Below are 121,896 nucleotides of genomic sequence, written 5' to 3'. Positions count from 1 at the left end.
AGTGTTTCCTCCTTGTCCGTTTGTTTGTTTTTGGGCCGGATCACACAAAAACGGATTTCCACGAAACCTGATGGAGGGATATGGTGCAGGTCAGGGGAGATCCTGTAGATTTTCACCATTTTCTCAAACACAAGATTATGGATCTTGATGAAAAAACAACTGGGCCACTTTAAGCTCAGGTGCATTTGGTCCCGGGCCACAAGAAGGCCAGGGATGCTACATCATCACGCCAGAAGTGGCCCACATCCGTATGCCACCTGAGTGACATATATATGTGTAGTGATTGTATGTTTCTAATAAACATTTAAATCTGAAACACTCAATTAAACTACCTGAAACCTTTTCTTAAATATGAGTTAATGTTAAGCTTAGGTTCATTTCCAGCACGCAGGCACGCACCACAACTAACTACACCTGGATTAAAGCTGCCTGGTGAATGTGCCACAGAGGTTACTTGTGTAGACACGTGTGTGTAATTGTGTTAAAACGTCAATACTTTGTGTGTTCACGTGAGGTCTGAGGCTTGTCACCACATCCGAGGTGACAGTGAGTTCACCGCTCACCGGTGTGCTTGTTCCTTCGCCCCCTACGCGCCGCGGCTCCTCCTGCGGAGGCGGGGTTAACGGGAGAACAGGGGTTTGTTGAAGCGGGGCTCTAACGGGAGAAGGAACCCAGAGAAAGGAGCCGACACGTCTGTAACGCGTTGGGACTGAGCCGCGGACTGTCTGGCCCTTGTCTAACTTTGAACATAGCCCACATGTACCCGGGTTAACTCCCAGCCCCCGCAGCCCACCCGTGCGTCCATCGCCCGGCTCGTCGCGGCGGTGCGGTCCCTGGCAGAAACAAAGCGGACCCTCTCCTCGCTCGTCCTCGGTGAGCGTCCCCGCTGAAGAAGTCACTTTTCTGGGGCTAATGTTGCTCTGAACCATCGAGGAAACCACGTTAAAGCGTCGACACAAGGTGGGTGACGGTGTTTTAACCCGCGTTTAACCCGGTCTGCCATGTTTTACCCGAGTTAAGTCGATGTAAAGGGAGGGGGAAGCTGCCGTGCCTCCTCCTCGGGGGCTAAACTTTGGGTGTGGGTTAACGATAACCAGCTAACGGCTAAAAGACAGTTAACTTAGCCTCGGCCCCCGTGACGTCCCGCGGGTCGGTTTCTAACAACACGTCAAGTTAAATGTTGGTTTCTAATCTAACTAGTCCCCCTTCGGTGAGTCGGGTTTGGGCTTTGGTGGAGAAACTAGGCCCCAGTGGTCGCTTTGTAGGACCGGAGAGGCCATGAGTGGATATAACCTGTGATTCACCAGCTCGGGATCTCTAGTTCAACTCGTTTCTTACTAAACTAGGTTAAACTTCACACGTCGGACTTTAAAACTAAACTTTGAATGCAGCTTAAACAAACAACTTGTTGAGACTTTTCTGAGTGGCTTTGATTCAAAGGAACTTGTTGGGTTGATGCTTTTCTTTGTCACGCGTGATAATTGAGTGAAACTCTTCAAATCGCGTTGGGATGATGAGGATTCAAATAAAAAAAACTACTTTCACACCTTGAATCTGTAAAACAGTGAAAGGAGAAAATATTTGGTTGGCTTGTCGATAACGGAAATAATCCCAAGTCCCATCCTGATATTCTGTTAAGGGTCTTAAAGTGTTTTTTATTGTGTTGGTGCTCTTATTTTGTACTTGAAGCCAACCCTTGGTGTGTTGCCTCATTGTCTAAAAGTATGACGAATGATTTCAAAATCATTAATCCGGATTCTTTACTTGTCTGGACCCGCTTGGGCAAAACTTTTGGGTCCATTTGCCAAAGACGACTCTTTCACATCTGAAAGGTGGACTGAGTATAACTTGTGAAGATTCTCACCTCCGGGCAGATTACACACAAGGGAAAGAAAACCTCAGCCGTAAACATCTGAGTGTAGTCAAACATGTAACGGATATCCTGTGACAGACCACAGCTGGACCCCAGTCTGGTCAGACTACATTGTGGACTGTGTAAACTGTGGCTGGAGATACAGACGCACTAAGGCGTCTTTAAGCAGCCCAGATTGGTTAACCAGAGTCGAAAGCCTCTTGTTCAGCCTTGCCCGCAGCTCCGACTCAGGACTGTTGACTCTGCAGTAGTTGGACAAGATTGGTCTCGTCTGCCTCGTTCACTTCCTGTAAAGGAATCGTAGCCTGGGGGGGGTTGTTTTTTCTCTCTCCTCCCTGGTGAGCCTCGGGACTGAGTTTAACTTGTAATCTTTGCTTCCCGAGTTCTTGCTGCAAGACCTTATTTAGTGACATGGGAATAAAATGTTTTGGGGTAATTACTGGCCCGGCTTTCAGACAGCATCGTAATGACATAGCAACAGCCCCGTATCGAGGTGTTAAAACCATGTGTTTCTGATCTTGCACAGCATGTACACATAACATAGATACAGACAATATACACCAGGCCTGGGAATTTACTTTAGAACAGACGTGTCTGTAGGCTACAGCAGCTCCCTGTAGTTCACTGAGTCACTTCCCTTAGTTACATTGTTTTGTTTAAACACAGCTTGACTTGTCCAGGAGCAAGGAGTGTCTGGGGCAGTTTAAAGGGTCATTCTGCGTTGCTCAACACCAGGCCTTTACCCCCAGCTCGCCAGAAATGAGTCACGGATGACGACTCTTCCAGGGATAGTCGAATGTAGCTTGTGGGAGTGGAGTATGTTTGCAGGGTATGTGATCATACTTTTAAAATAATTGTCACCATATTCCTTGTTTGGAGGTCTGAGCCAGTGGTAAAATGTTGAGAAGTCACGGCAGAGACATGGGAAGTTTCAAACTGCCTGAGAGGATGCTTCACAACATAGATTTAAACCTGCAAGTACTTATTATTATTGTTATTGCCTCCACCTAGGAGGTTGTGTTATTGCCGTGTCAGGACATGGCCCAAGAAAGAACTTGAACTTCTTATTTAACATTGTGAGATATGGTGTTTTTTAAAATTAATATTTAGACCAATATCTCAAGGAGTTATTCATTGACTTCTTTTTCAATGGGCCATGCATGTTGTCGGTGTGTTTGGTCTCAACCAGCTCCTGAGGGAAAGATTCGTCTCTTGAGCTGCTAAATGCTGCAGCTACTCTCTGAGTCTTTCTGCTGTCTGGTGCTGAGCAGATGCTGTACGGTGGCTTTTTAGTTTACATCAAACTGACCGTGTAAACTCAAGTTCAAGTCAGAGAAGTGGAAAAAGCACCAAATATTTCAGTGACGTAGTTTTTCCACGACATCTTATGGAGCTAGTGAAGCTGGAATGCATTATCTCATCTCTCTGAGGAGGCCTGGAGGATCAGGATCTCCTCCACATGATAGCCAAACTCCAAACAGGTCTTTCAGTTCATTCAACAACTTCAAATACAGCAGACTGGATTTAACTCTTTCTAGAAACATTCATCTACACCAGCTTCTCAGCTGTGGGACTCCCTGCATGGAGTCATCTTAAGTTTGTTTTATTATAAATTCTATCGTTCATTTGTTAAAGTACTCCGCAGTTTTGTTTTCTAAAGGTGCTTTATTAATGCCAGACGTTCAAACTGTCAACCAGATTGAACACATTCCTTTTCGATGCTTTGTCTCAAAACCCCAAAGACGTCACCTGTTAAAACTCCTCTAGCTTGACAGGCCTTCAGTATGAAGCCACATGGCAGATGTTGGGCTGGATGAATGAAGTGTTCCTGTTTGTACGTTGGGTTTCCATTAGACAAGCTTCGCTTGCTGTAGGAAGTGAGATCTTCCTCCTGATCCTTCAGTTGGGGGAGAAAAGTGATGTCTGGGTGTGGTTTAATCAACAAAATGGCTGCGGAGTCGTGCTGAGTTGTTTGGGGACTTAATGGACTGAGAGCCGACTGTGACTTTCAGCAGCAGGTGGGGGGGCCGGCTGGTCGCCCGGGTGGCAAACAGAGCTGGGTGTGAGGGGGGGGATGGGCACCTCACTTTGGACTAACAGATGACCCACCCAGCATGAACAATGCTGACTTGTGTTGCACACAACCTTTCACTTCATGTTTCTCACAAACATTCTTGACATAGTTGTGCAACATTTAGAATTTTAATGTGACAGACAAAACATAAATCTGACTACATGTCTTTTGCTCATATCGCTGTTAGATCATTAGAAATAAATATTGTACTCCTGAGGTTTGCATTGTGATTTGTTACCGGCTGTAACAGGGTTTCTACACAGGTTTAAGAAGTCTAAAATTCAATAATCATAAGATTTTATAGATCGATACGTCTGTGCTTTGTCAAAACAATGTTTAAAATTTCAATTCTGTAAAGACATCCGACCTCTTAAAACCGAACCTCCATGTTCTTATGACATCTACACATAAACCATAAACTCATATCATCCACAGTCTAAACATTCACAGATGTGCTTTGCTCCACCTTTAGACAACACTTTTTAAAAGCTCTATGAGTTACAGCAACACGTCACAGAGGAAAGTCTGACACTCTGCAGAGCTTATAAACATATTTTACTCTTATTCAGATAATTCAATTCTTTCTCTTGAGTGACATCCACACATTAACTGCATCTGCACCCACAGGCCACCAGTTAATGACACCTAGTTTCTTTGCCACTCCCAGTTGTTTGCAGTTTTGTGGTAGACTAAATCTAACTGACATAAAAACCCAATATACCTTATTTTGCTGATAACACAATGTCTGGTGGCCCCACCAAGAGGAAGTCTCCTGAACCAGACTTTGCTCAGACATCTTAGATGTCGGCAGATAAGGCACTGTAACACCATTAGTGGGCAGAGGAGGAGGTAAACAAGGAAGCAGTGGTGACACACAGATGCAGGGTCTGAGTCAAACCCCTCATGGTCACCTCCTGTTTTTAAGTTTGACTCAAGCTGATTCTGTGACTTGGGAAAAGCCAGAAAGAATAAACGTGACTTTGTACGCAGCAGATCACACAAATGACGTAAGGCTAAAGAGCATATTTCTTTAAAGGAACCCCAGTCTATTTTCATGTATGTATGTATGTATATATATTTATATATCTCTAGTAAGTAGTTATATCGCTGAACTCTTAATCAAAATCCTCCTTTATACACATTCTTGATATGTGTAAATCTACCTGTGATATGGATGCTAATGCCTTGACATCGTATTTTTTATTAAGTTATGTTTGTCATGCGTCTCTCGTTCACCACAGTATTTCCACTGTGGAGTCTGCGGAGGTCTCGTGCACGGTGTCGATTCTTTGTAGGACAGAGCAGAAGAATGCTGTCTGTGCATTTACATGAGACAGCGTGACTGTGGCCCCTGAGGCGAGTTTTCAGGCTGCAGATTGAATCAAAGTGCCACTGACCTGTCTGAGCCCGATGGCAGCACTGAGCGGAGCTGAGTTACACACGGCTTCTCCACAGCAGCTGTTGGATGAGATTCTGTATAAAACACTTGTCAGGGACTGAGCATAACTCCCACTGCCTATGTGGAAAACTTGGCTGTTGTATTAGTTTATATATAGCTTGCAAACAGGAAGTGTTTGCAGACACATACAAACCATCATAAATACAAAATTAACAGCAAACACCTGACAGATGATCACTATTCAGCGAGAGAATGATTAGCTAAAGTTGGCAACATGTACATCCTGGTACAGACAATGCAACGCAATGTTTTCCATGATTACAGGCACATGCAGTGTAAGACATCAAGTAGGTGGCCCAGCCGACGGGACTGATTCCAGCCCAAACTCATTTAATATCATTTGTACGAATCCCTCTAACCGCTAACTCCCATAACTTTGCCGGCCAAGCTCATTCCTGTACGTCATATTCAGATTTCCAAACCATGCCACAAGGACTGATTTGACAAGACTGGAAGTCTGGAGAGGAAACACAGTCTCATCCACCAAGACCTTGCTCTGTGTTCCTATATAATCACACATCCATACTTGAGAAACGCCTGGAAAAACCGGGGTCTCGGTTACTGTACTCTCATTGGAACGAGCTGCTCTGGTTACTGTCAACAGAGGCTGGACTGTAAATGAAAAACTGTGGCGTTAATAGCCACCACCGGGAACACAAAGCATGTGCCGGCTCCGGCTTCTACTGTCTGACCATACAAAGTCATGAATCGATAGTTTACTCCCGTTAATCTAAATATTAAGCTCTCGGGTCTGTCATCGCAAAGACTCAGTCCATAGTTTCTGCTTGACGATATTATAGGGGGGTTAAAAATGTGGATGAGTGGAGCGTGACACTGTTTAAGAAAAGTTTGTTAACACATCTTCTCACCTACACTGAGTGGTTCAGTATCATCTGCCACTTGCGCTGCTTTCAGACATGTACAGGAGTCGTGACATGTTGCTGAAATCTTCTGCAGGGGCTGTATTTAATAACTCAGGTCCGAGTCATTTGCTCCGGAGAGTTCCTTCAGGAATTTTCTATCCAGTTGATTAGAAACACTTGAGTTTGTGTTAAACACAGTTAACTACGCTTTTTAACTGAGTCAAACTTTCTCTGAGTTCCCCACAGACAAGTTAGACCTTCCTGTATCGTGTCACAGTCATAAGGAGCAGTATTACCACAGTGCATTATGATTCAGTGTCCTCACGGCGTGGCTCTCAGCTCTTATCAGCTGTGGTCCCGCCATTTCCGTTGACACAGTGACGTCTTCTCCAACGGCCAGACTCTCACTATGGCTCTGAGTTGCTGTTGAGACAGTGACAATTTCAGGTTGACTCATCATGAGATGTACAGATGACTTCAGTTAATATTAGAGCCAGACAGATATGGATTTATAGGGACTGTTATGTCGGCTGATGTGTATTTGAAAAAAGAAAAGGTCCTAAGATATCATTATTGAACCTTTTATGACAAAGAAATGTAGTTGAGGTTTGATATTTTAGTTTATCCATATTATTATAAATGACTATAAATAAAAAGAAGACATAAAAATAACTGAATATATATAGAAGTTGAATTAAGAAAATAAACTTTATTTTACATAAAATGTAAACAATCTTTTCTGCAATGTTTATACAGTAGAATAAAAATGTTCATACCAGCAAGCAGATACCAGTATGTCTGAAAGTCTCATGTCGACCAACAGATAAATCAGTCGAGCTCTTGTTAAAACACATCATCCCGAGGTTATGATTTTGTCTGCATTTGTTAGTTAGCGTTATTACGTAAAAGCTACGACTGCGTACATATTTCTTCACTTTCTCCAACATTGTGCAATAGGGTGTTTTTCAACATTTTCTTTAATTTCTCAAGAATGCTTCACGGATCTTGATCATGATTCATTTTTGGCAACCTGGAATTTGAGTGCGTGTGATTTGGTGCAGATGCAAACAAAAATCCAGATCTATTAAATTTAAATGTGGTTTCATCAGGGGTATACACTCTCTTAGTGTCTTTCAAGTTCTTTTTAAATTTGTGCCATCAACAAAGGAGGAGATGTAGATATTTAAATACAATGGATTAAATCTTAAGACAGTCACTATGTGAGTAAGCACAACAAGCAAACTTCTTTTCATGCACTAGGATCTCTACCAGAAATGCCAGGGCCTCCGCCTAATGTCATTATGTGGCACTCAGCCACCGGAGATCCCAAACACCCGTCCATCTGTCAGCTTGCTGCAATTTGCAGCTCGGTGCAGGACGAGCCCGGCAGCAGTAAACAATGCTGGACTCCAGGAATGTGGGGGAGGAGCCTCCATTGGGTAGAAAAGTCTTTCCAGTTGGTTTTGGTTTGAATTGTGTTAACCATCTTGCTGGGTATGTTGTGTGTTGAACGGTTTCCGTGTCGCCACAAGTTCTTGTCTGTTTCCGTTTTTTAAGTAGGAAGTATTTTTATAAGGGGGGGGCGTGTCTATTCATCAGCAGACATGATGATTTATAAGTAAATTACATTTGTTGTCCCTGACCAGACTTAAAAAGTCTGGTCCCCCCCCCCCACTATTCTCTGAGTCGTCCAGTCTGGCATATTTAGTGTTAATCAAAGTGTTTTTCTTTGAGGTTTCAGCACAAATATATGGTCACTATCGATAAAACTATCACTGAACCACTTGTGTGAAACTTGCATCTAGGTTGGTCGTTGTGCTCCATTTCACAGGATGTGGGTGTTTGATGCCTGTGCCCTCCGACCCACACTGCACTGCAGCAAACATCTTACACCTTCTCACTGAGCATCTACTGAAAAACCACTGGTTTCACTTCTGCAACAGATAATTAACCCTCAAAATATCCCTCTCTTGTGTTCATATTGTGTTTTCTGACACAGCTGGTGACTTAGCTGCTGTCAACACTGCCTGGTTTCCTCTTTGCATCTTACTGGGGCAAATCTCTGAGAAAGTTGCTCTTGAGTTTCTAAGTTTGAGGTCTGGGCAGACAGTGTGTCACTGGAGCTCAGGGGAATGGCAGCGTTTCAGGAGGAGACTGGAGACAGCCTGACCAAATATGGGAACACACACATTCACGGGAACACACCTACTTTACCTCTCCTCTTCCATGGAGCTGAGGCCCCGGCCCGAGGTTTTCACTGCACGCAACCCGTTTGAAAAGTGTTTCCAAGCTGCCGTCACACGCCAACAATCTGCACTTTTGGTTTGTTATATTTTTGTAGCTCTGTTTTCTTATGTTACGTCTGGGTTGTTAATCCTCAGCAGCTCAGCTCAGTGTGGTGAAGAGGTATCGTCGGACTGCTCAGTGAACCACAGTCATTCCTTCCTGGTTATAAAATTCCATACCATTAAATCAAAGCTGCTCCTGCTGCTCTGTTAAAATCATTACATGTTTGCTGTTAGACTCATTATGAGTAATGCTGGTTCAGACTAAACACCTCAAGTGTAAATTGACTTACGCAACATTTTTATTCTCCAGTCTCTGTTCCCTTCCGTCTCTTATCAATTATTTACTGATAAGCCTTTTTGAGATAATGAGCAACATTCTACATCAGCCTGCAGGAAACAACAGTGAGAAAGCAAGTATGGAGTAAGAATAGTTGTTGGTAGAGGTGTTGATGAACGGCCAGATGGTGCTGGCTTAGTGTGGACCAATCATTCCTCCACATATGGAATAAAACTCCACCACACTGCTGTGGTAACTGGGTCATTTCATCTCCGAGAGAAATCGTTTTTTTTGAGACTTTCCAAACCGTGAGAACTTTTTAAAGAGGGAATGGTTGTGTTAATTGTATACTTTGAAAACACAGCCTCACAAACTGTGGACTAACTTAATGTGACCAACCTAAAGGGCATATTTCTATTCCCAAGAAAAATGAAAACACTGGATCGAAAACCTAGTTTGAAAAGACGGTTTTAAAACAACACTGTAACTTTTACTTAGCAACAGCGCCCTCTGCAGCCTCGTGTGGTTATTATTCTGTTAGGCTCAGTGTCTGAGCGATTTAAGTGGTTTTCATGTTGAGGAAAAACAAAGGCGATCAATCTCTTGACTGCATCATCCCACCTTCACTCTTCAACTTGCTGGAGCTGATTGTGACAGTTGAAGCTGTGACTCGGTTCTTCTCACAGGAGATCGAACCTACTCGTTCAGGGAGTGAAAGAGGAAACTTTCTCCTTATTCACACTCACTCAACCATCAAACTCATTTTAATCAAGCTGCTGTTTTAAAAAAAGTTACATAGTGTTGCTTTAAATTAGGTGTGTTTTGGGTAAAGGGCATAAAAAAACCTTCTCTTACCTCTCGTTACTCGACACTGACCATCTTGACTGTCCCACATCATCTTTGCAGGCTCTCACATTTTTCTAAACACACGTATGTGCCTTTTTAAAAAAACGTGTCGCGCTTTATATCTTTATATTTTTCTCGTTACAGATGGATTTGCGGTTACTGTTAATAGCGTCTTTATCAGCCGTCCTCTGCAGCAGCTGGGCACAGCAAGGTAAGAACACAGACATTAATTTGTTTGGATTATTCTCCTTATCTTAAATATTAGACATCAGCTAATTCATACAGTAGCATCTTTCAGCTCTGCGAGTGCAATACACTGACTGTACTGTTGTTTGTTAAATTGTGCTGATTCAGCATGCTTTGGCTTTTTATTTGTTAGATATTGGACACTTTTTGGGCTAAAATGCAAAACAGTGATAAAAGCTACAACTTGCTTTCTTCTTCTTCTTTTTTCTTCTTCAAATGTTACATTTCTTAATCCGTGGTTTTAAGACTGTGGGACCAGTTGGTTAATGGTGGGAGTCCTTTTTTATTGATTTATTTTTTTACGAGGTGAAGTCATCTGTTGGTGAGCTGCCTCGAGCTTTTCTCAGCATGACTCTTCGCTGGAAAGAGGTTGTGTTTTGTTTTGCGAAAAAAACCTTGGCTGGTTTTGCTTAGTGAACAAATGGAAATTTTCTGTTTCGTCATCTTGTGCCGTCTCTTTCAGAGGGAAGCATATGCATCAAAGCAAACGCCCAGTCATGTGGGGAATGCATTCAGGTGGCCGAGATGTGTGGATGGTGCTCCGATGTGGTGAGTTGAATCCCTGAAGCTGCCTCTCAACTATTTTATCGCATGAATGAAAAATGATCTTTAAGATCTTAAACAATGAATGTTGCACTGTCGGTTTCCTCTGTGGTTTGTTTGGGAGCATTGTCCCATGCACAAAGCTGGTCATAAGTGTACAAAGTTCAATAAATAACACTAATACATTTAATAATATTTAAAAAATGTGTACGACAGAATAGAGTCACAGTTTGATTGATTTTAAACAAATAATCCAAAGATACTATGATTTATATTTGACAGAATATGATTGTTATACCTCTGTGCAGGTGTCAGCCATGGCTGTCGTTATTTTTTGGGGTATTTCGTTTGTCCTGAACATGATCTCAAACTGTTTCCTCCCGAAAATGTCCAGAATATTGTGTGTGTGGACATTCTTCGGACGCCAAATTATTTTAAAGGGGAAAGAAAACGTCTGCAAGAGTGTAAACGAGACCGGGGAACAGTCGCACTAATCTGACTCAATCTGTCTGTCACCTAATGTTATCTACATTATTTACTCCCCCTGTGAACTCTGGGTTCCTCACAACAATGACTCTTCTCTTTCCGTGGTTTTTAAAGTTTTATATAAATCTGATCTGATGTTTTCTGTCAGTTTGCAGGGGTGATTTTAAAAAAATAGTCTTTGTGAATCATGTGGTTTTGAAAGAACTGGGTCAAAGAATCATTTTAGTTTTGACTGAGTTCATTGTCTCAAGTTCTCCTCCACTTTGCCTTGTGGGATATCATGTGCATCTAATCTATATTCTTATTCAGGCCTGGCAGTCATCTGTTTCTCCTTATCCCCCCCGCTTACAAACAACGGCCTAAAGAACGGACTGTTCGAAACAGAATATGTCAAATTGATCCGTTTTGCAGGGGCCTCGTTGAAAAAGATACTCAGTCATGTTAAAGATCCTGTAAACTTGTATCTGCCGTAATGATGCCCTCAGAGGTCAGTGAGTTTCATAGTTTAACTTTCACAAAAGTAGAGCATCACGATCTTTTGTTTTTCTACAAAATCTTAATTGAGTGAGTCTGTAAAATAACAAATTATTGTTTTATGGAAAGTCGTGTTCTTCCTGTTGCATGTTCTCAGATACTGTGCAACTTGTCAACAAGTTTCTTCATGTCTGTCCCACCAAGACAAATTCCATGGAAACGCTCCAGATGTTTCTGAACATGCGTCACACGTGGAAATTACTTATTATTATATAGTTTTGTGTTCTCATTAACAAACCTTGAGAAATATTACATAAGAAATTAGTTGTAGTATAAATTTTACTTGAAATAATCCTCACAATGACCTCTTTTACTCTTCTGCAGAAATTCCTCACAGTGGGTGAATCCAAGTCGGCCCGCTGCGATGACCTGGAGTCGCTGAAGAAGAGAAAGTGCAACGTGACCACAATCGAGAACCCACGCGGAAGCTTCGAAATCAACACGGACAGGCCGGTCACCGACCGCAAGAACGGGGCTGCGAACCTGAAGCCTGAGCAGATCACCCAGATCCAGCCACAGAAACTCACACTGACACTCAGATCTGGTAAATGTTCAACAAGAAGTGTCTCAAACTGTTAAACTTTCCAGTGATTTTCCAGAAAATGTCCAGAACAACTCACTCAGATATTTGCATTCTCATATGTGTCCCCTCCAGAACATTTCAGTGGAAAAGAAGCTTTACCGTAAATTAATTATCATCTTCTGTTCTCAAGGTGAGCCTCAGACTTTTGATTTGAAGTTCAAGCGGGCTGAGGACTACCCCATCGACCTGTACTACCTTATGGACCTTTCATTCTCCATGAAAGACGATTTGGAAAACGTCAAGAACCTCGGCACTGACCTGATGAGGGAAATGCAGGAGATCACAACCGACTTCAGGATTGGTGAGTAAAAACTCGACTCACTAAAGGGACAATAAACATGAGAAAAGTAGCTGAGAGAAATTCTCCTCCCTTTTAGGTTTCGGCTCCTTTGTGGAGAAGACGGTCATGCCTTACATCAGCACCACGCCAGCCAGGCTCATCAACCCCTGCACAGGGAACCAGAACTGCACCAGCCCCTTCAGCTATAAGAACGTCCTGAAGCTGACGAACGACGGAGACGAGTTCAACCGGCTGGTCAGTCAGCAGCAGATCTCAGGAAACCTGGACTCTCCAGAGGGAGGCTTCGACGCCATCATGCAGGTGGCGGTCTGTGAGGTAAGACGGGGCGAGACCTGATGTGTGTTCTAGCTTTTGCATCAAGGGTCAGCAATCAGTATAGTAATGTGAATGAGTAAAACTAATGAGGAGACTCTTGTCTTCATCTTACAGGAGCATATCGGCTGGAGGAACGTGACTCGTCTGCTGGTGTTTTCCACCGACGCTGGTTTCCACTTCGCTGGAGACGGCAAACTGGGCGGCATCGTCCTCCCCAATGATGGGAAGTGTCATCTGGAGAACAACATGTACACCATGAGCCACTACTACGTATGTAGTTTATCATTTATTCAACACGCATAATGTTTCATCCTCGTACTAATGGTCTCAATTTATTATTGATGTTAGGAGTTGACTCTTGCCAGAGACAAAAATATGAATAAAAGAAGAACTGCATGGTCTAATGTGTGTCTGTGGTCTGTGTGTGTGTTTTTCAGGACTACCCCTCCATCGCACATTTGGTCCAAAAACTGAGTGACCACAACATTCAGACCATCTTTGCCGTCACTCAGGATTTCCAGCCTGTTTACAAGGTAAACGTTGTTTTATCTACACTGTACTGAAAAACCTTGTATTTGATTTATGTCATAAGTGATGTGCATCGTTATTATTTGTTCATTGTCTTTTCACCTTTGACACTTACAGGAGTTGAAAAACCTGATTCCTAAATCAGCCGTTGGAACGCTGTCCTCCAACTCCAGCAACGTGATCAAACTCATCATTGATGCTTACAATGTGAGTCACTACCTTTTCAGAGATGACTTGTGGTTTTAATCAGAATTTCTGCTTCCCCATGTTTGTAATTCGTGTACATTCACCTTGGATAAATTCGTCAATCAAAACTGAAGAGTGAGCACTGGATCTCTTTCTCTCTTGTCTTTGGGACAGTCTTTGTCATCTGAGGTCATTCTGGAAAACGGCCGGCTGCCAGAGGGGGTGTCCATGACCTATAAGTCCATCTGTAAGAACGGCGTGGAGGGGACGGGAGAGAATGGCAGGAAATGCTTTAACATATCCATCGGAGATGAGGTAAATACCAGCGTTTTGGCTGCAGTTTGTGTACACGCATGAAAATTAAACAAATGGAAAAAGAGCAAAATTAAAATTCTTAAGGATCTCAGGTCAAGTGGAACCCAGGTAGCACAAGGGAGGTTTAATGGTTTCTCCCACTGGTTGAGGGAAACTTGTAGAGCTCGACCAATATGGATTTTCGGGGTAGGGAAATATGATACCAATAAATCGGCTTATGAAATACAATTTTGGCAATGATTCCGAGGATGATGAGGCTTGGGTTTTTACAGAATTACAGAGATATTGAATATTATTTTAATCAAAAATCCAATCAGGAATTCACATCTTTTCTGCGTTGTTTATTCTGTATCAGCAAACAGACACATTGACATGGATATCATCAGTCAGGCCCTAGAACCTACTGTTTCAATTTGAGAGCAAACCGGGCCAAAACACAGATTTAAAAAAGTTGAAGGAATGAGAAACACTTTACAAGCTAATAAGTTGATTCATGTCTGGAAAACCGAACAGTAAACTTCAAAGCAGCCCCTTCGTCAGCTTTAATGGCCCCATAAACTCTCCTCTGGTTTCCAGGTGTCTTTCAAGATTTCCATTGAATCCCAGAAGTGTCCGTCACATGGCCGTTCTGAGGTCATCAAAATCAAACCGCTGGGCTTCACTGAGGAGGTGGAGGTGGTTCTGAACTTCATCTGCGACTGTCAGTGCGCCGCGGCCGGAGAACCGAAAAGTGAGAAGTGCCACGAGGGTAACGGGACCTTCGAGTGTGGAGCCTGCAAGTAAGTAAGGAGGCAGGAACATGTACGACGGAGTCTCAAGAAACTCAGATTTCAGTTTCCAGCTACAGCTGAACATCTCTTAAAATCTGATGAGTTGAATGAAAATCTTTTTGAGTACATGATTTAGGAAAGGAAATGAGATTCTGTTTTACTGTCACCACCAAAAGAATCGCTCATCGGTACAGACCAGCGGTATTACCTTGAAGTTGTTGTTAACAAGACATTACATATTTTGTTCTTATTTATTTATTCTCTTCTCATATTGTTCGAAGTCGGTGTCGCACGTTATGAACTGAAAACTTCTGTCCTCCGTCTCAGGTGTAATGAGGGACGTATCGGGCGTCTTTGTGAGTGCAGCAAAGACGAAGTGCGGACAGAGGACCTGGACGCCAACTGCCGCAAAGACAACGGCACCGATATCTGCAGCAACAATGGCGACTGTGTCTGCGGCACCTGCGAATGCAAGAAGCGGGAAAATCCAGCGGAGGTTTACAGTGGGAAATACTGCGAGTGTGACAACTTCAACTGTGATCGCTCCAACAACAAGCTCTGTGGAGGTGAGGGTTGTATAAATGATATCACCTGACACCGGTTGTATTGGCGCTCTGTGGTAACCGCTGCCCGTGTTCTACCAGGACATGGACGCTGTGAATGCAGGAAGTGCATCTGCGACGCCAACTACACGGGCAGTGCCTGCGACTGCTCCCTGGAGACCTCCACCTGCCTGGCGAGGAACGGGCAGGTCTGTAACGGCCGCGGCGTTTGTGAATGTGGCAGCTGCAGATGCACCAATCCAAAATTCCAGGGTCCGACCTGCGAGATCTGTCCCACCTGCCCCGGGGTCTGCGCTGAGCACAAGTGAGTCAGACGGCTTCACTCTTGGAAATTTAAGATTCTGAAATGTTAAAGTGTTGTGTTGAGACTGTGTTGAGACTTTAACATTTAATTTTACAAAAAAAAACAGTTGAGATTTGATGTCTTTGGTATCAAGACTTAAGTTGTTCTAAAATCGTGGGTATGCTTCTGCCTCAGGGTTTCGACCTGAGTTTCTCTGCTATCTGCCAGTTCAGAGAGTTAATCCACCCTCTGTTCACGTTTCTCCAGAGACTGCGTGCAGTGCAAAGCTTTTAAGGCCGGTGAGAAGAAGGACACGTGTGAGCAGGAGTGCAGCTACTTCGAGCTGATGAAGGTGAAGGACCGCGACAAGCTGCCACAGCCCACCGACCAGAGTTTCCCTCTGACTCACTGCAAAGAGCGAGATGCCAACGACTGCTGGTTCTACTACACCTACGCCATCAGGAATGACACCAAGGAGGTCTTCGTGGTGGAGAACTTGGGTATGATCAGAATCTTTTGTTAATGTCTCAGGAAATAACATTTATCTAGTCGATCTGTTATCTGAGCTTCTATTTTTAACATTTAATTTTCACCCCGTTTGTTTCCCGTGTTTTTTCAGAGTGCCCATCGGGACCTGACATCATCCCCATCGTGGCCGGTGTGGTAGCGGGCATCGTGCTGATCGGCCTCGCCCTGCTGCTCATCTGGAAACTGCTCATGATCATCCACGACCGCCGAGAGTTCGCCAAGTTTGAGAAGGAGAAGATGAACGCCAAGTGGGACACGGTGAGTCAGTCGCACCCGAAGCAATAAACGGCGGCTCCTCTCCTCCATGTGCAGGCTTCACTCTTTTTCAGTGTTTGAATCTCTTCCTCTTAACTGGTGTTATTTCAGCTGCTGGAAATTATACTCTGGCTCTTCTCGGGTTTTAAAAGGATTGAGTTAGAATTGTTTTTAGACTTTCCAGTTCTTCATTGAGCACCACAGTGTTGGTGTTTATGGCTGGTTAAAAGTAAATCGTCCAGAAAGTTGTGGAAACCGAACAGACAGAATCTCCAGCTCTCTGTCCTTGATCAACCTGAGCTCCTTGCTGTTCTGTTTAGTCTCGTCTCACTGAGGGAGCGGCCTTCCCTCGGCCGACAGTGCTGCCTCTCACTGTCCACACAACACAACTGCACAACCATAAAAGGCAATGAAGCCGAGACAGAGCAGGGCTGCTGGGTGACAACTGGAGGAAGCTACACTGCTGTTGTTGTTTTCGTCACAAGAGCAGAGGTTAAGGTTTAATTTAGGAAGCAGGCATTCACCACAGGTAGTGTTTGTTGGAACTACTTATAGACTTTACTATTTTAAATAGATATTAGCAGCTACTTCCCCAAGTTGCTCTCTTTAATCCACATAAACACAGACATATGGTTTATGATGGGATGGATATTTTTTGTTCACTTTGTTTTATTTTTAATGTTGATTATAAAGTTTTATTTATTTTAAGAAGAATTAGATTGTTTTTATTCCCTGCTCGTACCAGGGACACTGTGGATTTTCTTTCTAAATGAAAATGAAATCTAAAGAATCAGATCACAGGAAATTCAAAACACAATATTTACAACAGAACATGTCATTATTGGCCTGTTGGAGAAATTACACAGGTAAATAAGGACTCTAACGAAATTTCTTTTCAATCTTTCCTGCTGTGCTGAGCATTTCTCCTCAGGCTGTTAATCCTGTCCTATCCACTGCTCATGTCAAATTCATCTGTTTTTCCTTTCACCTTCCCTCTTTCTTTGTTTCTCCACATTAGCAAGGAAACCCCATTTACAAGAGTCCTATTAACCAGTTCCAGAATCCCAGCTATGGGAATAAATCAGCTGCTCTTTAGGTCAAAGTTTGTATCACCTGTTGGATGCATGAACTTCCTCTGTGTGGTTTTGAACCTTGGTTGACTTGACGACAGCATGTTGTGAAATTGGCACATTTAACCAGAGGTGGCGTTGTTTGCCTTTTTTTTTCTTGGCATTTTCTTTACAAGGAAAAAAAAATGTTCTATTGTACATTCAGCACATCTAACATGTTTGAACAAATTGTTGCTTCAAGCCAGTAGTGTGAAAGTTGAACGATGTGGTCACATGCACGTTGTCGTTATACTGTGAAACTGTTGGTGACACAACAACAACCTGAGGCCTGTGCTACGATACAGGTTCAACACACCCAGCATATCTTCTCATTATCTGGCTTCACTGAGCCGGACATTCATGTGTGGGATAATTTTTCTTATAAGACGTCAGGGAGTTTTTATTTCATATTATTATTATTATCAGACTCCTCGTGTTGTTCTGAACTGCGAAGACGGAACAAGAGAGTAAAAGCAATATTTATTATGTATATGTATTTAGGGTTGATAAACTGAAGTCACATGAAAAGTGGAACAGCAAACTGATCCCACTGATCTACAAAAATATCTGCTGCTCTGTATTATTTGTCCCTTAAGTGTAAACTCAAGGACCCTGTAGAACAATGATTCTGGTTTCCAGTGGTCTGATTGGTCAGTGGTTAGGCTGGTGATAGGTTTTTAATCTTTATCTGGAACTATTATTCCATTCCAACAGTTATTTATCATTGGATTTTCTGTAACTAAGCAACCTAGTAGACAATCTGCTGCTATATTAGTGTGGATGTAGCGTTACCATGGCGATTTACCCTGATTGACCAGCACTTTAACGCTGAAAACTCCGGGTTAATCCTGAAGTTACCTCATTAACTCCTGCTTCTTAGTTCAGGCCCCTGAAACACTAAGGTTTGACGAGTGCTGTGGTTTTTTACTCTGATTCCTCAAAACTATTTTAACTCACTCACTTGTGTTTCTCTCTTTCTCAGGGCGAGAATCCGATCTACAAAAGTGCCGTGACAACTGTCGTCAATCCAAAGTACGAGGGCAAATGATGGAGCTTTGCCTTGGCTGTGTCAACACTGTATGGAGAAGAAACATGGGTCCGGGTGAAGGGGGTTATAACGCTCTCACTGTTTGTTTGTTTGTTTTGTTTGTTTGTATGTTGTAGTCACCAAAATGATAGCAATGCATTCTGCCACTATTTCAGTTTGTTTTACTAACTTGGTTTATTTTCTATGCATCGTATGAAATGTGTACAGTCTGTGTAAATGTGGGGTTTTATATTTGATGTTGTGCTTCTGCAGAACTCGAGAGGAAAGTGTTGTGAACAGATTTTCTTCTCTGCCACGGTACTGGCAAGGTAACGAAATGCCCAACTGTGCCTTTTTTATAGAACCGTCAAGCCATCAGTGTTTTGTTGAGGGTCTAATTGGACGTTGATGATGGGCAACAAATGAAGTGTTCCTTTCCAAATTATCGTGCACGCGTGTCGAGTTGGCGGCGATCAGTCGAGCAAAGGTTTTATTGTGTCTCTAATCCTTTTGACCGAGTAGATATCACACTTTTTTTATTAACCGTCTCTTTGGATTGAACTCTTCAAATGTAGCGCCAGTCGGCCGTGTGTGGGAGCAATGAATTGTGTACAGTACGTGTTTGGGTTCTGTGTAAAGCCATATATGTATTCACAGAACCAGGTTGTGGAGGCGTTAGTATTGTTTTGTCTGAGTGACTTATTCCATCTGAACAATCAATTGAATCGTGTCTTTTATCTCCAAAAGATATTTTCTTGCGTTGCCTTTCTAGCTGAAAGGACGTCAGTGTACAGTCGTGTTTCTGTTTGGCTCCAGGTTTTTCTTTACTCAAGTTAAAAGCCAACTCAGGTCCTGAATTCTTCACAGCGATGCCAAATACGCAAACCTGCCTTATTATTTGCTAACTAACTTAGCTTATATTGAATTGCCTTGTTTTTATTTGTAGAACATGAACTGAGTAATGGTACCAGTTTCTCTTTTTTTTTTTTTTTTTTACATGTGAGTAGTTCCACTCGGCCATTTGTCGGTGCCTCGATCAAACAATTTTTTATTGAACAGAAATAGGAATGGATACAAAAAAAAGTCACATAGTGTTAAAGATCACTGATGAGGGGAGGATCCCCCGATCTTTGTTCTGTAAAGAAAAAAAGGTTACACCAGTCACCATTGTTTTTAAGTGCCTTTTTTTAGTTTCTACAACACATTCACATTTGCAACTCTGTATTTCTGAAAATTATTTATTGAATAAACATTCAAAACAATTTGTCCCGACATTGTAAAGTTGTTATTGTGCAGTTACTATTTTGTGTATTGTTGTGTTTAGAGGCCTGTTATTGATGCTACATTACAGTACATGTCATTCAAAGCAACTTCCAATCAGTGAATTCAACATCTTTGAGGGGCCACTCTGGGTTCAGTATCTTGCCCAAGGACATTTCCACATGAGCTGGGATTCGAGCCGCCGACCTTCTACCTCTCAGCCACAGCCGCCCCCTCCTTGATGTGCATGAATCTAATGGAGAAACAAGCTAAACCACAACACGAGACAGAGGAGGAAGTGGTCAGTGATCGATACTCAACACTAATCCTGACAAACTGACGCAGGCGACACTGAGCTTGTTGAAATGAGTCGAGCAGATGAAATGTCACAAGTCTTACGGTTTATCCAACTTTAAAATCCTTGGTGACAATACATAAGTATAAGTTGGACTTTTGTTCGACTGATGAATTGATTTCTATTGATGAAAATTACTTTGTGATGTTTACAGATATTGTTTTCTCATCCAGCCCCAATATTTAACAGCAGAATAAAGATCACAATGCATATTGATTTTGCAGCTTGACATCCAGTCATGGAGAAGTAAACTTCTGACCCTGATGTCCACATCGTGGAATCAGTCTGAGATCACATGATGAGACAGGAAACACTGACACACAATATTTCCAGCCCGGGTCCTCTCTACGGAGGCCGCCATGTTTCTTTACAGTAGCCAAGACTGGACAAACTAAACACCTTTTGAGTTTTTAGGACAACTGAAGGCTGCAACAAGCAACTTCACCACTAGATGTCGCTAAGTTCTACACACTGAACCTTTAATATATGTTTATATTGATATAAGGCGACTGTAGATAATGTATAATATGATTTGGCGTTTAAATTAAATTTAAATATAATAAAAGTAGAACCTCGTTAGAACGTAGAAAACCCTCAGCCAATCACAGGGGGTGATAGAGACGTCACATGCCCTGGGAGGGGGGAGGGGGCTCTCCACAGGTGATTGGTGGCCGCCGCTGGCCAATCACAGGCCGTGTTTCACAGTAAAGTTGTTAACCCCCAACAGTGGCACTTTGGTTTCCAGCGCTCCAGTTTCACATCGGCAGCAAAACACCGACTTTCCCCGAGAGAAACGCGTCTTTGACGGGCAGGATACGAACCGGAGAGCGGCCCCGAGCACCGGGAGCACCGGGAGCACCGACCGCGAGCCGCCTCACGGTGGAGACAAGCGGGGGAAGTGGCCGGGGCTTACGCCGCTGCTCGTCGGGCGCCTCTCGGGCTCGAGCTGCGTCGTGTTGATGGATCTCTGGGTTTTTTTTAAACTTGCAGAAATGTCTCTTGAATCGCGGAGGATCCTCCCGGTGAGTATCTCTCCTCCTTGGGCTCGATGGCCGCCTTGTAGACCAGAAACAGGCCCAGCGTGGAAAGTGTTCCTGGCATCAGATGATTTCATACACGCAATCAAATTCCTGGCTGGTCAGCTGGATGAGATTCCGCCGCTGAAGGCACAAGTTCCCCGGGCACTCGGTGAGCCGTGGGGCCGCGGGGTGGACCCGTGGGGTCCGGGGGAAGGGTTTTCATTCCAGCCACAGGAACCGTCGAGTTGTGTAGTTGTGACATTAACGGCAGAAGGAGTCAGAAACCTGATCCGTCTCCCGGGCAGAGGAAACATCTCGGTTCGATGAGAGAGGGTCGTGTTTTCACATGATCCCACCATCAGGGGGGTTCTTTATTTTATTTATCTTTCCACCATCTTATCTCTTGAAATGTAATAATCTCTGGATGCGAGGACTGTAAAGGGTGTGAGGCTGAACAGTGCCAGGCAGCCGCTGTGGTCTGCCAGGGAACTGCTTGGCCCTGGTCTGCATGGGTCTGGATTCTCCCCCTGCACCCACCTCTACCATACAAGGACCTCAAACAGAGGGGAGGGGGGGTCATCAGTGTTTGCCCCCCCCCCTCTGTCAACATGAAGCTTGGTAGACCTGCACCCAGCCAGGATTAGATCAGCCTCATAGTGACCAGCAGGATCATTATTAGTTAATAATTAGTTATAAAAAGCCTGTTCACTGCACCTGGTTGGTTCTATATCAAGTGAAATGAGGTGTAATTCTGCAGAGAAAGACGTGTGGGTGTTGGGTGACAAGCCCCACCCACACGGGACAGTAGGAGGCCAGCCAGCACAAAGTATGTGTCCTGAAAATACTTTGTGTCGGAAACATGAATGTGGAAAAGCAGAACGAGCGACGTTTCAAGTTTTGTCGTTTATGCACAATCACAGGAACCACAGGCCCTGACTGTACTCGCATTTTACAGTACAACACATAGGCTGGGGATTCAGTGAATATTTCAGGGCACTGTGGACGATGCCACCCAATATTATTGCAGCTGAAGGGAAAATGTACTTCTGAAATATGAATATCATTTTTCAATATTTCTATCTATGTAGTGCCTCCAATTCTTCAACATGGCAACATGTGAATATATCAAACAGCCTTAATGTCAGTTAGCTCACCTGTCGGGTGAAATGTAAAAGAAAGTATGCATCACAACACTGCTGACCCTGTGGTGATCATGTATCACAAGTACAACTAAATAGAAACGTGTACCCTGTGGTTTCATGTGTTGCAGAGCTTTTTATCTCAATGCTGCTTTTCATAACAGATGTCCTTCCTGGGTAAACCCTGCATTTGTTTAGATTTAATTCTCACTATATGACTGTTGGAAAACGTCTGTGCGGGGGTTTATCTCTAGTGGATGTGGAGATATGTCCCTGGATAATAAAATTAACCTACTCATGGTGCTTGCTAAAGGAAGACTGGCTAAACTTCAAATTACAAATAAGCTTACAAATATTTCAAATATTTGTCCCAGAAATCCTGGCAGTCTATTCCAAAGTAGTTGAAACATTTCACGCAACATTTGAACCTCATGGTGGCGCTCTGGGAAAGGTCAGGGGACCACCAAAGTCATGAGGGTTCATCTGCTGAGGAGCATGAATATCTGTACATGTTTCTCAACATTGCAGAGGGAGAAAGGTGAAATGCCTTTCACACCTCTAACAGTGGTTAGTTTGCTATATATACAAATTCAGAAAATCAATTCATCCTTTTGAGATGAATTCAGTATAAATGTGGCTCAACCTGTGAACCCTGCCAGGTGTGGTCGTTGGAGCGCTGGACAATCGTGGTCAGGTGGTGGACCAATGTCTCGTCTTTGTCCCGCCTCTGTTTCATCAACAAATAAAAGGCATTGGTTAGCTTTACATTTTATCTCACCTGCAGGTTTTATTTCTTTCCTGTAACTGAGTTGTCATAATGTGTTTTTGTTGGCGTTGTCAGAGTTTTTTCTAAATGTCCCACATTGCTCTTGGTTCTCAGGTCCTTACGATGGCGTCAGTGGATTTAATGATGATAAGAACACCTCTCTTCACCTGGGTGGACCCTGGATAGACCCAATGTCATCAACAGGTAAGATATTTTATTCTGAAAAACTACTTGTGTGGCTGCCTTTGGGTCTGGTTGTGTGACAGACTAAGTAAACATACATCATACGTCAGCACTCTACAGGGCTTTGGATCTAAATATTCACCAAACGTGTGTTTGTACTCGAGTGAAATCACAGGATGGTGTCCTGTCCTGAAAATCCAGGTCCTTTGCCTGTGAGACCAGACGAGGGCGACATTGTTCACCAGGTGAACATGGTGCCATGAAGCACTTCACCTGGAACAAACGTTTCTTTAATCATTAGCTGTTCCGGGATCAGTGCTGCTTGATAAGGTTCCGTGGATGGGAGTAGTTCTCTCAGGCCAGTTTGCAGGAGCAGTTTGTTCTGGGCTGTTCGAGGCGTTGGCTTGTAAAGATTTTATTCCTCTGGTTTTGTACTAAAGCATAAAACAAAGTACCAGATAAGACATCTTCAGAGTAAAGTATTTGATTTAATACAACTTGCAACCCTGATTAATATAAGAATGCATAAGTATGTGTGTGTATATATAGATATATCTATATATACACACACATACTTATCTATATTCCTATATATCCAAATAAGAGTGAAATATCTGAGGCATTTTTATAAATTCTTCTAGTATTTTATGGCATATACACAGTTTTTTAAGGGTAGCGGGTGTAATTAAACCAGGCAAGACTCCGATATAATATCAATAATCAATTAACCATCATGTATAATATCAATGCATCATTAAATGAAAGTTATAAAAAAGAATAAACTTAGTTGAGCTTTGAGATGATTTGAGAGTTCTTGTAAAAACAATTGTATATGATATTATCTACTAAATATTCAATGACTGCACAGTAATAAATTCACATTAAAGCCTTTTATCACTAGTGCAAACTATACAAAATCTTGTGTTCATTGTATATCATGACTGCAAATGATATACAACATTGTGCAATGTCCTTTGATCACTACAGCTAATTATAACATTTTGACATTAAGAATATATTTTTATTTCTGCAAATTCTATCATATTTTATGACATTAAGAATATCGTATCGCTTCTGCAAATTCTATAGAATTTTATGAAATTAAGAATATATTATCACTTTTGCAAATTATATAACATTTTATGATATCAATAATATATTTTTATAACTTCTGCAAATATAATTTTATGGCATTAAGAATATTTTTTTTTTATCACTTATGCAAATAATATAAAATGTCTTTACTGAATAAACGCGTGTTTATATATTTTTCTTGATTTATAATTTTAATTGATTCCATTTATCAATTTGGTGAATTCCAATAATTGAACGTTATTTTAACCGTTTTCAATTTAACGTTTAATTCACTTTTTAATTAATAAAAGTGTGTCATTAATAATCTTTTACTTATTAATGCACATGTCTGCGGCGCCTAATGTTTATTTCAATCATTTATGAGTTAGTTAACGAACCGAACCCCTTCCCCCCCCCCCCAACAAACCCCGCACCGCGCAAGCGCTCGGGCCGGTGCGGGAATGGTCGGCGCTCGACGTGGGGGTTGGACCGCTCCGAGCCAAACAGCGCAAAAGACTTTTAAATGTCCGCCATGTTGTCCATGGCGCACTGAACCACCGGTAGGGAGCGGAGCGTCGGAGGAAAACAGTCCGAGAGAGAGCGACCGAGATCCGGGCCTTCTCTCCCTCCCCCACCCCTCGGCTCCGCTGGCGACGCCCTAAAAACAAGCGAGCGCCACCCGCCCGTTAGCAGCGCAGCGCCGCCGCCGCACAGAACCATCCATGAGAGCTCCGCTCGGCTCCGCGGCGACTTCCAGGAGACCGGACCCGTTCCCGTTGCGACTCGAACTGTGAAAAAAATGAGTAAACTGTCGTTTCGGGCGCGGGCGCTGGACGCGTCCAAGCCGCTGCCCGTCTTCCGCTGCGAGGACTTACCCGACCTGCACGAATATGCGTCCATTAACCGGGCGGTGCCGCAGATGCCCACGGGGATGGAGAAGGAAGAGGAATCGGTATGATTTACAATAAATGTGAAAAGATACGTTGGGGTTTTTTTTTATTATTATTATTATTTTTTTCTACACCATCACAGGCGTCCCTCTTTTTTTTTTTTTTTTCCCTGCGCAAGCTTTCACAAAATGGCCGCCGGTTTTTTTTGGGAAGAAACGCGACATATTGTAGCCGCGGAGGTCTGGTGTGCGGGACCCGGGGCCGCGTGGGGGACACGCGGGGATGCGGGGTGTGTTTTATCGGGTGAAATCTCCGGGTTCGGCCGGTTTATTTGCGTGTGAGGCGAGTTTCTGAGCACAAAGGAGTCATGTGACTTCTGCTATTCCGACATTTTGTCTCGTCTGTCAGTGTGCGGGGCCCGTGTTGGCGTAGTGGCGGCGGGCCGCGGCCAGGGGGAGCCCGCGCTTCCATATCCTCCGTGGCCCCTGTCAGGCAGATGTCAACACCGCTGCAGATGTTTACTGAACATCTGTCTCTGACACGTTTGTTTGTGTGTGTGTGTGTGTGTGGACACAGTTTCCACCTGGTTGTTGTTATATCCGAGCATGTAGCTGTTAGCACGTTGTTGTGTGTCTGTGTTGTGTCTCAGCTCTTCCTGTTTATATGTATGCAGGCGGTGACACTATAATGCAGCTGTTGTCATTATTATTATTATTATTGCAACATCTGCAGCCGTTGTTTGAACAGTGTTTGTGCAGCTCCGTGACGGTTGTGTTATTTAACACACATTTCTTTTAGTCTCTCGCTTTACTATCAGCTGTTGTAGCCGAACTACACATCTGTTTCTCAGTGTTTACATTGGATTTGCCAGATAAACGCATCTGATTTCAGTTCAGTTGACCGATATAAATATTCCTTCAGAGCAGATTCGTGACCCTTGAGAAGAGAAGTGCACATGGTTGAGATTTAGAGAAGCACCGGCCACTGAGGCAGGTAAATAAACAAAGTCTGCTTCTCTCTGGGTTGTGTAGCACAGCACAGGGGGTGTTGTCGTTATCCTATTGTAATGTATGCACCTCTTTGGAGCTTCACAGTTTTAATGTGGTTGTGTTTGTGCCGTTTGTCAGACAACCGGGTCCCATAAGCAGAGTATAGACTTCTCCGATGGTGCAGCTCTGCAGCCCAGCAGGTTTGACTAATGTTTAAATGTAAAGGGCAAGTACATGAGTGAATATCACTGCTGCTGCTGCTGCTCAGTGTGAAGCTGCTGCAGCCGGTCTGCGTCCCTGCTCTCCTGGAGGTTTCGGTGTCGGGGGTTCAGTGTGTCAGATGGCACAGCGGGCCGGCAGACCAGCGGCATGTGGCGCTCAGGAGGAGATCAGGGCAGCAGGAGGAAAGGAGGGGGGGTGCTGCTGTCACTTCAAAGTCTGCACTCTGCTCAGCTGGAGCGTTTGGTTATGTAACAGTGATATTATCATAAGAGGTAGTCCAAGGCCCGCTGCCTGCCAGCCACTCAGTGTCTGGAGCGATCGGCTGTGAGTTTTTATGTCAGAGTTTTAGATCTATCACCTTTTTAACCAGTCGCTCATCAGGTTTCAGTGTCTGGCATTTCTGTGTTTGATCTCACGCAGAAAAAAACTTACATTTCCTGCACATGTTTTTAAGAAAGCGTCAGTTTAGCATGTTTCTCTTTCCACCACCTCCACCGCACTGTCTCCCCTCTCGCTGTTTTGTGGTCCTCAGGGTGACTGCGGTGTCCCTACACTTCCTGACTCTGCTACTAGAAAGCTTTTAACTGTGAGCTGTTAGTCTTTTTAGATCGGAGCCTTTCTTTACTTGGCCCTGCTCGTTTCAAACATTTAACAGAGCACAACACTACAGGCTAACTCTCTCTGTTGCTGCCTGCACGCTCTTTAAAAGTCATATCTCAGCCTGGTATTTGTGGTTTGGTAATTCTCAGGCAGCGTGGCTGGACTGAAGAGCTGCCATCGCTGAAATTCCCTCAGCACGTGCGGCCTGTTTGTTTTGGGCCAGACACTTTGTGCTGTGTTTACGTTTGGGTGAAAGTGAGGTCAATATCTGCGGCCGTGGTGGGAACCCACAGGCATCGGCTGTGTGTGCCTCTTTGCCAGAACAGTTCTTGTACTCGCACAAGCACTTTCTCAGAAACAAACACACACACAATCCGATTCTGGCATGCCAACACTTTGTCACGGTGTGACCTTGCTATTTGGGAATTTGGGGCATGTCACCTGTCCAAAGTCTTTGCCACCGACATGCTGTGAAAGGGAAAGTTGCTTGTGTCAGCTGTTTCTCTTGCTTTCACTGTTGACAGTTCTGTTTTTGACGTGCACGTGGGCAGCGTGGGAAATCAACAGCAGCCTCGGGGCAGGTTCTTGATTCCAACTCCACAGCCAGTTTGCCAGATTGGAAAAGCTCAGCTGGAACAAGTCCTGAGACTGACCTGTGAATTCAGGAATTCTCTAGTCACTGATCCATGAATGAAAGAGTACTGTCTGTACACTGCCTGTTTGTAATAATTGCTTTCACTGCATTATTATACTGAAGTGGAATCATGGTTAAATCTGACAAACATATCTTGTTGGCTCTGCCTCCGTCTTCTTTTAGTAGCCACCGATTTTTGAGGGAATGGAAAGTTTCTGTTATTTTGCAAATTGCTTCGCTGCCAAAAACGCAGTCTGATGGCCGCCATTAATTTCCCACCCCGCTCAGACTGGATGTTAAAAATCATCCTCTCCCACGCAGTGCATAAACTGCACTTTGTACTGTAGCCGTGCGTCCCTCGACAGCGCTACTAGACCATTCCCCGTGGCTGTCCATCACGTTAAGAGGCATTTACAGTGTCTGGGACAGTAACTGTCACAGGCGAGACCAGAGAAGGTGGAGGCGGCTCTGGCTGCCTCCGCAGACTTGACAGTGATCGATTTGGTCATTTTAGAAAGGCTATTTCTGGACTCCAGTGTGTGAGAGAGAAAGCCAGATCAAGCGGAGAAAGTTTTGAGTGTGAGAGCACCAGCCAACGCTCTGTATTTGTGACTCTTCACCTCAATCTGAGTCCATTTACTCTCAGGCAAATAGCCACGGCTGGGAAGTAAACAAACACGTCGCTTGATTAGCTTTGGCAGCTGACGTGATTCTGCTCACGGCCATTTGATTTATGAGTTTCTTTCTCATTGTGGAGATGCCAGAGGAAGTTGATGCGGAGGTTTAGGTGTTTGCCAGGGGAATGTGGGAACATGAAGGTTATGCAAGCTACGTCCTCGGAACAGATCGTCGGAGCACATGGCGCCATAAATGTAAAGTACGATCACTCGCCTCGGGTATAACAGACTGTAGAATATTGCTCATCCCGAAAGTCCAAATGGTGTTGATGAGCACTGGGCTCCAGGAGGCAGTAAATCAGATTTAGTGCAGCACGCAGAAACTGAAACAACATGATGGGACACAAGGTCACACCAGAAAGTTAACTTTCCAAACATCCTCTTTTTGTTTTAACCATGAAATATGGGTTATTTTTACAAGAAGCCGGCATATTTGATGATGTAATGGGCATTACCTTAATGTTAAACTTGCTATCAATTATTTTTGTCGTCTTTTAGATTGAAAAGTCTAGAATGTAATAATCTGAATTGTCTTAAATATGTTCATTTGCTGTGTATGCGAAATATTTTTTCTATGTAGTTTGCAATGTCTCCGTCTGTTGTAGTTCTTTTTCAATGAAACAAATATTTGCACACTGAGTAAAACTACAAAAGAGACAAAACTGGACCTGATAACTCATCGTCTACCAGCACCCTGATCAGAATGAATCGCAGGTTGTTGGAAAGACGATGGACAGCTACCGTCTCTGTCTGTCGTTTGAAAGATAATGTGACATTTCCAGGGTAATTTTCAACTAGGATACTGCGAGTAATTCTGGGACTCTGATAGTCTCATGTCTGCCATACTTGACGTAGGTCTTAAATTTCATCAAACTATATTTTTAAAGATCAAATGGAATAGCACAGCCTGTACTGAACACAGTAGAACAGCACATTGTGTCCTCAAGGTGTTGGTGGAAGTGTCGAGGACCATTTGTTTTTATTGCCACAAAGACCATGCAGCCAGTTCTCTGCCGGGAGCGTCAATGAGTCTAAAAACGACGAGATCTCCGCACACTTGGACCAATGCAGTGTTTCCACTTTAAGAACCATCTGTTTTAAAAATGGCGAAGCACTGACTTGCTCACCCTTTGGTCCCTTTTTATAAAAAAGACTCATTGATCTGAGCCCTGCAGTGTTTTTGGCCGTCTTCTGTTTCGCTGGAGGTGTTTCTGAGCAGCAGCAGCACAAGTAGCCTGATTTAACCCAGTGAAAACAGTTTAGCCTCCCTGTGTTTCTCCTCTTATAAGCCTTTTCCTTCTGGCTTTCATGTGTTGCCAAAAGCAGACTCGGTTTAGAACAATATCCAGGTGATACGAGCCCATAAAGACCGGCTCACATACTGATGGTAAAAATACCATGTCGGGTCATCTCAGGAGCTACCACACCGCCAAACAGTTCCATTTTAATGATGCTAATTATTACAGTGCTGCTGTTGGGCCTTTTATGCTACAGTACTTCTGAAACAAAATACTGTCACATTTGGATGAAATGTACAGGAATCGTTGATATATAACAGGTTGTTGCCGGACCATTACCCTCTTTCCTAATTCTGCATAGCAAAAAACAGTTGGGGACTAAAAAAACAAGATGGTGCATTGCTGTGCAGCTGTAGCATGTGAATAGTTTTGCAGATGAGCTGGAAAATAGAAATGTTTTATACCAAAGTGTAGAATTGTTTGTTGTATAAGCCCCTCGCTAGAGGCCAGAAACACTGAAGATCTGACATTTCTGTGTCGTTCTTCCTGTGGGATTTCTCAATGTAAACACACTTTATCATGATATAAAATCACCGCTTTTGAAAATACTTGCACAGTGGCCTGGCTGGAGAAGCTCTAGAAATCGTCCAGAACTATTGACATGGACTCACTTGAGCTTCTCTGGAAGTGTTCTGGAAAGTGTTCGAGTTAAGGACATGTCTGAAAGCAGCTGAAGAAGCAGGAACTTTGAGTTTTATCGGAGCAGCATTAGGTTGATGATTAAAATTATCTCTTTAGGAATGTTGACTGCATAGATTGAGTCTGAATGAAGCTGTTTCATACATTGTAAAGCAGTATTTCCTTTACTTAACGCTGGCAGATGTATTCTACAACAGCCGATGTGATGTGGCTGCTTTGCCATTTGGTGCTTTCCATGGAACCATGCAGCCGTAACGGACCATTTGCATTTACAGTAGCACACTTTCCCATTCGGCTGTGCACGCACACTCACTTAATGTGACCCATTCATTAATTCTGTCATCTTCCTAGGACACACACACTCTGCACACCCCCCTCGCCAGCCGCAGGGGAAACAATAAACACGCACCTTCTCTCCAGAGAGAGGTTGTACGAGGTACGCTGCCTTGTTGACAGACTGCCAGTGGCTCTGTGCCCAGCTCTGGGCCAAAAGCCCTTCTACTACTACGACTGACTGACTGTGACTCCTCAGACAAGCAGCCCGCCAGCAAACCAGTTCATCAGCCACCCAGCCTGTCTGCCTTCCTTCCGGCACAGTCGCCTCAGCGGGCTTGGCAGCAGCAGGCTCTCCTCACACTGGCGGCGGGTAGATAAGGACAACTGACTGAGAGTTGGAGACAAAAACGGTTTCAAGTTTCTGTCTGTGTTTTGTCTTGAGAGTGATTGGATGGAGGGCAGGTTTAGATTTGTCCTCCTCTTGGCCCAATCAGGACTTTCTTCCACATATGAAGACTTAAATGCTTGCCTGACGGTGTGAGTGTAGACTTAGCACCAGATGTTTTAATGTTTCCGTGTCTCCTGGCAGTTCTATTTGTTCCTGTACGGAGATTATCATAAGGTCTTGATGCCAAATGTTAGTCATTGTGAAACTGGATAATCGTTAGTTTCCTTCTTAACGGATGCCCTCTCAGCTGGTATCTACATGAGTCAGTGTGTTGTTTACCTCACAGAATGAATGAAAGGGCAATGTCTAGGATTTACAGCCTAGTATTAGATCTGCTGAAAGGGGAAACATTTTTTTTGTGAATACAGCTGTAATTTCAAAAGTGAAGTCATAGTTATTTTAGGCAGTTATTTTAAAGCGTCATTATTAGAGGAAACTCTGATCCTGATTTGTTGGATGATAAGTTTTGCTTGTTATAAACGACCAATCTTGATTGATTCTGTCGTTCAATTGGTTTGCTTGTTTTTGTAAATTATATATATTTGTAATTATGACCAATATGCATAATATTCAGGACGTGAAACATAAACTTGGCACAACTGTTATTTAGGCTCTATATATATTCCATTTCACCTGGCATTTCTGTATTGGAATGTCTTTGTGATCCGCGTGTCTCACCTCTATCTCTGTCTCCGTAGGAACACCATCTCCAGCGGGCCATCTCCGCACAGCAGGTATATGGCGAGAAACGGGACAACATGGTCATCCCAGTCCCCGAGGCGGAGAGCGACATCACCTACTACGACTCCCTCTACCCTGGAGACTACAAGATGCCAAAGCAGCTAATTCACATACAGCGTGAGTGGGCTTCTCTACTGGCAAAATGTGTGATGCAGAATGCAGTGCCGATGAGTTTGTTGTTGCGGTTTAGGAGCCTCAGTTGTTTCATTTGGTGATAATTATGTTTTCCTCAATGTTTGACGTGTTAAATGACACTTGGGGACTGCAGATCAAAATAATGAGCAGAATAGTCCCCATTAGTGTAATCTAAGGAGGGGTTTTCACTTGTAAATCATCACTTAAGACCTGTGTTGTTTCATTAAATTGACTTTTGGACTATAAAGAGGCTTATAAAGAGTTTCCCCAGAACAGTTTTAATCCAAAGAAAAGGTGACCTGATGTGACTTTTAAACCCATAGCGTTAAAAAGGGGGAACTGTCAGTGTTGAGGTTTGCTGGCTGCAGAGCTTCAGCTGCAGAAAGGCTGATAAAATGTTGGTCCTTTTCAAAGAAGGCTCTCGGGCATGATCTCTGGAAAATGTCTGGAAACTTGGGTTTGGACATTTCCTGGAATTTGTCTCTCACGTATGAAGACGGTCAGACGAGTTCTCAGCAGTGTATGAATTCTGCGGTGGAAAGTGCGATGGTTTTGTTTACAGCACTGCGTCTTCTACGTATACGCCACCTCTTTTTCATCCGGAGATATTTGAATCCAGTGCGTGTTAGAAACGTTATCAACTCACCCAATCACCCGCTGTGACTTTTCCAGATATTTTCTGCTAATGACTCACAGGCCGAGGTAGTAGGTGTGTTCTTTCTGACATTCATTTAAATGGCCTCAGGCATGTGTTTTATAAACCTTTTTAATGAGTTGTCAAAGAAAATGAGTTTGCCTGATTGCTCCGCTCAGTCAGCCTGTCTGTGTCACAAGTGGCTGCCACGACTGTTCCTCAAAGGGAGGCAATTTGCCGTTACCCTAAACCGAGACGCCGCTATCAGTCGAACGCTGAAATGACAAATGTTTTGGTCTGTCAAATGGCTGTCGAACAAATTTCAGGGGTTGAGACGCTCTGAAATGTGAAGAAAATCGTGTTGAGGTTATTTTAAGGCCATGAAAGTTTAATATTTTCTTCTAAAACTCCACATGCACAGTTGTCTCCTGCTCCATTTATGTGAGAAACGTACTCGTCTGCAGATCTACTTCACATGGTTCCAGTTTGTGCAGCTAAAAACGAACCTCGTCAATAACCGTGCATCTCATCCGTCAGACTCCGTTGCATTGATTGCTGCTCAAGATGAAAATGATTTGCTCTAATTAAGTCTTGACGGTGGTTATCATTTTAAAGCTGAAGCAGCATATTCTCAGGCCGGCGTATTGTTTGCTCTACGTTTGTCAGTGTGGGGACTGTGCAGGCTCGACAGAAGCCAGTTAAATTTGATTTGAACAGATTTGTGTTCTTGCAGTGAGACAAGCCACAGCTGAATTAACACAAATTTAAACAGCCGCTGTGAGACTCAGAAGTGGATTGATCTGAATTAGTCTGTGGTTTGACAAGACTCACTGTTCAACTGAGGAAAAGCTGAGCTGTATTAAATGATTAACTTTTATATTTCGGTCTCTTAAGTCATAAATATGCTCACATTAGACCGTTAGGAAAAGGGCAGAGGGTCACATTTTATCCCTCAACTAAAATTATAATAATGCACCTCTGACCTATATAAATATTCAGTGTGTCCTTTCTTTTATTTAAGCTTTAATAAACGCATTAATGCAGACTCCATTAAACTGTTGGTAATGTCAATCTGTGAGTTACTGGGTCGGGCGAGATTTAATGTATTTACACTAAATAACAGACAGATAATCTTAAGTGTCTATTACGGCCAGTCAGTCCTGTTCCATGTGTCTGAACGGGCAGATTTGATGTAATGAAGCCTGATAATCAATCTAGGTGTCCAGCAGACGTTGATTTAATGAATATTGTCGTCTTAAAACCTGACCAATATGAATGTTTGGGGGTCGATACCGATATTGATGGGTAAATCATTTCCGATAACGATATATGATTCCTAAGATATCATTAAATACATGTGGACATATCTCTAGCACCACAGTGCTTCACTTGAAATAACATGATGTCACCAGGGCTGAATAATATGTACGAGAATATTCTCAGCAGTGCAGGTTCTGGTGTACGGAGTAAACGGACAAACCAGGGAAACTGAGAATTGAAACGCTGTCAACTATTCACAGCTGCTGTTTGGTTCTCGGCTGTTTTCCTTGGTTCTGGTTGTTTGTCCGTTGGTGGGACCCACTTTTTATTTTTCTCATAGCAGACATTGTATCACCTGCAGGTATCAAGTGGCCATATTGTAAAGAGTTAAAACAATGTTTAAGAAAAGTATTTGAACTTTATATGATCAAAGTAATTTCTGTTTCATTGTGTCTAGTAGCAGTGGTTAGCAGGGCTGTCACTTTCCCAAAAATCCAGTTCGAACAAATTTGTAAATAAGGCCGATGCTTGATGCTGCTCTGCTTGTCTGTGGTGCCTCCTCCGCTCCCTCACTTGGGTGGAAAGCTCACAGGTGAAGCTTGTGGGTTTGCTGTTGTGAGGAGTACAACAGTTGTGTGGCACAAAGGCGACAGCAGCCTTCGTTCGTTGCTTCCACACGTTGACTCTCAGATGCCTGAATGTCCGCTCAGGGCGGCTTTGCTCTCAAGTGTTTGTCTTTTATATTTTGATCTTAAACAGGTCATCACAGTTCACTTCTCCCCGTAATTTGAATTAATGTTTGAATTACAAATAAGAAGTGACAGACCTATGGGTTAGCATTTGTGGTAGTAAACATTTATATTTTATGCTTGAACTTGTTGATTTGGTGCAGTGAATTTAATTTAATAAATTTGGCTCTTTTGATCTTTTGGAGGTGTTGAAAACCTTTCATCTAAATACTTGCTCTTTAAATGATGGATTCTAAGTGATGCTGTGGAGGTAGCAACCTTGCTTCCATGTTGTAGTATATGTGTATTTGTACAATAGATATATTACATTATTGCCCTGATTGACACCAGAAATATATTAAATGTTGGGTATTTTAAACCAGGCACTTAATTCTAGTTTTTTTGTTTATGCTGCTGGCTGGAAAACTGGATATTTTTGATAATTATGCGACCTTCTACCCAACTGATGGAACTCTTATCTCCTTTACTGAAGCTTTCTGCATTACTTTGAATAATTTTAAGTGAGTTTTCTTTGCTGCATCTCAAACAATAACATAATGTCAGGGTTCATATAAAATCTGTTATTTCAGATTAAGTTTCGAGAACTTGGCTGAAAAATGACTTGACTTAAATTCTGTAATGCTGCATTTCCTGTCAGTATCAGAATTTTTTTGGGGGGGGTTGAAATCAGCTTTTAGCAGCAGAAAAGACCTGATGCCTCTCAAGCTTCGTGTCAAATACATTTCACACTGTGAAGGAAGATTGTGAGGAAAATACTGTTTTTGTTCTTGCTGCTGCTCACAATAGTTTCTACTGCTCTGTGTTGGTTCATGATATCTGTTTGTTTCAGGACTTTGTGAAATACAGATGAATGAGGTTGTACCAACCTTCCTTCCTTTGGCCACTTTCTTTTAATGTGGTTGAGTTTTGTTGTGTTACCTCCAGAATTGTTGACTGTTACCAGAATAAGTTTACAGATAAGTTTGCTTTGGAAATGTCTGACTCTGCAGAGCTGAACCATTTCCACATTGCTGATGAGTTATTTTTGGCAGCTGCTTGTGATTTTCCATGCTGAATTGCTTTTAAAATATGAAAAAGATGTGATATAATTTCACCAATCAGCTCAACCATCTATTATACAGGATTGGGTTAGACTGATTATTATGCTGCCCTCAATGGGGGTCATGTTTACCATGAGCCCATATGATCACCGCCCTTTTTGTATCTACAACCTCCGACCTCCACAATTTTCTGAAAGCTCAGTTGTGTCGCGTTTGCTGATGTTTGAAATGGTGAAGTTTCCCTAATTCTGACATTTTTCTTCTATCGATCACAAACCTGCAGTTCTTCATCGTTCCATGGACTCGTATCTAAAGTGTTTCCTCTCTCTCCCTGCAGCTTTCAGCTTGGACACAGAGCAGCCGGACTATGACCTGGACTCGGACGATGAGGCGTTCCTCATCAAGCTGAAGAAGAAGATGGAGATCAGCTTCCTGCAGTTTGAGGAGATGATTGACAGGCTGGAGAAAGGCAGCGGACAGCAGGTTGGCAACTGTTTGAGTCTCCATCTTCACCCAAAAACATATGGCTGGAAAGAAGGCTTCATAAAATACCTGACTGACCAGTGCACGATGAGTCTGCACTGGTCTTTCTGGTATGTCCATTATGGTAGGACAAGTATCAAACCCCCAATTTGTATCTTTTAGGCGGTGAGTCTTCCCGAGGCCAAACTGCTGCTGAAGGAGGACGACGAGCTCATCAAGGAGGTCTTCGACTACTGGAGCCGGAAGAGGAAAAACAGCAAGGCCAACTCGCTCATCCCCAACGTCAAGCAGGAGCGGCGAGACGGCTCCAGCACCAGTGACCCCTACGTGGCCTTCCGGCGGCGCACAGAGAAGATGCAAACTAGGAAGGTCGGTTGACCCAATGCTTTATTTCAGTTAATATGAGGCTGTGATTGGAAGATTTCCCAGATTCGTCCCCTGTGATAGTCTTCATTGAAACATCTGGAAAATCTTACACTGCTAAACTGAAATGTAAAGTGAGGACATCCAGACTTAATTGATTCTTTTGCATATTTGATAATTGTCAGGTAGAATTCAATTTCCATGTAATTGCTGTCACACAAACCTTAGGTATTATTCTGAAGAGAGATTAGAGGCTTGTCGGTTCCATTTCTGATCAACAATCTAAGTCCTTGTTTTTGATTCCAATGAGGCAGCTGTTTACCATAAATGAAAATGTATTTTCTGATTCTTTTTGCTCTAAAAGTAAATATAAATGTCAAAGTGAGATGCAGCCTCCTTTTTAAATTGATCTGTTTGTTTGATAAACAAGCCGAGCTACTTTGTGTAATGGTGTTTGTGGCAGAGGCAAGTTTTAATATGGAAAGAAGCTACGAGACTCGAGGCCCTGATCCCAAATGTTTGCATATATGCACAACACAAAAAATACAACAAGTCCGTCGCTGTATAAACTTTTAATTGATAAAAGAAGTCAGAGAAACGCTGCAGCTCGTGAGATTAAAATAGATTTTACATTCCCCCCTGCCCCTTTTTCTTATTTTTGTGATTTGACACTTTCCTCCCAACAATCTTGTTAAGGATGTATACGCCACCAAGTGGTCATTTGAAGAATTGTTATAATTTTTAATAATCTTGATAATTTGTTTGCCTTTGTCATAGTGGTTATGGATTTAAATCTTTACATTTTTCTAAACATGATAAGTCGGCCTGTAGTAAAGTTGTAACTAATGTTTATAAAACTGGTTCATTTTCTTGACCAATTAGCTTTTGAAGCTTAAATTGTGTCTTAGTCTATAGCCCAAGTAATTTGAACTTTTTCTTCTCTTGAACTTTCAGAATCGTAAGAATGACGAGGCGTCGTATGAGAAGATGCTGAAGTTACGCAGGGATCTTAGTCGAGCCGTCACCATCCTGGAAATGATCAAGAGGAGGGAAAAGAGCAAGAGGGAGCTGCTGCACCTCACTCTGGAGATCTTCGAGAAGAGGTGAGGCTCTTGCATTAATGCTTTAGTACAGAAATAAAGCGGTTCCAGTTCTCAAGAGTTTCATTGAAGTAGAAGGGACCAGACTGACCACTGTGCCAAATCAAGTGGTTTGATCTGTCTTTGACTCTGATTGGCTAACCCTTTGTTCCCTGTCGTCTCCAGAAACGTCATGTCGGACTTCAGTGGTGAGGTGATGGCAGAAGTTCTGGCTGAACGGGCGCTGGTGAGGCCGCAGATCATTCCTCTGGTCCCTCTCACCAACCAGTACCGACACCAGGACCACATGGACCTTAAGGACTACAAGTCCAAGGTGAGGCCCACTGTTACATTCATGAGTCTGGATCATTTATGGAAGCTGGGAAAAGAAGAGGGTACTGAGTGACATTACAGTTTGCCCCTGGGCAGCAGTGTCTAAAGTCTCATGACTCGTCTCTTGTTTCCCCTGTAGCCCGAGAAGATGGAAGCTCCCCGGCAGAAGAGGAAATATGAGAAGAAGCAGAAGGCTCTGCCTCTGTCGTCGGGCGCCCCCCACCACCCTGGTCCTGTCGTCTTCAACGCCAAGGACCTCAACCAGTATGACTTCCCCAGTTCAGACGACGAGCCCTTCTCCCAGGTACACACGCTTCAAAACAAGCATCACAGCCAGTCAGAGAAAGTTTGTGGGAGCTGTTAAACTTTCTGTGTCTTTTCTGCACTTTGTCTTAATAAACCCATGATAGTGTGGGACATGTAGTCAAACCAGAATCTCTTGCTTCAGCTTTAATTAATCGTGTTCTGCTTGTGACCTCTGACTGACCTCTGTGTCCACAGCTGCACTCAGGCTCATCGGAAGCAGAGGAGGAGAACGACCCAGACGGTGCCTACGCCTTTCGCAGGAAGGCAGGCTGCCAGTACCACTCTGTAAGTTACATAATCTTTACATCTCCAGAGTGTCAAATGAGAAGCTCCTCAGAGGTTCATGTGTTGTAGTTAATGAAGTAAATCATCACCAGACCGGTGGGATAATGAAACATTGATCCTTGAGGCAGATGTGAATGTCCACAAAGTTAAAGTGAAACACTGCTCCACCAAACGAGTTCCCTGCTGTTAGTTCAAGGTCACAGGGTAAATTTAATGATCTTTTCATTCTGGTTAAAACGAGAACAATTAACCTTGTTGAGATAATGTAATTTACTGCCCTGTTAAACGTGAACCTAATAGATAATAAACACACTTAAATGCCGAGTGGCTGAAATAAAGTTTTCAGCAGTTATAGAAAAGCATTTCTCAGTTGTTTTTGTAGTAGAGGACAGACTGGCACATTTTTAAGATTTTAGTATTTTTCTGTGTTTTAATAAATGCACCACAGAAACACTTGAAAGCAAAGATGTCTGAGGCATTGATCCATGCGTTCTCTCTCCAGGCTCGTCAGGACCGTGTGGGCAGCTGGCCGTGGTGCGACCACTGGGAGGGCGGTTTGGCAGAAGCTCGCTTTCGCTACAGTCTCACTACACTCACCGTGCCGCGGCGCTGCCTGGGCATGGCTCGCCGACGCCTGGGACGAGGCGGCAGGTCAGTTAACCTCCATCCAGCAGATAGTATTTTATAGTGCTCTTCCAGTGAAACTGTCAAAATATCAGACCACACAATCTACTGGCTAAACATGTTTACTCTTGCATCATACTCTGAGTGTCCTTTTCTCATTGAATTATTGGTAGATTACTTGATATTGAACATTATTGATGGATGTGATACTTCGATATATTGATCTCACTCTGTTAATCTTAATTGAGATGTGTTGGTGTCACAGCAGAATATCTGACCTGCTCCTCCTCTCCTCTCAGGGCGTTGCTGGACAGGGCGCACACGGGCTATGACAACATTTTCCACGGCCTGAATCCAGAAATGCTCGACCAGCCTCTCCCCCCATCTCCCCCTCCTCCCACACCTACGTCACGCTCGTCAGCCACCGACAAGTTCGCCAGTACCTCAGAAACAAATACCTCAGACAGAAGTTCCTCCTCCTTCAACTCCGCTCTTTCCTCGTCCTCCCCCTCTTCCACGGACCTCAGTCAGATACTGTTGAATATAAAGTCGAGCCGATGGAGGCACTTTAGACCACGGACACTACCACTACACGAGCTGGATAACGCCCACCCCCTGTTCAGGAGGTTGAGTCGAGGCTTGAAGCGCCCAGTCTCTGCCTCCACAGCTGGGGGACAGCCCTTTGGCTCTCATCGCCTGGCAAGGGTTGTCCCTGCTCCCTCACCCATTGCTGGTAAGAGGCTTGGCTGCCTTCAGACTGCCTTCAAATTGTGGTTTACCTGTTCTGCACTCATGGCAGCTTGAGGTTGCAGACCCACGATCTCTGCTGTGATATCGAGTGACTTAATTATGAAAATATTTCATCGGAAGCAGCATATGCATATATTCACACACCAGTTCCTCCCCTACAATGACGGTGAATAAAAATTTGTGCTGAGAAACATCTTGTAATTCATGAAATCATTAAGGCTGCTGAAAACTCCTGAATCAATTTTTCTTCAAACTTGGTGGAGGGGTGAGATATGGGCCAAAGCACAACACTTTTGGAGTGAATTAGATTTAGGGGGCAGATCCAGAATATATATTTTTTTAACTTTAAGGGCACAGTTACACACTCGAATGTCACAGATCAAAATTCACTAAAGTAGAACTTCACACGAAGTCGAGCTGTGGATTTGCTTCACCACAGGCAGCAAATGTTTTATTGGGCTCTTGTCCGCACAGATTGGATGTGAACAGGAGGTGAAAGTTTGCCACTGCTACTTTCACTTATGTGTGACAGTATCTGAACATTATGAGAGTGGGTATTTTTGACATTTTACATATTTATGAAGTAGTTTTGTCTTTTTATTTCCGTTTGTTTGGAGTGTTTAATCACAGTTGTCTGCTCCGTCCTCCAGCTGCGTTGAGAGAGTTTGTTTGGCGTCACTTTGCATTCATACTGCATCACCTCCCATCCCACCCAGTCCACAAGGTGTCAATTAAAACTGGGTTTGATAAATTCATGAGATGCGCAGGATTTGTCAGGGTGTGTGGACACAGGTGTGGAGCGTTGAATGCAAACTAAACGCCACATGTCCCCGGTGGTATCACAGCGAGGGCAGTCGGGCGGGGGGGGGGTGTCTTGATGTCGCTACAAGCCGCTTACGAGAGTTGTGCATGTTTTGATGAGCAGGAAAAACAACCGCATTGATTTGTTCTTGGAAGAAGCTAGAGGATAGAATGAGCAGGAGATTTTACGATCTGAGCAGAGTAACTACAGTCAGTGGTTGACTCTACAGAGAGCAGTGGTTAAAGTAGGTTTAAAGCAGTATTTTGATTAAATAAAATAAAATAAGCATGAAGTCTCTGTGGAAGCGGTGCCAGAGGAGGAGTTGTGACTTTGAGATGCAGAGTGATGAATCCTGTTTCCTGTGAAGTGTGGAGCTGAGCGGCTCACGGGGGGAATAAGTAAATCAATATTGCACTGAGGCGTACAGCCACGTAATACTTTGCAATGTGGGAGTAGGACTTTTTAATCAATAGAAAGCCAGTGAAGAAAGACTTGAGATTATATTTACAGGTTCAATTGTTCGGGATGCAGATGAGGCCACGTGGAAGCTTTTCAAAATGCAGACAAGAAGGTGTAGGAGAGAAATCAGGTTGGACCGGATAATTGGAGCTTGTGTTTATTGGAGTATCAGATTTCTTTCATACGCCGCCTCATATCTGTAAAGCAGGGCTGGAATATCAAGTGTATGACAGAAGCCAACTGAAGGAAGCTAACTTGCTTTAATAGTAGGTCATAGCACTTGTGGAAAGTTTGATGAAACACCAGGCGTCTCTGTGAAACCAGACACTGATCCGGTCTCAGATGCTCTGACGCAGCATCGTAAAGGCCTCTGATCCTGATGAAAACACTGCATTGGGTATTGATGTCTTGATCTGATGCCACATTTTTGAAATGTTGCTAGTAGTACTGTAGTAAAAGTTTTCTTGAGCGGTGAAGAAGTGATTTCCAGTAGTGTAGCGTTAGCCCGAGCTAGCTAAAAAACACTAATGTTGCCAATTACAGCACCAGCAATACAACGATGACAATCATCACTTCCATACAGCGCAGTAGTCTACTTTTTTATGCACTGGTATCAGATCAGTACTCCGTATCAGCCCAAAGGTCCAGGTATCATTTCAAGAAGGGAAAATGGTCTCAGAACATCTCTAGTCTCTAGCATTGTTGAATAACCTTTTAATAGAAACTCTTGACTCTGATACTTTCCTGCCTCATTGTGAGCACAGTGTGTGTCACAGTAGGACGTCGAGAACTTGAGTTGTACTTTTACCAGTAAGAATGAGTTCTTCAGTGTTTAATTCTCCAGTTATTCATCATCAGGATCTACAGTATTAACTCCAACACAACAGTGAAAAGACCTTTCTGGGTGTGCTGAGTCATTTACAGTGTTTTACAACGCCGCACTGGGTGGGATGGTAAACTGCATGAATTACCATTTGACACCAAGAACCTCTGAGGTTTGGTTGGAATCGGAACAGTTGACTAAAAAAATATTAGTGCATATTTTTGTACTGTTAGAAACGCTGAGTGTTGTTGAGGTTTTGTGTAGGAAAGACAAATGAAAAGTGAAACTGAGAATTCAAACGGCTTCATGAATCAGTGATGAGATTTTGTTTTGTGGAGTAAAACTTTCTCATGAAATCTCCTGCGTCTTCTTTTCCGTGAGATCAGCATTTTATAGAGCTGGAGCGTTCTGTGTGTATCTTCTTGGAGAGATCCTGTCATTTCCACAGAAAACCCTGTTAAATGATGACGCGAGTCTCCAGATTTGTAACGAAACCTTTGTCCCTCTCAGCTCTCACAGCCGAACAGTACCAGCAGCATCAGGAGCAGCTGGCCCTGATGCAGAAACAGCAGCTGGAGCAGATCCAGCTGCAACAGAAAGCCAACAGCACCAACACTGCCAACAGCACACTGGTCAGTATTTTGTGTTGTCGAGCGGCAGGCGGTCGTGGTCACGTCTTTCTCTGTCGTTTCCTCTCTCACCTCGATCTTCACCTCCTCTCTCCTCGCAGGGCTTAGCGAACACGCTGGACCAGGCCAAGGCTCAGTTCGCTGCCTCGGCCCTCGTCACCGCCGACCAACTGCTCACCCTGAAAACCAAGGAGGAGCTGGGCCCGGGAGGCGGAGTCAACGGCGTCCTCTCCCCCTCAGGTACCACATTTCCCCAAACAACCTCCAGTAGATCATTATCTAGTAAAAGATCGTTATTCTCAACGGTTAACTGCCATTAACAACGACAAGTAAATGTTTATTTTTAAGGACAACTTCAGGGTTGTGAAAACTAAAAGCCCTCCAGATTTAAAGTGCACTCCACCCAAGTGGAGCCAAACGGGGACGATAAACAGACAAAGCAAACAATGACGGTGAAGTAATTACCGTCTAAGACCCACAATGGAGTCACAGCGAAGGAGCAGATAACGGCACAAAGTAGACGGAACAAAACCCGCGGCGCTCCCCCCCGCTCAGGCGACGCCGTGTCAGGCTGCAGACAATCGAGAAAAGTGAGAAAAAACAGAATCTAATTTGAGATCGTTCTTTAGATGTTTCAACGAGGATCCGTCCTTCACAGATAAAAGGGCCGAAAACCAAAAGTCAGATAATCAACAGCCGGTAAATCTTTACTGGTGCGAAGGAATAAATCTCACGAGTGACCTCATTACCTCGCAGCAGAACGATGAAACCAGGTTTTACAGTTGAGGAGTGCAGAGTTGTTGTGACAGGATTTATCTCCTGGTGTGAAGGATGATAAGGAATCATCCTTCACACTGAATCAAGCCGCTGGGCAACTTTTTATTTACTTGAATGGTTTATTATATATTTGAACAGTTTTTACATCTCAGAGCAGATTCTGTTCTGAGTTTCAATATAAATACATTCAGGAGTTTTCTTTTTAAGAATAATTCATAATTAAAACCTAACTCCCTCCCCAACCACCCCCCCACTTTTTCCTCATCCACCCACTCCCCTTTACCCCCCCACCTCCTCCTCCCCCTCTGTCTCCCGGCCTCTCTCGACCCCTCAGGTGTCTACAAGGGCTTGCACCTCTCGAGCACAGTGTCCCCATCCCCCGCCGCCCCAGCTCCTCCCACCACTTCCTCGACACCTGCCCTGCTCCACCCTTGCACCACCACCAGCTCCACCAGTAACAACAACGGCACAGCCCACCCCGCCACCGCCAACACCGCCACCACTCAGGTCCTGCTGGGAAACAACAGCCTCCGTCTGGGTGCTCCCGCCGGGAAGCGTGTCCACGCAGTGCGGACACTGAGCACCACCATGTCCACATCCGCCTTAAAGTTCACCCACGCAACCGCCAACTGTCAGAAACCCAAGGTCACCACGGCCTCGGCCTCGCCGCTGGACATAGTGCCCAGGTGAGAACAACACACCAGCTGTGGGGGAACGTGTCAGTGGAATCAGTCACATTTCCTTTTAGAAAGAAACGGCTCATATATCAGATTGTGACAAGAGCTGCTTTCAAATAATAACACATAACTGCATTTAATAACTCAAGTGAGGCTCCATCAGCCAATGTCACAGGACTAAAGATGATGATACTTTATTTAGTTGTATCAGAAAAAACACCAGAAGAGAAACCTTGAGTTTAAACCATAGACTGTAAATAAAGGGTAAAGTAGAAGGAAATACTTGACTATATAAAAACACTACATTTATGAAACTGCTTTGAATGCAAACCTGTCGCTGCGTCTCACTGTCCCCGTGTCGTCTTTGTCGTCCTCAGGGAGAATCACGAACAAGACAAGCCAGCACTGAACAGTCTATCAGAGAACACAGTGGCCATGGAGGTTACGTAGCCTCTCGCTCGCTGCACGAGAGGAAGAGCGACTCCTTTTTGTTATTGGTTTTGTTTTTTGTTTTTTTTGGTGCTATGCATCATTTGTAAGTCATGAATGCAAGTGTTGGCGCAATGAGCACGGCTGGGTTTCCATGGCAACTGTTTTGGGACTTAATTGCAATGCTCATCTCGTACAAAAAAAATTCTTTCTTTCTCCCTGCCCCCCCAATTTCCTTATTTGTTACTGTTAATAAGAGATCGTCTGTAAATTCTTAATATGGCAATTATATGTACAGTACTGCATATTTGTAATACCCCCCCACACACCCCCTGCCCCCCCACCCCCCACCCTCCCTGTTCTTGTATATAACATTACTTGAATACAGAAATTGTTCATTTGTGATGTTTTGCACTCGAGATATAAAAAGAAAAAAAGACAAATCTAAATTAAAAAAGAGAAAACGACAAACTGGTGCGAGTGTGAAAGTTGTGCCACAGGAAAGTGTGTCCTCACACGCACGGTGCGGAGCCTGCTGTCCGATCTATTTATTGTGCCGTGTTTACAAAAAGGTTTTTTTCTTTTTTCTTTCCTCCAAACCTTTATTTTTTTATACACTGTACCCCCACCCCCTTTCCACCGGTTCCCCGTGCTGTCGTCAGTGTTTAGCTCGATTTAATCAACTCTTGTCTTTTATTTTGTTTTGTTTTTTGTTGGATGTTGTGAACATGGCCACGAGTTCGCCCGCCTCTGTTGGGGGCGTTCCCCACGATGGTCCAATGACTCTCATTGAATCCGTTGGGGCGCGCTCCCACAGATTCGGGCGCGGGGCAGTGACGGGTGTGACGTTGTTTGTTGTCGGCATCAGTTTGTCAGTGGGTTGATCAGTTTCCACAAAGCTCTTCCATACGTATATTATTCCTGAGACAAGTAACAAAACAATGGGGATGAAGATTCTTTCCCAGAAGACTTTGCTGCTTCTGACTCATCTAAGCACTATATGATTTCTTTAGGAATTGATTTCGATGCTGCTTCTGTATGATTTGATCGTCTGGTTGGAACCAGGTGACTTTATTTCCCTTTTTGTTTTCTCACAAAGATAACACCCCCCCCCCCCCTTCACCACCTCCCCTTATTTTTTAGAATATTTTTGTACCTCCCATTTTTTTAATTAAAATTTTCCTCTCACAGAAAACTTCATTCTTTTGTTACTTGATCTAAAAAAACAAAAAAAAACAATAAGGGAGTTTAAAAGATGCAGTAACTGACATTTATATCATTCCAGCTTCTACATAATAAGGAAGACGACATGTATTAATTGAAAAAAAAATGAAAAAAATAAACCTTTTCTCTACTTTTTAAAAACTCCAGAAGGCTGAAGAAGCCATGAACTACAAGTTATCGGGTGCCTTCATTTGGGAAAAAAGAAAAAACCTCAAAACAAAAAGAAAATCTCTCTTCTGTGAAGAGTTTGGTACTGAACAAGGCTACTTGTAGTTTTTCTTTGTCTGTACCACAGATCCCAATGCCCATTCCAGTGGCCCAGCTGATTCATGAGTTTTATTTTTATGGTCTCTTCCACCAAACACACACACACACACACACTCTCTCTCTCTCTCATGGGAAAGACTAAGAATCCTCTTGAATTGTCACAAAATGAAATAAAAATCCAGGGCATTATGTGTTTGGACCTTCACGTCTCATTTTTTGTCGTCTTTGTCCTTGTGTGTGTGTACTTGTATCTGTGTGAGGAACATTGTGAGCCTACAACCTACAAGATGGAGGTACAGACATGTCTGTGGTGGGAAATGACCTCTGCCGCAGCTTTTGTCTGTGTGTTCAGTTTGTCTGTCGTCTGGAGCTTTTACTGCGTCTCCTGTTTCTGTAGGAACACGCAGAATCATTTTGAAAGGCTTCGTAACTTATTGGTGAGAATGACGAGTACGTTCAGTGTGGATGAGTCCAGTAACTTTGACTCTACAGAACCAACATGAGCCAAATTTAATTATCTAATCTAAATATTTTCAAATATTTATAGAAAAATACGCCTCACAGCTGTTTGTAACTGTTTTGACTCATTACAGTTTGATAAACAAATACGTCACGTTTTACCAATAGAATAGAAACGAGCAGTATCTGTATTTCCTGGCGTGAGTCTCGGATAACCTCGTCCGCTGTGGAAACCATGACGACAGATTTACCAGAAAACTTGTGGGACAGACAGGAAAGAACATCTTCAACTTTGGTGTGGAACCAAAAACCAGAGCAACGTGCAGCTGAGTGTGATTTGAATCAGCCCGTCGATAAATCCACCTTGTCTCTCGCTGTGAGCTGCTGCTGCTGCTCAGTACATGAACGTCTGATGCTTTGGGCAAAGTTAATTTCTGCAGAATCCAATCAGAGCTGCAGAGAAGCCTCATTGTCTGCTTGTGCTCTGACTATCTCCCACTCACCTTTTGTACGTTCGTCTGCAGTCGCTGCCTCCAGGTACCAGGGGGCGCCCTGGTGAGCAGCCGACACACTCATTAAAGGCTGATGAGTCAGGGGGCAAACGGGACGACCAAGGTTGTCTGGTTTCTGAGCCCACTCAGTCTGGAGCGTCCCACTTTGTTCTCCCGTGTGAAAGTGGAGTCTCCTTTGTTTCTCCAGTAATGTTTCACTCAGGGTCTGAAAAAGTCTTAAATATGTAAAAACTAAGTCTTCAATACAATAACCTGAGTCTTATTTGTGTTTACATTAATTTCACACTTTAAAATTAGTTTTTTACAGAGAAAAGTTTAGGTGGCAGAGTTTGCTTTTCGATTTTTCTCTGTGTTGTGGTTCTAATGTTCTGGACATTTTTCTGGAGATCTTCTTTCACACATGAAGAACTGAGCCGCAGGTTGTTCGGGTCAGACTCGTTTACATCAACAGGAAACAGTCCAGAGCTCTCAGGTGACTGGTGGAGTCTGTAGAGCAGCAGGAGTCAGGACACGATGTTTACAACGTTTTTATTAACATCACATCTCCAAAGAGCTCTTGAATCTCATCGTCTTTCCAAGTTAACATCTTCACATTCATCTTCTACGTGTTTGACTCCTCTTCCTCATCATGAGATGTGTTTTTCCAGTTTTCCATCTGTCTCATGTCAGACTGACCTGACGGGGACCTTACACCTGCTCCATGTGTCCTGCTGTGAAGTTTCCTGTCTCCACATGAGACCATCTGAAAGCCTGATGGTTCAGTGTGGGACACAGGGAACGTTCTGCCCTTTTCCTTCTGTGCTGGTGTTACTTTTTAAAATCTGGTAGACGAGTTGTAACCGAGTTGTAACCGTGTCACTGCGACCAGAACAAAACTCAATTATGAGGTTTTTGATGGTGTTGGCAGAAATCCCCCAGAAAGCAGCGCTGCCATGAGAGAATCCTGATTTCACAGCCGCCCACGTGCTCCACTTCTGTGGATCTCATATTCATCAGGTTCCCCCGGAGGGAAGCAGAGGGAGATTGTTGGTCACATGATTTCATTACATCTCTGATTGTGTGAGAGAGAAGATGAGAAGAGAGGTTTTTAATTCAAACTGTTCATTTGAGGTGAGAGACATGAAGTGTGTGTGTGTGTGTGTGTGTGTGTGTGTGTGTGTGTGTGTGTGTGTGTGTGTGTGTGTGTGTGTGTGTGTGTGTGTGTGTGTGTGTGTGTGTGTGTGTGTGTGTGTGTGTGTGTGTGTGTCAGAGCTGATAATGCTTTTACTTTTAAGTGATTATCTTATTTCTCTGTTGCACACAAACAAACAGTCTATAAATCAGCTCTGACACAGTAACTATGTAGTAATAATGTTAGTGATGATGATCATACCTCAGTGCAGGAAAGTTCAGGATCCTGATGTTCAAACTTTTCATCCTGAAACCAGCAGCTTGACTCAAATGACCTTGACGGTTCCTGGAAACGAGAGAGAACGTTTCCTCTTCCATTTCCCTGTGGATCAGTTACAAAGACACGTGACGTGAGTGACGTGCTCAGAGACACTTTGACGTCTCACCTGCAGAACCAGCAGAACCAGCAGCTCCCTGAAGCTGAAGCTGAGTCTCTCAGGTTTGTTCTGTTCAAGATGCTCTGGAGACAAACTGCAGGGATTTGTTAATATCTGGTTCCACCTAGTGGCCGAACTGGGTTTCTCATATGCAGCGCGTGAAGAAGTTTACATTTAAAGTAGTTTTATTTTTGAAATTAAACTAAAATAAGAGCATTTGGACGGATTTGGAAATAACGGTTAAACCATCCTTAACTTCATGTAAGTATAAATGAGCCCTGTTTAATATACAGACAATCTGAATAAATACGTATATGTTTAGAAGCTTTTTTTTCCCAATGAATATCATGAATAACTAGTATGAGATATTGATCTTTGGAGGTCAGAGGTGCAGACTCCAGATTTAGGTCATAAAACATTCGGGCCTCAGTTTTGACCTTTGACCTGAAGCTGACAGTGAAGTCTTTCATTGAGCTGCACTCGTGTTCAATGACGAGGCCTCTGTGCAGGAAGAACATCTCACACACGTAAAATACTTACAAACACTTTCCTCTACAATCCGAGCTGAGGCCCGGTGAAGCCAGCGGACACGAAATAAAGAGACCCAGTCGCTGTTGATCTAATTTGACCTTTATTTGCTCAGGGCGGAGGAACGTGTCCAGTGTGTCTCAGGAACTCTGCGCTCACACTGACGCGTTCTGTTGCAGAACAGCCACGTGTGTGTGTGGTTTGTTAAATATGGAGCAAACACAGCCAAATATTTAGAGGTGAGACGAAAACTTCTAACTTCAAAGATGTTGCTCATGAAGCTTCAACACTTTTTTAACCTGTTTCCTGAACGTGTGAGGTTTAATTGGAAAAATTAAATCATTACAGTCTTTACATCTGTGGCTCATTGCACTTGTTTGTCCGCAGAATAACTTGAAAACTGCAAAACCTCTTTTATTGAAACTAGGTCGTTAAAAACCGAAGAGATTATTTAACGTCTCAAGGAAAAGTACAAACAGAGCAGTCACAGTTTTATTTAGCTGTTGGTTTATTTCACTGGGTTCACACATCTTCTGATAATCACTTAAAACAAACAAACAACCTCAGAGACTCAACTCGACCCCTAAAACTGTTTGAATTTCAAAATCTAAATATGAACGTTTGTGTCAGAACTTTACCTCTTTGCATAAAATGTAATATATACGTTCAAATGGCAGTTTCTGCTGTTCACAGTGGGATGTGTTGAAGTCAGAAAGATGCTCGTCACTAACGACACATTCAAACAACCACAGTATCTGGAGGCCTGTGTCACACATAGAAAACCAACACATTATAATATCTGAAAATCAAAAGTACAAAAACATCTGAAACCACTGGAAATAAAGTGAAAACATAAAAAATATATAAACTCCTCTGTGATGTTTTCTTGTTTATGACCAAAGAAAAACAACCATAGTGATTTAACATCAGGATCATGCACTGTCACTATGAACATCTGGATTTGTAGATCTATGACACTTACTGTAAACATCAACTCACAATATCACTTTAATGAGTCTTTCTGTTTCACACATTTTAATTGTTTACAGTGTAAATTAACATTTTACAATCACAGTCGGTTCTTGTTTCAAGAACTCCGTCAGTTTATGAACGATAAAATTTAAATGTAAAAAAAAAATCTCAGATGAGATATTTGACAGCACATGTATGACGATAACATCTGGATTTGTCTCATAGATTCTACATGACGGCTCCTCGAAGTGAAGCCAAATCATCTGGATCGCCTCCTGGTGGCCGGCTGCGGTAAAAGTCATACAACTGATGGCTACAACAAGCTGTTCCACTTCAGTCCACCAGGAGGCGGTGATGCGGCTGCGCTTTTGGCTTCACTTTTACGCAGTGACAACAAGCGGAGACGCATCATCCACCTTTATTTATACACTTAAAATGAAGTAGTTTAGAGAATATAAAAAAGGAACCGAGTGAAGCCAGTGAACGGACACGTTTGATAAAGTTCTTGAAAGACGTCGACTGAACGTCGTGGAATTCACTCACTTGGTTACCACGGTTACCACTTTTTTCATTGAAGTTAAGGGTTAACGAGACAAAAAGTTCAAAGTGCTGAAGTCACGTTCATGTCGTGAGTGGAAGCCTCAGATCCGATTGGACATCATCCCGGTGTTCAGTTTCAGGAAGAACGACTTCAGCTTGCACAGCGGGCACCTCTTCTTCTTCCTCTTCTTCTTGCTGCTCTTCCCTTTCTTGTAAACCCCCTGATACTTCCCCTCCTCTTCCTCATCCTCGTCCACCCAGGGCACCCAGGCGCCGCCGTGCTGACTGGGGTTGGCTCGAGGGTCGTCGGGCGGGAAGTAAACCGGCACGGCCGTCTGGTTGTAGTAAGCGAGCCGAGCCAGCAGCTGTTGGACCACATCTGGCCTCTGGTCCGCCACGTCCTGCCGCTCGTACGGGTCGCCGGTGATGTTGAACAGCCAGATGTTTTTGTGGGTGGAGGATTTGTGGAAGGACGGGAAGGTGCGTTCAAGGTTCCACCAGCGACCAGGGAGAGTGGGGAGAACCTGAGGATGAAAACGTGTTGAAACAGACCAATAAAAGAATCCTGTCCTATCGCCACGTTATAGAAAGTTATCAAATCACCTGGATCTGACGTTTATCAGAAATTGAATCGCTTCTTTCTTAAATTTGGTAAATCTGCTGACTAGTTTTAGCGTAATCCTGCTGCCTAACAAAAATAACTGAGTAACGCAGTTGAAAACATAACCTCCTGATTATCAATCTGTCAGAATACCTGAGGCGGGACCCAGTCTCCGTGACCTGGGTCTCCCGTCAGCAGCTTCCAGTCTCCGACCCTGATGGCAGCCTGGACCGACGTGTCCCACAGGGTCTGCGAGGGCTCAGGGTTGAACTGGAGCGTTGTGTGGGGTGTGGGCGGGGACGTCCCAGGCTGGGACTCGTTCAGGTGCTGGGACACCGTCCTCCTGGACTTTGACTTTAAATGGAATTTGAGCTGAGTCTTGGAGTTTGGCTGAATTGATCCTGAGTTCTGCTTCTGGGATGTGGTCCGTCTGGACTTGGGTGTTAAAGTTGACTGGACCCGAGGCTGAGACTTGGGGTCAGATGTTCCTGATGCGGGTGGAAGACGAGCGGAGCGGTACTTGAACCTGTGATCGGACTGATGCTGAGCGTAGTCTTTGGTCTGAGGTTTAGGTTTGGGCTTCTTTTTTGGGAGAGGTTTAACTTTCAGTTTGGACTTTGGTTTCTGGACACGATGAGGAAATGTCTGAGGTTTCTTCATGCTCTTGAGCTTGAGCGCTGACCTCTGCTTCGGTTGCTTCTTCAGAATCTTCTTCTTCGGTTGCTTCTTCAGAATCTTCTTCTTCGGCTTCTTGAATGTCCGACGTTTCGATAAGCGTCCTGACAAATCACAGAAAACACCAATGAGACAAAGAGAAATCGCTTCATTTTCTATAAGGAACACTGGCTCTATCTTCCATTCATCCCTCCTTTCTATGGGTCCTTTACATTGTCCCTTCCTTTTGGTACGGTGTCAGTTACCTGAGTCTCCGTCGGTGTCGGCGTCCCATTTCATGGTTTGAGCCGGCGCTTTGTGCAGGGGGTCGATGTTGTGAAGGATCTCCTGACGAGGCGACTCCTTCCCCTCACTGATGGTCGACCACACGTCAAAACCGTCCAGGCCTCGACTCTGAGAAGGAGACGTGAACATTGGGTCTGGACATGTTTCTGAGTTTGCCTTTAGAATATGAAGAACGCAGCAGGAGATTGTTCGGGTCAGACTCGAACTACAGGAGCCTCCTCAGGGATTATTCCGATTTGTGTAACTACGACAGTCTGACTCATCTGCGTTGGCGACAGAAATCTATTTGAACATCGAGCCAACAAAGCTTTTTGGAAGCTGCACTGATTTTCCAATGAAATAAAACACAAAGTGCAGATTTCACAAAAGGTCAAGAGCAGATTTATCAGTTTTACAGTAGCACTGCAACCTGAACTTTAACAGTCTGAATCTATGTAAAGAAAAAGTGGAGCCAAAGTGTCTCTATTGCCCCCTAATGGTGGGCTGCAGTAGTCCTCATCGAACCCGCCTCCTCCATGTTAATGGATGGGACATGGACCAAACTAAAAGGGTTTCATGTCTGGGATATGTTGGCTTCCTGTTTGGGTCGTGGCAGGAAGTGTAACATCGTCCATCTTTATTTACAGCCTCTGGTTTTACAACACAATAAAATAGTCGTCAGTATCCGATCTTTATCTTTATCAGCCGTCACTGATGAGGTCGGCTTGTCAACATCTGTGACTTCAAACTATGAAAGCGCTGAGACGGTAAAAAGAAAAGCAGCAAAAGATCCAACACAAACATGTTGTTATCAGGTTGTGTTGAGCTTCACTGACCTGGCTGATGTTTCCTCCAGCCAGACCCACCAGGGTGGGGAACCAGTCCGTGATGTGGAGCAGAGCTTTGGAGACTCTTCTTCTGCGTCTCAGCAGAGGACTGTGCACGAAGGCCACGCCGCGGACCCCCCCCTCCCAGTACGTGCCCTGAAAACACAAACACAGCCACGTTTACAACACTCGAATAAAGAAAGTGAAGATAACTTTTTTTGCGTAAAGATAAGTGGACTTTAAAAAAACATTCCACTATATTTAGAACAGCTAATTGGCGTCTCTGCCATTTGCCACAACTTGGCTTTTCAATTTATCTCTAAATAATTAAAACTGTTGCACAAACCCGATCATTAATGTAACGATACCTTGCGGCCTCTCAGTGGCCAGTTGCTGCCTCCTGTAAACGGCTGGGCCCCGTTGTCCGTGGAGTAGATGATGACGCTGTTCTTGTAGTAGCCGTACTTCCTGAGAGCGTAGGTGAGGTTTCGGACCGACTCGTCCACCGTGGACACCATGGCGGCGTATTTCCTCCTGGCCACGTTAGCCATGTCCCGGTAGGGGTAGATGTAGGGCTTCGGAGGCTGAAGAGGGGTGTGGACGGCCTGGAGGAAAACATTCATCCCTCAATAACAGTTTTCAAGACCCACCGTGGTTTTAAACGAAAATTAACTTTGACATAGTTATTTTTTAAAGTATTTTTTAACCTCCTTGCTTCAGTTATTGATTTCCTAGTTTCTCGTTTCCCAGAATGCCCCTGCACTCTCTCCCTCCCCCCAAATACGAGTAAATCAAGTACAACTGCTCTTTATTTTTCTTCTCCTCGTGATGACATCATCTACATTTTCTCCATATTTTCTTTGTCCCCCCCTCAAAATCCCAAACTCCAAATCAAACGCACTCAGCTGCCATAAAAACAAAATCCATAATAAACAGTCCTCGCTCTCTTTTGAGGTGAAATACTTCCAACATCAGGTTACATTTTCTGTGTGTTGCGTGTTTTTAATGAAAACGGTTCTAGTTCAGATGAGCCAGTTTCTAAATAAGTTCCTGATGCTCGTCGCCGAACGTCAAACAAATAAACACTTTAACATGGACTCTGTGTTTTTTCCAACTTCTCCAATTTCTCAGAATCCAGACACAAACTAACGAAGCATCAAAACACATCATTTTCTGAATTTATTAGAGAATAATACAAATATCTGCCTGTATAATTGGAGAAAGTAGAATTACAGCCCTGTGACTGTATAAATCCAGGTGTTCCCGACATTATTCCCAATAACATGAGGTCACTGTGACTTTCTATCTAATCAGTGAACGTTTGAGTCCGAGTGACAACTGGTAGAAATTGAAGAAATCCCCCAGAGGCAGACTTGAGATATCGTGGTGAAGAGGCCAACGTGACCTCGACCTTTGACCACCAGAATCTAACCAGTTCCTCCTCGGGTCCAAATGAATGTTTGTCTTCTAAGTATGAAGTAATTACATTTCTGATCCAAACAAACGTCGGCGTGATACCTGCAGGGAGAGCAGCAGGAAGAGCGGCCTGCCTGCCGGGTCGTGGCTCTCCAGGATCTTGCGAGCTCTCTGCGTGAACAGCATGGTGGAGTATTTCCCCTCGTGGCCCCAGGCGACGCCCTCGTCCTCGTGAAGGTCGTACCCACACACCCCCGGGCCGTCGCACGACCCGTAACTGGAGGCCGATGGACAAATGTGAGTTGCGCAGATATCTGTTTATTCACTGTGAGTATCAAAGAGTATTTATACTCGTAAAAGTACCTGTAGTAATCCACACTTCCTGTTAAAGAACCAAAGAAGCTGTCGAAGCCCTTTCTGGTCGGCAGACAAGCTTTCCTGGAGGAGAAGTGAAAGATGGAGTAAAGTGAGGGTCAGATTTCCATCGTGTTGTTTTACAGCAGAACTTTACAGAAGTATTTCACAGTCAAATGTCTCCTTGAGGTCTTAGAAAAGCAATGGATGCTTTTTAGTTTTTGAATCTGCAACCTCTTTACGTTGGTGTTAGCAGCTCGATACTCTTCTCTTCCTTCCTGTGTTTCTTGGCGTGGGACAGTCAGTGATCATTGGAAGAAAGTGAAATCATTTGCAGCTGCAGAACAGAAACGGCGTCGCCAGTGTCCTCGTGCTGACAAACAAATCACGGACCGGCTCACCAGAGTCCTGCTCCACGTCCTGATTAAGTCATGGATCTTGATTTAAATCAGACATGTTTATGGGACTGATATTTATGAGTGTGTGTAATTAGCTGCAGATCCAAATAAAAATCTGGATCTAGTGAATTTTAAATCTGGTTTTGGTGGGGAACTGTTGAGTCTTGGTGGAAGAATTAACTCGACCCACTGTCGTTCTACTTTTAAATATTCCCTCCTGTGTTTTCTTTACCTCATAAAGCAGCATTAGGTTCCTTAAGGTGCTGTAGAAATCCAAATATATAAGTTATTAGTAGTAGTGGTAGTAGTAGCAGTATTACAGTGCTACTAGTAGCTGAACATGTAAAAAGAACAAAATGAATACTGTGGTTTAGTTTTAGTTCTTTCTCTTTATTACCTGCTTTCTAACAGAGCTGCTTCATGAAGCTCTGCTTGTTTTGATTGGACTTCAACACTCGTGTGCTGGGTTTCAGACAGAATTATAATAAACGAGATTATTTATGATCATTAGAGTCTTTTGCTGGATGTGCACATGCAGATATTTATTACTTGGCTGAGCTGCCAACCGGCTGAGAAGGTATAGAGATACCACATGTTCTGAGGGTTGGATTCTGGACACGCTGTTCTTTTCGAAAATGGCCCCAGTTACTGCCATAGTGAGAGTTATCGATTCATATGGAGATTCATATAACGCAGGAGGACTTTTACTTTGTTATTCCTGTGTCACATAAACAGCAGAATTTATCACCTGACGATTTACATGTTTGGAAAAACCTCCGTAGCTCCGGCAGTAAAGGTTCTGCATAGTTGCAAAATCCCACCTGTGAGGCTGTGATAAAAGGCTTGAAGACCCAGAATGAACCTGAGATGTGGAGACACACACACACACACACACACACACACACACACACACACACACACACACACACACCACACACACCACACACCTTCACCTTCCTGACATCAGATTAACACAACTTTGATTTTCTCTTTCCACTGTTCACACACGTGTTCCTGTCGCTCTGTGCGTGAACATCCAAGTTCAACACCATGAACGTCCCTGAGGAGAGAACGTCTGAACGTGTGCAGTTATCCACATGTTTGAACAATTACCCCCACCCCCACCCCCGTCCTTTCCCCCCACCGTCATGTTTGGCCGCTCAGTTCAACTATAAATACTTTTGCCTTCACGTGCGGACACACAACTCATCAGACAAACTCGTTTAGAGGATGACAACGTCAGTGTGTGTAGGATTTAGTGGTGAGGCTTGTCACTGACCTGATGTAGATACAAAGAGATCATCCACACGTTGGCTTTTAACGATAAAATATTAAGTTCCAAACGAAAGTAGCTGGAACTCCCAGGAATGTGTTGATATATATTAAGTGTTTGAGTAAATAATCAATGATCAATGCAGATTATATGAATCCATCAGTAGTACTGGCTCAGTCCTCACCTGTAGAAGCCCAGGTGCCACTTGCCGACCATGTGTGTGGTGTATCCGGCCTCTCGGAGCCTCTCGGGCAGCGTGTCCATGTGCGAGGGCAGACAGCTCGGCTGGCTGGGCCTGATGATGGAGTGCTGCAGTCCTGTGTGGATCTGATACCTGAACACAAGAGGACTTTGTTAATGCTCAGCTGGGATCCACTGGTCCACTGCTCCGCCCCCAGCAGGCCAGTAAAGAGTCTGTACCTGCCCGTGAGGAGCTGGCTGCGTGACGGCGTGCAGATGGGCTGAACGTAGTAGTTCTCCAGCGTCACTCCCTCCGCCGCCAGTTTGTCCAGAGTGGGCGTCTTGATGGTGGGGTTGTGGTAGCCGATGTCATTGAAGCCCTGTCACAGAGTCACGAACACATTCGAGAGGTCGGTGACATGTTTTATTGTTTATATTATTTACATTAACGTTTGGCTGACGTGAATGTCCCTCAGTGGTTTTCAGTGCGTATATTCTGAATATGTCCTTTATGTGCAGGAGCTTATTTCAACTCTGCAGCTTTATATCAGCGACCAGCAGAAAGAACAATCCTTCTTCTGAAGAGGAGGAGGAGGAGGAGGAGGAGGAGGAGGAGGATATCCAGGTGATCAAGTTCAGGTCATCAGGTTATGGTAACCGGGTTCAAGTAATCAGGTTCATAATCCGTCATAAAATACTCAATCTGTGGTTGGCTATGACGTAAGATTAACATCTGGTTACGTGAAAAACGTAAATGCTGCAAAAACATCATCTACATTTGTGAATTAAGAAAACACACTCATGCTGGCTCTGTCACACACACACACACACACACACACACACACACACACACCTGGTCGTCTGTGAGGATGAAGATGATGTGCGGCTGCTTCTTCTTCTTCTGCTCCGGTTCTGTCTCATTGTTCTGAGTGTGTCCGTCCTCGTGGTTCTGGGTGCTGGGTTTGGACTGCAGGGCACTGAGGCCGTCCAGGTTGAAGAGGACAGTCAGAGCCAGAGCAGCAGCAGCAGCAGCAGCAGCAGCCTGCATATTTACTACAGCCGCCCTGCAGGGGACACACAAATATAAAAACCACAACAATACAACGAGGAACGTCGACGAACCGCGGAGCTGGAGCTCAAAAATGTTTGAGTCGGCACAAAGTCCCACACGCGTGTGATCGCTGCAGGAGTAACTGCACATCATAAAACCACATTGAGACGGACCTGCCAACTTGGCTGTGAGTGGGATCTGAAACACATTCATCTGGAGAAGAGCTGAAACTCAGAGGAAGCTGTTTTTAACTATTTACCATCTTTGTAACTGGATGAGACAAATACAACATGATGGAAATGAGTGTAGAGCTCAAACAGGGATTGAGCAGGATGCAGGACACGGGGAGGACTACACTTTGACCATCTGATGTTTGTGTATGATAGAGAATCATATATAACACAATGTGCAGCATTAATAAAACCCCTATTACTCTTTTACTTTATATATATAGACAGTGAAATATTTTTCACTGTAAAGAGTTAGTTTTATAACATATTTGAGGATCAGTTTATGTATAAAATAACCAGACAGATTTCAAATTAAGAGACAGATCAAGTTTTTTTGGCAACTATGAAAGTGAGTAAGTTAATTATATTAGTACTTAAGTATGAAGTGTATAAAGTATACTTAAGTATGATTTAAGGCACCTATCAATTTAGTTGTGATTAAATGTGAAGCCCAAGCAAAAGTGGATTTCTGAGACAATGTCGATTTTATTATTGATATATTAACTAATGTTCTTTATATTCAGAATAAATGTAGGTGGTTATTGTTTCCGGGCGGGGGACCAGGGGAGATTATTACTGCTTTATATTCTGTCACAAATAAGAAATATAAACCAATATCAATACATCTGTGATATCGCCTGATAAAATCCTAACCATCTATCGGTCGTCTTCCAGATGTTTTTTCCCCTTTTTGCTTGAACAAACATTTAGATAAAGTCGGTTTAAAATATTCAATTTACAGGAAACGGACAAAAAGCCAAGAAAAACTAAATCCGATCTCATTTGAGACGATGGAAGCAGACGATGTTTTCAATAAACCTTAAGTCAATTGTTTGTGATGAGTCATCGACATCAGTTCCCCCCACGAGTTACATGAAACTCAACACAACAACATAATGGGACCGACATGTTGGCAGAGCGTTGAATCAACACGGAGTGTGAAGTGGATCTGAAGGGGAAGCTTCTCACGTTCGATTTTCTCTGTGGGTTTTTTTTATTCAGTCGGAGTTTGATGAGAAGCTTCGTGTTCTGGGAAAAAAAATGTTTAAAAGCTGTGACGTGTTTACAAACTTTAAATCCGAGAGGACGATGTCGGCTTTAACTGTGAAGACCGAGTGAACGCAGCTGTTTAATACTGATGACTGGACTGGTGTCTCATCAGGTGAGACACTGGTGGTCATGGTAACGGCTCAGGACACACACCTTTCCCTCTGTGTGTGTGTGTGTGTGTGTGGGGGGTTTCTTGGTATTGACTCATGTTGCCGGGACCTAATTCCTACAGACACATTATGAGGACTTGTCTTCCTTCAGTCCACATAATGTGAATCATTGAGTTTTAAAGAAGACATGTTTCGAGGTTAGGTTCAAGTTAAGCTTAGGTTTAGGCGAAGTTTACGTTAGGTTCAAGTTAAAGTTAGGTTAGTTAAGTTTAGGTTAAGTTTTAGAGTCTCCAGAAAATCAATGTGAGCAAATGTAATGTCCTCTAAAGTCGTGTGTGTGTGTTTCTGTGTGTGTGTGTCTGTGTGTGTGTGGTGTCCAGGTATTGCTTATGTTGTGGGGACCTACATCTGTTTACACTCTCACATTATTGTTTTCCTTATGAAGACAAAAACCTTATAAGGTAACTCATGACATTTAAAGTGTGTGTCTCTCTGTGTGTCTCTCTCTGTGTGTGTGTGTGTGTGTGTGTGTGTGTGTGTGTGTGTGTGTGTGTGTGTGTGTGTGTGTGTGTGTGTGTGTGTGTGTGTGTGTGTGTGTGTGTGTGTGTGTTAGATTATCTACATGCACAGACTCGTTCACACATTTTGTTTTGCTTCCTGAATCAACTTTAAAAATGAACCGAACCTTCGCCCTGATATAAAATCTGTTTTATCTGTAATCAGCTCAGATGAGTTATTATAAATTCAGGCCTTCAATCGATACCTCGGTGCAGGATCAATGGGAGTGAACGGCTCTCCTCCTCCTCCTCCTCCTCTGCCTCCTCTTCCTCCTCTTCCTCTCCTCTTCAGTTCATTCTGCCTCCTCCCTTCCCTCGAGGTCTTTGTTCAGCTCGGAGTGAAGTTACTTTCGGGTGAAGTTTGCAGGAGACGCCGCATGTCCTCCGGTTTCCACAGTTTCCACAGAGCCTCCTTCCTCCGGAGCGTCTCGGAGAGAGAGAGAGAGAGAGGGGGGGGGAGAGAGAGAGAGAGAGGTCAAGAGAGAGGCAACCACATGAGACTTCCGGTCTGCGCCTTCAGAATAAAACATAGTAAAAATCATAGTATACATTATCTCCAGGCACTTCACATACCTTCAAAATGATAGAGAACCCCAACAGTGCCCACAATACACACTTATATCTATACACATATATTAAAGGTTCAGTGTGTAGGATTCAGCGACATCTAGTGGTGAAGTGTCATGTTGCAGCTGAACACCCCTCACCCCCCCCCTTTCGAACATGAGAGAAAACCTGCGGTAGCTTCAGTTGTTATAAAAACTCAAAAGGTTTAGTTTGTCCAGTCTGGGCCACTGTAAAAAAACATGGCGGCCTATTTAAATATAAAATATTCCAATATAAAGTACTAAAAATATAAAGGGGCCAATTCTAGGGTAAAGAAAACAACAATTCGTACAATTTAGAATGAAACACACAAGTGAAAAGATCACTAGGATTATTTAATATTCAATTTCTGCCATCAAGTTCCAACATGAAACATTTTTGTGTTGTAATGTGTATAAATAAAAAGATTTGTAAACTAACAGTCCTCCTTAGACTTTTAAAGATCTATGTTTGTATCACGAAATTAATTTTCCTGGTCATTCTGTTCAATGAATCACCAGGAAAATCAGTGAAAAAACTGAATTGTAATAACTTTTCTATTAAGCTTCTGATACTGGCATTAAATGTTTAGTACACAGCTGTTTATCAATAATTCTTAATAGCATTTGATCATGTATAATTAATGACCATTTCCACATTTAAGCCAATTATGATTAATTGATGAGCAGATTAACCAACGAAAGATTAACTAAGCTTTTGTTAGAACTGACCATTGAGTCGAGGAGCCAATGATGAAAAGTAATAATGATATATAACAACAATACACAACTCTAATAGTGTATATTCTGACTTTAAGTTTACAAACGTATAACCCTCTGTAAATTAAATTTAAGACGTGAAAATAATTGAATTCAAAGCATTGAAAACCCTTTAATAAGAATGAGTCATTTTCACAGAAACAAAAAGTATTTCATTGGTTATAATTGGACCGGTCTGGACACTTTTATTTTGAAGGCTAAAGTACTAAACATCCGCTGTTCTTGCTTCTTTTTGATGCAACTTGAAAACGGTGAAAGCCTCAGGTCGTTAAAGAAAATCGAAGTTGTGTATTTGTGTCTCTGCTGATTATTGTCATCATCTCGCTCCTGGTTGTGAGACCGTGTGAAGAGCATCAGCAGACCCCGGGCGCTGTGACCCCAGGCCGGACTGATCTGGGGCCGAGCAGGAGGCTGGTTCTCCAGACAACCAGGAACCAGTGTCTTCACTGAACACATGTCAAACTGCATCAAGTCCAAAATATCATCTGCAGGAGACAGGAAACACGTCTCATTAATTAGGAAATAAAAGCTCCAGTTATCCCTCCTGGGAAATGCAGCAGTAGAAGATTCATTGGGATGAAGATGAAGATGATGAAGATGAAGATTAAGATGAGCATGAAGATGAGCATGTTCTTTAGAAATCAATCAAACCTTATTCATACGACACCTGTCTGCAGCTTACTGGAGGTCAAAGTGCTTCATACATGACCGATGAGCTCAAACTAACACAAAACGATTAAATATGCTGAGAAATACTCATTTTAAAAGCTGTAATACCAAGTAAAACAATTACAGACAGGCAAAATGGAATTTCATTTATAATATAGATGCAATTAAATAAGTGAATAAACTAAATATAAACCACACTTCACTCTATAAGGACCCTTAATGTTGTTTATGTGCACATTTCAAACTCTCTTTGATTGCTCCCTATTTTTTTTTAAGTTACTAGAGCAAAACAATTATTTTAGTGTTTATACTTTTACTTATTAATAATTCTATTTTCATGTGTAGACGAGTACAGTTGCCTCTCGGTCAGAGCTCCATTAAGGCTTTGAGTAAAATGAATGTCTTCAGTCCGTGCCTTTATTTTGAAGGTTATGAGCAGAGGACCTAATTAAGAGTGTGATGATGGAGGAATGGATGAACTGATGGAATGTGACCGGCAGCCGTTATTTAAAACACCTCGACGTAAATTAGGCAGAAAGAATGAAGGAAATCTTGTCTCAGTGAAAAGACTCCGTCCAACACAGTCTTCAACTTCAAAGTCCAGTTTGTCTCTTCTGACTTCTTCTGCCTCTTTTGTCTCTATCTAAGAAACCAAGTGGTTCCAGGCAGCGGGGACTCGGAACTCTCTCCCAGAAAGGCTTCATGTCTCACTCCAAGTTTCCAGCCAAGTGGGGAAAGAGGTCGTGTGTGATTTATCAGCAGCTTATTCACTGAGGAAGGCACGGGGGAGCATCGCCAGACATTGTTGTGGAGGAGAAACATCTGCTCGCCCGCACTTTAAACACACACGAGTTCAGCCCTTCGATGCTCTTTATTCCTCTACTTAAACAAAATCAAGGGTCCAGCCTTTTAATGGTTGTTATTACAGGTCCGTAGATTGATTAATGGAGCGTGACGAAGCCCATTTGTGCCAGGAAAAAGAAACACGTGAAAATGGAAGGTTTGGTGATGCTAAATAGAAATAGAGTTTATAGAAGATGGATGAAATCGCAGCAGGTCATCAGCCTTACAGATGTGCAGCAGCAGAGGTTTGCTCTTTCAACTTAAATATAGTTTAATGGGCCCAGTTGAGTTTTGCTTAGTTGGGGAAGATCATTTAATTTGCAGAAGGAAAGTCGGAATAAATAGTCATAAAGCATTTAATTAATTAATGATTATTTCTACAATCACAATATGGATTAATAATTTGAAGTTTAACTTTGTAATGAGTAAAGTAACAAAGTAATTTATTTTCTATTTTAATAGGTAATAAAAAGTAAATATAAATGAAATGTTAATGCATTATTTAATAAAGAGGGGATTACAACAACAACATGAAATAGCCAATAAGTTTATCATTTATATTAAAAATACATATTGAATGAATTAAATAATTGGAATTTAAAAATGTATTTGAAAATACATGTGAAACTAACAAACGTATTTTTCTTGTATATCTTAAAGACTTTATTGAAACGTATGATTATTTCAAAACGTGTAATATTAAATCTAAAGTTGGTTTTAGGTCCACTTTACTTTTCAAAGTTAAATCTCAGAAGAGACTTCCGGAGTCCGAGCTTCCGCTCAGGCAAGAGGACTCCAGTTCCCATGCTGCATTGCGAGGGGGGCGGGGGTAGCTCACACGTGCACAGCCAGAATATCCAGCATGATCTGAAGCGAGGATAACTGGTCAATAATAACCCGCTGGTCCACCGTGTCTGTAACCGTCTGTGAGCGTCTGTGAGTCGGTCCCGTCGGTGAACATGGAGGACGACGCGCTGCTGGTCCTGATCCACCAGCACCTGAAGGTGAACGGCTTCAAGAAAGCGGCCAAAGTGCTGGAGAAACACGTCGCTCAGGTAAGAGGTTCGATTCCTCCACGTTGTCCTCCATGTGCAATCTGCAGAAACCGACGCTGCTGATTCACGTTTAGTCCGATTCCCCTGAAGGTTCCTGTTCGAGTCCAGAGCGAACATGTGCAGGTTATACAAGACTTTAAATATACATGAGATTAAAGTGTGCGTGAGTCTGTGTGTGTCTGTGTGAGTCTGTGTGTGTCTGTGAGTGTGAGTGTGTTTGTGTGTGTGTGTGTGTGTGTGTGTGTGGAGGCCTCCTGCAGGAAAAGAACATGATGTTTCAGAAGCTGCTCGGTCGCGTGTAAACACTCCTCACGAAACCTCCTTCACTTTTTATACCATTTAATGATCACAGCTGTATATCGTTACCCACGTGGACCGGAACTGCATCGATCAGTCGATTAATCAATTGGTTCACGATCAGAAAATAATTCGGCAATGATTGATTCAATCAAATAATCTGTTGTAGTAATTTGAGCTAAATATTAGTTTCTAAAATGTGAGAATTTTTCCGACTTGCATTGTAGTTAAATTGTTAAATTTTTCTGATGTTCTAGAGACCAAATAATACATGATGTACGTTATTAACAGAGTAATAAATGATAAATACTCATAAATGATAAATATTGATTGTAATAAGTTACAATCAACAAACATCCAACCAACGTGCATAAAGTCACAATGCAAACACACACACACACACACACACACACACTCTTATATAATCTCTTATGAGTTCTCTGTACAAATGTGTTGTAAAGTTGATACTATGAAGTATTAGGGCCACTTGAAGTCAATCATAATTTAATCATTAAAAATCTTTTATGTTGATTATGGTCAAAAGTCGCTGCTTCACATTGATTTCTGACCAACCAGAGGAAGCTTCTCTCTCAAACTGTGACCGTCTCTGATCCATCTGGACTCTTGTGTTGTTACTTTTCTTCGGTTGCATGGATTCATATCCGGGATCATGAGGCATCAAAGTGATTCTGAACCACAGGAAATGAGCTTTTTTCCTCCTGGACTCGGTCGTAGTCGAGTCGCAGGAACATCGTCCGGCCGCTTGATTAAAACGTGGTTAAAATGTGGCTTCAAGAGGAATTTGGTTGGAAACGGAGACGGTTTTATGATTAAACTCACGTGATTGTGTTTTTAATAGTTTCATTGTGTTTATGTTTGTTTATTTGTGTGTGTGTGTGTTGTTGTAGGTGGAAACTTCAGAGCAGAACTCCAACCTGCGCGATATCTACACAGGCTGGGTGAAGTAAGTCCGAAATGTCACGGAGCCTTTTCACAATCACTGAGTTATTAAGAAACTTTTATTAATCTGTGAAGAAATGAGGTAAAACCAAATCACAATTCATTAAAACTAATGACACAGAAGTAGTAGAAGAGACGAAATAAACATTGGACAATAAAAGCTTAAACTAAAGACAAAATCGACTACGTGTCCCCACTTCAAAATATCCTGGATTCGGGGGGGGGGGGCAGCCATTTTGAGCTTTTGACTCCATTGGCAGCCATGTTGTTGACGTCACAGCGATGCACACAATCCACCAATCGTGAGTCGGTCTCAGCTCATCGTGATAAGTAATAAATAATAAGATTTACCAAAAGGACAGAAAACATCTTTGAGAAACATTTATTTCATGTGAGCTTTGATTATTTAGTTTGGTCCCTGTCTGTTAACATGGAGAAAGCAGGGTTTATAACATGTACTGCAGCGAGCCACCAGGGGGGGGCGATCAAGGCGGTTTGGCTTCAAGCTGAAATGTCTTTGAATCAACTGAAAACTAAATGATTCAGTCAGACTTTAAGGACTTACACCAAATTAAAATATCATTAAATATATCTGTTTCCAAACTAAATTATGAATAAAATAAATGTGTGTGTGTTGTGTGTGTGTGTTGTGTAGACTCTGCTCTTTAGCCCAAGATGCTAAACAAGAGACAGAAGACGCCACCACTCTGAAGAAGAAGAAGAAGAGCATTAAAACAGAACCTGCCATCAGCGAAGAGGAAGAGGGCGCGGACGCCAAACTCTCCAACGGCGCAGAGGAAAATAATGTTGATACAAAGCCTCCACCTGGTAAAACTATATATTTATATATATATATATGTGTATTGTGTTTTAACATTTAGAGGATGAACCTCATCATCTTAATAACTGAAGGTAATGGTTTAGGGAACATTTCAGAGTCTAATCCAAAACATCTCGTCCTTCAGGGCCCCTGTCAAATGGCGTGGAGTCGTCCGGTTCAGAGGTGAAAGGCGATGTAGAGGAGGAAGAGAACAAGGAGGAGGAAGAGAACAAGGAGGAGGAGTCAACAGAACAAGAGGTGAGCAGAGACGGGCGCCTCATACATGAAAGCATCGTCTTCAGCTCTGGGACATGATGAAAGCCACCATCTACTGTTTTCTGACTTTGACGTTGATTAGTCAGGAAAGGTTCAGTGATCCGAGGGGAACCACACCCGAGTCCGTACGCTCGAACGCAGCTCGAACACCGGAATCGACGATAATCACCTCTTCATCATTAACGTGACGAAGTCCAGCTCAGCACGACTTCAGCTTTAGAGCAAAATATATCTACAGAAAACTTAGGGAAAGGAAATCTGACGGCAAAATGTTTAAAACTAAACTGAAACGATTTGACCTAGATTGAAACGACAGGAAACTAGTCATCATGATCGCACACATACACACACACACACACACACACACACACACACACAACACACAGACAGATAACTCTTGTCCAGTCACTGAGATAATGTCCTGATAGATTAACAGTAGCTGCAGTGTTGTTTTATGCTCGTGAGATACACACACATTACATGTGCGTGCGTGTGTGTGTGTCTGTGTGAGAGAATATCAAAGTCTCCTCCCTGTTCTTTATATTTGCTCAGTGATGCAGTCGATGATGCTGTTTGGACAGAAACTGTGTGTGACAGACAGATAATCTTCTGAGACTTTGTGTGTGCGTGTGCGTGCGTGTGCATGTGTGTGTGTGCACTCTGTGTGTTACTCATGCTGTGGGGACCGACTCTGTTTCCACCGTCACATTGTGGGGACTCGTCTTCCTCATGGAGACAAAAAGCAATGCTCCATAAAATAAATCATTGAATTTACGATTTAATGTTAATGCGGCTGCTTCCTGTTAAACACTTTGACTTCCTGTCGTCGTCTAATTTGCTCCAACACGGTTTCCTAATGATCTTAATTATTTTGTTCCACCTCTCATAACCAGATTAAAGATGTTTCACCCCTCAGACGTATGTCGGCAGCACTAACTTTGTTCCTGTGTGTGCTTCTCAGTCGGCTCCAGGTGAAACGTGTGTCCAGGCCACTAACGGCTCCTCTGAGTGTGAGGAAGCAGCCGAATCCCACCAAGCTGCCTCGGATCAGCCGGGGGATGGACCTCTGGCCTCGGGCGCGGCAGGCGAGGGCGCTGCGGAGCGTGTGGAGGACGACGATGAGCCGAAGCAGGTTAGTGACCCTGAGGCTGAATCCGAAGAATGTGGAATGTCGTTTTTGACTTTTCAGTCATATCTCCTCCGGCACAAAACAAACCTTCTGATTGGACGCTCTCTCTGCCCTCGTCACCGAATGGCTTCTCCCGTCTGTTCGTGGTGTTTTCACCAAACTGACGGAGGAGAAATGAGCTGAGCCGTTGATTCGTTCTCATCACGGCTCATAAAACCAGAAGAAGCTGTTGATTCTTCTGCTGAACCCACGTTTCCTCCGCTCAGATGTTTGAGCTGTGTTTATTCAGTTCTATCACACACACCCAGTTCAGCTGTCGGGGGCAATCAGTGCTTCTGTGTCTTGCCCAAGGACACTGGGGATTGAACCGCAGGTGGGTGGACGACCCTCTGTCCCTCCCGAGCCACAGGAATCTATCGCGGTGTATTTGGGATTAAACGTTATCAGAGCTGTTGTTGGCAGGAAAGAAGATGTTTGATTGTTTGTTTGTTTTTAAAACCGTGACACTAATAATTTGTAAATATCGATTTGTCCACAGCAACTTTTTAATAACTGCCATGAAACTTTCCCACTCAGGGCGACACCTTCACTGATCCGGTGAAATATCTCAGCATCAGACAGATTAAGTTGTGCAAACGACCTTCAGGCTAAATGGTTGTTTGTGTCTCCTCCTCTCCGTCCTCAGGAGTCAGAAGCAGCCACAGACGAAACCCCTGCATCCGAGCAGACAGCTGTCAGTCAAACAGAGGCCACACCTCCCTGCGCTCAGGAGGAAGAGGATGAGGAAGACGACGCCGTGAAGGTGCAGTGTTGGATCTTATTCATATATTTGTTTGGAGCCCAGAACCAACGTCCTGTTCAATTTCAGGTCCAAACTGTTTAAGTTATAGTTGACAACTGCAACTCGCTAAAAAAGATCAAACCAAATAAAGTAGATAAGGTAATTAGTAAATCAGAATGAAGAAGAATCTCTGGGTCTGGCGTCGCTGTCGTTGACCTCATCATTCTCCACGCAGACGTCCGGCGAGGCCGAGCCCACCAGCTCTGACCCGGCAGCCGAGGAGGCCAATGACCAGCCGGCGGAGAGCGAAGCCCCGCCCCCTGCAGGTATGAACAACCAATAGCTGTTTGACGAGCAGGCGTCACGTGTGGCGTCTCCTCTGTCTGTTGCTCACTGAGCCGAGAAACATCACAAGCTGTTGTGAAGGAACCGAGCAGCTTCGATGTTTCCTTCATCACAGCTGCCGACGTCGACTTTCAGGTTTTCAAAATGATTATCTGCTGCTGCACGAACAGGAAAAGTTTGAGGACTCTGACTAAAAATCAGTTAATCAATATTAGTAATCATGAGGTTTTTAAAATGTCCCAAAAAAGGACAAAATACCTGTGATATGAAAATTCCTGGTGTTGCTCACACAAACCTTGAAGATCATAATGAAAGTAGATTTTTACTCCTGTGAAACCACATTTAAATTGACTGGATCTGGATTTTTGTTTGGATTTGCACCAAATCACACACTTTTATAAATAATCATTAAACTGATTAATTGCTGGATTGTTGTCACAATGTTAAAGAAATGTTCCTGATGGTGCAGAAATTCAAATTCTGCAAAATAAATCAAATACATAGATGTAAATATGTGATTCCAAGTCGAAAATGGTGTTTAACAAGATACAGACGAGTTCAGACGATATGATGGCAGCTGTGTTTCCATCTTTTCTAGAACCTGACAATGATGCTGAAAATCCAAAAGAGGCCGAGACGGTCGAGGACGAGGAGAAATCCAAGGTAAAAAAAAAAACTCTTTGAATTATTTTAGGGGCTGGATAAGAATAATGTAATAATATATTTCCTGGAGCAGAGAGAAGATGAGAATCTAAATAAAATCAGTCACCGGTTCTTGTGTTTTGTTTCCTCAGGACCTCACCTCCGACCTGAAGCCTGAGAACCAGACGGAGACGTCGGCAGCTCCTGGTGACGGAGGTGACGCCGCTGAACTCCCTGTTACTGAAGCTGGTAAGAGACACAGAATTATCGTTATGTTTAAAACATGTTGTACAACTTTTGTCTTCTTTTTCTTACTCAACAAACAGAATGTGTCACTTTATTTTGACTTTTACTTTCTTGTTTTCCTTTGTCATTATTGTGACTTGTCCTTTATTTCCATGTGCGTGTTCACGAACTCCTTCCACGTGTCCTGTTCTCTCAGCAGCAGACGACAGCATCACCCTCAACATTCAGGTCGAAGACGGTGAAGCAGCCGAGCAAGAAACAGGCCAAGACGTAAAAACTCCCAAGAAGAAGAAGAAGAAAAGTCAAAAAGACCCAGAAACAGTGAGCACAGACACGTCCACCTCAGAAACACTCAGCGACACTCCTCTCTCCTCCAAGTCTGCCAAAAAGAAGAAGCTAAACAAAAAGAAGGAAGAGGAGGAGAAGCCGGTGGTGGTGGAGGAGGCGGTGGAGGTGGAGGAGAAGCCGAGGAGGAGGCGGTGGAGGAGGTGGAGGAGGCGGTGGAGGCGCCTCAGGTAACCTCTGAGAAGAAGAAGGCTAAGAAGAGGAAAAGGGTGAAAGGCGAAGTGGAGGAGGAAAGTGAGGAAACTCCCGTCGCTCCTTTGGAAAACAAAATTAAAAAGAAAAAGAAGATGGTAAAAGATGTGGAGGAGGAGGAGGAGGGAGGAGAAGAGGTGGCGAGTCCTGTGACTCCAGCAGAAACAACGGAGAAGAAGAAGAAGAGGAGGACAAAGGCCAAAGGACAGGAGAAAGAAGCGGTGCAGTCTGACGAATCAGCAGCAGGGGGCGACAAAGACTCAGAAAAGGAACTGGATACAACAGGTAGAACAAGAGAAAAATAAAATCTGTCTATTGAATCTACGTAAAGCAGCTTTAACACTTATCTACATTAGCTTCAGCTGAACGACGATTTGTACGTTTTCTCTTCCTCCAGCGGAAGGAAACTCGTCTCTGCTCTCGTCCGCAAAAAAGAAGCAGCGGCTCAGGAAGAAGCTGAGCCTGAAGAAGAGACTGAGGCTGCACAAGCAGGAGGAGAAGATCAAGAAGAAGAAGAAGAAGAGCAGCGACTCTGAGACCACACCCGGGAAGAAGTCTGTAAACTTTATTTCTCTTATGTTGAAAGTTACTGCTCATCTGTCGTTTTTTTGTTTTATTTTACTGTAAAAGTCAGAAATATTGTTGATTTTTCAATGGGGAAGGATTTTTACACGTATTTGAAGAATTTCTAATCAGGTACTTTGACCTTTTTCATGGTAAAAACTGGTCCCTTTATAATATCTTGTTCTCACAGACGGGTCCAAGAGTCCGAGGAGGAGACACCTCAGCCGAAACCAACCAAAAAGCCCAAACGTGCTGCCCCCCAGGACCACAGCACACCGAGGAAGAGCGCCGAGCAAGAAGAGAATTCCTCCAAGGAAAACAAACCTCCAAAGATGAAGAAGCAGAAGAAGGGAACGGTGGTGGACGCGGATGAAAGCGGCGTGGTGATCGACCTGAACGCCGAGCCTCTTGACTCGTCAATGTGCTCCAGCGAAGGGAAGAAGAAGAAGAGGAAGAAGCTGGAGGCCGATCAGGGCGAGGAAACTACGGGAAATTCAACTCCCGTGTCTGCAAAGAAGAAGAGTAAGAGACTTGTTGGTTGTTGTAAATTGTTCGTAGTAGTAGTTAGTAGTAGTTAGTTGTGTTAATTTGTACGAGGACATTGAACAAATATTAATAAGTTGAAGAGTTCACCAAACTGAGCTGCAGCAGAAACCAAACCTTCAGCCTGATGTTCACGTGTTGATGTTTTGCAGAGAAGAACGGACTGAAGCAGAAAGTGGAGACAGAAGCTTCTCCAGAAACTCCTGCTTCCACGGTACGACACACACACACACACACACACACACACACACACACACACACACACACACTTTACAAACTGACCAATGAAAAGTTTCTACCCAAAATAATTTGCTTGCAGAAGAACTTGTGCGTCACATGTGAGCAGATTACTACAGAACTTTCTTTTTTCCATATTTCCAGAAAAAGAAATCCACCAAAAAGAAGATCATCGCTGATTAAATCTGGGTAAGTAGCTTTTCAAGGTTTTCATGTTACCTTTAAAGTTGTTTCACACTCGGACTCAAAGTTAAACTGATTAGATTTCAGAGGTCAAAGGTCAGGTTGTGTCTTAAGAATAATTTAGAGTTTAATTGCTGCTGTTGCGTTGTCACATTTTAGATCCGTTTTAATTGGCGTTGCTCTGGAGTTGTGGTCTGTTATTAATAACATGTTATTGCTGCTTGTACTGACTTGAGAGCTGATATTCACGGGTCGTCTCACCTTCAGCTAACGCAGTTTCCTCAGGGACGGACGCAAATTAAGAAAATAAAAGTAAAACATGTCGACGGCCCCAGAAGTAGAAGAAACGTAACGGAGCATTGAAATGAAAGCGTCTCTGTTCACTCGCGGTGACGTGTTGTGTCTGAGTGACGACTAATGAGCTCTGTGTTTATTCCCCAGCGGATCCTCCGATGTGAGCGGAGGGACGATGATCGGACCTAGAAGACAATCTGCAGAACGTCGGTGCCTTTACTCCTGATTCTTCAGTCTTGAGATCACAGGATTTTCTCTCACACGCAGGAAACATCCGTGTTTTTCAGTCAAGTTCGACTTTATTATTTTTCCTAAACTGTGAAAACGACACAAACTCTCATGTAACTCAGATCTGTATCGAATAGTTAACAGGTATAATAATAATAATAACGAGATTTTAAATGCAGCCCGACTCAAACTACCTTCGACAGATGTTTGTATTATTGAAGTGACTCTGTGTAGAAGTTACTGTTTTCAGACCCGATGCCTCAGAACTGCTGCTGGACTTTCTCCCCAGTTTCAGACTCGCTCACGACTACACAGAAACCTCCGGAGCGTTCAGGTGGAGCTGCAGCGGAGATCATGTGTGTTCTTTGTGTACGCCGCCGTCTCCTCATCCTGAGACATTTGGTTTCTTCTTGTTTTGGTTTTATTTTTATGCGTACGTTGCTTGTTACAAACGTCTCCTTCAGATATTCTGCTGAGTTGTTACGAGGCCAGAGAAAGTCCAGAGTCTCTCTCTCGGGACATCCGGAGGTTCTCTGGAGTTCGGTGTTTTGTCTGAAAGCAGCTGTCGCGTTGCTTTGAATCTGCATCTCTCTCACACGATGAGAAACTCAACCCGCTGCTGCTCTCCTGCTGCGACGCTTGTGACAGATGAGCTTTGCGTTGTTTCGGGAACAAGCTGTGAAACTCTCCCGTTGGACCAGTAACTCCTGAGGATTGTGAACAGTAGATAACTTGATATACATTTTTCTGTAGTGACTTAAGTTTCATTGTGACACTAAACTTTTACGTTTCATGTGTTTTTTTCAGTCAACAAAAGCTGTGAGTTATTATTTTTTTTGTAGGAAATGGTTTGTTTACAACGTTGTTTTCACCGTGAACTCTTAACTATGCACCTGATCAAATGCTGTTCTTAGAAGTGGAATACTTACCAGTTTAACAGATTCTAGTTTTCTCCTCCTGATGAACATGTTTTATACTTAGTTAGTCTTGTTCTGTTTGGGCCGGAAAGGTCAACTACCTACGTCTTGACATGTACTAAAAAATAAACGTATGTCAAACAAAGCCAACTGACGACTCTGTCCTTCTCGGTCTTGTTAACACGATGTCTCAACTTTGCCCTGTGAACTCGTTCTCTCTACGAACGCCTCGGGAGAATCTTTTTAAATTTGGCACAAATGTTCACTTCAGCTCACAGATCAACTGATCAGATTTTGGAGGTCAAAGGTCAAAGTCACAGTGGACCAGTTGTCACTTGAACTCAAAGATTAGAACTGATTTAGATTTGAAAGGTCAAAGGTCACAGTGATCTCATACGAGTCTGGAAAAATAAATGTATGCAGATTGAAAGGTTGGTGGAGGCATATGACTCATGACTATTAAAATATATTTAATATCTCTAAGACCCTAATAATATGTAGCAGAGGAGGATTAACAATGTTTTAATTTTTAGCAACAAAGAAATAAACTTGAGTTACTTGGAAATTCAGAAGCTGAGGAAAGTCGTGATAGATCTTGTCTGTTTATCTTAATCACGTCTTGTGTAACAGTGAAGTAAGACAGTTATATAAACAGCACGAAGTTTGAGTGACTGTAAAAAGAATAAAAGTTCATGATCATCATGAAGCAAATAACAAACAACCTTCAATTAATTACTGCCCAAATGTATTAAACTCAAACTCTAACTTTCACAAACTTTATTAAACAGATTTCTGTGATTTTCCTGCATGAAACCCCCGCAGACAAAGTCCAACATGATTTCTGAGTGACTCTGATGGTGGAACACAGGATGTTCTTGCCTGTGATTATATATAATTACAGATCTGATGCAGCAGCAGTTAAGTGACAATAATGACATCGGGGGCATATTCCATTTCTTTTACTGAGAGAAAAGTTTACTTCTCTTGTTCCAGCCTCTCAAACTTAAAACAGGTAATTTAACAACATCACCTCCGGGTTTTGGAAAACGTTTGGACTCTTTTAGATGAAAGAGTTTGTTGATTAATTAATGATAGTTGGAAAATTAAATGATAATGAAAGTAATCATTAGTTGCAGCTCTAGTCCAGATTATTGGCAATTTTAAAATACTTGTCTTGAATTACATTTGGTCAAAGCAAAGTAAAAAGCATTGCAGCAATTAAACAAACATGAATATGAAAAGGTTTTTAAAATGACTGAAGGTGGTGGAGATATAATAAAGGATTCATAGAAATATCAATCAGGTGAACAGGAGATATTTCCAAACTAATTTTCTCTGTAAAATGTAAAAAGTCTCATCACCAAATCCCTGTGTCTTGTTTCGTCCGACCAGCAGCTCGTAACACAGAGATGTTAGATTTAACTGCACTGACTCCGGGGACACACATCTGTGGTTCTTGGCTCTCGCTGAATATTTCTGCATTTTTACATAAAAGCAGTGACTGAAGTGATTCATCAGTTTCCAGGTTATTTCACGAGTTCGTCAACTGAATGTGCCGTTTGTCCCGAGGCTCCACACAACTGGGACGAGGACGATGCGTCTGCTGGGGAACATTGAGCTCCACTCGTTAGAACAAGGCTTCAACCAGTTCATCTGTGTTGGTGTGAGGCCGGTGTTACAGACCTCTGAGCAGGATGGATTTGTCGTATGTGACAGTTTCACTTTGATGACGTGCGTTGATTTGTTGTGTATTTACTGTACGAGACAAACTCAGAATTTCCCATTATGTTTCTCAGTTTAATTTCCAGAAAGAGAGATGATAGATTATTTTATTCATATATGTGTTTCACTCAGACTTTATCTTCAATCAGAGCTAAATTAGCAGTTATTCATTTTTCATCTGTGTGTCTTTTTAAGAGGAAACATGAAAACGTGTTCCCATAATAAACCTTCTTCCTGCTGTTTTCTACTCAAAGCCAACTACAGCACAGTAAAAGACAGACACAGTCGTGTGGGTGGATTCAGAACAAACAGAACGGATTTTCTACACTTGAATATATTCACTGACGGCTTCGACCGTAGAAAACTACAGGACATGAATGTAATCTGAATGCATTCATTGTTTCATGGTGAAATAAACGATCAGAGACGAGTGAACGAGCTCAAGGCTGCACAAGAATCTGCTGAAACTTTCAAACGCACAAACATAGAAACTAACAAAACACGAAAACCTCCAGGAACTCAAGTTGTAGCTTAATGAAAAGCTCTGGGGAAAAAAGTACAGATATAAACTTGGTTATTCCATTGGTACAAAGTATAAAGATGAATTTACTTTCATAATATTCTTTCTCATAAACGTACAATATTTGTCTCTTGATATTACAACTTTATTCTTTTAATATTGAGACCTTTTCTCATGAAATTAAACAAAGTAATTGTTTTTTTCTTGTAAATTGAGAACTTTTTTCAAATAATATCCTGACATTAATCTCGACATTTTGAAATATCATTCAATGAATAAAGTTGAAGTGATACTTGTCAATAACATGAAGCTGAACCTGGATGTTACCAACTTTGCAGAATCAATAACTCGTTCTCCTCTCACTTATTTTTTCTTATGCATCACGCTCATACTTCTCTGAACCGTACCTGCTCATGAGAAATTATGATAAATGTGATAAATTCCCTGTAGAATCAGATTTAAAAGCAGTGACAATTAAATTGAGCTTTTATAACGAGTCCATCGTGTTCCTCTCAGAGGAGCTGGAGGCTGGTTACGGCACAAAGAGAGAGATCAAAGCCATCAGATCCACCGAGGAGCTGTGAAGTCACATCTGAAACTGGAAGGACTGTTCGCTTCCACTCATCTCATCACGTCCGCTCGCTCGCTCGCTCGCTCGCTGGCGAATATTCACTCAACTTTTAATACACGAGACGTGCAAAGCCCAGAAGGTCGAGCCTGCGCTGAAACAATTAGCAGTAATGTCTGACTGACGCGCTCACACACACACACACACACACGTGGCGTTCAGGGATGCTAACCTTCAGCAGCAGCAACACGTTCAGCTCATCTACAAGCCGAGCGGGTCGCGGGGCCGTCGGAGCGAAACAGAGCACAAACAACATCAGAGCTGGAATAACTGGCGGCAATTAAAGCTCATTTCACGCCGCTGCGGTTTGTGACGCCGCACAGAAACAGCTATCTGTCAACATTAGTGTGGACGCTCAGATGCACATCGCACCTGTCAATCAAAGCCCCGAATCGCTCTGACCACTGATCAGCGACACTGATGCTAACGAGCGGTTCTAGTTGTCCAAGCAATTTGGGTTCTGTGTTTCTTTGTGCGGAGCTGCATCGATCACGCTTGGTTGAGGGTCTGGAGGCGACATTTTAATAAGTTTTCATTTATACTGAGTCTCCATCTGACGAAGGAGGAATCATAGTAATGATCAATTAACCAAACGATCGTTTTCCTCCCAAGTGGATGAAACAACTTCATAAAGAACATTAAAACAGGATTTTAACTCAATTTCGCAAATGGAGAATTCAAGAAATTAACTTCAGACTCTCCTCACAGTTCAGTTTAATGTTTTAATGTTTGTACTGAAACAACTGAATAAAAGGTTGAGGTCAAACTGAAATTATCTTTCATTGTCTTTGTCTTTTTGCACATAACATTTTCTTAAAAGTGTTTAAAACCATTTCAAAATAAGCAGTTCACAGTTTAAGATAAGATAAGAATAGATAAGACCCAAAGTAATAAGTAAACATGCAATATGGATGCAAGGAAATATTATAAATAGAACAGAAATAATACAGTGTGCACAGAATATATACAGTGAAACACAAACATGACCCATTGAACTGCACAGACAGAAGTGAATATTGTTAATACAGTTAAGAGTTAAACCCGACCCACTGATCTAGAAGCAGGAAGATGCACAAACATGTCAATATTTATACATTTACATTTATTCCTTTTCCACGACTATAGCAGGGTTATATGTTTTCCGGTAGGGAGCTGTGTGTGTGTGTGTGTTAGTGTGTGTGTGTGTGTGTGTCTGCTGAGGTTAGTCCCAGTGATTTGTTGGTCCTGCTGAATGAGTTTGTTGCCTGTCATTAAATCAGCCATCCAGGGAGGAGCAGTCCGTCTGTCACGTCCGTGTGGCTGCTCTGAGATCAGCTCTCTGGTCGTCTTCCGTCCGTCTCCCTCCATTCGGCCCCAATTTCTCTGCCTTTCCAGGACTTTTATTGTTGTAAATTCAAAAAAACACTTCAAACACGTTAACACAGGTCGACTCACGTTTGAGCTTTTCTTTGTTTCCTCTGCTCTCTCTCTTGTTTGCTGATAATGCATAAGCCATGACGACAAAACGTCAAAAACAATAATCTCTAAAGACAAGTCTGCTCCAGCTTCCTTTCAACCGGCCTGCGTGCGACTCAATGTAAACACAACGACAACACAAGCTGCGGCACAGCTTGACGCCCGAGGCCCTCCTTCCCCTCAGAGACTTTAAAACTTCACTATAAGTGTTTCTAAAAATATTTGTGTGTTCATTAGTGTGTTGGTTAATTGTCTTGTGTAATTTCTTCTCAGCTCCCTCTTGCAGATTTTCCTAAACATGAGGCTTAAATCTCACGGCCGGGCTTCATTATGTCTCATTACTGTTTGACAGCGTTTACACCAGATGAGTAATTGATTAATCAGGGAAAACTGATGAATTGATTTTTAGTTACTGCCATAATTTGATTAATGCCACTGAAATTGCTTTACCTCCTCAATTACTACGGCAGGAGCTGCAAATATTCATCAAAACATATTTATCTACATCGCTCATCCTTTGGGGGTCGTGGGGGGTGTGCAGCCAATCAGCACAGGTCGCCAGCGAATCACAGGGAAGACGACTCATGCTCAAATAGCATCTGCTTGTGCTCAAACTGCTTCTGTGCACACGTGAATCAATCAATCAAATGTTATTCATATTGCTGATAGTCACAAATCAGAATTCACCTCATCAGGAATTCTTCTTGCTTTTTGAAACGTCTGCTCTTGGATATCCATCAGTCAAAGAAGAATTATCCTGAGGCAGAGGAGGAAGAGGAAGAAGAGGAAGAGGAGAAGAGGAGAAGAAGAGGAAGAGGAGGAGGAGCAGCTGCCTCCATCTCACCTGTATAAAAACCCTGTGTAGGAATTCTCAGCACAGCCTCTATCCAAATGTGCCGATAATAAAGCAGATATATCAACATACAGTCAACCGCCCCCCCGGGCCTGTGATAGATTACCCCTGGTGGTTTGGGAATACGTCTCAGTGTTTTATATACATATATGTGTGTACCTGTGTGTGCATGTGTGTACCTGTGTGTACCTGTGTGTGCATGGGACTCTATGCGTGTGTCATTACCCTTTATCAGAACCTCCCAGACCTCCAGACATTTCATTTTCGGGATATATGGATCATTTTGTGACAGGCTACTCTATATTCAACCAGTTTATTTCCAACCATCTCTCTAAATAATCCCTGAGCTGCAGCAGCGCTCGCCTCCTCCTCCTCCTCCTCCTCCTCCTCCTCCTCCTCCTCCTGCTCCTGCAGACAATGCGACTCTCAGGTCTCTGGCCCATATACTTCCAATGAAATGGTCCTTTCTCTCATGTTAGATGAGATCTGGGCACCTGTCTGCCTTTGCGTGGAGCTAATCAACCCGTCGGCCTGCCGCTGCATTGTTGTTCAGCAGAGACTGAAATCAATTTTTGCAACAATTGCAGGACGGTGAAGGCAGCAGCTGCAGATTACCCCCACCACCCAACACCACCAGCACAACAACAACAACAGCAACAAATAAGAAATGCCAGCAGTGTCACAGTCTTTAAGGTGCTGCTCGTCTTCTCTGCAGGAGGAAGAGTGGGGAGAAGCTACATGTGCAAGAAAATGCTGCTCTGTTGCAATTACGCACAGACCAAGACAATGACTTCGCCCAGCGTGCACGACTGTGAGCGACTTCGTCCTCGCCAAGGACACAGTCAAAGTATTTTTACACGTTTGCAGAGCTTTATCTATTTGGCCACAGTGCCGGGATTGTCCTTGACGAGCCGTCCTAAAAATACCAGCCGCCGAACCGGGAGCTGAAAGGGGAGAGGGTGTGGAGCGTTTCATGCTTTAAGGTGATTTGAAGCATCATCAAATGTGAATCCTCCGAGTGAGCGTCGCCGCAAACAGCTTATTTCCCTGTAAATGTTATCAAGAGGAGGCACAAGGGGAGAAAAATAGAGCTAGAGTTCAAAGAAACGGCGTCAGGAGGGATTAAAAGAGGGATGAAGACGGACCTGCGACAAAAGGTGGATTTGACCAAAAGGAAAAATGTGTTTTCTCTTGTAGGAGCGAAGCCGGGTTTGACCGACGCATATTACCAGTGAGGTATCAGAGCAGCCTTCTGTACAGTGTAATACTTTAATTACAGAATCCTGGAGAGTCGCAGTGTTTCCTTCACGGGACAGAGGAGGAAAGGAAAACTTGTTTTTTTAATGTCCTGCAGCTGAGTTACAGAGTAAATCGCTGCTGTCGCCGGTCATGGTTTTAGTTTAGAAAGAGGAATTAGAAGCATTCCACTGTTTGTTGCCTTTTATGTTTTCCAGGAGTCCACATTCGCTTCAGTTTCAAAGTAAAAGCATCATGAAACGGACAGAAGGACAGAAACTCTCTCCCCCCCCCCCAACTCCTTCCTGTGCTGTGGATCCTCTGTCGCCTCTAATTGGACGACACCTCAGAAGTTTTTCTGCAGGTCGGCCATTAAAGAAAGTGAGACCTCAGTCAGCAAAATAATAAGGCAGCGAAAAAATCCCCACCTCTGAAAACATAAAGGGAGAAAGCTGCCAACAAGAAAATTTGGTTGAAGCACGAAAATCCACTCGGAGGAGAAACACTGACCTGACATCAGCGTGTCGGCGACGCTCAGTGGAGGCCACGAGGTTCAGAGCTGCAGGACACGAGGACAGATGAGTGAGACTGTGAAGAATCAAACTGTGTGGAAGTGAAGAATTAACCTGGACACAGTTGTTTCTGACGTGTCCACAGAATTCATAGTGTGACGCTGATGATTCAGGTTTTCTGCACTTTAATGAACTGGAGTTTTATTTTCTGTCTGTGAAGTAAAACACAACAGTTTGGACAAGTCAACGAGTTGAAGTCATGATGAAGACAAATGATCTGAGCCTGATCTGGACATTTATCCATGAGCACATAACGTCCACCTTAACACATGAAGTGGTTCTGATAAACCTCCACAGGCCGAACAGAAACTGTGGCCGTCAGAGGAAGTAAAACAAACAAGAAGGAACTTGACAACCTGCTTATGCCACAGCTTATGCTGCAGTTCCTCTCTGGCTTCGTCTCAGAGAAACACGAGGTGTGAACTCCAGGTCTGACCTCTCTCCTCGTCCCGGCCTCTCCTGGCTCCGGACTCAACACTCATCCTTCTCCCTTCACCTCAGTCCTCTGCACTTTCCTGGCCACCGCACAACCTCATCCACCCTCCTCGCCTCCTCCTCGCTCCTCTCCTCCTCCTCGCCCTCCTCCTCGCCCTCCTGAGCTCCGGCTCTCACCCCTCAACTGTCAATCACCTGCAGCTGCAGTCGTGGATCCAGCAGATCGGCATCGCTCACGTGTTTTTCCACCTCAGGAAGAAAAAACCAATTAGTGTTCGTGACACTCGGCCCCCGGAGCAAGTTTCCAGACTCAGTTTTTATTTTCTGTGACCACAACACAATCTCGCCCATTGACCCGTGGCAGCGCAGGTCAGCCAGAGAGGAGGAGCTGCAGGAGGCCTCAGCTGCTGTGATTCATTTGTCTCTGAACTGTCCGAGTCAGATTAGCTTTGTCCTTGGTTTTGCTCTTTTAAGGAACAGAAGTATTTTTAGACGTAGAAGTGAAGTGTCGCTGGAGCGTCTCTGCATCTATTGATTTAATTTCCACTCAGAAGAAATCTCAGCGAGGACGAAACAATCAGAGTGAAATTACCAGCAGCGCTCGTGTGAGCCTCGTAAATTGAGATGAGACCAGACACAAATGACCCTGGTGGAACCGTTCATTTCCTTTAGCAGCGTGTGTCTGTTTTATTTGCATATGAAATCTGTTTTATTGTTCTCTGATGAGACGTCGGCTCGGTGGCATTTAAAACACACAAGTTTCCACGACAGGAGAAGTTTGTGTGAGAGAAGAAACACGACTACATGTCACACGTTTGTCTCAATCTGACAAAGTTAATGAAACATCACAGCATCTATTCACTAATTCTTTAAATCATCTCGTCAACGTTAGAAAAGAGGAAGATCATTCTCAAATAGATGGAAAATTAAATTCTGTGTGTTTCTACTGAGGCAAAGAGGAGCCCTGAGGGATTCATCCTTCAAAGGAGGTTTGAACTGAACCATATCCACAGGAACATGAAAAGAGGAGTCGTCAGGCCGTAATTTGCACATGAGACAGGAGTCAATATCAGTTTCTATCTATTTGATGTTAGAATCTGTTGCAGATGCAGATTCATGGATTGATCCTTTTTGCTTTAAGCTCCACTCACTGGTCGGAGCAGGTCGGAGCAGGATTTGCAGCCGTAACAGTCTGAAACAGGGAATAACAAGGCTGTGTTTGTGAAGTCTGAAAGCTTTTCTCTCTTCCTGCCGCGACGGAGCGGTGAGTCACGGCACCGCGGGGCGTTTGTTCCACTGAGGACGCCGGCTTTTGACTCCACGGCCTCAGAAGAGACGGAGGAGAAGGAGAGAGGACAAAGAAAGAAAGAGAAGTGATGCGTGTGGGCGTCGGTTTGCAGATGGGTCTGATTGGATCGTGTTTAAACACAATCTTTGAGGAGAAGAAGAGGAGGATATAAGTGATGGTTGGAGGAGGAGAGAGATAATGACGGGGAGCAGAAGCAGAGGGGACACATCCACACTCGGCTCAGGGTGAAGTGACTGTTGTAGGCTTCTCCCCAGATTCTCCTCTGGCTTAAAATAAATGTCAAACGACTTGGAGGGGAGCAGGAGGTGGAGACATCGCCGGGGAATCTCTATTTGATCACGAATAGAGGAGGAGAGAGATAAATAGAGATTCTCCAGGGAGCAGCACAGAGGAAACCAGTCAAAGAGCTCTCCTCCTTCACCTTGACAGCCTTTCTGCAGCTTCCTCCTCCTCTGTCAGTTTCCTCTTTCCTCTCTGACGTCCACTTTCTCCCATCAACTCCTCGTCTTCCTGCGATTCCTCCTCCACTTCTCTCCTGTGCTCAGTGGAAATCTCTCCTCCTCCTCCTCCTCCTCCTCCTCCTCCTCCTCCTCCTCAGCACACTCCAAAAATACGCACGTCTATCTTTCCTATTTTTCGAAGTTGAAGTTTTACACGTCGTGTTTCCGCACCAGAAATAACTCCCACAGATAAAACTGTTACGTCTGCTGGTGGATTTGCATCGGTACCACAAACTGTAAATAAAGATGGACGACACGTCTCCACTTCCTCCCGCTATATTCACAAATGAAGCCAAAATAGAACGGAATACGAACGCTGCCATCTTGTGCGATTGAGGCCAGAGTCTGTGCTGTAGCCACCAGGGGGCGACACTTTTTGGAAGCAGCGTTTGGTTCAGTCTAAACAACAAAAGGAGGCGAAAGGAAAACACTGGGATGATAGTCACTATACGACAAAAAAAACTATGCACGAGTGAAATCCATGCTGGTGGAATCCTCGAATCGGACGAGAGGACGGAAAAGAAGACAAAGGGACGGGCTGACAGAAGAAGGGACGAGGAGGTGAGAGGACACAGGGGTGATGAGGAAGAGGAGGAGAGCTGGAAGTTCATTAATTCGTCTGCTGATAGAAACATCACAGCTCCGCACCGTGACAGAAGGTTTGCTATCAGCCGACTGCAGCTTGTAACGAGAGAGAGAAGAAGAAGAAGAAGAAGAAGAAGAAGAAGAAGAAGAAGAAGAAGAAGAAGAAGAAGAAGAAGAAGAAGAAGAAGAAACAAAGTGAAGCGGAGAGGAAGTCGCAGTCGGGGTTCAGCAGCTTAAAGTTCATTATGCAGATTGCAGAGTTAAAATGTCTCCACTCCACGATGCTAATTTCTCTTTCATGGCCTTTTTTCCCAGCGAAGGAAATGATCCATTACACGTTCGCAAAGAGCAAAGTGGTCACAACAATTAGATCAGCAACGCATCTCTGTGCCTTTAAACAGAACCAGTGTTGGGGCCACTTAAAGAGAGACAACATTATGAGAAGAGAGTTGTAATTTCACGGGATAAAAGTTGTAATTTTACCAGAATAAAGTAATTTTAGGCTACATGTCATGTTAGATAGAGAATATCAGAATATCACCCGCGTTAAAACGAAGAGCGTATATTTCAAAGAAAGAAGAATTCACTAAAAAACGTTTCCTCTTTATTCTTGTAATATTAGGACTTTTTTAATCTATTACTTAATTCTTTTAATGTTATGACTTTTTTCATTAGATTATATCAATTTAATTTGTATATATTTAAATTTAATTTATTCTTAATTTATGTTCTCAGAGTATTACAACTTTATTCTAGTAATATTACAACTTTGTTCTCATAATATTTCAAACAGCAGCTTTTCATTTCCTCACTCAGTTTCCTCCTGGACATTAAAACACTGTGATGAAAATAAACATGTAGAAAAAGCTCAAGGTCAAACACACACTCCCACTCTTAGCGAATAATTAGCCTTCATCGCTTTAACTCTGCAGCAGAAACTGTAAATTAATCACTAATCATAATCAGCGTTGGCTTAAAGCGACCGGGGCTAATTTCTGCAGCTTCTATCTGAGCATATTCATTTAAATACAAACACAATGTGCATTATGGGAAATAAAATATGTGGACTGTAAAAAATACAAAGGGTCAGATGAAGATGGAAAAGATGAAGAAAGAAAACAACCATTAGGGATGATTTACAATTCCAATTAGTTTTCTCTTAACACATCCATCTATGGATGATTTGCATTTTGTTTAATAATTAGAACCAAAGAGCTCAATGAAAAACGATGTTCTCCTCATTAATGTGTGTTTACTCATTAGTTTATAGTAAATTACAGTGTGGTGGACGGACCACTGTAATGAGAAAGACTAAAGAATAAACTGAAAAATAGTTTGACATTTAGGGAAATAAGCTTTTTGGTTACTGGAAATGGGAAAAACATAAAGCCTCTATTTCATCAGTTCAATTTAATATAATAGATCCAATAAAAGACCAAATGTTCCTGTTTTCCGCAGAAACGTGGAGCTCAGGAATTGAAAATTGAAATTTAAGGAGGTTTTCAAAAGTAAAAATGTAATATAATATAAGATAACGTTTATTTGTAGGCCTACAAATTAAACAAATAAGAAATACATATTAATTAGTGAGCTTTAAAGGTGTTGGTCTCCATACTTTTCAAGTCTTTGTGCTAGTCGAAGCTAACTCGCTCCTGAGTCCAGCTCCATGTTTCCTGCTCAGACTCGACTCTTAAAGCACCGAAGCAAATAAGAGTATATCTCTAAAAATTCTATTTCACGTCAGTTCTAGTCAGTGCCCGTCTCCACATCCTGCACCGACGGACAAACTGATTAAAATCCCTGTTTGCACTCGCAGTCGCAGAAAGAAACAATCGTCCTGTTTTCCTGCAGCCGACAGACACGTGCAGCCGGGGGGGAACTGGAAAGTGGGAGATTAGATTGTGCATTGAAATTTAAGGAGGGTTTCTAAAGTCAAGACATGAAGCCGAGACGCCGCGCAGAGGTCGGACTGAAACACGATATCGTTCAGAATATGAGGAGCAGAATAAAATCAAACAGCCCGGGCCGCTGAAATCCTTAAAAATCTGAATTTCCGTGTGACTAAATATTTGTCGTCGACATGATGACTCGAGCGTCTTTAGCAGCGTTATTTCCCAGTTGAATCCTGGAAGCTTCAGGCCTGGAACCAGCATTTTAATAATGATTTTCTTTTTTTTGGGGCCTAATAGAGACGTAATTATATCAGCCGGGACTGTTTGCTCTGATTGCGAACAGTTAATTAAGACTGAGTGGGAGTGGATTTAGGCAGCGAGGCTGAAATATCAAACGGCGGATTAAGATTGCTCTGCCACAGACGGCGGATGAGAGATTAACCGTGAGCCTCTGGGGCCGCGGCGAGTCATGCAGACGCGGTAACAAGCTGTGAGCCGCCGGCCTTCTGGGAAGAGGCGGCCATGACAGACTGCAGGCGGAGTGTGAAACCAACACTCACAATGCTGAGACTGATGATTTATGGCTGCTGGTGTTTTTTTTTTACAGCAGTGAGGAATATAAGAGTAAATGATGTGGTGTTAGAGCAGGTGAATGACCGGTCGCTGTTTATAGGAGCATTGTTGGAGAAAAACAAATCTGCTGCAGAATCATTTGTTGATGCTTATGTTTGGTTGAAGTTGGAGTAATGAGGACATCTGAACGGAAATGACCCGACGAACAGGCCACATACCGAGGAGCTGTGAGGCCCCTGGGAAATCAACGTAATGAAAACACAGACTGCCGGGGCCACTGGGCCATGGCCATGGAGCCTCGGAGCCACGGAGCCACGGTGCCACTGATTCACGGGGCCACGGAGCCAAGGACCTTGGAGCCACTGATTCAAGGAGCCTCAGAGCCACGCTGCCACTGATTCACGGTGCCACGGAGCCTCGGAGCCACGGGCCTCAGAGCCTCGGAGCCTGGAGCCACGGAGCCACGGTGCCACTGATTCACGGTGCCACGCCACGGAGCCTCGGAGCCTCGGAGCCACGGAGCCACGGGGCCACGGGAGCCACTGATTCAAGGAGCCTCGGAGCCACGGTGCCAAGGCCACGCAGCCACAGTGCCACTGATTCACGGTGCCACGGAGCCATGGAGCCACGGTGCCTCGGAGCCACAGATCCACGGTGCCACGGAGCCACGGACCCTCGGAGCCTCGGAGCCTCGGAGCCTCGGAGCCTTGGAGCCATTACCTCTCACCTCTCATCACATCTCAACCTGTGACACTGAACAAACACACAGACAACTTGAAAACACTGGTACATACAGAGTAGTATCCATAGATACATAGATACATACAAACAAGATGTTTACTGAACCAGCTTCTCTGATATCTATGTAAAAGTATAATCAATACTTTAACTTGATATTACATATATGTAGTAGAAACAGCAGAGATGTCAGTACATGTATCATCACAGCTCTTACTGTATGTTACTAACCAGGTGTGATTCCCGTCAGTGGAACTTCAGTGACTTGTCATTGTGACGCGTCACAGCGGAGAGCATATGTCAGAGCAGAACTCACATGAGCGCTGACGGAGGAAGAAGAGTGACACGATGTTTTCACGTCGCGGCTGCTCCACCGACACGTCACCAGAAATCAACATGTGACACTAAGACAATGTTGGCACAGGAAGTGAAGCCCGCGGGAAAAGCGATGAAATGCCGACAGAGCGTGAGTGACAAAAATCATTTAAACGTCAAACCCAGTGGCAGCTCATTATGAGTGGAAGCAGCAGGTGTCGGGAATCGGTCTGAATAAGAATCAGCAGCTGACAGTGGAATAAACACCTTCAGCCACATTTCAGTCTCGCTGCTGCTGCTGCTGCACAGAGGAAGCCACAGAAACATCACATTACAATATGATAGATATCACAGAGCAGAGCAACTTGAACTTCCTGGACCCTTGTGGTGAAGAGGGAGCTGTGCTGCAAGGCAAAGCTTCGGTTTGACCAATCCATCTATGGTCTGACTCTCGCCTATGGAGCTCTTGGTGGTTCAGATGCCTCCTGGGTTCCTTCCATTGGAGGTTTCCAGGGCACACCTCCCAGTAAGGAGACACCAGGGTAGACCCAGAACTCCCTTGAAGCATTATCCATCCCATCTTACGTGGGAACACCTGGGAATCCCCCAGCAGAAGCTATATCTGGGACATCTGGGACGCGTGGATAGAGGAGAGGTCACTCAGGAACATAATGAATCCATGGTTGTGTAATGGAACAGGAAGGTTTGTCCCTGAGTAAAGTGTCTTCTCCAGTCCGACTCAATATCCAGGTAATGAAGTGACTCTTCGGTCCTGATGGAAAGATTCACCGTCTCCGACGAGAGTAAACAACCAAATGATGCTGAAATGAATATGGATGTGATTTCATCGTAGCCGCCATGTGTGAAGTTATTCCGTCCAATCTGCCGTGCGTGCGTGTGAGGAGAGCAGATTGCATCGCCACTTTTCATCTGTGGAGAAAGTGGCCGGGTGACAGACGGCCGCTGTCTCCTGCTGAACGTGACTATGAAATAATCCAGATCTGTGTTTGCTGCTCCGCCGGGTTTCTGGTTTTCATGGATCAGAGGAGGCAGAAATGAACGAACGGGTGAGAAATCCCGCCGTCGCCTGCAGCCGGGATTTACCTGATATGACAGCAGCCGGCGAGTGAACACATCTCTTTGTGATGGTCTCTGTGGAAGAGCTGCGGAGTCAGGAGGTCACAAGGAGGTGGAACTGGAACAGGGACATCTATTCCTGAAGTTCTATAATGTTTGAAATAGTGGAAACGGTTGTAGTAAAGGAGAAATGCTCTTCTTTTTATGGTTTCTACACCCGTGTGGAGCAGGTGTGTCGACAGGTGAGGAGCTGCAAGTGAGAACCTCACTGAGGACACCTAGTGGGCAGGTGAGGAATGACAGGATCGGCAGCGACAGGTTGCAGCAGCTGGAACAAGCAGAAGTCGGATTAATGAAGCTTTAATAATATGAACCAGCAGCTCTGATGATCTCTTCCATGATTAATTCTGATGCTGGAGCTCGATCTGTGTGTTTCTGTTTGAGCAGCATGTGGTCGGGTTTGTTCTCCAGCAGCGGGGGGGGCACGGGGGGCCCACACAGCTGCTCAGACGCTGTCTAATGAGCCGGGGCCACTTTGGTGATCATGTAAATCTCCCTCCATGAATTTTAGGGAAGAAACAGCTGACTCACCGTGACGCATCATCGTTTGTGTCTCTGATCAGGAGAGGCTCTGCTCTGCTGGACGGAGGCGCTGCAACTGTTCGTCCATACGTCCTGGAAACCAAATATTCCTCAACTTCTAATGATCTTGCAACATTTGTCTTCTAATAAATGTTGTAAATATTGGAATGTTATTGATGAGCTCAGCTAAACTCAGCATCTATTGCTCTTCTGTCCGTCCTGAGGGAGAGATCCATCACATGTGGCTCATCTGAGGTTTCTAAGTTTTTTGTTTTTTTGGTAGTTTTACTCTTGTTGAGGGTTAAGAGCAGAGGATGTCGCACCTCGTTAAGCCCTAAGAGACAAACTGTGATTTGTGAATAGTGGCTTCACAAATAGAATGTTATTGATTTGATTGGGCTGTGCCGAAAAACCCAAACTCTAAAACCTCAGAAACCGGAGCAGGAAACCGTCAAAGCCGCAGAGACTCGTCCAACAAGTGGACACTAGTGGATTTTCATGAAAGAAGCTGCTTTACTGTGAAGGTGTGAATCATAAAAGAGCCACATGTTGTTCTTTACCTTCAGGTGAACGATGAGGGATCATCTGCACCTTTCAAACCAAACAATCCCCCAGAGGAGAGAGTGGGATGTGAAAGTGGGGCAGCTCAGAGGAGACTCTCTCAGGATGAGGTGTAAACTCCTGACATGTGCGTTAAAATGTGAACCAAATGGGATTTACTATTCTGACTGACTGACAGAAGCAGCCAAGGAGACTTAAAGGATTCCTGCCCTCGGGTCAATGTGCGTCCCGTGTTCTGGGAAACTGGCAAAAACCTCTCTAGCAAATTCTTTAAAGGGGTTTTCCACTTATTTCACACTTGATGTGAAATTAGCCGTAACTGCAGCTTCTGGCTCGGGACACTTTAATAATATTTTAAGAGAAAGCCGAGGGAGAAGCTGGAGGGTTTGAAATCAGGGGGAAGGAAAGGATTCAATATTTTTTGGAGCTTGAATCATACTTGGGACCATCATACCTTTTGAGTGATACTATTAAATAACAGAGAAACAAACAAACAGCTCCTGCATTTTAACATATTGGCTGTAAAGTGTTTTTCTGGTCACGGTACGATGTGATTCTCAGGACGTCCTGTAGGTGGTGCATCGCTCAGCAGAAAAACAAACTCCTGCATCGTACATGACGATCAAAGTGATTCTGGCTGTGGTTCAATCGTCTCACTCATTTCTCATTCGACTGCTCGAGCTGCTTCAGTTTGAAAGATCCTGGAGAGAAACAGCCATTCCCCCCCCCCCACCATCCGTCTCTGTCTCGCTCAGTTCAGAGCTTTGTAAACTAAGAATCCATCACCGCGCTCTGACCTTGGAGCACAAACAGCATCATCGATGTGCCGCCGGGTGAGTAATGGTTCAGAGCGGAGGACGACCTTTAACACCGGCCTGACCGGATCACCGCCACATCAATATGGATGAGCAGAAATATAGATCACAGGTGAGGCCCGGGTCTGGGTTCGATTCCTGCCCTGAGACGTGGAGCTGAGGCACCAGAGGAGAGAGAGAGGGTTCGGTGGAACATGGTGAAGATGGTTAGGATGATAAATCTGTTGATAATAGAGCGCGGGAGGTGATGCACGGTCTGATGCACGGATTTCGCTTTTTTAAGATGCTCTGAAAATCCCTCACGTGGTCACAGGGTCGTCACGGGAAAATGCACTTAAAACTATTCAAAATAACCTTTTTGTAAAAAGTTGTAATAAATGTGGTTTAAACAGAGATTATGAGGATAAATAATGCAGCACTTAGTATATTAAATTCTCACAATATATAAATAAACATTTGTAAAGTTAGACGAACATAAAAATGATACTCGATTGTGTTTATGCTCTTAGTTTGTAAAATTGTCGTAATAATGTTTTTGTTTTGACGTGTGTGCAGAATATTGTTTCTCTTGATGCAGAGAAAATCTCATTTCAAATCTGAACTGAAAAAAGGGAATTTGGACACATCACACACACACACACACACACACACACACACACACACACCAACACACACACACACACTGTCTGATGCTTTACACTAAACGATACCACGGGGACGAGAGAGGAAAAAGATTAACACCGGTGCGTTCAGCTTTCGTCGGACGAAGCACTCCATCACAGATGTTTGCTTTTTCTCTCTTAAGGTTCAATTTGTCACCGGGTTCGTGGAGAAGATTTCTCACTAATGTCGTCACGACTGCTGAATATCAATTAGGAATCCAGGGAGAGCGCTCGGGTCTCGACACCGCGCTGCCGCAGTCAAACTGTTTTCTCGAGCCATTTTTCTCTTTATCGATTAAGCAGTTGACCGTCTCTCTCCCGGTGCAGCTTCGAACACGCGCCTACAAGTCCAGTCAATTAAATGTGCGCGGCCTTTAATCACGGCTGCCGCCTCGCGGGGCCTCACGACGCCCACATTATGAAACAATAAATGAAAACACGTAGAGCCGTCTTTTCCAAAAAAAACAAAATCTGCACCGGTGGGGAAATGAAACTGCAGCTGTCAGCTCTAACTCTGCTGCTCCCTGCGAGCAAAACAAATAAATACAGAAACCCTGTCCGAGGTTAAAGAGACGTATTTTAAACAATACATTATTCATGTTGCCTTTAGTCGACACGTAACTGGCTTGAAGTCGTGTTTCTCTTTGCCTCTGGGGCGAATGCATCGGCCTTTCAAAGCAGACTCTAATGATTCATGCAGCACTTGACCATAATCGTCTTTGCTCTGCCGTTGGTTTGATGTATTTATCCGCGCTGTCACAACAGAAACAACAACTGTGTTTACCTCGAAGATTTGTGGACATATTTGCAGAGTTTATTTTCCCGCGCAGCGCGGCTTAGTAAGAACTGTTTTCCGAGCATCTTATCAGCGACAGAAAACACACCATGGATGTCACGGTAATTCAGCCGCGGCCAGGATCCCGTCACCGCATCTTTGTCCCTCTGCCTGTTACCTGGATTAACGGCACGCGGAAGCTAAATGGAACAACAGACGCTGCTGCTGCCGCTGCGAGCGTCGTTCACGCTGAGCAAACAGAAGAGAAAAGAAAAGTTGATGAGGCTTAAGAGCGACAGACAATAACAACGACTGAGGAATAGAGAAGCAAACTGAAAATGGAAGAAAGACAGTAATTTGAGGGGAGATAGATACGGAGGCACCTGGTGAGCAGAGAATAGCTCAGCACCTCCGAGATAACAACAAGTAGGAGGCTTCAGTAAATGTCAGCCCGTAGGCGTCCGTAATGGGAGGAGTGCCACAGGGTAAATGAGCGTCTTTGGCAGGAGAGCGCCTCATAATATCGACTGTAATGGGACAGCTTAGGTGAGACCCACTGGAAAATGGAATCATCCCACTGGGATAATTACATATGATTGAAAACATTCAGCAATTTTCATAACCATTTTAAAAACCGAGGTGGGAACGTTGCATTTCGTCCTCCGTAGAATCCGAGACGTTCAGAGCGAACGTGAGAAAACTGGTGGAGGGATTTTCTCTGAATTACGTCACATTATAACTGAGCTGAGGAGCTGATGCTTTAAAAATAAAGTTCTGCAAACTCCAAGGTTTTATCTTTCATATTTTACATTTCCTTAAAGAAAAACTTGAAGCACCGTCCTGTGGTTGTATTCAGTTAGTGCAAGTTCAGTCTTCATCTGTGACAACTGGTCAACATTTGAAGAAATTACCTAAAGGCAGAATTAAGATATCATTTTCAAGAGACCCAAAACATGGTTTGTCAGGCCACTGTGACCTTGACCTTTGACCTCCAACCACCACATTCTAATCAGCTCATCCGTGAGTCTAAGTGAACATTTGAACCAGATTTGAAACGATTCCCTGCTGGTGTTCCTGAGATATAGTGTTCACAAGGCAAAGAAATGTGTTTGTGAAGGCCACGGCAACCTTGACCTTTGACCTTCGACCACCAAAATGTAATCAGGTCATTAATGTGTCCAATGGAGATAGTACGATTAGTTTGATCCATATCCCACCTGCTAACATGGAGGAGGCAGGGTTTACGAGCTGTACAGCAGCCGACCACCAGGGGGCGATCCAGAGGATTTGGCTTCACTTTGTGTTTCCTGTTTGCTTCTTGTTATTCTTGCTGATGAGAACAGGAATCAGAGATGGACAATGAAGGAGAGGAGAAGGCAGCAGGAAGCAGGAAGCAGGAAGCAGGAAGCAAAGAGACAGATTGTTTGAACGGAGCCGAAGTTCTGCAGAGAATATTTATCAGGTTGCTCCAGAGTCTGAAAGCACCTTGACTCTCCAGCACCTTCCCTCTTAATAGGAGATAACACCGTCTAATCTCTAATGGAAAAATATCAGTCCCTGGAGAAACAGAGCTAATCTGCGGAGGAAAAAACAGCCGCGGTGGACGACGAGCACTTTTTAAAAGGATCGTCCTCGTCTCCTTCTCTCCCCAAAACATTTCCAACTCCCGCCTCCACCCGGGAGTCGCTGCTCGTCACGATCGGTATCAGTTACCGCCGCCGCCTCCTCCTCGCAGCCGTCCGACGATAAATTGACTTTCTACAAACATTTTTCAGTTTCACCTCTGCGCTCTCACGAGGTGATAAGACGCGAGGAGGAGGACGCCGGCCCGAGACACGACAGAATTCAGACGACCTTGACTATTAATTAAGATCTTTTGTCTCCTCAAAACGCTGCCGGCTTTAAGTCTGTGTGTGATAAGAAGGTGAAGAATGAAATCTGATAACAAGTAAAGACGCAGATCATTTAGAGTCGCTGCTCTGTTGATCGAATCTTTCGGCTTCACGGAGCAGAGGCTCAAATAAATTCTGAACACACTCAGAGTTTTGCATTTTTTAAGGATGCAAACGTTTTCTACGATTTCTCTTTTGTGTTCTCGTGAACCTGCGACGAGCTGGACCTCGATCGAAGAGTCGCTGAGCCGAAGTGCTGACGGGACCCCAGAGAAAAGCTGATCCCCCTTAGATTCTATGACGTACAGGAGACTGCAACGACTCCATGTTTGAAACCCTCGCTAACGAGGCTCCACCCACTAACTTCCTGTTAGCGTCTTCATTTTAAGGGTTTGGTTGAAGAGTGTTTATCGTGTATCTATAGATTGATGAATACATGTTTAAGTAAAAGAGGAATAAATGACCTCAACATCCAAACAACTGCCAAAGTCTGTACATTCAAAGAAGAGTTTAAACAAAAACTTTCCATAAAGTCCACGACAGAAAAAGTCCTCAAAGTGACTCTAAGTCCTTTAATATGAGGAATATGAGTTCCCTCTTATATCGTTCCGTCGGGAACAATATAATCTGAGCTCCAGGGTCAATTTCCGAGCTTTTTACTTCGTCTCACAGTCGGCGAGATGCACCCGAGAACATCTCGTCCGTTAATGAGCTGCTCAGTCGCGGCTCCTGAGTAAAACGTCTGCTCTCGTGAATCTCTCACTCGAATGAAGTGAGTTCATTAGATCAGCGACGGTGGAGCACCTCCCTCCTGCAGCCCGTGGGGGACTCTGTCGTCTAATTACTCATCCGACAGAACTCGAACATCTCGGATTACAAACCGGAGGAGGGCTGGATCCTCACGAGCGGCCTGCTGCTGGCGAGAGAGGAGGTTCCCCTCCAGCCGAGCGTCACCACAGAGGATGAGAGGAGCTCCACTGTTTCTGTCCCTTTAGTATCTTCATATCTCGGTGGACAGCGGCCAACAGGAGATTTTCATGAGCTAAATCTGTCGTCTGATAATTGTTCTCTGAGCTTCGTGCTGTCGACTGGCAGAGGAGGAGGCAGCAGGACGGGGATCTTCCAGGGTGAAAGAAGAATAAGCAGAAGAATTCATTTTTAATACCGGATGCACGAGACAGACGTGAGGTGAACTTGGACAAATCGTCTTATGAACATACTCGTTTTACCGTGGCATTCTGGGTAAGAAAAGACCTCCGTATCAAGGTCCCACTGATTCGAGCACTCGACCAATGGCGTGTCAGTCTCAGCTGTCAATCAATCACGACGTTTCACCCGTTTTTTTAAGCGTAAAATCTCGAAACAATCGAAAAAACATCAGTATGATAAGAAATACCTGAAATGACAGAAACATTTATCTGACGTGTTTACAAGCAAAGCAGCATAAAGGCTAATTTATTTTAAACGCTAGCTACATATACGTTAATGCACTGTACTCCACACTGCCCTCCTGTGGATGTATTGCTTAACAACAATGCCAACGTAAAGGAAACATCGGAATATTTGGGCAGTGACGGTTAAATCGTTTAAAACGGACATATCTCTTTACGTCAAGCAGCATGAGTGAGTGTTTAGCCTGAATGACTGTGTTCGAGGAGAAAGTTTCAGACAATGAAGTAAACACCCCGTTGCATTCTGGGCCATCTTCAAGGCTTTCCCTGTTCTTGTGCCCCCTGTATTTATTTCAAAGCAAAAGCTTTTTTTTTTTCTCTCTCCACGAGTTAGTTTGTCTGCTGACAATAGCCTGAGGTAATTATCGAGCTCACCTTCAGTGCGAGGGACAAACAGGATGATCCCATTCAATCAGCCACCGACTTCAGAGAAGGAGCCGACAGAGCGTTAATTCCATTAAACCTTCAATACATCCTGAGAAGAAGAAGAAGAAGGAAAAAGAAGAAGAAGAAGAAGAAGAAGAAGAAGAAGAAGAAGAAGAAGAAGAAGAAGAGACAAATTGAGGGCACGAGTCATTAAAAAGTTCAGATCCTCAGTATAAAGACATTTACATCAAGGTGAGTAATAATGAAATGATAAATGTAAATGTTGTAATAAAAACTCCGCACAGCTGCAGAAGGGCTGAGCTGCAAGAAGCTCTCCTGTAATATATATAATATAAATGTCTCGTGTCTCCACAACATCAGGAGACGCTGAATTATAACTTTCTGTTCTATTAGGATCCAAGTATCAATAATCACCAGAACACAACATGTACATATTCATTGACAAACACAAACACGTCTCATAGGATTTGTAGAATCAACGATCTGTATATGAATTCACAGAAGACTCACTATACTATATTACACAAACTAATAAACTATATACTATATTATTTGGTCGGATTTATTTGGAATATTTATTTTTATTCTTATTGTAGGTTGTTTTGTGTTTGTGTCTTTGTTCTCATTTACAGCAGCAGGAGAAAGACGGATATTTAACTTAAGTAAAAGCCACAGAGTAGAAATACTCACGGTATCTACATGAAATATACATAATACTATAATTTAATTATTGATATGTTGGTGTGAACAACAGTATATTTAGAATCTGGTGTAAGCTACTGAACAGACTGAAGGAAACTTACATCATCATATCGGCTATTTGTTCTGTAACAATCTGAATCTGTAACATTTAATAATTATCTGTCAGATAAATGTATTTGCATCTAAAATATAGTTGTGCAGAATAAATCAGTTTGAAATGAAATCAATATAATTACTTCAGTATTTGAGTAAACGTTATTATAATTAATAATAATAATTAACACTGTTATTTACATTAGTGAATCATTACAGTGTAGATTTCTCCCCTGAAGGTCCATGGAGCTGCTGCTCTGTGGCTTTCATCCCATCACATGTTCTTCATCAGGAGTTTAATACTCAGGACTGGAGACTCAAGTGCTTTTTCAATCAGCGCTTCACAAGGAGGCAGTTTATGGTCAGAATCACGACATGTTTAACACATAAACACAAACTCAGGCAGCAGAAGAAAACACTTCACCAGGCACACGGCTGCTCTCATCAGAATGCAGCTCTGTCCGTCCCCTGAACAGCCACTGGTGCAGCTGGAAACAGCTGGAAACCGCTGTAATTACAGCTTTCAGAGCAGGGCTGAGGAGCAGGGCTGAATACTGAGGGATTCAAGTCAACCAGCCACATGAAGGAGAAACAGATGCACAGATCCCTCCGCTGTGACTGGAGAGAAGAGGAAGGTTGCTGAGGTTCTGTGCTTTTCTAGAACATTTATCGTTTCCTGAAACTTATTGTCGGTCCAGAGACAAAAAAAGAACAACAAAGTACAAACAGATTCCGATAAAGCCTGAATTATTCATCCTCACGCGTGAACTGCTGCTGTAACTCTGCCTCCGCTGACGGGCTCAGGGTGACACATGGTTACGCATCTGCTCAATCCATCGACTTCTGCAGCACGGCCGTGAAACGAGGTGGATCACGGTGCTTTGGTTTCACATCCACAGTGAGAAGCTGCCGGAATGAAAAGGAAAGATGTCACCGACCTTCATGAACCCGCTTCATCCTCGATTCACTTCAGTCCTGCAGCAGGAGAATCAGAGCCAAGAATATAGGAAATATTCAGTTTTTTATTCGTTTAGCATTTCGAAAATAAAGTGGAATGGTTGAAGATAAATAATAATAATGATAATTTGATTTATAACTTTATTTGTATAGCAGTTATCTAAACAAGGTCAAAAAGTACTTCACAAAATCCATGGCCAAAAATTAATGAACTCAAATTGAAGGTATTAAATTCAACTAAACTTTAAGAGCTAAAGGGAAATTAAATCAGAGGAAGAATTCTTTCGTGCTCAGAAAATAGTTGAACAGTTATCAACAAGTCCAAATGCTGAGAGCAAATCAAAATATCGAGATTAAAGTAAAAATGTTGGGAAAAGTTAAAATGTTGAGAGCAAAGTCAAAGGATTTTTTTTGTATTTTGTGAATAAAGTCTGAATAATATTCAAATGTCAAAATGTCTAAAACAAAGTAAAAACTGAGAGTTTTGTATTTTGTAAGAATGAAGTAAAACTAAATCAGAGGGTTTTATTTTTGAAGAAGACGGAAGTCACAATGTGGAGAATTAAGCCCAAGTGTTGAAAGTAAAGTGGAACAAAATTAGAAGAAGATGTTGAGAATTGTTCCGAATAAAATCAAGCAGGTTTTTTTGGTGTTTTGTGAAATAAAACAGGATTTTAAGTTTTGTGAGCTTCCAATTCTTCCATCTGTCTGAGCTCCTGTGGTTTCTCACTGGTCATTAAACCGTTTATCCACTAAAAAGAGAAATTCTTTGTGACTAAAACTGATTCTGAAGAACAATTTCTAGTAGAAGCCGTCACTTTAACGCTTTAAGACTGTGTGTGTCACAGCGTTCGGGATATTTTGGCTTCATTTCTTCAAGTCTGTGTCACGGCCCCACTGCAGGAGCTTTATTCCACTTTCAGTTTGGTCTTAGTATAATTTTTTCTATCATGTTCTGCACATTGTTCTTAATGGAGCGAAGGAATCTTTTATCTTTAACTTTACAGATGAGGCTGAATCTTTCATCACATCCAAATTCTAGTTGATCCCTGAAATCCGGGCGTTTTCCTCGACGACACGTCAGACATCAGCTCCACATCAGGTCTGTGATTACAGCCCAGTAACAGAGATTTAACTGAATCGCACAGGGATCACCGATCCGACGCCGTTCGAATCCTCTCGTGACCTCGGGGTGTTTTAAAAAGGCAGAAGAGACCAAGTGGCACTTTGCAGAGAATCACTGCAAACAGCGTCGGCTCCTGGATGATTCACCGCTCGTCACATTCCCCTCCCGTGTGGTGTGCGGGCTGTTAACAGCAGAGGTGTCAGCGGTGAAGGATGTGTATCCGCCCACGCCGCGGTTTGAAAGAGCAAATATAAAAGATGTAAATGTATGTAAATTGTTCTGGTAGTCGAGGGGGGGGGGAGTCTCCTTCATGTGTCAGCTTCATTTACGGTAAACAAAGAAGCTAAAGAGCTCAGAGCTTTTTTCATTTCTCCTCCTTCCACACACGCTCATGTTCTTTGGTTTTTGTTTAGAGACGGATCAGAGTTCTGACACGGAAACAGATTCACAAACTGAACTGGGAATTCGTCTGTGAAGTGGAAACAAAAAAACTCTGACGCGGAAAAACAGGATCTTTAAGTACAAAAAAAAGATCATTTATTGTCTTACAGCATTTCGTTGATAGTCAAACAACCAGGGTATGAATCAAATCTGTATATTTTCTATATGGCAGCTCACTCAAACACACGTCACTGCACCAACACAACGGTTACACACTTCAACTCTAAACCAGTGCATCGTCAGAGAGAAACGACGACACAGTCAAATTCTCACTCCCGTAAGAACAAGGCTGATGTTGATCCAGGTTTTTCTTCCTGTCAGTAAATCCAAAATAAAACAACGTGTTAAATATCTGACGTCTCTAACTTGTCTGGAGCCTCAGTCGAAAGCACATTCAAGAAAATATTTAGAAGCTGAGCAGAAAAAAGAAAAAACTCAAATAGCAGGAATTATGGATTTGTTGGGGTCTATTTTAAACTGTGGTCGTGAGCGTCTACGTCATCGTTTCCAAACCTCTCAGTGTCTGTCCGTCCATCCAGACTCAAACGTGTTCAAACTAAAAGCAGCGTTTCCAAACTTCTCTGTTTTAGCGGCTCTTAAAGTGCGGAGCAGTGTGGACGCCAGGAAGATCTGTAGCAGAGTTAATTCATCTTCAAACCAAAACGTAGTCGTGTGGATGCAGCCACATTGTCCGTAGTTTTATATTTATCTGTGTTCTTAGCAGCTGAGCTCAGTCTGAAAGTGGAGTTCCTCTCCGCAGCTCCGCCTGCTGCAGGACGGACGACGCTTCAGAGAATCAAGTCTCCGGATGTGGCAAAGTCAAACAACTGTTTGTGAGATGAACAAAAAAAACAACAAATGAATAATGCACTTTAAAGTTTTTAGCAACTTTTCTCATTAAAATCCCATCAGTGCTTCGGGGCCTGGCAGAGAGACGATGGTGTACATTTGTTTAACAGCTGCTGTCGATCCTCTTTCTGCTTCTCAGCTTCCCTCCATCAGCAGCTCCTCTTTACACGTGAGCTGAATTCACACACGCAGGCGTTTGCTTCCTTTCCAGTGCTAATATCACGCCGTGTTTTTCATTACACGTCTGCCTGACGCCTCCTGGATTATCTCAGCGCCTCGTTCTGATCAGCTCGCTGCTTCTCCATCGAGTCTCAGTCCACCTGTCAGAGCAGAAGCAGATTAGCGTTTGAAACACGCGTCTGTGCAGTGAACGAGGTGACAGACAGGCCCAGTGTTACAGAGCCCGTGCTGCCGTCAGTGTTAAAAGCTTTGCTGTGCAGAGAGCTGGGAGAGGAGGCTTCCAGCAGGCGGCCGGCAGCAGGGAGGGGAGGGAGGAATCACAGTCGAGTGAACAGCCCGTTTTTTAAAAAAGCCTCCACACAACAGGAAACTGAAAAAGTTAAATGCTCATAGATGTATTTTTGTCCCTTGCTTTTCTTGTGCTTTCATGTTCCGACGGAGAGAATTCACCAGAGAGAGGAGAAAGAGCGGCAGCGAGAGGAAGGAGAAAAGAGGTAGAAATGGAAATGAAGTGGAAAAATCAATCCCTGCTGTATAAAAGTCTCCAAGTCTCTCAACCAGCAGCAGACGGCAGCGTGCCGCTCGTCAAACGGCACAAACGCACAATGAGTAAGACTGTGTCGACTTTGAAGATGCCATTTGTTAACACCACAATTCAGTGGTAGCAAAAATGTAGCTGGAAAAAGAGAAATGTGTAATTCAGAAGATCTCGATAAATCGTGGACGTACGACGGCTGCAGGGACAATACTTGCAAAATGGAAATTGCAAAAAAGGGTACGAGCACACGAAGAAATATTCGAAGCGTCTACAGAGTAATTGCACAAAGCAAACCAGCAAACAGCAGCTCGGACTGAAGAATTCTTTCCAATTAACGTTCAAACGTTTCCACTTCCAATTAAATAAACATCCGTTCATCGTCCTCGTAGAAAAGTGCATCAGCCAAATGAAATAAAGTTGTGTTTGAATGTTGTAAAAAGAGACAGGAGCTAAAACCATGTGTGTTTTTCGACAGAGGCTGAAAAGAGGAGCAGCAGCGATGGGACAGTCTGAGGACGGTGTTTTCAGAAAATGAGGAGAATGTTTAATTTAAATCATAAACCAGAATATGAACATTGACATGTCTCCTTTAAAACGTTCCAACGCGACACTGATGTTAGCTAAAGATTGTTGTGGACACGATGCCGACATTTACATTTTGTTTTTAAATATTTACAGTCTCTGAAACCAGGAAATCAAACTCCTCAGAAGTCCGGCAGTGTCGCCTGTTTGGATCCGTATGTACACAATATACAGGGAACTGTTTGAATTGTTCTGTTTTCTGCTGCACGTGTTTTTGCGTCTCCCAGTGAAGTCTCCCAGTGAAGTCTCCCAGTGAAGTCTCCCAGTGAAGTCTCCCAGTGGCTCCGAGTTCAGTGGGAGGTTCTGAGGCGTCTGCACCTCCAGTTCACCGGGGTCGTCTCCGGCTAAATGAAATACTCCTTTCGGTTTTCACTGCAGACGTTCTGGGAGTCCGTCTGGCTGTTGAAGGGAAAATCGGGGCTGTCCTCCCGTTTGACTCCCTTCACCTCCTGATTCCGATACGTCTCTTTCCTGCGGTAGAGGAATCTGCCCGTTATCGCCAGGACGGCCACGACCACGAAGATCACCACCGCTATCACACCTGCAAGAGGCAGAGCACAGTTACTCTCTGAGACACGTTCTTGTTATTCAGCCAAGACGAACTCAACAAACATATATAAAATAACTCAACAAACATCCATCACACACACGAATCAGCACATGTGACATTTAGACGTCTGCTCGCTCTGCAGAATCCTGAGCCCTGTGTTTTTTCCTGACTGACACACTGACTCTGCAAAGTGAATCTACCACAGAGGACTTTGGTCACAGAGCTTTGTGATGTGTGTCCGTCCCCCCCCCCGTCCCCCACCCCGTCCCCCGTCAGCTCCTTGGCCCTGAGGTCCGGACGTCTCCTCGTAATCTCATTCAACACAGCGAACAGGATTTCACACGTTTGGACTCTGTGCTGCACTTTTCGTTATAAAAAATTTTAAAAAACGGTTTAATCTAATTGGAATTCCAGAATATGGCAGAAATTTAATTTCGCACTATATTACTTTCTTTTGACAAGGAAAAGTTTCTCCATCAGCGAGAGGTTTAATTAGCTCAGCTTTGTGAGTCTGAGACACAAAGTCACAGAGATTCAATGGAGAGTTTTTAAAAGACGTCCTTCCATCTTCACCTTTACACTGAAGGAGCCATTCAATCTATAACTCTGAATCAATCTGACCTCTGCTGCTTTTCACAGGTTATCTCTCATCAATGGAACAAATCCGTCACTGTAACAGACACAAGAAGACGGTGAAACTGCTCAGTACCTCCGATCAGAGCCGAGTCGGTCCTGATGGCATTGACCAGAGGTTGACCTGAACCCACTGAACCAGACTGGTCTACAGCAGAGACAGGAGAAAAGGCAGAAGAGAAGAAAAGAAGGGGGACATAGAAGATTAAAATTGCGAAATGGAGACAAGATAAAACAGAGTAAATAAAGGGCTCGGAGAAGACGAATCAATGAGAGGAGAGAACAAACAGCAGGAGAGAGAAATGCTCAGACACAGTCACAGAATCGTCATTCAGAGAGTTCAGGGACAACAGCAGCAACAGAGACACGAAGCTGGATGAAAACAGGTCTACAGGGACGAAATGTGAAAGGAAATTCAAACCCTCAACGCTGCAAATTAATTATCTCATCCAGCACGTTGTCGGGCACGTCCTCTACAAGGTGGACATACGTAATGAGCCCACACACACAGAGAGAGAGAGAGAGAACAAGATATGACATATGGATCATGTTCTTATTCTGAATATTTCAATATGTCTGGTTTCCCTTCCTGGTTCCTGGTAGGGCTTACATCCCGCCTCCTCCACGTTAGTAGATCAGAACGATGTAAATGTTTCACAAAATCAAGAACCCAAAACTCTCCTCTCCTCTAAAACTTAATCAACGACGTCGTCCCGGTTTCCTCTTACCTGACAGGTGGTGTTTGTTCTCTGCTGCGTAGGGATTGGCCGAAGCCGGGGAGCCGCAGCTGGACCGGAGTAGAGGTCCGCTGATGGAGACGGGGCTGGTGTCCGGGTGGAGCAGAGCGGCTTTCAGAGGACTGATGGAGTTGAAGCTGAGCACTGAGAGACAGCCGGAGAAACCCAGAGACGCCAACCTGGACCCGTCTGGATCCAGCTCAGAGTCTGAGGAGGAGGAGGAGAGGCAGCATCACAACCATTTCATCTAAATTCCAGACCTTCTCTCGTGTTACATCTGCCACAGTTAAACAGTTTGAGTATCTCACCTGGAAACAACTTTATTTATGTGGTGAAAACTAAAGGAGGCAAATGACGAATAGAATATTTGTAGGAAATGTGAAGAAATCCCCTGAAGCTGTTCGTACACACGGGACAAACCCAACATGTGCCTCCAGTCTCTGGCTGTTCCTGGAGGCATAAGAATGAAGCTTGATTTATCGGCCCTGTGGCTTAAACATTTATTTAGAGGCTGCGCTCAACCGGTGGGACGATTTGTCCAAATCATGTCAAACACTGACAGGTTCATTGACTCCGCTGCACATTATCCTGCAGAGGACGACAATAGAGGCAGCACATTGATTCTGATGATCTCACACACACATGCACACACACACACACATGCACACACACATGCACACACGGCGTCCCTCATTACAGACGACAGCTTGTCAGTCCATCACTCCAGCAGACAGATGTGCAGCCTCGCTCTCTATCTGTTCATTTCATTGACTTGAATCCCTCCATCGTTCACCTCCGCTCCTCCACAGCAGAGTAAACAGCAGCTGTGAGAGCCGACCGGCCATATCCCTGTTTGTTCAGACGACCAGGGGTGGGGGGGGCGACTGTGACCCTCACCAGGACGTGTTCATGTTGATGAGCAGCAGGAAACATGACGGCAGCCTGTACTCTCAGCTCCTACCCTCCTCACTCCATCCCCCCTCTCCCTGTTCCATTAGTCCGGCTGATGGATGATCGGTTTGTCAGGAAACGACAGAAAATCCACTTTCCTGCTGCTTCTTGTTCTGAACCTGATCCGACTCTGTCGCTTCTGGTTTGACGGAGGAGACGAGCGGCCGCACGCCGACACGACGGGGTTCAAAAACACTGGGCCTCACTCACTGAGACTTTACATCCAATAACAGACTAAAGGTATCGAGATAATTAGTATTAATTACGCCATAAAATGAGTTGTGTGCAGCCATGAATAAGATATTGTCTAACAATAAGATTTGTTATGATTTAACAACCAATAACCAAGATTTTTTAATTAAGCTGACAATAACAATTATGTTCTAAAACAACTTTTATGCAAATGAATTAAAGTATATTGAAGTAATTAACATTTTTCCGCACAATCCTCGTAGACAGAAGAAAACTAATAGATACAGATTTAAATTAATTCGTGGAACCGAATCGAACTCTAACGAAAAACTGAAATGAATAAATAAATGTTTGAAAAAACGTAATTTAGAATGACACATGACAAGATGGACAATTACATTGATCGCCCCCTGGTGGCTGGCTGCAGTATAGATCAGAAACCCTCCATGTTAGTGGATGGGACATGGGTATTTCTTATCAGTGTTTTATTCCAGCGGGACCTCAATCCACCGCTCAGCAAGATGTCAGTGATATTTATGCCGTAGCTTCATTTCTGTGCAGCAGGAGGAAGCAGGAGACTCGTCTGGTGACAGCTGCTTCACTGACTCGTGTTTCACAGACAGTTGGTTTCCTGTTAAACTGATGCTGTGACTCTCTCTCTTATCAGAAAGCTGCCGCGGCCGCCTCGCAGCCCCTCGTGTTATTAACAGCTTATACCTCAGTCCGTCTCCGATGGATCCGCTCGGAGGGAACATGAATAAGTCATGACAGAGACAATTACTGTCCCTGTCCGACTGTGATACAGGTCCCTGTCCAGGACTCAGAAACAGCAGCTCCATGACGATACGCTCTTTTCTCTACTCCAGGAACATCCTCCCGGTTTAACTCTAACTGATGCTAAACATATTCATACTCGACCTGAGGCTTTTCAAAGCTGCCAAACATATTTTCTTTTTTTTCAATCTCTTGGTTATGATAGAAAGCGAAAAGGTGCAAAACACGATGTTCACAACAACTCATCAATTATGCATCAAGTCCGTCTCGTTTTGTTCTGAACCTGAAAGCAGCGACATCAGAAACACAACATCCACACTGGGGAGGGAGGAAATAAGCATTTCTCAAAAAATCTGATTTAATCTCTATTTTGTATTATTTGTTTGAGGTTTTCACTCACGATGAATTGCAGTCACTACAAAAAGGCAGATAAGGATAATGAGGATAATGTCCTGACACCGTTCAGCCTCGTCACTGACCTTGTACTCTGCCCAACACCAGAGACTTGATGGCATTGAAGTCTCCGTCAGACGTCAGGTTGAATTCCTCTCTGGCGTTCTGGTTAATCTGAAAAGAAGAGAATCATTTCCTGCCTTCAGTTCCACCAAAATTAGTTTTCCGATACCAAAGCCCGAAGTTAAAAATCTCTTAAACTTTGCTGACTCTTTGGGGACCGGAAACAAATCCAATTTCATGTAAATCTCTTAGAAACGTTTGGTGAGATATCTTTGTCCAGAGTAAACGTTCACCTCATGTCTTCACAATATTCTGCTAAAGATAAAAAGGATTCAAACGAAGAGAAGAAGCATAAGATGAGCTGCAGCTCATATTTCAGCTCGGCACAGTGAACCAGGACGAGGGCACCTTGTTATTTATCTCACCACGTTGATAAGTATATGGACATTCAGGCTGCTGGGGCCTGGTTGGGTGACGTTCACCTCATGCATCACCTGAGGCTGTTGTTAACAAGATAAGAGTTTCAGTAGATCCAGGTCTGATTAGGAGGCTTCATGTTTCATGTGGAGATGCATGAATGTGTAGTTTGTCCAGCTGCTGCTGCAGGAGGAGCTGAGAGTAAAGTGCTGACAGAGCTTTAATATCACAATACTGTACCACAGTCAATAGATGGAAGTGCCTGTGTGTGCATCTCTATGTGTGTCCTTGACTTTACCCTTGAGAAAAGTGACTTATCTATAAAACATGGGTGTGTGTGTGTGTGTGTGTGTGTGTGTGTGTGTGTGTGTGTGTGTGTGTGTGTGTGTGTGTGTGTGTGTTTTGTTACCTGCACGGACACAGAGTCGCTCAGCCTCCTGACAGTAACTGTGTGTAATTGTCCGTTGGCCAAACTCTTCACTCTGCTCCTCAAAATGTCTGCTTCTCTGCTGCTGTCCAGCTTGTACCTCACCTCCAGCTCATCTGCACACGCACACGCACACGCACACACGCACACACACACACACACACACACACACACACACACACACACACACACACACACACACACACACACACACACACACACACACAGTACGTGTCAGACCTCAGAAATATGAAAACATTACATTCAGAGCTGCATTTGCAAGCAACCGATGCAGGTCAGCTGTCTAGAAAGTTCTCCGCCTTCCATCCCAACACCAGCTGGTATCTTTCCAGCCCCGTGCGACCCTCACAGTGTCAGAGTGGACTGATATGAAATATGAAAACTGGTGATTACAACTCTATTTTTCTACAGTGGTACAAAGAGTGCGAGCGACCTGCCGACTCCTGCTGCTGCTCCGGCAACACGTCTGTTCCTGAACGAGGTGATGGGTAAAAATTTGGTTTTGGAGGCTGAACAGGTAAAAGTGCAGTTGAAGGTAAAAAAAACAAGATAAATTGGACACTTCAGCTTAACACCATTTACCTGACAACTCCAGCGTCAACAGGAAACCTTAATGCACTGCTGTCCATCAGCTGTGAGTCATTAAGAGCAGAGAAATCCATTTACAGCTAATCTAGCAGCAAAGTGCCTGTTTTATTAGACTCCTGGAAGCAGAAAATGTGATTTTTAAATTCAAAGTGCCTCCTTCTCTTAAAAGCCAAACTCACTCACAACATCACCATCCGAGTCCAAAGTTTATAAAACACATCAGTGAGTTTTCTGCTGTTTTATTCTGCAGCACACTGACCCGTCGGCCATTAAAAGCTGCAGAGAACCTTCCCTCCCTCAGCATCACCCATCAGCTCCCACTGATAAAACCACTGAACACTTTCTGTCCTTTCCCAGCCAGTCCACCCAGCTGGACAGATTAAAAGCCAGTAGAGGCTGACGGGTTGAATCCAGAGAAGAAGAAAGATCGGACAGATCCTGATGGATCTGGGAAAGCTGCGGAGCGAAGGATGAGGAGGAGGAAGGAAAAGGGGGAGGAAGATGTGAGGAGAGGAAAGTAATTGGAAAACGTTGGGGGAGGAAAAAGAGGTGTGGCGAAAAAGTAAAGACGGAGAGACTCGTAATTTGAGGTTTGAAACCTGAAGATGAAAAGGAGGGAGCGACCGAACACAAGGACGAAAGGATGAGAGGAAAATTGTGAAGCAGGAGGAGAAAAGGAGGAGGAGGAGGGATGAGCAGGAAAAAGGCAAGAATCAATCCACTCCCCCCTCAGGTCTGAACATCAACCACACAAACAAGTCCTTCAAACTAAGAGCCTCCTCCTCACCGTGCTTGTTAATGAGCAGGGCCAGGTACTCTCTGTAGTACGAGGACACGTAGAGCAGCAGAGCCGGACTCTGATTGGTCCTGAAGCTCAGCGAGACGTTCTCTCCTCTCAGCGTCATGTCGGAGTAGATGGAGGACGGCAGGGCGCTGCTGTTCCTCAGCAGCTCGTACGGCTCCTTGAAGGTGTAGCTGACGGACGTGGTGGACTCGAAGGTGGCCGACACCTCTGCAGGAAGGATGTGGAGGATTATTGCAGATCAACAGATGTGAAAGTCACAACATCTGTATTCGTTTAAGGGACAAAGATCTCGAGGGGCCTCATCACAACTTGTCACTTTTGTCCATCTAGTGTAAAGGAAGACGACCATTTAAGAAGCATCTTTAAACTTGTCAACAGATTGATTCATTAGGAAGAAAACAAAAAAGGTATAATCACAGAAATTAGACCTGAGAGCTGCTGCGTTCTGTCTCTAACTGTCCAACAGGAAACTGACTTTATAAAACATTGAGCCTGGTGAGAGAAAGTCTCTGTGACTCACTGTGAAACCAGCATGACATTTAGGATAAGTAGATAAAGTAGTGACAGAGACTGAACCCACTCAAGTTATTCAGTTCACCATCGATGTAACGATGTATAATTACAGAGCTACGTCGAAACAAATAACTAAAATAGAATCTAACACGTTAAACAGACAAGGTTTGTGTGAGCGATAAATGCAATTGAATTTCTGAAATAATATAAATCGTTGAAGCTGCCGTTTCTCACGTTTCCCCTCCAGGAGATCTTTAGTGTTTGTGTACCTGAGTGGCAGAAGACTCCGGTGAACGCCGACAGGCCACAGTCGCAGTGGAAGCCGGTGGCTCTCTCCACGCAGCGGCCCTGGTTCTGGCAGAGCGAGCCGTAGCTGCTGCAGTGGCCCGGGCAGCCGGGTCGAACCCCGGGTGTGATCCTCGCCCTCTCCTCCAGGTCCAGGGTGACGCCGTTCAGCTGCAGGGAGCGGATACAGCCCCGGAAGCCCTTCTGCCTGGACGCTGTTCCTCCTGACCACATCGGAGACACGACACAACTATGAACACAAGCTGCAAGTCTAAGTCAGCAACATCATTTTTATACATTTAGATTTAAAATGTGTTTTAAAAAGGGTTCACGTTCAGCTCATGAACAAACAGTTACTCTGGGCCTCATGGACGTCTGAACCAGATTTAGTTCCAGGTCATTGAGAAGCTGTTGAGATATTTCGGTAGAAGTTGGGGCAACAGGAAAAGTCCCCAGACATTCATCCTCACGGGACCATGAACATTTCTTACCAAACTCCACAGCGATTCATAAGAGGACATTTCACACTAAACTAAGACGGTGGCACTGGAGGTAAAGTCAGGGGGATCTCCACAGTGATCCAGAGACATCCTCTGGGAACCACGACACACTCCTTCTCTCTTTGTGTCTCTCTGGTTTCCTCCTCCTCTTGTCATGTGCAGCAGATCCACGTCCCCTCTGCTTCTCCACCAGCTTTAAACTGTCAACTCTCCTCTCTCGAAATCAAACGAGGAAAAAACAGCCTGACAAGCTTTTTCACGGGGGAAGGTGAAAAACGGTTTCGGGGGCACAACTTTCATCAGCTGTCGTTCTGCTTGTCTAACAGGATGCGCTGCACGCTTCGATGTGTCGGCTCACGCTGCGCTCGGCGTGGTATAATGGTCACCGTTTGTTCGCTGGGATTCAACATGACACCCTCTTATTTCCGCAGTGATCACAGACTGAAGCTCATTGTGCTCAGAGCAGCGTTTGGCTGACAGCTGCCTATTGTACAGCAGCAGCTTTTCACACCAATAAATCACTGAGCTCCGTTCAGGCCTCTTCTCTCCGGTCGGATTTGACTCATTAACTATTGAAACAACTAAGCAACAGTGGAGATATAACTCGTCTTCAACATTTCCTCTGACAATAAAGAGTCATCTTCATCCTATAAGTCTCCTGATCATCATCGTTCAGCATTAAGATAGAATCTCACCTGCGCTCTGATAAAATGACCTTTTCTCGTTAGAGCACAGCTTGCACTTTTTATGGAAATGCCTTTTATGTAAATCAGCATCGTAATCACAGCGAGTCAAACCCAGTAGTTACACCCTCACTCTGCATAGTGTAAATAAACCTCATGAATAACAAATACGGCATCGAAAAGCATCCAAACGCTCTCATTACCTCTCGTGCACCAGCAGATTTATTCAGAAACGAGAATTGTCGAAGAGATTCCCTGAAAGTGAAGCAGAGAAGAGGCCAAAAACATGTTTCATGAGGCCGACGTGACCTTTGACAACCAAAATCTAACCAGATAATCCGGGAGTCTGAATAAACCTTCGTGCCAAATTTGAAAGGATTCATCCCGAGGTGTTTGTGTGGTCACAGCGACCTTGACCTTTGACCTCAGTCCACAGTCCACAAAAAGTAAAACACATCTCAAGTCTAAAAGTGTCCTTCAAAAACACTATACTACATAAACACTACAAATATTACTATCATTATTGTTTAGGTATTAATATTATTATTATTAGTATATAGACTTTATGGCCTAATGCACCAAGTTTAAATAAATATCATCTTAAAGAAAAACTAAAAACATCACAGCCTATTAAAGAACATATTTAATATTCAGCTTCAGTTGCTGAACTGTTTTGTTTCTTTGTGAATAAATAAAACATTTTTTAAATATGAAGAATTATGACGGTGAAATCAAATTATTATGTTTTAAAATATGTAACTGAACTGTGTTTTTGTGGCACAGCAAACATTAGATTAGAGGCTCAAGCTGCAGAATTGACTGATCAGGATTCTTTATATCACAGAAACCATCCGACATCATCACTGCTGCACATCCGGGGACACGTGAAGCAAACAAGAGACAATCTTGGAAATCCTTGTACAAGCAAGTGCTTTAGTCCCAGAGACAGAAGAATAAAGTGTCTGAGCCGACGGTGACGCGGCACAAACACACAAAGGATTAAACATCCAAACAGGGCAAAACAAAAGATGATAAACCTTCACAAAAGAAGTCGTTTCTGCTTCATCGCACGGAAAAACTGCTGCGTGTGGAGTTTTCTCAGCATCTCCACTACAAACAACAACAAGAATCAGAGAATGAACAACGCTGTGGATTATAAATCTGTAAGGCAAGGCTAATTAATCTAAACAATGGGGTTCAGTTCCTTGTAAAGCAAGGCAGGATTATCACTCACACACAAAGACGCTGTAGATTTACGGAGTCTGACTTTAACACGGACCAACACAGCATCCTATGATTCTAACGGAGCAGAAGTCCTTACAAATCAAGACTAATAAACACAATGCATGTGTTGAGGGAGGGTTTATGAATTTAAACAAGCCGAGAGCCGTTAATCCAAATAAATCAATATTTAGTTTCACATACAGCAGATCTACAGGAAGCGTTGTGTGCTCATGAATTAATGATACGTGAATAATCCTGCAACAACAACACGAAACGGCCCAAACAACGAAATGAAAACATTTGCTTAAGCACTGTTTTACAAGTGAAAATACGAAGCCTGTGAAAAACGGTGCAATTACTTTTTCTGTGGTTCTGGAACGACAGCGGCCGTGAGTCTCGTCTTGGTTTTAAAACCACAGATTTATAATAATAATAAGAAACTTTATTCATGTAGCACCTTTAAAAACACGGTTACAAGGTGCTTTACAAGGTAAAAATGAAAAACTCAGAGCAAACAATAGGAAAGTGTTAAAAAAAATGAGAGGATGCAGGTAAAAGAGAAATTGAATTAGAAACTGGGGGAAAAGGAGTTTGAAAGATTATTTTTCTCCCAGTTAGGGATGAATGAAAGTGATCATCAGCATCTTTGGAGACTTCCAGACTGGCTGAGCCCCAATTCAAACCACTTAATAGAACAAACAAATCCAAAAACATTCTGGAATAAACTTAATTTTATGTAACTAGCTCTCTTATTGTTGCTTCCTACTTTTAGTGATTACTTCCTGCAACTACAGGTTCCTGTTTTTTCCCCAGCGCAGGTTCGTTTAAATATTCATTGGAGCCCTTATTTGCAATTAAATTACAAATTGGTTTATTCAAGCAAAACCAGGGTCGTCGGCGCTTCTTAATTATCCCCGTGTTCGTGGCAGGTTCAGCTGACGCCCGGTGGATTCATCCAGGGCTCAGCGTCTCACTCGCAGACACAGAGAAGTGAGGGATGCATCCTGGGGATCGAACCTGTGAAGCTCACAGAACCAGTCCATACCAGCACATTTCCATTCTAATACACAGTATAAATCCATTAGTACACTGTGCTTATTATTCAGAGGTAAATATAAGGCTGATGGTCACGACCTGCTGGCTACTTACAGCGGATTATGGGATAAACACATTCATCCAATCAATATTCACCTCGGCTTCCCTGCCCGCCGCCTTCGTCCAATCTCATCACTGTTGTGTTGTTTTCCCTGCGCACTGTGTTTACTGATATGAAGTGACACACAAACTATTTACAGGACCATAAAACCTGATCATAACTGATGGAGTTTCATTATTTGTTCCTCGCTGCAGATTCACACACAGACTCTGAGGTTAGAGACGGAGAATCACGTGTAGACGAAGGAGCAGCTCTGATGACGTCACTGCTGATATGTGTGACTGCTAATGAATCACTTACAGGTTCATCTACAGATCATCTGAAGACACTATATATATATAAAACCACTGCTCCCTGCTGCATGTTTATTCATCCAATGCAATCACAAATCATCCACTCAGCACTTTCGTATCCAGCCGCGTCGAGCCTTCAGCAGCTTGAGAATATTTCTCTTCTTCCGAGCGGGATTGTAAGAAGAGGTCAGACCTCCCAGCGTCGAGGGACTTGGATCAGACGACCGGGAGTTTATGCTGAAGGCTCGACGAGCAGACTCAGCGGCTTTTATATCCAATACCGCTGAGGAGACGAGAGGATTCAGCCAAAAGGAGATTTAGAGGAAAATAAAGAATATTTTGAGCCCTTTTCTTCTGAGGATTTAATCAGAAACAGAATCACTGAGGATCACGTCACGTAGCAGCTGCTCCTCGTCTCTCTACTGTAGTTTATCTGTGTCAAGTTCATCACTGTTATAAGGGAAGTGTTTCTATATTCTAATAATAACCCGATTAAAACATACTGAACTCTTGTATGTATAATCTTTTTGTCTTATCTTTTATTATGTGTTTCTGCATCTACAGCCACGCGGATCACATGTGAAGTCATTCTCAACAGCTAATAACAAATTCATCAGATCACGAGTATTTCCAGGCTTTTCTCTGGTTTCTGTCTGGGAGGTCAAACAGAAACATGAATAACTCTGTGGCTCGGAGGGAGACACAGATTTCTAAATGAGCTCCTACGCAGATGAACCGCTCGACGGCCGAGGAAGAACCGACAGCTCTGAACAGATCAGTGTAGATACTGTGATACTGTGAACTGAAGTGGGAGGAGAAACTAGATGTTACGAAATGAGAGGGGAAAGTTCTGGAACCAAGCTGCTGTATCTGTATCTGCTGAAGAAGTGTGTGTGTGTGTGTGCTGTGCTGCTAACGAGGCCTCCTGTGTCTCCTCCTCACCGATGAACAGCTGGCTGTTGAGCTGCAGGTGGAAGTGTCCGTCAGCCGGAGCCTCCTGCGTGGCGGCGGGGAGCTCGTCCAGCCGCAGCGTCGCCTCCTTGACGTTCCGCTCGGCCCGGACCCGGTGCCACCTGCTGTCGTTCAGCGACACGTTGGACTGCACGTGGACGTCCAGCGGCCCGTTACCGACATCGAAGGAGAAAACCACCTGGGTGGAGGCTGACGAGACAAGATGGAGGAGTCAGAGAGGGATGAACAACGAGGACAAGATGGAGTTTTAACTGAAACAAGAAGAAATGTTTGGTTCTGTGAAGTCATGCAGAGACTCAGACTGGAGTGTAAGCAGATATGAGACATATTAGACCATCAACATCTCAGTAACTCGCAGTTGTACGTCCTATCCCCCCCCCCATCAAAAGCACAGAAAGATCTAAAATCTGAAAATCTGCTGTATTTGTTGATTATGGCCGGATACAGTTGAAGATAGCAAACTGAGGGTGGACAGGATGGAACTAAAATCTTACATAGTCGTAATACTAAGTTTCAACAATGAATATTTGAAGAAAATCAATTAAGGAAGTGTTTATGGAAGCAGCTGGGAGCGCTTTAGGTTAATAATACAAACCAAGATAGGGTACGGTGAGCAATTAGGCCCAGTGATCAACATAACTGCTCACGATGGTGCACTCCACACAGTATGGATCATCATATCGCCGAGGCCTGGTGGGACGTGGAGGAGCTGAACAGTCGTACCAACACTTTCAGAATCTCTCTCTCCTTTCAAAGCGGTTCTGCTGCGCTCATACACTCCCTCTCATGTTCTTTTCAAACGGAGAGAGGATCTCGGAGAGTTTGAGTGTCTCTGAAACAAATCCTCTCTCTTCCTGTTTCTGGAAGCAGACGATGCGTTTCTCCGGGAGCAGAGAGCGAGATGAAACCAACCTCAAGGCTTCCGACACTAACTTCATTGGGAAATTGTTCTCGGGACCGGCTGCGGCGTTACAAGAGCGATCTGAGGCGGCTGCCAGCAGAGCAGCAGTATTCAAAGCTGGAACAACCGCGCTGACAGTGATTTCCCCGAGGACGGAGGCTGTTGCTGCTGCAGTGTCCCCGAGTTAGATTCTGTGTGTGTCTGTCCCTTCAAATCCCATCTATAAGCAAATGCACAGTGAAGCACAAAAATAGCAAATGGAATTTGATGAAACAGACTCATTGAGCTTCAGAAAAACAACAGATTTCACCAGCAGATTCACGACTTTCTACACACGTCTGATTCTAAATGCGCAGCTCATTGTTCACTGCATCAAAGTCCGAACCATGAACACAGTCGAGGAGCAGCCTGGGGGATATTTATTCCATCTTTTAAATGACACCACAGCACAGAGGGATGTGAATGTAAAACTAAACGCAAACACCTACGCAGACACAATGCTGCGGTGCCAATAAAGTAGAATAATACCCTCTGGGTTACTGATGTCTTATTGTAAATGACACACACAGCAGGGAGAGGGGGGGGGCTAAGAGTTTATGGCTCATAATGTTGATAGAAGTTTCCTTCTCTTCGTTCTGGCATGTTAAAGTCAGACATGGTGTCAGTGAGGAGCTGGTGGAACTGGACATAATAAAAAACTTGCTGAGAGAAGCATCATCATCGTTGTATTAATCATCATGACAGAGAGAAGCTGTTTAGTTTCCATAATGAATGAAAGAGCTGAAATGGCCGTGGATATGAAAACAACCCCCTTGTATGTTTTTTGACTGAGATATTACACTTGGGTGTAATGTCTCGGTGTCAGGTGCAGATCTGTGCAGTTAAACCTTATGTGACACTTAAAGCAGAGACAGGAAGGTCAAGTCAAGTTAGTTCAAACCAAACCAAAATAAACCATCTTCTCCCTGCAGGGCAGATTGAAACAGATTAAGTCTGAAACCTCCGGGTTTTACACAGATCCAGATTAAGACTTTCACTTCCAGGTTTCACTGACTCATCGCTCTAATCCAGATCAAATCTCCGCCCTCCAGCGTCTACTTACACCTCAGCTCGATGCGGATGAAGTCTTTGATGCCCAGGTTTTCCAGGAACACCCCCGAGGAGGCCGTGGTTTTGAACAGGAAGGAGATGTCGGCGCTCAGCTCGCCGTGGAAGGTGGGGAAGTGGAGGTACGACGTCTCCTTGTCGAAAAACGCCGCGTTCCAGAAGTTCTCTGAAAGACACAGTGGAGACCTTAGAATGTGAATCACGTAGGAAACAAATGAGCCGACGTGTTGAGCTAACGAGCGCACACGAGGGTTTGATTTCTGTTACAGGCTCTTGTTTGATTAATCATGACAAACATTTATCTATCCATCTACTTGGGTGGAAACAAATGGCTGTAATTACAATTAAATGAAATAAGGAAAAGCAGCATGCAAATTAGATTTTACTCTGTAACGCATTTAATGAGAGGCAAGTATTACAGTGGGAAATTTTAAAAAGGAAAAGTGCATTAGAAACCGTTCTGCTGACGATAATAAGCCTGGAGATGTGGAGATGTGGAGATACGCTCCCCAGAAGCATCACGTAATTGGCAGGTGGAATAAGAAATTCAAAACATAATCCTTCATTTCCACATCAACAGACCTGAGAGAATTTATTTATCAGAAATAACTAAGTTATTATTCACTTGCTGCTGAGTGTGAATCGACTTTTTGTCAGTTTGAGCCTTTGTTGACAAAACAGGGGAAGAAAAGCCGGTGACAGTATTTTCCATAACGTAAAGGTTCCTCTTTATTAAGTGTAACCATGGCAACCAGAGCTGGACTTACTGTCTCCATGACAACGGAGCGGTCCCACCCTGTAGGCCGCCTCGGACCCCGGCCTCTGGATGTCACCCAGCACCAGAGACCTGACGGGGAGGCTCTCCTTATGGGTGATCAGGCCCGAGTCTTCAGCCCTGAGGAGGAGGAAGAGGAGGAGGAGGAAGGAAGGAGAACAACAAGGGATGTTATAAGGAGGAAAAGAATAAAAGCAAACAAAGACAGAGAAAGTAAAAGACAGAAAAAAGTAAAGAAAGTGGGAGCAACAGGGAAAGGAGATGGCAGAGAGGAAAAGAAATATAGTCGAAGGAGGTGATGAAGAGGTTGAAGATGAAAGAATAGAGAAACAACAATAGGTTTAGATTAAGGAGGAGGAGGAGGAGAATTAGGAAGTAGTGAAGAAATATAATGAGGAAGAATAGAGGAGAAAGGTGGTGGGAAAGGGAGATGAAATGATGATTAAGAAAAAGAAGGGTAAGAAGTAAAAAGTGGGAAGAGAGAAATAAGGAAAAGGAGGCGAAAGAACAGAAGGTAGAGAGATCATGAACGACAATAGAGGAGGGATAAGAAAGAGAGGAGGAGAATGAAAGAGAAGTGAAGAGAAGACAAGATGAAGGAGGGAACAATGTGAGAAAGGAGAAGCAGAAGGAGAAGGAGAAGGGAGAGGTAAGAAGACAGAAGAGGATGCATAGGCAGAGGAGGAAGAAGCCGAAGGTGAGGAAGAGGAGGAGGGGGAGGAGAAGGAATACGAGGACATGTGGGAGTGAAGGATGGAGAGGTAAGAAAAAGTACAGAGGAGCAAGAGTAAAGAAGGAGACATTAAACAAGGAAATATAGTAAAAGATGAAATGAAAGAGGAGAACGTATAAAAGAAGTGACAGAGGCAGGAGGAGAAGGGGATAACTCAGTTTTAGTATAAACAACTTTTTATGGGTTTGACAACCGACATAAATTCTTATAATTAGGTGAATCTGTCACTGTTACATTCCTCCACAGGTGAATGTGTAAAGAATGTTCCTCCTCATTTTATTAGTTGATGCATCTTAATATAAAAAGACGGAGGAGCTGCACCTCTCTCTCTCTCTCTCTCTGCCACTCACTGTCTCCTTCATATTTATGTGCGTGAGGAGATTTATTTGACATATTTAATCTACGGCTCCACAGACAGAACAGCCCTGAGTCAGGAGCTGCTTTACGGTTTGGATAGTTGAGACTTTCAGACCAATCATAGGGAGTTGAGACAGCGACAAACAATAGAAATAGGAAATGAAAAGCTCCCGGGATTGTTTGCAGTCGATATAGTGTTTGAACAAGGAGGAGGATTGTTTTTCTTGTAGTGTATAATATTACAGAGGCGTTATTTTCTCAATTCAAACAGAAAAACTACTTTTCTATGCATTTTATTCAACAATGTTCGACTCTCAGGTGAGAAAAACGTCATTAAACACATTTGCTTGTTTTCACCATTCAGCAGCGATCGTCTTCTGTTTATTTCTCCTCTGTTGCTGCTGCAGCTCATTATTGTATTCATCTGTTGCTCTTTTGCATTTTAATACAAAGCACACACCGAGTTTAACCGTAATAGCCTCTGCATTACAGTTTCATTTGTTCTCTGTGAATTCGCTGCAGCTAAATACAAACAAACAAAAAGTAGGAAACCGAGGAGGAAAGAGGACGCACCTCTGCTGACGCTGCATCGTTCTTCAAATCAAACAAACCCTCCACCCACTGGTTAACAACACAACCACCGACTACAGCCACGTAAATTATTAAGCACGGTGACTGTGCTGGGAGGGAAATCAGTTTTTAATCTCTAATCCGGTCTTTATTAAAGGGCCGTACCACTCCAGGCGGTCGGCGTCACAGTTGCAGTAGTGTTGGGGGTCCACGCAGTCGCCCTGCAGGCCGCAGGCGCACTGCTGGCTGCCTGGCTGAGCTCCCCCCCAGTACGCCTGGTGCCGACCGGAGCCGGGACCGCCGAGCCACCAGCTGAACGGAGAGCCCTCTGAAACACACACACAAGCAAAGATTCACTTCTCTGTACAAGTTTGACCTCTGATCATGTTTATGGCGGCTGCCGACTAGAGGGGAATCCAGGGCAATGTGGGGCCTTATTATGTTTTTCAGGGCAAAACCAGCGGAAGATGCCGTCGTCCGCCTCCATGTTTGATTTTAATCCAAAGTCATGTTTGATAACGGAAGTTCTGTGAGCTCCCCTTTCGGGAAACGCCTTTCAGAAACTGTTTACATCTGTCATTATAACTCCTGTTGTTTTTAAAACCATCTAGAATGCAGCAGATATGACTGAAGCTTATTCTAACACTCAGTTTGTCTCCAAGGAGCTCCTCCATATATATATTGTCATGTAGAGTGTTCTGTCACGAGGCGTCTGATTATTATAGTTGAGCCTAAAAACCAGAAACATGAGAGGGTCAAAAAGTCTGTTAAATCAAAGTGACCTAAACCACATTTCTGGATTATTAAATCTCTTATTCCTGCAGGAGAAATATCTTTTAACTCAAAGATTTTCGCCTGATAATAGAAGACGGGGTAACTGCTGCATCTTTGTTACTTTGAGGTTGTGGGAACACAACTGCTCGCTTAACTGGAAACAAATATATGAGGTTGTTAAAAAAAGAAAAGTGGAGCAACAAAAAGTTATGATGGATGCAGATCATCTTTTAATGGTCCACTCTTTCGTGAGACCACAGAACCACAGCCGCTTGCATCGGCTCATAATCGACTTGGATGCTCACAGTACATAAAGTTGTAAAAGTTGTGTCTCTGTGGTAAAACTTTATGCTGTGGCCCCGAGGGGAACTGGGGCGGCAAGACAATATCTGAGTGCTGCAGAAAGTCCCCTCACCCTCCCAGGATGAATCCAGGCTCCCACCCCGAACGCTGAATATATTATTTTGGTTGGAGGGGGTGATGATATGTGTGTGTGTGTGTGTGTGTGTGTGTGTGTGTGTGTGTGTGTGTGTGTGTGTGTGTGGAGGAAAGGTGATTGGAAAGGTCTCTGTTGACTCAGCGCTTCTTTATTTTCTCACGGCGCAGCAGAGAGTTTATAATGGAAATTCTGTTTCTCTACCCGTTCTACCTTTCCTGACACTTTCCCCACTTTCATCCATCATTCTGTGACCCCCCCACATGTGTCTCTCATATACACGAGTTAGAAACTTGTGCGTACGCTACATTCACTGATAACCAGAAAGATTCAATGTGACTTGCGGATCAAAATGATTTCCACTCTTTTTCCTCAACACCTGTGATTCGATAAACGCTCGATACAAGCACAAAGAAGAAAACACTGATTTAACTCAACAATCGTTCCAGAAAGAGAAGATTAAACAAAACCTGAACAATTGATTCAGCAAAATCATTCGTGAGAGTTAGAGGCGCCGAGCGCAGCGATTTGATTCTTTGTGACTGAGAAGAACCAAACTTTCATTAACTCTTATACTTCATCCAACAAGTCAATTAAGAACAAGCTCGTGTTTTATAGTATTTTCTTGTTTAAGGACACTCGAGGGGCTTTAAGGAACAGGGGGAGAAATGAAATGCTGCAGGGCTGTTTCTCTGAGATAAGATTATAAAGAGATTAAAAGATTAATAGGGTTTAGATTAGATTAGATTAAAAAGTGAGATCTGCTTTTGAAATGTGGAGTATAATTACAAACACGGACTCAAAAAATGAAAAAAAAACCTTGACTCCATCAGAGGAGGATTTAAATTCATCAGCTTTTCAGGGTGTTTTTTTATTCCGTGCTTGTTTTTAACCGACACTGACAAAATGAATCAATAAAGAATAAAACAACTCATTCGCTGGTGTTTATCTCGTCTGGCAGAGAACGAGCTCGAGCTCAGAAGTGAAGCCAAACATCGACCAACACATTTCACGTTGAAAAAAAGAGCTTAAAAGTTGCAGGTTAGAATCCCTAGCTGGGAAGATGAGGCCCGGGAAAGTGACAAACACGTCCCTCACCTGGGGTGTTCAGGAGGCGGGACTTCCTGCAGCGGTAGGCCAGCTCCTGTTCGCAGTGCTGTGATTGGCTGATGACGGCCGACAGCTGCTCCTCGCGTGACGAGTAGTCGAAGTGAACTAAATGCTGGTTCACGTCTGGAGAGGGTCGGACTCTGGTCAGCTCTGTGTTGTTGTGTTGGATCACCATCCACGTGTCGTCCTCTGGGGAATAAATAGACACGACTGATATGAATTATTAGTACATTTTATGAATATTGATCCTGTGTGTACGATGTAAATGACACCGTTTCCAGTTGAATCTGAACGTCGGGGCTCACAGACACTCGGGTGACGCCATAGGAGCAGAACGGAGAAAACAAATCACCACACACAGGATGAAAGGAGAAGATCAGCAGAAAGAGAACGAGGACGTGTGTCATCATAATTCACATTTATATGATTATTCAAGTGACATGAAGAATTGAGACAGAGAAGGACGTGGGAAGACGGAGCCACTGAGGTGGAGGAGAACAGAAAAGAAGAAAAAAAACGGTGGGTGGAAGATAAGGTGGATCAGAGCGTCATCATTTACAATTATGTAAATGTTCATCGTACGGAACGTTGAGTGATGATGGGGGGATGAAGGAGAGAGAGAGAGAGAGAGAGAGAGAGAGAGAGAGAGAGAGAGAGAGAGAGAGAGAGAGTCACCTGTCATGTTGCAGTACACCAGCTGTGGTCTGATTGGTCCGCTGCCGGCCGCCGATGTAGAAGTGTCCCGACGTGTTGCCGTTGTGTTTGTACGCCTCGCACGACTGCTCGTACACGGCTGTGAGGAAAAGAACGAGACGCGTCACGTCGACATCGACACATCGAGGGGATGATCGCACTGTGGAGGATTATGGGAGTTTGTGTATGTGTCACAACTGAATCACAACCAGAGAGGAAATCATCAGGTTTTACTTTGACAGCAGCGTCACACAAAGATCAGTCCAGCTGAGGGGGGACAGCAAAGGCTGATGGGAATACAAATACTCAGTAAACCTTGATCTGCCCCTCCTCTTCCTCGCTCTCTAACATGAACCGTTAATAAAAAATGGATGACATCGCAGCTTTCCCCAAATGTGAGCGTCTTGATTGCCCCCTGGTGGCTGATGGATGAGTCATAAACCTGCCTCCTCCATGATAAAGTGAATTCATAGCTGCTGTGTCAGCCAGTTCGCTGTAAATGTTTTCGTTCGCCCATGTTCTGAAGAGTCTAAGTAAACGATTCATTATTTGATGATATAAAAACAGGCTGAGACGTCATGATTGACAGCTGAGACTGACTCCTGATTGGTCGAGGAAAACTCTGGTAGTGGGAGGAAGTGAAGACGCGTCCTCGATTTTTATTTACAGTCTATGCTCTTGACAAATCTTCCTCTTCCTCCTCCTCCTCCTCCTCCTTCTCCTCCAGTCACACACACACACACACCGGTGCTTCCTCTGCAGTCACATAAGTCAAATCCATATCTAAAGGTTCCCACTCTCCACCTGTTTATCTCCTCCTCTCCTCAGCCAAAGGCCTTTCCTTCACCACATGGCCTCAGAGTGGTTAGAGCAATAAAAATGAGACCAGAGCAGAGGTGTTTATGTTCCGTGGTCATGTGGCGCCGTCGGTCTGACTCACAGCTGTGGCAGGTCGCTCCGCTGTAGCCGCTGTCCGAGCAGTTGCAGTGGAAGATGGTCCAGGACTGACTGCAGCGGCCGCCATGTTCACAACGACTGGGAGAACACCTGAGAGAGAGAGAGAGGGGGAGAGAGAGAGATAGAGAGAGAGGGGGGGAGAGAGAGAGAGAGAGAGAGAGAGAGGGAGAGAGAGAGAGAGGAGAGAGAGAGAGAGAGGGAGAGAGAGAGAGGAGAGAGAGAGAGAGAGAGAAGAGAGAGAGAGAGAGAGAGAGAGAGAGAGAGAGAGAGAGAGAGAAAGTTGGAAATGGTGAAATTCTCATAAAACTTGAGTGTTTAGTGGCTTTATAAAATTTGATTGAAGCATTTATTGGTCTTTGCCATGACACTAGAATATGAGAAAGAAAAGTGGCTGATAAGGAAAAACAATATTGGGGAGTCACTGTTTCTGCTGTTGATCCGTTTACAAAGAATCCCAAAGTTAATTATGGCGTTCATCTATTTGCCGTTGCCACGGTAACACGGGGGAAACCTTTCACCTTTTAAACTCTCACGACCCTTCAAAGGGAGACAAACTGCTTCATTAAACTAAACAGCCTCTTACGAAACGCAGCTTTAATTTTCACCCACACTTTCATCTCGTCTCGTCTGGATTATTGTAATTTTCCGTGTTCAGGTCTCGGCCAAAAGGCCGTCTCCCGTCCTCAGCTTGTTAAAACCTCCACTGCCAGACTTGTTGGACATTTTACGAGACAGAATTACATCACTCACATCCTGGACGTCCTTGACGCTGCATTGACCGGCTACCTGTCGGATTTTAAACTTTCACTAATTACTTTTAAATCCCTACATGGACTTGCTCTGACTTTCATCATAGGTTCACTTGAACCCTACGATCCTCACCGCTCTTCCCACAGGCTGCCACACACACACACGCACACACACACACACACACACACACACACACACACACACACACACACACACACACACACACACACACACACACACAGTGGACGTTGTGTTTTCAACCAGCGTGAATGACGCTTGATCTAAAGGCAACATAAATGATCCTTAATGCAGAAACGACTTAAAGGACGGCTTTCAATGTTGGATCCTTTCTTTTCAAGTTTCAAGATCGTTATTTTTTTTGACATTTTCTCATTTGTCCAGTGAATAATTAATGAATCTTCATGAAAGAAAAAATGGTTTGACTTTTAATCAACAGGGGAGATTATGATTTCATGTTTGTTGGCTGAGCTAAAAGGCTCGACTGAATTTCAAGGGGACTGTCGGTTGCCAGTTATCTGCATTTTTGCTGTTTTTATCTTGTGTATTACTTCAAAGCTTTGTGTAGCTTTGTTATGCATTCATATTTTTGTAATATTGTTAATTTGATCATGTGAAAAACCTAGGACTAAATATACTGCTAAATACAAGATATATGAATAAATAACGTTGTGGTCGGTTGATGGTTTGAGGAAAAAATACATTTTTTCTGCCTTTCAAATGAAAGATGACATCTTAAGAATACCTCTCTCCCATCCACACAGAGATGAAAAGAATAATTTCATTACTTCACAGATTTCTCTCTTTAGATTTTTCTTTCATTTCACATAAAAGGGGAAGTTTTTCTTCTGAACAGAGAGGATCCTCTCTTCTGCCAGACTGTTTGAAGAAGTTCTTTAAATGAACCCGGCTCACAATGAATCTCTCCTATTGCATTTATGGTTAAATATCTCACTGCTGTGACCGTCGTGACATCACGATGGGGGATTGTGAAAACACATGAGACATTATGTTGACCGTGAAAATGAAATCAGTAAACTGTGACGTGAGACATTGAGTTCTAATGTGTTTGTATAATGCACATGCATACAGGAGGAGAGTGGATGCCCGGGTCAGAGGGTATCAAGGGAACATGCCTGTGAAATGAAAAATTAATGGGGAATATGCATTCAAATTCACGAGCATCTATTTATCCGCCTCAGCGTGCGCACACATTTTTCACGCCGCTGTCAGATACACATGTACGACTGTGACTCCAAATCCCCGACAGGTCCACTGCACGGCCACTGTGGGAGATTCATGGAGGCCAATAAAAAATGTGATTTCTTTTTCAATAAATACTGAGTGGTTTATTAGAGAGCAGGCATGTGCAGCAGGAGGAGGAAGACAATCTCCTCACTTTGGTGGCAGTCGGAGAATACGGCAACAAACTGAGTTGTAAAATTAATTATCCCACAAACGAAAGCTCCAA

General features: G+C 43.6%; 6 protein-coding genes and 1 long non-coding RNA gene across 12 annotated transcripts in view; 4 read left to right on the top strand and 3 right to left on the bottom strand.

Moving 5' to 3' along the window:
- The first annotated feature begins 612 nt into the window (after nt 1-612).
- On the top strand, nt 613-19,514 carry LOC118117896 (integrin beta-1). 3 transcript variants are annotated; one of them, XM_035170543.2, is made up of 17 exons: nt 613-960; nt 9,825-9,891; nt 10,390-10,475; nt 11,814-12,033; nt 12,203-12,373; nt 12,450-12,688; nt 12,803-12,958; nt 13,126-13,221; nt 13,334-13,423; nt 13,577-13,717; nt 14,294-14,496; nt 14,815-15,053; nt 15,132-15,354; nt 15,601-15,833; nt 15,953-16,119; nt 17,135-17,212; nt 18,208-19,514. In XM_035170543.2, exons 2-16 carry the CDS (start codon nt 9,825-9,827, stop codon nt 17,210-17,212), a joined length of 2,409 nt encoding a protein of 802 aa, XP_035026434.1. In that variant the 5' UTR covers nt 613-960; the 3' UTR covers nt 18,208-19,514. The 3 variants fall into 3 exon arrangements, with proteins under 3 accessions (XP_035026434.1, XP_035026433.1, XP_035026435.1); XM_035170542.2 differs by having other exon boundaries at nt 17,135-17,218; XM_035170544.2 differs by lacking the exon at nt 17,135-17,212.
- On the bottom strand, nt 19,199-20,576 carry LOC118117898. Its single transcript, XR_004697846.2, has 2 exons — nt 20,440-20,576; nt 19,199-19,781 (listed from the first exon to the last, which is right to left on the bottom strand). It is a non-coding gene; the product is annotated as an uncharacterized LOC118117898 (long non-coding RNA).
- A 43-nt stretch (nt 20,577-20,619) lies between these two features.
- LOC118117895 (enhancer of polycomb homolog 1) lies at nt 20,620-45,781 on the top strand. 3 transcript variants are annotated; one of them, XM_035170540.2, is made up of 15 exons: nt 20,620-20,889; nt 22,906-22,995; nt 31,420-31,579; nt 35,618-35,763; nt 35,926-36,132; nt 37,081-37,229; nt 37,392-37,539; nt 37,678-37,842; nt 38,040-38,129; nt 38,632-38,780; nt 39,053-39,486; nt 42,098-42,219; nt 42,318-42,456; nt 43,328-43,679; nt 44,048-45,781. In XM_035170540.2, exons 3-15 carry the CDS (start codon nt 31,480-31,482, stop codon nt 44,118-44,120), a joined length of 2,274 nt encoding a protein of 757 aa, XP_035026431.1. In that variant the 5' UTR covers nt 20,620-20,889; nt 22,906-22,995; nt 31,420-31,479; the 3' UTR covers nt 44,121-45,781. The 3 variants fall into 3 exon arrangements, with proteins under 3 accessions (XP_035026431.1, XP_035026432.1, XP_035026430.1); XM_035170541.2 differs by having other exon boundaries at nt 20,620-21,055; XM_035170539.2 differs by lacking the exons at nt 20,620-20,889; nt 22,906-22,995 and adding an exon at nt 24,407-25,000.
- Nucleotides 45,782-49,126: 3,345 nt separating this feature from the next.
- LOC118117897 (arylsulfatase I) lies at nt 49,127-59,568 on the bottom strand. Its single transcript, XM_035170546.2, has 11 exons — nt 59,341-59,568; nt 56,990-57,200; nt 56,377-56,516; nt 56,141-56,290; nt 54,295-54,369; nt 54,034-54,208; nt 52,884-53,120; nt 52,525-52,671; nt 51,670-51,817; nt 50,903-51,528; nt 49,127-50,672 (listed from the first exon to the last, which is right to left on the bottom strand). Exons 2-11 carry the CDS (start codon nt 57,182-57,184, stop codon nt 50,250-50,252), a joined length of 2,316 nt encoding a protein of 771 aa, XP_035026437.1. The 5' UTR covers nt 57,185-57,200; nt 59,341-59,568; the 3' UTR covers nt 49,127-50,249.
- Nucleotides 59,569-62,816: 3,248 nt separating this feature from the next.
- On the top strand, nt 62,817-69,080 carry LOC118117400 (translation initiation factor IF-2). 2 transcript variants are annotated; one of them, XM_047342065.1, is made up of 10 exons: nt 62,817-63,065; nt 64,271-64,326; nt 64,978-65,150; nt 65,288-65,400; nt 66,380-66,550; nt 67,233-67,349; nt 67,564-67,654; nt 68,272-68,336; nt 68,468-68,564; nt 68,761-69,080. In XM_047342065.1, the coding sequence occupies exons 1-10, from the start codon at nt 62,970-62,972 to the stop codon at nt 69,078-69,080; spliced, it is 1,299 nt and encodes a 432-aa protein (XP_047198021.1). In that variant the 5' UTR covers nt 62,817-62,969. The 2 variants fall into 2 exon arrangements, with proteins under 2 accessions (XP_047198021.1, XP_047198020.1); XM_047342064.1 differs by having other exon boundaries at nt 68,758-69,080.
- On the top strand, nt 69,055-72,209 carry LOC124851098 (PWWP domain-containing protein 3-like). Its single transcript, XM_035169597.2, has 6 exons — nt 69,055-69,383; nt 69,496-69,652; nt 69,853-70,184; nt 70,358-70,419; nt 70,587-70,631; nt 71,067-72,209. Exons 1-5 carry the CDS (start codon nt 69,194-69,196, stop codon nt 70,623-70,625), a joined length of 780 nt encoding a protein of 259 aa, XP_035025488.2. The 5' UTR covers nt 69,055-69,193; the 3' UTR covers nt 70,626-70,631; nt 71,067-72,209.
- A 27,139-nt stretch (nt 72,210-99,348) lies between these two features.
- The window catches only part of LOC118118431 (contactin-associated protein-like 4), a 72,275-nt gene continuing 49,727 nt past the window's right edge, over nt 99,349-121,896 (bottom strand). The window contains 15 exon segments of the mRNA XM_035171651.2: nt 99,349-99,608; nt 100,327-100,398; nt 100,979-101,194; nt 103,384-103,471; nt 104,187-104,320; nt 105,601-105,825; nt 106,401-106,640; nt 111,215-111,433; nt 113,248-113,418; nt 114,020-114,147; nt 115,853-116,015; nt 117,996-118,196; nt 118,683-118,735; nt 118,737-118,800; nt 119,641-119,747. Of these exon segments, the coding sequence (XP_035027542.2) occupies nt 99,412-99,608; nt 100,327-100,398; nt 100,979-101,194; nt 103,384-103,471; nt 104,187-104,320; nt 105,601-105,825; nt 106,401-106,640; nt 111,215-111,433; nt 113,248-113,418; nt 114,020-114,147; nt 115,853-116,015; nt 117,996-118,196; nt 118,683-118,735; nt 118,737-118,800; nt 119,641-119,747 (2,278 nt within the window). The 3' untranslated portion in view covers nt 99,349-99,411.

This window comes from Hippoglossus stenolepis, chromosome 11 (genome assembly GCF_022539355.2).
Source record: "Hippoglossus stenolepis isolate QCI-W04-F060 chromosome 11, HSTE1.2, whole genome shotgun sequence".
Classification (NCBI taxonomy): domain Eukaryota; kingdom Metazoa; phylum Chordata; class Actinopteri; order Pleuronectiformes; family Pleuronectidae; genus Hippoglossus; species Hippoglossus stenolepis.
This window is presented reverse-complemented; position numbering and strand designations above follow the sequence as displayed.

What these genes read in the sequence shown, in the direction of transcription:
- LOC118117896 (XM_035170543.2), top strand. Translation starts at nt 9,825, where the DNA reads ATGGATTTGCGGTTACTGTTAATAGCGTCTTTATCAGCCGTCCTCTGC. An exon ending in CACAACCGACTTCAGGATTG is followed by an intron (nt 12,374 to 12,449) that starts GTGAGTAAAAAC and finishes CCTCCCTTTTAG; the next exon opens with GTTTCGGCTCCTTTGTGGAG. An exon ending in CAACAACAAGCTCTGTGGAG is followed by an intron (nt 15,054 to 15,131) that starts GTGAGGGTTGTA and finishes GTGTTCTACCAG; the next exon opens with GACATGGACGCTGTGAATGC.
- LOC118117895 (XM_035170539.2), top strand. Translation starts at nt 24,848, where the DNA reads ATGAGTAAACTGTCGTTTCGGGCGCGGGCGCTGGACGCGTCCAAGCCG. An exon ending in AGAAAGGCAGCGGACAGCAG is followed by an intron (nt 35,764 to 35,925) that starts GTTGGCAACTGT and finishes TGTATCTTTTAG; the next exon opens with GCGGTGAGTCTTCCCGAGGC. An exon ending in CCGCTGGACATAGTGCCCAG is followed by an intron (nt 43,680 to 44,047) that starts GTGAGAACAACA and finishes TGTCGTCCTCAG; the next exon opens with GGAGAATCACGAACAAGACA.
- LOC118117897 (XM_035170546.2), bottom strand. Translation starts at nt 57,184, where the DNA reads ATGCAGGCTGCTGCTGCTGCTGCTGCTGCTGCTCTGGCTCTGACTGTC. An exon ending in GGAAGTGTGGATTACTACAG is followed by an intron (nt 54,209 to 54,294) that starts GTACTTTTACGA and finishes ATCGGCCTCCAG; the next exon opens with TTACGGGTCGTGCGACGGCC. An exon ending in TCCTGCTGCTCTCCCTGCAG is followed by an intron (nt 53,121 to 54,033) that starts GTATCACGCCGA and finishes GTTTTCCTCCAG; the next exon opens with GCCGTCCACACCCCTCTTCA.
- LOC118117400 (XM_047342064.1), top strand. Translation starts at nt 62,970, where the DNA reads ATGGAGGACGACGCGCTGCTGGTCCTGATCCACCAGCACCTGAAGGTG. An exon ending in ATCTACACAGGCTGGGTGAA is followed by an intron (nt 64,327 to 64,977) that starts GTAAGTCCGAAA and finishes TGTGTTGTGTAG; the next exon opens with ACTCTGCTCTTTAGCCCAAG. An exon ending in AGGACGAGGAGAAATCCAAG is followed by an intron (nt 68,337 to 68,467) that starts GTAAAAAAAAAA and finishes TTGTTTCCTCAG; the next exon opens with GACCTCACCTCCGACCTGAA.
- LOC124851098 (XM_035169597.2), top strand. Translation starts at nt 69,194, where the DNA reads ATGGTAAAAGATGTGGAGGAGGAGGAGGAGGGAGGAGAAGAGGTGGCG. An exon ending in GAGACCACACCCGGGAAGAA is followed by an intron (nt 69,653 to 69,852) that starts GTCTGTAAACTT and finishes TTGTTCTCACAG; the next exon opens with ACGGGTCCAAGAGTCCGAGG. An exon ending in CGTGTCTGCAAAGAAGAAGA is followed by an intron (nt 70,185 to 70,357) that starts GTAAGAGACTTG and finishes GATGTTTTGCAG; the next exon opens with AGAAGAACGGACTGAAGCAG.